The 119,810-nt window shown below is 52.4% G+C and overlaps 2 protein-coding genes across 3 annotated transcripts; both read left to right on the top strand.

Annotated features, from left to right (window-relative positions):
- The first annotated feature begins 13,607 nt into the window (after positions 1-13,607).
- On the top strand, positions 13,608-98,543 carry LOC102447856 (uncharacterized). Of its 2 annotated transcripts, XM_089776125.1 has the most exons (21): positions 13,608-14,440; positions 14,632-14,929; positions 30,039-30,199; positions 30,718-31,015; positions 39,080-39,240; positions 39,714-40,011; positions 45,343-45,503; positions 45,767-46,064; positions 56,855-57,015; positions 57,416-57,713; positions 58,108-58,268; positions 58,728-59,025; positions 65,491-65,651; positions 66,114-66,411; positions 68,284-68,444; positions 68,858-69,155; positions 72,553-72,713; positions 73,162-73,459; positions 75,507-75,667; positions 81,874-81,960; positions 98,476-98,543. In XM_089776125.1, exons 1-20 carry the CDS (start codon positions 14,356-14,358, stop codon positions 81,909-81,911), a joined length of 4,254 nt encoding a protein of 1,417 aa, XP_089632251.1. In that variant the 5' UTR covers positions 13,608-14,355; the 3' UTR covers positions 81,912-81,960; positions 98,476-98,543. The 2 variants fall into 2 exon arrangements, with proteins under 2 accessions (XP_089632251.1, XP_089632250.1); XM_089776124.1 differs by lacking the exon at positions 98,476-98,543 and having other exon boundaries at positions 13,609-14,440; positions 81,874-82,083.
- Positions 98,544-98,666: 123 nt separating this feature from the next.
- Positions 98,667-116,032, top strand: LOC106732561 (uncharacterized). Its single transcript, XM_075919948.2, has 9 exons — positions 98,667-99,062; positions 103,588-103,679; positions 104,068-104,365; positions 107,941-108,101; positions 108,540-108,834; positions 111,086-111,246; positions 111,709-112,006; positions 113,530-113,690; positions 115,856-116,032. The coding sequence occupies exons 2-9, from the start codon at positions 103,595-103,597 to the stop codon at positions 115,891-115,893; spliced, it is 1,497 nt and encodes a 498-aa protein (XP_075776063.2). The 5' UTR covers positions 98,667-99,062; positions 103,588-103,594; the 3' UTR covers positions 115,894-116,032.
- Positions 116,033-119,810: the final 3,778 nt, after the last annotated feature.

Genomic DNA, 119,810 nt, shown 5'->3' with positions numbered 1-119,810 from the left:
CTGGACTCTCTCCAATGCGTCCACATCCTTTACATAGTGGGGGGCCCAGAACAGGACACAATACTCCAGATGTGAAGTCAAAACTCACTCCTGCACCCCTACTCCCTCCTGGACCCAGCACCCCAATCCTCTGCCCAAGGTCACAACCTCCTACTTCACTTCAGCTCCCTCTCAGACCCCGCACTCTCTCCTGCACCCCAATACCCTGCCCTGAGCCCCCTTCTGCACCCACCCTCCATCCCAGACCCCGCAGCCTCTTCATAGAGGAGTGGGGCCCTTGATCACTTTCCAAAGTCTTGGTGTGGCCCACCATCAAAAATTATTGCCCATTGCTAGTCTAGGGAGAATCTCTCTGGCTGCCTGGAGCAAGCAGAGGTGGGTTGTTTTATTGGGGCCTTCCCCTATCCCGCCCCGCTCCGCCCCTGCTCCTTTGCTTCCCCCAAGGTCTCGCCTCCTGGCTTGGCCGGAAGCCAGGGCTATGGGAAGAGCTGTCCAGGAATCCCTGGGCCGGCGGTGCACCCTGGGGCACCCTACTCTTGGGCACCTGCCCAGCGCAGCTCGAGGTCGGGTTGCTGCAAATGGTGTCCTATCGTGGGAGTTGTCAGCTCCAGGCGAGGGCCACAGGTTGTCCACGACTGCCCAGGCTTTTACCAGCACTGGGACCAGGCTCCCCCAACTATGGGGTGTGGCTCCCTAAGGTGGTATGAAGGGACATCCAGGGTGGGGGTGCATTGACGTGGCGGGAGTCAGTCCACCTTACCCTGCTCTGCTCCCTCGTGTGCTCTGGCTCCACCCGGCTCTGCCTTTGTCCCAGCCGTGGCTCTGCTCCTTGGCCCCACTGTAACCCCAGCTCTGGGGGTGGGCAGGCATGGACCAGGAAAGGGAGGGACACGATTGGAAAAGTTTGGGGACACCTGGCCAGGGTGACTGTTTTGTCAAAACCGGGCATTTGTCGTGTTTGCTCTTGTCAGTTGATCTCCAGTTGGAAGAGCAAATGGTACAAAGGCCAGATATGATGAATTCTGGTTCATCGTCACCTGCCCGTCTCAGTGAATTTACTATTGACTGAAAAACTAAATCATCCACCGCTACTTCTCAGGGCAGATCTGGTGCCAAAAGCAGGTTACACCATCAGGGATGTTCTAAGGCAGTTTCTGGAGTCCCTGAGTTGGGAACTAACCCCTAAAGTGACACTGAACAAAGAACAAAACTGACACGAGAAGAGACGTTTCACTCGCTTGGGAACAGACAGCTTCTCCTATCCCAACTGGCCCACATCTCTTCCCCATGTAAACCCCACGGCCAGGAACTTCTGAGGAGAAAGAGCTCTCGTCCCTCACACAGCTTCACAGCTTCACTTACCCACAATTCCTCTCGTGGCTCTTGGGAGGTCACCCTAAGTACCAAGGACTTGGATTTTGGAGGGCAGGAGCGGTGGATTTAGGGCAGGGCGAGCGGGGTGGCTGCCCCAGGCCCTGCGCATGTGCTGTGTCAAAGGAGGGGTCCTGTGGCGCTCTCATCCACCCCTGGAGGGCAGTGAGCTCCTCTGAGAGGCTTTTCAGGAGGAAAGAGGTTCTTTATAAGCAGCGGGATCCAGTAGATATAGTGTACTTAGATTTCCAGAAAGCCTTTGACAAGGTCCCTCACCAAAGGCTCTTAAGCAAAGTAAGTTGTCATGGGATAAGAGGGACGGTCTTTTCATGGATTGATAACTGGTTAAAAGACAAGAAACAAAGGGTAGGAATAAATGGTAATTTTTTGAATGGAGAGAGGTAACTAGGGGATCCCCCAAGGGTCTGTCCTGGGACCAATCCTATTCAACTTATTTATATATAAGGAAAAGTTCCTAACTGTCAGGGTGGTGAAACACTGGAATAAATTGCCCAGGGAGGTTGTGGACTCTGCATCTCTGGAGATATTTAAGAGTAGGTTAGATAAATGTCTATCAGGGATGGTCTAGACAGTGCTGGGTCCTGCCATGAGGGCAGGGGACTGGACTCAATGACCTCTCAAGGTCCTTTCCAGTCCTAGTATTCTATGATTCTAAGATTCTATGATAAATGATCTAGAGGAAGGGGTAAACAGTGAGGTGGCAAAATTTGCAGATGATACCAAACTGCTCCAGGTAGTTAAGACCAAAGCAGACTGTGAAGAGCTTAAAAAAGATCTCACCAAACTAAGTGATTGGGCAACAAAATGGCAAACGAAATTTAATGTTGATAAATGTAAAGCAGTGCACATTGGAAAAAATAATCCAACTATACGTACAATATAATGGGGACTAATTTAGCTACAACCACTCAAGAGAGAGAGAAAGAGAGATTTTGGAGTCATTATGGATTGTTCTCTGAAAACATCTCAGTGTGCAATGGCAGTCAAAAAAGCAAATAGCATGTTAGGAATAATTTAAAAGGGGATAGAGAATAAGACAGAGAATATCTTATTGCCTGTCTATAAAACCATGGTACACCCACATCTTGAATACTGCGTATAGATGTGGTCGCCTCATCTCAAAAAAGATAAATTGACATTGGAAAAGGTTCAGAAAAGGGCAACAAAAATGATTTAAGAGTTTGGAACGGGTCACATATGAAGAGAGATTAAGAAGACTTGGACTTTTCAGCTTAGAAAAGAGATAAAGGGGGATATGATAGAGGTCTATAAAATCATGACTGGTGTGGAGAAAGTGAATAAGGAAAAGTTATTTACTTATTCCCATAATATATGAACTAGGGATCATCAAATGAAATTACTAGGCAGTAGGTTTAAAACAAACAAAAGGAAGTTTTTCTTCACTCAGCACACAGTCAACCTGTGGAACTCCTTGCCAGAGGATGTGGTGAAGGCTAGGACTTGAGCAGGGTTCAAAAAAGAGCTAAACAGATTCATGGGGGTTAGGTCCATCAATGGCTATTAGCCAGGATGGGTAGGAATGGTGTCCCTGGTCTCTGTTTGTCTGGAAATGGATGAGAGGAGAGGGATCGTGTGATGATTCCTGTTGTTCCCTTCCTCTGGGGCACATGGTGCTGGCCACTGGGCTAGATAGACCTTTGGTCTGACCCCGTCTGTCTGTCCATATATTCTAAACAGATTCTGTAAAGTGGGCAAGGAAGCCTTGGCTGTGAAATGGGCCATAGACGCTTGAGATATTATTTGTTGGGGAATGCCGTTGTATTAGTTTCAGACCATGCCCCGCTGTGCTGGGTTCACCAGATGAAGGAAACCAGTCCACGAATAATGTGTTCGCACCTGTTGCTGCAACCGTATGTTTTCCAGGTGTGAGACCGTCTGGGGAAAGCACATAAAAGCGCCAATGTTTTTTCCTCGGACGGGGGCAGGGAACACAATGGTGGGCCCACTCTTAAAGGGGAGGGTGTGTGATGGGGGAGCAGGAGGAGATTAACTTGGCCCTGAGAGCTGAGAAGGCCACACTCCCTTTACCTTACTGGGCATGCTCAGGTTGCACGACTATAAAAGAGAGCAGCTCAGCTCAGTTGGGGCTGGCAGCCGGAGGGAGAGGATGTGCCTGGCCAGCTCCCTGCAAACCCCAGCGACTGCCTGAACGCCAAGACGCTACCATGCAGGCTGGAGACCCAACCCATCTAGAGACTGTGCGGGTTCCAGAAGCAATTGGAAGGAGTCAGATCTCAGAGGAAGGAGAGGAGCTGGAGTCACCAACGAATGGAGACATTTGAAGCAGGAAGTAACCCAGGGATGGCGACAGCTACAAGGTGAATGAGCCGCCATCGGAGTCAGTGTCTTGCGGTTGTCATTTCCCGCCGACTCAGTGACTAGAGCAAGCCACTAACAGGGCCCTGGGCTGGGGTCTAGTGGAGTGGGAGGGCCTGGACACCCCTGCCGGGGGATGTAAACCTTTCCCCTATCTACTGCCCCTGAAATAGACTGACCATTGGGTTGCAGTGGGACTATTGAACGGTGCTGCCCAGCCAATAGGGACGAGAGAGAGATTCTGACCAGGGGACTAAGGGAAGGAGTAGACAGATGTTGGGTGTGTGAGATGAGAGACACGAGTTGGGGAGAAAAGGGGGAATGCAAGCATGACAGGCGTGAGTAACACCCTCAACCTGCTCTGGACGGGGTCTTCGCCTCAGCTGTGTGACATGGGGGTGTGACAAGGTGAGATGTAATCAGAAGCTCTCCACACCCAGAATTTCTGGGGCCTAGTGGTCTTGGACATGGTCCGTGGCTCCCTCTTGCCGGACTTGGACTTCCTGAGGGCTGCTCACGATCACTGGGTGGCCTGGGAGACCTGAGCCGGGCAGCAGGCGGCAGCCTGTTTTCCTTAACTCAGAAGCAGGCCCCAGCAGATCCGTGGCAGCGTTAACCCTCCCGCAGGGCCGTCCAGTCCGTGGTCATGACTCATTAGAGAAAGGGAACAATCACTTTTTATTTTAATGGGCGGCTTGGGAACCTCTGGCTGGGAGAAACTAGCCCCCAGCTCTTCCCCCCCCAGGCCCTGCCCTTCCGTGTGCTTCCCCATCACAGCTTCCCCAGCCCCAGAAGGGAGAGCACACGGCAACGCCACTGCAGCCTCTTCCCCCCGCCCAGCCCTGGAGCACGAGCACGCCGTGACACAACTGCACCCGCCCTAGCCCAGGGAAGACAAAGCCCGGCCCCAGCGGCACTGCCGAAATGGGGCCCTGAGGGCAGAGTGTGGGCAGGGCCACGCCTGGTTGTTTGGGGAGGCTCAGCCTCCCCCAGACTCCCCTGCTTGCTGCTCACATTCATCCTGTCCTTTGAATGTTGTGTGATTGGAGCCAAACTGTTTTGTTCACATTGCCTCCACCTTTCTCCCATTGAATGTCATGAGCCAGACGTGTTTTGCTGTTTCTAGTTTTATAAGCTTCCAAGGGGGAGCTGAGTTAGTCTGTAACAGGAAAAACAAGGAATAGTCTAGAATCATAGAGCTGGAAGAGCAGCGGCGGTCAAAAAGGCAAATAGGATGCTAGGAATTATTAAGAAAGGGATAGAAAATAAGACACAGAATATCTTACTGCCCCTGTATAAAACTATGGTACGCCCACATCTGGAATACTGTGTACAGATGTGGTCTCTGCACCTCAAAAAAGATATTTTGGCCTTGGAAAGGGTTCAGAAAAGGGCAACTAAAATGATTAGGGGTTTGGAACGGGTCCCATATGGGGAGAGGTTAAAGCAACTGGGACTTTTCAGTTTAGAAAAGAGGAGACTGAGGGGGGATATGATAGAGGTCTGTAAAATCACGAGTGGTGTGGAGAGGGCGGATAAAGAAAAGTTATTTATTAGTTCCCTAAATAGAAGAACTAGAGGACACCAAATGAAATTAATGGGGAGCAGGTTTAAAACTAATAAAAGAAAGTTCTTCTTCACACAGCGTGTAGTCAACCTGTGGAACTCCTTGCCAGAGGAGGCTGTGAAGGCTGGGACTATAACAGTTTAAAGAGAAGCTAGATAATTTCATGGAGGTTAGATCCATAAAAGGCTATTAGCCAGGGGATAAAATGGTGTCCCTGGCTTTTGTCAGAGGCTGGAGAGGGATGACAGGAGACAAATTGCTTGATCATTGTCTTCAGTCCACCCTCTCTGGGGCCACTGTCGGCAGACAGGATACTGGGCTAGATGGACCTTTGGTCTGACCCAGTACGGCCGTTCTTATGTTCTTATGTAAGAGACCTCAGGAGGTCAGCAAGTCCAGCCCCCTGCCCAAGGCAGGACCAATCCCAACAAAGAAAAAATAGTGAATTTTTTTGTTGATTTCACCAACCAAACAATGGGTATTTATAAGGGGGAAATTGTTCTTATCAGCGTCTTGTAACTTGAAACAATCTAATTCATGAATTTTTTCTCTTTTTTTTTTCTTCCCTCCCTCCTTTTTCCCCCCACCCAGGGGCGGATATAGGGCAGGGCAAACAGGGCGGCTGCCCCGGGCCCCGCACTTAAAAAAGCCCCGCACATGTGCTGTGGCAAAAGGGGGCCCCGTGGAGTTATGCTGCCCGGGGCTCAGCAAAACGGCCATCTGCCCCTGCCCCCACCTTCCCTTATTTATTCTTGGATTTGGACTTTTAATACTCCATTCATCTGAAGAAGTGGGTTGTGCCCACAAAAGCTCATGATACAATCTACATGTTGTTAGTCTTTAAGGTGCTGCTAGCCAAGGGGTGGGCAATAATTTTTGACTGGGGGCCACTTCAGAATTTTGTGAAGTACCCTGGTCTGCCCTGGAAGAGTGGGCGGGGCCGGGATTCTTCCTGCTTTCCTGCTCACAGACCCTGATTGGTCTGGGGATGGGTGAGCATGTGAAGCCTTTTCCCCCATACCCCAAGAGAGAACCACCAGCTGTTCTGAACAGCTGGTGGTTCCCTCTAAGTGCCTGTGCCACTGGCCGTGGGAGGAGACTTCGTGTGCTCCTGTCCCCAGGCCATTCAGAGCCTGGGGGCCGTGGGAGGAGACTTCGTGTGCTCCTGTCCCCAGGCCATTCAGAGCCTGGGGGTGGGGGAAGCACGCAGTCTCCTGCCACCCCACGCTGTTCCTGCAAGGAGCATGTAGCACTTCTGAGCAGTGCATGCTCCCTGCAGAACAGGAGCAGGGCAGGAGGAGACTTTGTGCGCTCCCCTCCACGCCCAAGCCCTGATTGGCCTGGAGCAGAGGGGGAGCGCAGAATCTCTCGCTCCCTGCCCTCAGGCGCATGTGGCTTAGAATCAACTGCCAGGGTTGACTCTAACCACTGCACGCTCCCTGGTACCTACGCCCTGATTGGCCTGAGGCGGGGGAGCTGCAGGGCCTCTGCAGGCCGGATCAACCCACTTGGCAGGCTGGATCTGGCCCACGGAGGCTCTTTTGCTCACCCCTGTGCTAGACTATTCATTGTTTTTTAACCTCTTCTGGTTTCATATGTTTCTTGTAACTGGTGGGGGATTTAAAACTCTGAGGCTCAATGAACTGAGCCTGAGGCTTTGGTAATTCGGAGTTTCTCCTTTGTGTGTTTCTGTTGCAGCCACAGAATTGTGGTATTGAAGTGTAGTTGAAATGTGGAGTTTTAATCATTCGTTTTAGCTTGGTATGATGTAATATGCCTTGGTGAGTCCTGCCGGCCACCCTTTCTAAGTAGCAGAACATGGCCGTGGTAGAGATGCCTCAGGCTGTCTGTGTCTGTCACTGATGTAAAGATGGGAACAGACCAGAAGAGTTCTCGTGACTCACTGTGCTCACCCTTTTGCCCTTAAAATGTAAGATTTAAGAAGGCTTCTATTAGATTTTTAATGTGGAAAATTCTGTAACAATTAGCGAGAATGTTCTGTGCGGTCTTTATGAAAGAAACGATGTAATCCTCGTTTGTGCGAGTGAGGAATGCACGCACGGGAAAAGATAAGAGTGAAGGCCATTACGGCATCCAGCTGGCCAAAGGAGGGGCCGGAAACTCAGGGCCACCAAGAGACTATTAAATGCACCCACTGTACCTAATGAGTAACAAGGGGCAGATTGATGACCCTGAAGCACCCCCGGAGTTTTAAAATAACAAAATAGAAAAGACCAGAATGTGCCAACGCTCAGAAAAATACATCAAAATCCTAATGTAGCATGACAATGAAAACAATCTTAAAATGAACATTTGCGGCAAAGTAATTAATGACAATAGAATGCTGCAAAACTCAGACCCGCATAAAAACATGTATGAAAGATGGGGTGTCTTCTATGGGACTTTGGGATTCTTTCTGTAAAACACAGGACATCAGATCATGATCGATAGAACCCGGCATCTCTACTTAGGCTCAACTTACCTGGCCATTAGATTGGTCCGAGCCACAGAACAGGAATTATCCCACCTTTCATACTTAACAGCATCACTTTTGTTCCTTAATAAACCCAGTGTAACTAATTTTTGTCTGGGGGGAGGAGGCAAGGAGTCTGTGCACCTCTCTTATAGTGAGACAGGGTGAATTTCATGAGGTTGTCCTGCACAGAGCTGTACACAGCCTGAGATGGATTTCTCTAGGATTCAGTGCCCAGAGAGACTGTGTACTTGAGTGCCTGGAAAATGTCTCACAGTGCATCTGTGCTGAACAGGCTGAAGAACTGGGCTCAGCAAGACGGGGTTAAAGGGTGCCCAGGCTGTCAGGGAAAGCAGGCTTAGTGGGAATCAGCACGTCAGGTGACAATTCGGAGGGGTCCCTGACCACCCACAACTAGCACTCCAAGTTTCTGGGGATTCAGATGGATTTAGTTTGTCAATATATTCAAGAGATTAGATGTATCTGAACCCAAACCTTATTGTCCTGTTAACCACACGGTAGAAGGGTTACATGCAAAGGGGCTTGTCTTCAAATTAAGCAAACTGGACTTCATTCAAAGCACAGTCACATCCTCATTGGTCCGTGTCCGTCGGCTTGCAAAGCAGTAACCAGTCACCGTGCCACCCACTGGGAACTGGATAAAAGCGGCTGGACACCCACAGACCGGCCCAAGACGGGATAACAAGGCTGTAGCGGTTGAAGCTCCTGGACAAGAATTGGAGTTTCTACCTGTCTCCCAAAGCCGGTGACGGCAGGTGCCCAGGTGAGCTGGTGAGTCCCTCTTCCCTTCTGCCCCAGCTGATCAGTGGACTTTTATACCTGCCTTTGCCTCCTGCCAGGCGAGGCCATGGCCCCTCTGACTTAAAGCCCTTCCAGAGACACTCCCTCGATACAGCGAGGGTGCGATTCACCCCAGTGCCATTGGCAAAAGAGCCAGGCTCCGGCGGAGTCCTCAGATGAGGGTGGAAGTGGGGCTGGAAGGGTGAGCGGGCATCCGCCCCAGGGAAGTCCTCTGGAAGTGAGGTAGATACAGGCTTTTCAACTGATCTTCCATTGATCTGGTGCATTTCAGTTATTCCACTCAGGACCCACTCACACCACCCCAGATAGTTAGGGGGCCAGCCCCTCATGTCTCCTGCTCTGTCCAACAGCTGCTTTTTAATCCTTTGTGCCCACTGGGTAGCAATCCCATAAGAACATAAGAATGGCCGTACTGGGTCAGAGCAAAGGTCCATCTAGCCCAGTATCCTGTCTGCCGACAGTGGCCAGCACCAGGTGCCCCAGAGGGGGTGGACCGAAGACAATGATCAAGCGATTTGTCTCCTGCCATCCCTCTCCAGCCTCTGACAAACAGAGGTCAAGGACACCATTTTATCCCCTGGCTAATAGCCTTTTATGGACCTAACCTCCATGAAATTATCTAGCTTCTCTTTAAACTCTATTATAGTCCTAGCCTTCACAGCCTCCTCTGGCAAGGAGTTCCACAGGTTGACTACACGCTGTGTGAAGAAGAACTTTCTTTTATTAGTTTTAAACCTGCTACCCATTAATTTCATTTGGTGTCCTCTAGTTCTTCTATTATGGAAACTAATAAATAACTTTTTTTTTATTGGCCCTCTCCACCCCACTCATGATTTTATAGACCTCTATCATATCCCCCCTCAGTCTCCTCTTTTCTAAACTGAAAAGTCCCAGTCTCTTTAACCTCTCCTCATATCGAATCTGTTCCAAACCGCTAATCATTTTAGTTGCCCTTTTCTGAACCCTTTCCAAGGCCAAAATATCTTTTTTGAGGTGAGGAGACCACATCTGTACACAGTATTCAAGATGTGGGCATAGCATAGTTTTATACAGGGGCAGTAAGATATTCTGGGTCTTATTTTCTATCCCTTTCTTAATAATTCTTAGCATTTGCCTTTTTGACTGCCGCTGCACACTGCGTGGAAGTTTTCAGAGAACTGTCCACGATAACTCCAAGATCTCTTTCCTGATTTGTCGTAGCCAAATTAGCCCCCATCATACTGTACGTATAGTTGGGGTTATTTTTCCCGATGTGCATTACTTTACACTTATCCACATTAAATTTCATTTGCCATTTTGTTGCCCAATCACTCAGTTTGGTGAGATCTTCTTGGAGTCCCTCATAGTCTGCTTCTGTCTTGACTATCCTAAACAGTTTGGTATCATCTGCAAACTTTACCACCTCACTGCTTACCCCTTTCTCCAGATCATTTATGAATAATTTGAACAGGATTGGTCCTAGGACTGACCCTTGGGGGACACCACTAGTTACCCCTCTCCAATCTGAAAATTTACCATTTATTCCTACCCTTTGTTTCCTATCTTTTAACCAGTTCTCAATCCATGAAAGGGACCTTCTGTCTTATCCCATGGACATGTAATTTACACAAGAGCCTTTGGTGAGGGACCTTGTGAGGTGGTAAAGTTTGCGGATGATACCAAACTGTTTAGGATAGTCAAGACAGAAGCAGACTGTGAGGGACTCCAAGAAGTTATTTATTAGTTCCCTAAATAGAAGAACTAGAGGACACCAAATTAAATTAAAACGAATAAAAGAAAGTTCTTCTTCACACAGCGTGTATTCAGCCTATGGAACTCCTTGCCAGAGGAGGCTGTGAAGGCTAGGACTATAATAGAGTTTAAAGAGAAGCTAGATAATTTCATGGAGGTTAGGTCCATAAAAGGCTATTAGCCAGGGGATAAAATGGTGTCCTTGGCCTCTGTTTTTCAGAGGTTGGAGAGAGATGGCAGGAGACAAATCGCTCGATCATTGTCTTTGGTCCACCCTCTCTGGGGCACCTGGTGCTAGCCACTGTCGGTAGACAGGATACTGGGCTAGAAGGACCTTTGGTCTGACCCAGTACGGCCGTTCTTATGTTCTTATCACTTCCTTTGATCTGAGGAAGTGGGGCTGTCCCACGAAAGCTCATCACCTAGTAAACCATCTTGTTAGTCTTTAAAGTGCTGCATAGTCCTGTCTTTTCTTAGGGGTACTTGAGAGAAGTCTGTGGGGGATATGTCAACACAACTGAAATTTGGAGAAAACTGAATATTTGTTTTAAATTTTACAGCGTTTTATTAATTTTGTACTTTTTATCCCCAAAACTTTCATTGCCTACCTGGCTATGATTAAGTTGTTTAAACAAATGCGTTGCAATGGTAGAAAAAATTTGTGTGTCTGAAAACTGGAGGTACTTAGATTTTTTTTTAAAGGGGTACTTTACAAAAAAAGGTTGAGAAACACTGGCCTACAGTAGTGAATGCTGGAGTAAAGGAAATAGATTGAGAAGTTAAAACTGGAAAATAACAAGTTAAAAAGAAAAGTTAGATGTTTTCAAGATGCCAGGGTGTGATGAAATGTATCCTGGAATACTTAAGGAGCTGATTGAGGAGGTATCTGAGCCATTATCTATCATCCTTGGAAAATCATGGAAGAAGGGAGAGATTCCAGAAGACTGGAAAAGGGCAATTATAGTGGTCATCTATAAAAAGGGAAATAACGACAACCCAGGATTCTACAGAGCAGTTTAGCTTAACTTAAAGGAATCTCTTTGCAAACATTTGGAAGATAAAAATGTGATAAGTAATGGTGGATTTGTCAAGAACAAATCTTGTCAAACCAACCTGATAGCTTTCTTTGATAGGATAACGAGTCTTGTGGAAAAGGGGGAAGCGGTAGATATGGTATCCCTGGACTTGAGTAAAGTATTTGATACAATCCTGCATGAGCTTCTTAGAAATAAACTAGGGAGATACAGTCTAGATGGGGTTACTATAAGGTGGGTGCATAACTGGTTGGATAGCTGTTCCCAGAGAGTAGTTATCGATGGTTCACAGTCATGTTGGAAGGGCATAACAAGTGGGCTTCCACAGAGATCAGTTTTGGTACCAGTTCTATTCAATAACTTCATCAACAATTGAGATGATGGCATAGAGCCGCGTTTCTCAAACTGTGGGTCCTGACCCCCCGGAGGGTCCTGAGCAACTTAGAGGGCGGGTCACAAAGTTTGAGAACCACTGGCATAGAGAATGCTTATCAAGTTTGCAGATGATACCAAGACGAGAGAGGTTGCAAGTGCTCTGGAGGATAGGATTACAGTTCATAATGATCTGGACAAACTGGAGCAATGGTCTGACGTAAACAGGATGAAGTTTAATAAGGACAAATGCAAAGTGCTCCACTTAGGAAGAAACAATCAGTTTCACACACACAGAATGGGAAGGGACTGTCTGGGAAGGAGTCCTGCCGAAGGAGATCTAGGGGTCATTAGTATGAGCTTATAGTGTGAAACGGTTGCAAAAAGAAAAAGCAAATATCATTCTTGGATACATTAACAGGAGTGTTGTAAACAAGGCAAGAGAAGTCATTCTTGCCTTCTCCTCTATGCTGATTAGGCCTCAGTTGGAGTATTGTGTCCAAATCTGGGTGCCACATTTCAGTAAAGACATGGAGAAACTGGAGAAGAACAATAAAAATGATTGAAGTTCTAGAAAACATGGCCTGTGAGGGTAGATAAGAAGAACTGAGAAGCACTGGGTTTGTTTAGAGTGGAAATAGACTGAGAGGGGACATGGTAACAGCTTTCAAGTACCTAAAATTATGTTACAAGGAGGAGGGAGAAAAATTAAGCTGCTTAACCTTTGATGATAGGACAAGAAGCAATGGGCTTAAATTGCAGGAAGGGAGGCTTAGGTTGGACATTAGGAAAAACTTCCTACCTGTCAGGATGGTTAAATATTGGAATAAATTGCCTGGGGAGGTTGTGGATTATCCAACAGTGGAGATATTTAAGAGCAAGTTAGACAGACATTTGTCAGGGATAGTCTAGATAGTGCTTTGTTCTGCCATGAGTGCTGGAGACTGGACTTGATGACCTCTCAACGTCTTGTATGCTATGATGCTACAGTTCTATATTTAATCCTAGGTGTGAATGTGCTGGGTTTTCAAAGTTTATTATTTGCCTTTTTACAAAACTTCTGAAATGTACTTTACCTAAATAACTAACGTGTGCTCTCAACCCTAACTATACTAGCTGTACTTCTAATAACAGATGAATTTCCGGAGAAACTAGAAAGACTTGACTAAAGAGTCTCAACTTTAACTTTCGAATGCTCTTTGGCTGAACGTTTCTGAGAATCCCATAATTTGATTGGTGTACAAAGCCTGATTGCCCCATGGAGAAGGACCCGAATGGAAGGATCTAGACTCTTAGGGTGTGTCTACACTGCACCCGTAGGTTGGACATGCATTTGGGGAGCCGGTGGGGGGAAATGCATGTAGTTGGTTATCAGTTAATTGTGTAGGGATGTCAAAGTGTAGTCGACTACACAATGAACCAGTAACCAACTACATGCATTTCCCTTCCCCACTCGGTGTCTTTGTTTCAGAGGCAGCAAAGGCAGGAGGAGGAAGCTGGTGCCTGTGGGGAGCTGGCTTTTTAGCTGGCTCCCCATGAGCACTAGATCCTGTGGAGCCACCTGACCCCTTCCCCACCTCCGTGCTGCTCCCTCTAGTAGAGAGGCAGCAGCGTGGAGGGTGAAGGGTGCAGGCAGGAACCAATACATGCGGGGAGCCAAGTTTTAAGCCAGCTTCCCCCATGTGCCTGTTCCTAAGGGCTGCCTTCCCTCTCTTACTGCCTCCCAGAGAGGGAGAGGGGGCCAAGCAGGAGCCATTGCTCTGTGAGAGACGAGTTAAAAGGATTCCCCACAAGCAACAGCTCTACAGAGCTACCTGCCCTGCCTCCCTGAGTTGCTGCCTCTATCAGAGGCAGCAGCACGGGGCGGGGGGACAGGGGAGGGTGCCACAGAGCTGCCACTGTTTGTGGCGGGCTGGCCTCACTATGGTCAGAGGCTGCTTGGGTGGATGCTGGCGCTTTCTCTGTCCTCTGGGAGCTCGGGTCCCCCACGGACAGGGACTGCTGCCAGGTGCCCAGGCTCACTGTGGACAGAGGCTGCTCTTTTGGATGGTGCTGCAGCCTCTGTCTGTGGGGAGTTCGGGCCCTCTGCAGACAGGGGCTGCTGCTGCCCCACTCTGCTGCCTCTGTCTCAGATGCAGCGGCGCGGGTTGGCAGGTGGGAGCCAATCTCCCTGAGGATCCTGTTTTTAAACCAGCTCTCCTTGCAGACAGGTTCCGCCAGCCATCCTGCGCTGCTGCCTCTGATACAGAGGCAACAGAACAGGGCGACTGGGACTCCCATGGAGTTCACTGCCTGCCATTCCTGCCCCCAGGGTCTATAGAATCATTGTGGAATCACTACATTTTGATACAGTTACACAATTATTAAATTAATCTACGTCTAACCTCCCCAGTGGAAACTAATCAGAAGAGATAGTGCAGTGGGCAGAGGAGGGGGATAGATTGTCAGGCACCCTGGTTCCAGCCACAGGTTTGCCCCACACCCGCTTCAGGATCTTAGACAACTGGCTGCTCCCTGTGTCTCAGTTTCCTTCTTGGAAAAATCAGGCCCAGCCGTGGGTGGGAGGTGCCACCTGAACTGCACCATGACCGTAGCTGATTCTGCTCTCCTGTGTTGGCAGTGCGAGGATGGCGCTTCTCTGGTGCCTGTGGATGGTGATTGGGATCCTCGCAGAGCCTGGGGTCTCTCAGGACTGCACCCCAACGCCAGGGGGTAAGGAGCTGGCACAGTGACGTGCCCTGTTACGTTACACCCCAGTCCCTGCTGCCCGCATGGCCCTGAGACCCACTGTGAACCTGGCTCTCACGCAGTGCCTGGTTCTAATGTCATTTGGGATGAAAGCCATCCCGAGGCCCTGGCCATGGGCTCATCCCACCTCCCCTCTTCTCGCCCTCTGATTCCAGCTCAGAACCTGGCGCTGCAACGTACGGCCAATCAGTCGTCCACGTATGAGGACAACACTGGGATATCCGTGCCTGCAAGGGCCGTGGACGGAAAACGTGATGGGTATCAAGATCAGGGCTCCTGCAGCCACACCAAGCTCGACAGAGAGCCGTGGTGGAGCGTGGACTTGGGCAGGCGGTATTCTGTTTCCATGGTGATTGTGAAGAACAGGGAAGACAAGTGTTGTTGGGAGAGACTGAAGGGGGCCCAGATCTACGTGGGAGACTCCCAGAATTACCATGAACTCAGCAACGCCATGTGAGTTACTTCTCCATTGTCTGCAGTGAGCTGAGTCCTCCAAGCTCAGGCACGGGGGTCGGGTCTCTTTGGCAGCCAGGCGGCCTGATCCCTCTAAGCTGCCTGAGGCGGAGAGTGCTTTGCAGGTGGGGCAGAGGCCTAGCCACAGCTGGGCCAGGGTGGGTGCAGCCCCACCCGCTTGGCTTCCCGGCCCAGGCAACTCTCAGCTGTAGGGTAAACAGAGTGGCACTGTCTTTCCCGAGTTGCTGGAGGTGCAGGACTCCCGTTCTGTCCCAGGGCTCATCCCCTCTTTGCCCCACCTCCACGGCCACTTTCCATTCCTGACCCCCTGCTTCCTGCCCAATTTTGCCTCTTTTGCTAGATGTGCCCTTCCCCCCACCTCTTTCTGCCCCCGCTGCTCCTCATAGGGAGCAGGTGACTGGCTATAGGGGAGGTTAGCCACTGGTTCCTCCACTTCTGCCCCAGGACCTAGTCCTCCTCTTCCATTCCCTCCCCCTCTGGGGGCTGGCACATCCCCACTGTGTCTGCTGGCCCCAGAGGCCTGAGTGCCCCTGCTCTGAGAGCCCTGGACAGGCATCTCCTCCAGCCTCACCAAGTCCCATATGGCAGGTCGACTGGTGGCACCAGCTCCAGCCTGAGCCATGAAGGGTGGGAAGGGTTGGGAGCTCAGGCCCTCCTGGGGAAATTGCACGGACAGGGCAACGCCAGCCTGACTAGGGAAGCTCAGAGCCCCCCCCTCCACTATGATACCCACTCCCCACCATCCTCCCCCTGCCCTCCAGCACCCCCTGCATGCTGCAGAAGAACTGAGAGTGGATGGGGGGGCACTGAGTGAGTGGGATGCAGCTGGTTAGGGGGCTGCCTGAGGATTCTGAGCACCCATTGTATTTTGTCACTCCTCTTGTGCCTGCTGAGCCCACAATCTCTGCGCGTGCCAGCGTGCCTGTTAGACACGTGTCCAGCCTTGACTCAAGGGCCCAGGGGACAGAGAATCCATCATCTTCCCCAGTAATTAGTGTTGGGGGAAACCGCCCTTGCTGATAGCAATGTGAACCTGGGTAGTTCTTGGAGTGCTTGCTCATACGTGTTCCAGTTGAGTTGTGTACGCACTGCTTACGCAACTACTGGACGTTTTTCCCTAGCTGCGACCCTTGGGCTGGCTGTGGAGCTCCCGGGAACGGTGCTGGTGCTGCACACTGTGTGTGACGCTGCCGACCCAAGCACCCCTCAGTTCCTTCCTACCGCCATCGACGGCTGTTGGAGCTCGTGGCTCTCTTGCTTTGCAAGTCCCTCGTATCCCTCGCTCAACCAGCTCTGTGCTGGCTGTCCGGTTAGATTAGTAGTTGTTCACTTAGGGGTGGGGTTAGTAGCTGGAGGTGAAGGGGATTTCCCCTTCCAGCCCATGTTCTCTTCGGGGCCCAGGACAGGTCAAGGTCCCAGGTCTTCAAACCCTGCAGGTCTTGCCTTAAGTCTCTGCCAACAAGTGACCCCCACGACTTGTGTCTCCGGTGCCTGGGGAAAGGCCACTGGATGGACAAGTGAGATCTGCAAGGCCTTCAGGCCCTGCACCAGAAAGGAGTGGGACTTTTGCTTGAAGCAGCTCCTCATGGAATCTGCTTTGAGATCTCAGATGGAGAATCCGGTGCCAAGTGCTTCAGTGCACAACACGCCTCCTTTGGATCCAGGAGTGGCAGTAAAAAGGAAACCCCTTGGTACCACTGCTCCCCTGCGGCATCCACCTGGCGCTACTCTCACTCCCCGGCACAGCCTTCCTAAGCGGCCAGGTCCTCAGCGTTGGCGTGTCCATCACCGGCCGCTCCCTCTGTACCTGTGGTGTTGGCAGCCCCTTAGTGTTCCTGGACACACGGCACCGAACCACCCTGCCCTTCCTATGCACCAAGTCCCATCCTCTTGGAGTCTCCGAGGGGTGAACCATTGGCGATGGGCCTGTCCTTCCCACAGGACACCTTCGAGGCCATACGGGGCCTCAACGAGATGACACAGTCCCCATGGTGGGACAAGGCCTTCACTTCCCAGCAGCCTTTATGGGGGAATCTGGCCACGATAGTCCCACCAATTCCAGCCCCTGCCTGACTTGCCGCATCAGTCACACTTGCGGCATTGCTCTCGCAGCCGGTCCCCTTGGAGCCGTTCTCCCTCCAGGGCTTCTTTGGAGAGCAGATCTTGTCGGCTTCAGGGTCTTTGCAACGCTCCAGCTGTGCCTGTGGATGACATCAAGAGGCCTCACGGTGCCGCTCAAGTTCTGCCTTGTCTGGGAATTGTCAGTGTTCCCCTTCATCTTGGTACCGTTTTCCAGCACAGAGGGGATTTCCCGGCACTGTACCGAGGTCTGGCATCGCTCTGCAGAGTACGGACCTTCGCCCCATTGCTGCTATTTGGAGTGTGCGTCTTCGTCCCCGCACCGGCCTTTGACGCAGTACTCTCAGCACTGGTCCCAGGCTCCGTGTTGGTCCCGCTCTTCAAGCCACTCCAGGGCTGTGTCCAGACTCAGGGGGTTTTTCGGGAAAAGTAGCCTTTTTCCGAAAAAACTTCCCCTGCGTCCAGACTCAAGCCGCGTTCTTTCGAAATTAAATCGAAAGAACGCGGCTTTTCTTTCGATGGCGGTAAACCTCATTTCACGAGGAAGAACGTCTTCTTTCGAAAGTTCCTCTTTCGAAAGAAGGCGTTCTTCAATGTAAATAGGGCTTCTTCAAAAGAGAGCATCCAGACTCACTGGATGCTTTCTTTCGAAAAAGCAAGCCGCTTTTTCGAAAGTTCAATGTGCAGTCTAGACGCTCTCTTTCGAAAGAGGCTCTTTCGAAAGTATCTTTCGAAAGAGCCTCTTTCAAAAGAGGCTTGCAGTCTAGACATAGCCCAGGTCTCAATGCCTGTCCTCATCTCTGCGCCGGTCCCAGTCTTTGCCTCGGTCCCAGTCGGCACCAATCTCAGTCGCTCCACCAGCCATCTCCACTCCGTCTGGCACAGACTGGAACTGCTGTGCTGTAGCCGTCTCACTCAGGGTTCACCTTGATGCCCACAGAGTCCACCGAAGTGGCAACTTTGTCCCCTTTAGAGTAGGGGTGCGCAGCCTTCTGTGATCTGCGACCTCTGAGCCACAGGGGCCGTCAACGGCCGGGCCCAGCCCCCGGATGGCTGGATCTAAATGCCGCGACCTTTTCCCCTCTGCCCGCGCCCTGGGATGACATCAGCGAGCCCTTGGGGGTTAGAACCATAGAATCAAAGAGCTGGAAGAGACGTCAGGAGTCATCAACTCCAGCTCCCTGCCCAAGGCAGGACCAACCCCGACTCCATGAACCCGGCCAGGGCTTTGTCAAGCCAAGGGCAAATCTAGTGCCCAACTATAAAAAGGGAAAGAATAACAACCCAGGAAACTACAGACCAGTCAGTTTAACTTCTGTGCCAGGGAAGATAATGGAGCAAGTAATTAAGGAAATCATCTGCAAACACTTGGAGGGTGATAAGGTGATAGGGAACAGTCAGCAGGGATTTGTAAAGAACAAATCGTGTCAAACCAATCTGATAGCTTTCTTTAATAGGATAATGAGTCTTGTGGATAAGGGGGAAGCAGAGGATGTGGTATACCTAGACTTTAGTAAGGTATTTGATACGGTCTCACATGATCTTATCAATACACTAGGCAAATACAACTTAGATGGGGCTACTATAAGGTGGGTGCATCTCTGAGTATGGTTATCCAGCCAGTTAGTAGTTATTAATGGTTCATAATCCTGCTGGAAAGGTATAACAAGTGGGGTTCAACAGGGGTCTGTTTTGGGACTGGCTCTGTTCAATATCTTCATCAACAATTTACAAAAGTGGCACAGAAAGTATACTTATTAAGTTTGCAGGTGATACCAAGCTGGGAGGGGTTGCAACTGCTTTGGAGGATAGGGTCATCATTCAAAATGATCTGGACAAATTGGAGAAATGGTCTAAGGTAAACAGGATGAAGTTTAATAAAGACAAATGCAAAGTGCTCCACTTAGGATGGAACAATCCGTGTCACACATACAGAATGGGAAGCAACTGTCTAGGAAGGAGTACGGCAGAAAGGGATCTAGGGGTTATTGTGGACCACCAGCTAAATATGAGTCAACAGTGTGATGCTATTGCATAAATAGCAAACATGATTCTGGGCTGCATTAACAGGAGTGTTGTGAGCCAGACACGAGAAGTCATTCTTCCACTCTACTCTGCGCTGGTTAGGCCTCAGTTGGAGTATTGTGTCCATTTCTGGGCACCACATTTCAAGAAAGATGTGGAGAGATTGAAGAGGGTCCAGAGAAGAGCAACAAGAATGATTAAAGGTCTAGAGAACATGACCTATGAGGGAAGGCTGTGTTTTTTAGTTAAGAAAAGAGAAGATTGAGGGGGGACATGAGAGCAGTTTTCAGGTATCTAAAAGGGTGTCCCAAGGAGGAGGGAGAAAACTTGTTCATCTTGGCCTATGAGGATAGAACAAGAAGCAATGGGCTTAAACTGCAGCAAGGGAGGTTTAGGTTGGACATTAGGAAAAAGTTCCTAACTGTCAGGGTGGTGAAACACTGGAATCAATTGCCCAGGGAGGTTGTGGAATCCCCATCTCTGGAGATATTTAAGAGCAGGTTAGATAAATGTCTATCAGGGATGGTCTAGTCAGTACTTGGTCCTGCCCTGGGGGCAGGGGACTGGACTCGATGACCTCTTGAGGTCCCTTCCAGTCCTAGTATCTATGATTTTGTGATTCTAAGCCGAGTCTTAAAAACCCCTAGGGATGGAGATTCCACCCCCTCCCTAGGGAACCCAGCCCAGTGCTTCACCACCCTCTTAGTGAAATAGTTTTTCCTAATATCCAACCTAGACCTCCCGCACCACAGCTTGAGACCATTGCTCCTTGTTCTGCCATCTGTCACTACTGAGAACAGCCTCTCTCCATCCTCTTTGGAACCTCCCTTCAGGAAGTTGAAGGCTGCTGTCAAATCCCTCCTCACTCTTCTCTTCTGCAGACTACATAAACTGAAATCCATCAGCCTCTCCTCATAGATCATGTGCTCTAGCCCCCTAATAATTTTGGTTGCCTTCTGCTGGACCCTCTCCAATGCATCCACGTCCTTTCTATAGTGGCGGCGGAGGGGGAGAGGCAGAACTGGACACAATACTGTAGATCTGGCCTCACCAGAACTGAATAAAGGGGAATAATCACTTCTCTAGATCTGCTGGCAATGCTCCTCCTAATATGTTGTTAGCCTTCTTGGCTATGAAGGCTCACTGTTGTCTCATATCCATCTTGTCATCCATTTTAATCCCCAGGTCCTTTTCTGCTGAACTGCTATTTAGCCAATCGGTCCCCAGCCTGTAACAATGCCTTGGATTCTTCTGTTCCAAGGGCAGAACCCTACACTTGTCCTTGTTAAACCTCATCACATTTCTTAGGCCCAATCCCTTAATCTGTCTAGGTCACTCTGGACTCTATCCCTGCCCTCCAGCATATCTACCTCTCCCCCTACCTTAGTGTCATCCACAAACTTCCTGAGGGTGAAATCCATCCCCTGATCCAGGTCATTAATAAAGATGTTGAACAAAACCAGCCCTAGGACCGATCCTTGGGGCACTCTGCTAGAAACTGACCACCAACCTGACATCAAACCATTAATCACTACCCATTAGGCCCGATAGTCTAGCCAGCTTTCTATCCATCTTACAGTGCATTTATCCAATCCATACTTCCTTAACTTGCTGTCAAGAATATTGTGGGAGACTGTATCAAAAGCTTTGCTAAAGTCAAGGTATATCACATCCACTGATTTTCCCATATCCACAGAGCCAGTTACCTCATCATAGAAGCTAATCAGATTGGTTAGGTATGACTTTCCCTTAATGGATCCATGTTGACTACTTTCCCCTCTTCCAAGTGCTTCAAAATTGATTCCTTGAGGATCCGTTCCATGATTTTTCCGGGGATTGAGATAAAAGCTGACTGGTCTGTAGTTCTCTGGATTGTTCTTCCCTTTTTTAAAAATGGGCACTACATTTGCCTTCTTCAAATCATACGAGATCTCTCCCGATCTCCATGAGTTTTCAAAGATAATGGCCAAAGGCTCTTCAATGACATTTGTGTATGTCTAGCTTTTCTAAATAGTTCCTAACCTGTTCTTTCTCTACCAAGGGCTGCCCACCCCCTTCCCATATTGTGTTACCTAGTGCATTAGTCTGGGAGCTCACCTTGTCTGTGAAGACAGAGGCAAAGAAAGCATTGAGTACTTCAGCTTTTCTTACATCTTCTGTCACTAGGTTACCTCCCTCATCCAGTAAGGGCTCCTCACCCTCTCTGATCACCCTCTTATTGCTAACATGCTTATAGAAACCTTTCTTGTTACCCTTCACGTCCTTGCTAGCTGCAATTCGAATTGCGTTTTTGCCTTCCTGATAACTACCCTGCATTCTCGAGCAATATATTTATACTCCTCCCTAGTCATCTGTCCTAGTTTCCACTTCTTGTTAGCTTCCTTTTTGTGTTTAAGTTCACCAATGATTTCCCCAGTAAGCCAGTCTGGTCGTCTACCATATGTATTTTTCTTACTGTGCATCGAGATGGTTTCTTTTTGTACCTTTAAGCCTTCTTTAAACTACTTCCAGCTCTCCTGGACTCCTCTCCCCTTCGTGTAAGCATCCCAGAGAATCCTGCTCATCAGTTCTCTGAGGGAGTCAAAATCTGCTTTTCTGAAGTCCAGGATGTGTATTTTGCTACTCTTTTCTTCCTTTGGTCAGGGTCCTGAAATCTACCATCTCATGTTCACTGCTTCCCAGGTTGTCACCCACCTCTACTTCCCCTACTAGTTCCTCCCTGTTTGTGAGCAGCAGCTCAAGCTGCTCATGGCCTTGGTCGGTTCCTTCAGCACTTGTACCAAGAAGTTATCGCCAACATTCTCCAAAAACATCCTGGGTTGTCTGTGTCGTGCTGTATTGGTCTCCCAAGAGAGGTCAGGGTTGCGCATCACTGCCTTAGACATTCCACCAGGACCAGGGCATGTTGCCTGCTGCTTCCTTCCCTTCCCAGGGCCCCTATGGCGACATCTACTCACCCCCTTTTTCTGAGCCAGGAACAGCTGTGACACCTCCTCCCGAGGACCAGCAGGGTACTCCACACATCCCACTGGACCAGTCAGGGCCCCTACAACCTATGGGGCCTCCTCTGGTGGCCTCCTCAAGTTCCTGCCCTGATGAAGCAGTGGCATGCACATCTGTGACAGCCTTGTCTCCTATGGAGTATAGGACACTTCAGAACTTCCTCTGCATAGTGGCCATTACATCAGCCTCCAGGTGGAGAAGGCAGAGGAACAAGATGATCTGATAATAGATATCCTGGCTCCTCAGGACTCTTCCCAGCTGGCTCTACCCACCACAAGGCCATATTGGTGTTGGCCAAGATTGTCTGGCAGACCCCTGCCTCCACACCCCCAACTGCCAAGGGAGTAGAAACAGAAGTACTTTGTCAAAGGGTTCACATACCTTTTCACCCACCTTCTACTGAGTTCCAGAACTGAACACTGTACTCCCATTGGGGCCTAATCAGTGCCGGGTACAGTAGAAGAATGACTTCTCGTATCTTGCTCTCCACACTCCTGGTAGTGTATCCCAGAATAATATTTGCTTTTTTTTTTTGCAATGGTGTCACACTGTTGACTTGTATTGACCTTGTGGTTCACTATGACCCCTAGATCCTCTCCCAGCTTGGTATCATCCATAAATTTAATAAGCATATTCTCTATGCTAGTGTCTAAATAATTGATGAAGATATTGAACAGTACCAGACCCAAAACAGACCTCTGTGGATCCCCACTTGTTTTGCCCTTCCTACATGACTGTGATCCATTAATAATGACTCTTTTAGAACGGTTATCCAGCTAGTTGTGCACCCACACACAGTAGCCCCATCTAGGTAGCATTTCCCTAGTTTCTTGATAATAATGTCCCTTTGAAAATCTGCCAACTCTTTTCAGTTGTTCCTCCTCTTTGTCTTGCTTCCAATGGAACCTTATCTACCAGCTCTTTAAGTTTACTGAAATCTGCCTTCCTGAAACCCATTGTCTCTATTTTGCTGTTCTCTTCTACCATTCCTTAAAATCATGAACTCTATGATTTCATGATCACTTTCACCCAAGCTGCCTTCCACTTTTAAATTTTCAAGCAGTTCCTCTCTATTTGTTAAAATCAAATCTAAATTTAAATGGCTGTTGTGCTCTGCCAACCAGCTGATGATCAGCTGCTTGTCGGCAGATCGGGGCAGTCTAGATGCACCGCGGTTGACAAGGAAGTCTTTGTCGACCAGCACAGGTAAACCTGGTTTCACGAGGCATACCTGCACCGGTCAACAAAGGCTTCCGTGGCGCGTCTAGACTGCCCCATCTGCTGACAAACAGCTGGTCGGCAGAGCGCGGCAGCCATTTAAATTTAAATGAAGCCGCAATTATTTAAATCGCGGCTTCATTTCCCTATAACGGGTAGCCTAATCTACATGCCTCTGACGACAGAGGCATGTAGTCTAGACATACCCTCGGTGTCCAAATACTCTCTTCCCCTTCCTTGAAAGGTGAACCCCATCACCTTGGAACAGCTTAGCAGTCCTCCTTGGAACAGCATCTCATGGTTGAAGAAGCCAAAGCCCTGCTGGTGACACCATCTTCGCAGCCAGACATCCACCTCCACTATGCACCTGTCTCTGCCAGGGCCCCTACATTTGGCAGGAAGGACTGAAGAGAATGCCACCTGTGCTCCAAACTCCTTCACCCGCACTCCCAGAGCGCTGGAGTCACTCTTGATCCATGGAAGGTCACACCTGGCAGTGTCATTAGTGCCCACCTGGATGAGTAGCATGGGGTAGTAGTGGGAGGGCCAGATAACCCTTGACAATGCCCTTGTAAGATCTCAGATAAGGGCCCCTGCTCGGCAGCGTACCTCCCAAGATGGCATCTACGGGTTCAGATGGGTACCTCCATCCCTGTTAGAAGAGACTCAAACCACCACTACCCTAAGCTTCCTCCTCGCGGTGGTGCCTACAGACCTCCCAGCCTTGGGGGTACAAAGCTTTTCCTCATCTGCCTTAAGGGGGTGATTCTTTATCTCCTGTATCCAGAATAGTGTAACAGTCCTCCAGAACCACGGTGGGAGGGTTGGGAGCGGGGGTGGAGCACTGCCTGCTGCCAGAAGTGACCAACTGCCAGTGTCTCCCCTGAGACAGCCCTCTCCTCCTCTACCTGTGATACATCAGCAGTCTTTTGTAATGGGATAGCTTCCTCAGCTGTCTCCACATGTATACTTTCAAGGAATTCCTCATGGACTCACATGCTCCTCAGCCTAGCCACCTCCTCCTGTAAGAGGTTCCTTGGGATTTCAGGGACAAGGGCTTTTACTCCTGTTGATAGAATCACAGAATCCTACCGTTGGAAGAGACATCAGGAGAGATCACTGAGTCCAGCCCCCTTCCCAAAGCAACCCCAACCCCAACTCAATCATCCCAGCCAGGGCTTTGTCAAGTTGAAACGTAAAAACCTCTAGGAATGAAGATTCCATCACCTCCCTAGGGAACCCATCCCAGTGCTTCCGCACCCGCCTAGTCAAATTCTTTTTCCTAATATACAACGTAGACCTCCCCCAGTGAAAGTATAGCTTCTTGTTCTGTCATTTGTCACCACTGAGAACAGCCTCTCTCCATCCTCTTTGGAACTCCCCTTCAGGTAGTTGAAGGCTTCTATCAAACCCATCCCTCTCGTCTCTCCTGAAGACTAAATAAGCCCAAATCCCTCAATTTTTCCTCATAAGTCATGTGCTCAAGTGCCCTAATAATTTTTGTTGCCCTACGTTGGACTTTCTCCAATGCATCCACATCCTTTCTGTAATGAGGGCCCCAGAATTGAACGCAGTACTCCCGATGTGGCCTCACCAGTGCTACATAAGGAGAAGTTATCACTTCTCTGCATCTGCTGGCAATGCTTCTCCTAATGCACCTAATATGCCATTAGTCTTCTTGGCTACAATGACACACTGTATCCACTGTAACCCCCAGGTCCTTTTCTGCTGAACTACTACTTAGCAAGTCGGTCCCCAGGCTGTAACAATGCTTGGGATTCTTCCATCCCAAGTATAGGAGTCTGATCTTCATAGAATCATAGAATAATAGGACTGGACGGGACCTCGAGAGGTCATCGAGTCCAGCCCCCCGCCCTCAAGGCAGGGCCAAGCTCCGTCTACACCATCCCTGACAGATGTCTATCTAACCTGTTCTTAAATATCTCCAGAGAGGGAGATTCCACCACCTCCTTTGGCAATTAATTCCAATATTTGACCACCCTGACAGTTAGGAATTTTTTCCTAATGTCCAATCTAAACCTCCCCTGCTGCACTTTAAGCCCATTACTCCTTGTCCTGTCGTCAGTAACCAAGAGGAACAAATTTTCTCCTTCCTCCTTGTGACACCCTTTTAGATATTTGAAAACCGCTATCATGTCCCCCCCTTAATCTTCTTTTTTCCAAACTAAACAAGCCCAGTTCATGAAGCTTGGCTTCATAGGTCATGTTCTCTAAACCTTTAATCATTCTTGTCGCTCTTCTCTGTACCCTTTCCAATTTCTCCACATCTTTCTTGAAATGTGGCGCCCAGAACTGGACACAGTACTCCAGCTGAGGCCTAACTAGTGCAGAGTAGAGCGGCAGAATGACTTCACGAGTTTTGCTTACAACACACCTGTTGATACAACCTAGAATCATATTTGCTTTTTTTGCAACAGCATCACACTGTTGACTCATATTCAACTTGTGGTCCACTATGACCCCTAGATCCCTTTCCGCCATGCTCCTTCCTAGACAGTCGCTTCCCATCTTGTATGTATGGAACTGATTGTTCCTTCTTCCTCATTTTTTTAAAGATGGGCACAACATTTGCTTTTTTCCAATCATCCAGGACATCCCCCGATCTCCAGTTATCAAAGATAATGGCAAATGGTTCTGCAATCACATCAGCCAACTCCCTCAGCACCCTCGGATTTGTATATGTCAAGCTTTTCTAAATAGTTCTTAACCGGTTCTTTCTCCACTGAGGGCTGCCCACCTCTTTCACATACTGTGCTTCTCAAGGCAGCAGTCTGGGAACTGATCTTGTTTGTGAAGACAAAGGCAAAAAAAAATCCATTGAGTAGTTCAGCTTTTCCCACATCATCTGTCACTAGGTTACCTCCCTCATCCAGTCAGGGTTCTGCACCTTCCCTGACCACCTTTTTATTGCTAACTTGCCTGTAGAAACCTTTCTTAATACCTTTCACATCCCTTGCTAGGTATAATGCCAATCCATTATTTCCTTGTTCCCAAGGTGAAGGGAGAACCTTCGCCCTATCCTGGACTTTCGGGAGCTCAATAAGTTTGTGATCAGCCACAAGTCTCGGATGGTCACCCTGGGCTCCATCATTCCTTCCCTGGACTGAGGGATTGATACACCACTCTCAATTTAAAGGATGCTTATTTTCACATTGTGATCAAGCCATCCCACACGTGGCATCTCCCATTTCCAGTGACACAGTCACTAACAGAACAACTAATAGAAGCTTCCAGATCACAGGCCCTGATTCTCATGGGGGACTTTAATCCCCCTGACATCTGCTGGGAGACCAATACAGCAGTACACAAACAATCCAGGAAGTTTTTGGAGAATTGGGGATAACTTCCTGGTACAAGTGCTGAAGGAACCGACCAGGGGTCGTGCGCAGCTTGACCTGCTGCTCACAAACAGGGAAGAGCTTGTAGGGGAAGTAGAGGTGGGTGACAACCTGGGCAGCAGTGATCATGAGATGGTCAAGTTCAAGATCCTGTCAAAAGGAAGAAAGGAGAGTAGCAGATTACACACTCTGGACTTCAGAAAAGCAGATTTTGACTCCCTCAAGGGATTGATGGGCAGAATCCCCTGGGATGCTAACATGAGGGGGAAAGGAGTCCAGGAGAGCTGGCTGTATTTTAAAGAAGCCTTATTGAAGGTGCAGGAACAATCCATCCCGATGCGCATTAAGAAAAGCAAATATGGTAGACGACCAGCTTGGCTTAGCAGTGAAATCCTTGGCAAAATTAAACACAAAAAGGAAGTTTACAAGAAGTGGAAAGTTGGATAGATGACTAGGGAGGGTATAAATGGTATTCCTTGAGAATGCAGGGGTGTAATCAGGAAGGTGAATGCACAATTGGGACTGCAGCTAGCAAGGGACGTGAAGGGTAACAAGAAAGGCTTCTACAGGCATGTTAGCAATAAGAGGGTGATCAGAGTGGGTGTGGGACCCTTACTGGATGAGGGAGGTAACCTAGTGACAGATGATGGGGGAAAAGCTGAAGTACTCAATGCTTTTTTTTTTGCCTCTGTCTTGACAGACAGAGTCAGCTCCCAGACGGCTGCACTAGGCAACGCAATATGGGAAAGAGTTGGGCCGCTCTCGGTGGAGAAAGAACAGGTTAAGAACTATTTAGAAAAACTAAACATACACAAATCCATGGGACCTAATCTAATGCATCCGAGGGCGCTGAGGGAGTTGGCAGCTGTCATTTCAGAACCATTGGCCATTAGTTTTGAAAACTTGTTGTGGCAATGAGGGATGTCCTGAACGACTGGAAAAAAGCAAATGTAGGTGCTATCTTTCAAAAAGGGAAGTAACTACAGACCGGTCAGCCTCAACTTAGTTTCCAGAAAAATCATGGAGGGAGATCCTCACAGAATCCATGTTGGAGAATTTAAGACTGGAAAAAGATCAGGAACAGTCAACATGGATTCACCAAGGGCAAGTCATGCCTGACCAACCTGATTGCCTTCTATGACAAGGTGAATGGCTCTGTGGATAAGGGGAAGGTGGTGGAGGTTGTGGATGTGATATACCTTGACTTTAGCAAAGCTTTTAATATGGTCTCCCACAATATTCTTGCCAGGAAGTTAAGGAAGTATTGATTGGATAAATGGACTGTAAGGTGGATAGAAAGCTCAATGGGTAGTGATCAACGGCTGGATGTCTGATTGGCAGTCGGTGTCAAAGACAGTGTCCCCAGGATTGGCTCTAAGGCCAGTTTCTCAACATCTTTATTAAAAACCTGGATGAAGGGATGGATTGCACCCTCAGCAAGTTTGCAGATGACACTAAGCTGAGGGGAGAGGTGGACATGTAGAAGGGCAGGGATAGGGTCCAGAGTGATCTAGACAAGTTGGAGGGTTGGGCCAAAAGAAATCTGAGGAGGTTCAACAAGGACAAGTGCAGAGTCCTGCCCTTGGGTGGAAGAATCCCGATCACTGCTACAGGCGGGGGACTGACTGGCTAAGCAGCAGTTTTGCAGAAAAGGACCTGGGGATTGCAGAGGATGAGACTCTGGATGTGAGCCGACCATGTGTCCTTGTAGCCAAGCAGGCTAACGGCATATTGGGATGCATTAGTGGAGCATTGGCAGCAGATCTAGAGAAGTGATTATTCCGCTTTATTCCACGCTGGTGAGGCCACATCTAGAGTATTGAATCCAATTTTGGGGGCCCCGTTACAAGAATGGGGATACATTGGAGAAAGTCCAGTGGAAGGCAACAAAAATGATGAGGGGGATGGAGCACATGAGGGATTTGGGCTTATTTACTCTTCAGGAGTGAAGAGAGAGAGGGGATTTGAGAGCAGCCTTTAACTTCCTGAAGGGGGATTGCACAGAAGATGGAGAGAGGCTGTTCTCAGTGGTGACAGTTGATGTAATCCACTGCTCCTCATTCTAATTGTGGTCAGGGTGGGGTAGGTTGGATATTAGGAAAAACTATTTCCCCAGAAGGATGGAGAAGCCCTGGGAACAGTTTGCCAGGGAGGGAGTGGAATCTCCATCCGCGAGAGGTGTTTCTGAGCTGACTTGGCAAGCCCTGGCTGGGGTGATTGAGCTGGGGTTGGTCCTTCTGTGGGCCGGGAATTGGCTCGATGACCCCTGAGGTCTCCTCTAATCCTGTAGTTCTGGGATTCTGCAATTCTGTTTTTTCCTGTCTGAATGAGGCTGTGATGGACACTGCTGGGCAGGCTGCTTCTATTATCATGTCCTTTCCCCCCATGCAGATACACAGAAGGGCAGGGCAGGAATCCACCCCCGGGGCCATCCCTTCCACACACACCCCCACGCTGAGGCAGGATGAAGTCACCCTAGACCAGAGCACAAACCACAGCAGCTGCTCTCCAGAGTCACATGTCGTTACTGTGTGATTGGGGGCACCTGCCACTGTCTGGGGAAGGATTTCTGCGGGGAGCAGCTCCCCCTTGGGGCTTGGCACTCGTAGCTCCCCCTTGGCACTCGTAGTCTCTTCCCTCCTGGACAAGGGAATCCTTTCCTAGGTCGTCTTGCCTGGGGCACTCCCTAAGGAGCTGCCCTGAGACCTGCAATCCTCAGGAGCGTCCTCTGTGTTCTGTGCATCCAGTGGAGCCCTCACAGCCCTTTCCTAGTGCCAGATGCCATGTAGGAAGTTGGTAGACATCCATCCATGCAGAGAATTAATGGTGCACTGTGGAGCTAGGCTGGCTCCTTTGCCTTAGGCGAGCCTGTCGCAGGGAGGCTGGGCGCCTGACCTCCTCAGGGGCCTGCTGCCCCGTGACTGCCCTGTGGCCTGTCTGAAGACTGTTATCCTACTCCCGTCAACCTTCTCTTCCTGACTAAACCCACCCAGATCCTTCCGTCTGTGCCCTGAGGCAGCTTGTCATTTCGGCTGCTGCCCATTAGAGCCTATTCCATTTTCCACATTTAAAGTGCGGGGTGGGAAGCAGGACACGGTGCTCCAGCTGAGCCCTCTCCCGGGCCAAGTAAAGTGGGTCAGTCACTGCCCACGTCTTACACACAACTCTGCCCTGACGACATCCCCGAGTGACACTCGCCCCGACCTGCTGATGGGGGGGGCCCAGGAAGGCAACTGCCCCAGGGCCTAGCGATAGAAAAGGTTTGGGCCATCGCTTTCACTACTGTGGTACCATGAGACTGGGCCAGATACTCCCTTAAGTGCTGCAGGGTCATTTAACCAGGCGCTGAGAGTTTGAATTCTTCCATTTTGTTTTGGCTTCTTGGTATTTGCTCTTTCCTTTAGCTGCGGGACCATCACCGACCCCACTGCCGGATCCCTCAGCACCATCTGCTGCGACGGGCTGGAGGGCCGCTACGTCACCATCGTCATCCCGGGCAGGGAGGAGTATCTGTCCCTGTGTGAGGTCGAGGTTCTCTCTCAGGGCTGTACCCCACCGCCAGGGGGTGAGGAACTAGAGCAATGTGACTGGAGACCTGTTCCCTTTCATGTCCCCTGTGCGTCAGCCTCTGCCTAGCGAGACAGCAGAAACCCTGGGAACATCGCCCCTTCCCACTGCTGAACTGTGCATGGGCTGCAGCTGTCAGGGGTAGGTGGGAGGGGCCCCATGTGAATATCATGCCCCATGCCAGTGAGCTATGGGACAGGTGGGCTGAGAAGGGCCCTCTGGGCTGAGAGCCCAGCACCAGCCTTCTGTTGTTCCTGTCTAGGGGCCAAGTTCCTACTGTGAATCTGCCTCTCATGTGGTGCCTGGTTTGTGTGTCATTAGGGATGGTCTAGACAGTATTTGGTCCTGCCATGGGGGCAGGGGACTGGACTCGATGACCTCTCGAGGTCCCTTCCAGTCCTAGTATTCTATGATCAGGAAACAGCTCTTAAGTGTGGGAGAAAGGGCTTCTAGGGGCCCCTCCTCCCCTGATGATTGACACATCTCACCTCCTTTCTGCTCACCCTCTGATTCCAGCTCAGAACTTGGCGCTGGGGCGTCCGGCCAATCAGTCATCCACATTACTGGACAAGACTGGACAAGCTGTGCCTGGAAGAGCCGTGGATGGAAACCGTGATGGGAAGTTTGAAGTTGGCTCCTGCAGCCACACCACTCTCATAAGAGAGCCATGGTGGAACGTGGACTTGGGGAGGCGATATTCTGTCTCCATGGTGATCGTGAAGCATGGGGAAAACAAGTGTTGTGGAGTGAGATTGAAGGGTGCCGAGATCCACGTGGGGGACTCCATAGTGAACCATGGCAAGGACAACCCCATGTAAGTTGCTTCTCCATTGCCTGCAGCAAGATGAGCCCTTCCAGCTCAGGCACAAGGATTAGGTCTCATTGCCAGTCTTCTCTTCTGAGCTGCCTGAGTCTGAGTGCTGTGTTGATGGTGCACAGGCATAACCATAGGTGGGATTGGGTGGAGCATAGATTTTCTCTTGGCCTCCAGGACCACCCAACTCTGAATTGTAGGACTGTGATGGATGGAGGGGAATTCCCCTTTTTTAGACATTCCAGCATTCAGCAACTAATGGGTTAAACCCAGAACAGTGGCTATCCAGCAAGTGCTGGCAGGAAGCCAGGAGAGCCAATGGAAAAAAAGTGAGAAAAAGCTGTGGAAAGATTAAGTAAACCTTGGGAGATGAACATGGAATGTCCAGCAATACTCATGTCTAAAATATCTACAAAGGATAGAACCTGGGAATAAGAAGTGTGAATAGATAGGGAATATGTAGTTAGATGCTATCCAGTTATCTTTCTTGTCTCTGGTTTCCACCTTCGTTACCTGAAGCAGCAACAGGCATGTTCGACGGTGAGCCTCATCCTAAGTCTGTCCTTTGGTTTAAATAAGTCATAGTCATTCATGTTTTCTATAGGCATTTCAACTGCTAAGCATCCACTGAATTGTAGCCTTCATTCCACCACTGAGCTGTGGAGATGCTGTACCCAAGGCCCTTTCAAAATTCTCTAAGAAGCCCTCTGCAGCCTCTCCTACTTTATAGACTGAATATTTCTTGGATTGGGGAGCATTCGTTGGAGCAGGGTGGTAAGTTGGTGTAGCGCGAGTGCCCGGCTTCTCAGCTTTCTCCTGTTTAAAGCACCTCAGCTCTTCCCTTTACTCAGCCTCAAAGTGATTCATTTTTTCCTCTCTCCTCCATGTCCAAACACCTCATCAGTCTGAGGAATTCCATCTCCTCTTTAGTTAGCGGTCTGCCTCCCTTAGCCCTGGTCTACACTAGTGAGTTATTTCAAAGTAACCTCCTGTACTTTGAAATAATGGGGTATCCACACTACCAAGCCTGTTATTTTGAAATAATGGGCTGGTTATTTCAAAATAGGTATTCCTGCTTTCCTCGGGGAATAACACTTATTTCGAAATAGTTATTGCAAAATAGAATTAATGTGGACACTTTGTTGCTGCTATTTCAAAATAGCTACTCCCAGGTATGTCTATACTACCCACCTAGTTCGAACTAGCGGGGTAATGTAGGCATACCGCACTTGCAAATGAAGCCCGGGATTTGAATTTCCCGGGCTTCATTTGCATAGCGAGGAGCCGCCATTTTTAAAACACCGCTGGTTCGAACCCCGTGCAGCACGGTTACACGGGGCACCAACTAGGTAGTTCGAACTAGGCTTCCTAGTTCGAACTACCGTTACTCCTCGTGAAACGTTTCATGAGGAGTAACGGTAGTTCGAACTAGGAAGCCTAGTTCGAACTACCTAGTTGGTGCCCCGTGTAGCCGTGCTGCACGGGGTTCGAACCAGCGGGGTTTTAAAAATGGCGGCTCCCCGCTTATGCAAATGAAGCCCGGGAAATTCAAATCCCGGGCTTCATTTGCAAGTGCGGTATGCCTACATTACCCCGCTAGTTCGAACTAGCGGGGTAGTGTAGACATACCCCCCCCCCAGAGTAATTTGAAGTAATTTGAATTTGCTTCCTGGGGCTCTTAGTCGAGACAGCATGTCCACATTAAGGGAGGCTGCCTTGGACTAAGTTTGAGGCTTCACTATAGTGTGGACGCGCCATTTCAATGTTGTTATTTCAGGAGTTGCTATTTCAAATGTAGATATTTCAAAATAATTTCCTACTATAGACATGCCCTTAGAGACCTCTTCACACCTTTCTGTCTGTGATATGGGAGGGGAAGGGCATCACTATCATCTCCTGGCCCCTTATGGACACCCTTCTCCCCGGACCCTCGCTATACAGGTCTGCCCGGTGGGTGAGCATCTCACCCTGATCTCGGGCCGTTTCTGCCTTGGTGTGCTGCTTTGAAAGGTTGGTTGCTCCAGGGCCACCCTGTCAGACTGCAAATGCATGCACTGGGCTGGTTCCCTGCCCTACTCTAGTCTAGGCATCCAGCTGCCCAAAAAGCTAGAAAAAAACCCAATGTTTGGTTTGGTCTCTGGCTTTGCAGGTGGAGCCCTCTGCCTGCCTTTCACCCCTCAGACAGCAACACAAAACAATCATAAATCTTCCAAACAGGCAAAAGGAGGGGGAGGGAAGTATCCCTTGGTTCACAATTGTTCCACCAGTGCTGTCACCAAATCAAGCATGTTCCCCACTCTGGCACTTCGAGTGCAGAAGGTGGAGGGTCCGCAAGAGACTTTAAAAAGACTCTGCCTCTAGAGGCATCTTCTTAAAAACTCCCCAAGGTCGCAGATTCCCTGACTGTGGGTGGGATGCTGCCACCACCCAAGTGCAAACCCCTTTTCCAAACCTAGGAAGACTCAGTTGGAAATTTCTTCCCACAGGATCCCCCAAACTTTTACCCTCCCTCAGGAGAGTAATTTCAAATAACTGACGTCTCAGGCATGTGCATCCTGCCTTGTAGGACACAGGAATCAGATCATAGTCTTCAAACAGGTGATTTCATTAACAAAACAAAGATGTATTTGGTAAAGCAGACTTTGTGGCTAGGTGTTAAAAGCAACTGAGAAAACAGATCAGAGTACAGACAATTGCTTTTAAACATCAGTTACAGAGTATGGGGACGGAGGGGAAGAGAAAGAAATGGGTTCAACACAGAGTTCACAAAACAAAACCCAAACCATGATCCCATCTCACTACACATTCCCAATCTACTCACGTTTCTGAGTAGATGGATGTAGGAGACAGATTTGTTGAGAGTCTCTGGGTTAGGTATAAAGGGGTAAAAAAACAAGGGTAATGTCATGTGTGGCAGGGTCAGTCCCACTCTTGAGCCCTTGACCCCTGTTCAGCCCACTGTCCCACAGTCTAGGAGTCACAGCATATGGCTCACTCACCTTGGTTTGAGATTTGTTGTCTCCCTGTCGTCTTTAACAAGGCTGACTCTGTTCTCTTAGCTCCTCCGATGTTTTTCTCTCTCCAAACTCCTTCTCAGCTCTACTTCCCTCACTCACAGGCAGCCCCAATTACTTTCACCTCTGCCTTAATTGATTTTGCAGCAGCCCTCCTCTGTTGCCCCTAATAAGCCAGGATTGCTGACTCTCTCTGCCTCTTTCCCCTTCATAGAATCATAGAATACTAGGACTGGAAGGGACCTCGAGAGGTCTTCGAGTCCAGCCCCCCGCCCTCAAGGCAGGACCAAGCTCCGTCTACACCATCCCTGACAGATGTCTATCTAACCTGTTCTTAAATATCTCCAGAGAGGGAGATTCCACCACCTCCCCTGGCAATTTATTCCAATATTTGACCACCCTGACAGTTAGGAATTTTTTCCTAATGTCCAATCTAAACCTCCCCTGCTGCACTTTAAGCCCATTACTCCTTGTCCTGTCCTCAGAAACCAAGAGGAACAAATTTTCTCCTTCCTCCTTGTGACACCCTTTTAGATATTTGAAAACCGCTATCATGTCCCCCCTTAATCTTCTTTTTTCCAAACTAAACAAGCCCAGTTCATGAAGCCTGGCTTCATAGGTCATGTTCTCTAAACCTTTAATCATTCTTGTCGCTCTTCTCTGTACCCTTTCCAATTTCTCCACATCTTTCTTGAAATGTGGCGCCCAGAACTGGACACAGTACTCCAGCTGAGGCCTAACTAGTGCAGAGTAGAGCGGCAGAATGACTTCACGAGTTTTGCTTACAACACACCTGTTGATACAACCTAGAAATCATATTTGCTTTTTTTGCAACAGCATCACACTGTTGACTCATATTCAACTTGTGGTCCACTATGACCCCTAGATCCCTTTCCGCCATGCTCCTTCCTAGACAGTCGCTTCCCATCTTGTATGTATGGAACTGATTGTTCCTTCCTAAGTGGAGGACTTTGCATTTCTCTTTATTAAACCTCATCCTGTTTACCTCGGACCATTTCTCTAACTTGCTACGGTCATTTTGAATTATGTCCCTATCCTCAAAGAAGTTGCAACCCCACCCAGTTTGGTATCATCTGCAAACTTAATAAGCGTACTCTCTATCCCAATATCTACATCATTGATGAAGATATTGAACAGTACGGGTCCCAAAACAGACCCTTGCGGAACTCCGCTTGTTATCCCTTTCCAGCAGGATTTAGAACCGTTAACAACAACTCTCTGACTACGGTTATCCAGCCAATTATGCACCCACCTTCTCATGGCCCTATCTAAGTTATATTTGCCTAGTTTATCAATAAGAATATCATGCAAGACCGTATCAAATGCCTTACTAAAGTCTAGGTATATGACATCCACCGCTTCTCCCTTATCCACAAGGCTCGTTATCCTATCAAAGAAAGCTATCAGATTAGTTTGGCATGACTTGTTCTTCACAAACCCATGCTGGCTATTCCCTATCACTTTATTACCTTCCAGGTGTTTGCATATGATTTCCTTAATTACCTGCTCCATTATCTTCCCTGGGACAGATGTTAAACTGACCGGTCTGTAGTTTCCTGGGTTTTTCTTATTCCCCTTTTTATAGATGGGCACAATATATGCCCTTTTCCAGTCTTCTGGAATCTCCCCTGTCGTCCATGATTTTTCAAAGATCATAGCTAAAGGCTCAGATACCTCCTCTATCAGCTCCTTGAGTATCCTGGGATGCATTTCATCAGGACCTGTGACTTGCTGACATCCAACTTTCCTAAGTGATTTTTAACTTGTTCTTTGTGTATCCTATCTTCTAAACTTACCCTCTCTCTGCTTGTATTCACTGCGTTAGGCACACCTCCAGACTTCTCGGTGAAGACCGAAACAAAGAAGTCATTGAGCATCTCCGCCATTTCCAAGTTTCCATCAAGCTCTTTCCCCTGCTGTATCACCCCTGCTCTGTCACACATGCTAGGGGGCTACTACAGACCTCCTACCTAGGCAGAAGAGGTGAATGAGGCTTAAAAAAAAAAAAACTAACAAAATCATCCAAAGCGCAGGATTTGGTGGTGATGGGGGATTTCAACTATCCAGACCTATGCTGGAAAACTAACACAGCAGAGCACAGATTATCCAACAAATTCTTGGATTGCAGAGAAGACACTTTTTTTATTCCAGCAGGTTAAGAAAACTACTAGGAGGGGGAGGGGGGGATGCTGTTCTAGATTTGATTTTAACAAATAGGGAGGAACTGCTTGAAAATTTGAAAGTGGAAGGCAGCTTGGGTGAAAGTGATCATGAAATCATAGGGTTCATGATTCTAAGATATGGTAGAAGGGAGAACAGCAAAATAGAGACAAATGATTTCAGAAAGGCAGATTCCAGTAAACTTAAAGAGCTGGTAGGTAAGGTCCCATGGGAAGCAAGACAAAGAGGAGGAACAACTGAAAAGAGTTGGCAGATTTTCAAAGGGACATTATTAAAGGCCCAAGAGCAAACTATTCCACTGTGTAGGAAAGATAGAAAGTACGACAAAAAACACCTTGGCTTAACCAGGAGATCTTGCATGATCTAAAAATAAAAAAGGGGTCATATAAAAAGTGGAAATTAGGTCAAATTACAAAGGATGAATATAAACAAACAATACAGGTATGCAGGGGCAAGATTAGAAAGACAAAGGCATAAAACAAGCTCAAATTAGTTAGAGACATAAAGGGTAAAAAGAAGGTATTCTATAAATATATTAGAAGCAAGAGGAAGACCAAGGACAGGGTAGGCTCACTGCTCAGTGAGGAAGGAGAAACAATAACAGGAAACTTGGAAATGGCAGAGGTGTTTAAAGACTTCTTTGTTTCAGTCTTTACCAAGAAGTCTGATGATGAAGGATTGCCTAACATGGTGAATGCTAGTGGGAAGGGGAACGGTTTAGAAGATAAAATAAAATAAAATAAACAAGGTAAAAGTCACTTAGAAAAGTCAGATGTCTGCATGTCACCAGGACCTGATGAAATGTATCCTAGAATACTCAAGGAGCTGATAGAGGAGGTATCTGAGCCTCTAGCTATCATCTTTAAAAAATCATGGAAGTTGGGAGAGGTTCCAGAAGACAGGGAAAGGTCAAATCTAGTGCCTGTCTGTAAAGTGGGAAATAAGAACAACCCAGGAAACTACAGACCAGTCAGTTGATGATAATGGAGAAAGTAATTAAGGAATTCATCTGCAAATATCTAGAAGAAAATAAGGTAATATGTAACAGCCAACATGGATTTATAAAGAACAAATCACGTCAAACCAATCTGGTAGCTTTCTTTAATAGGATAACAAGTCTTGTAGATAAGGGAAAAGCGATGGACATGGTATACCTAGACTTTAGTAAGGCATTTGATATGGTCTCACATAACCTTCTTATCAATAAACTAGGCAAATACAACTTAGATGGGGCTACTATAAGGTGGGTGAATAACAGGCAGTATAACTGTTCTCAAAGAATAGTTATTAATGGTTCACATTCATGCTGGAAGGGCATAACAAGTGGGGTTCCAGAGGCGTCTGTTTTGGGACTGGTTCTATTCAATATCTTCATCAACGATATAGATATTGACATAGAGAGTATGCTTATTACGTTTTTAGATTATATCAAGCTGGCAGGGGTATGACACTTTTATAAAAAAAAGCAAACCTGATTTTGGGATGCATTAACAGGTGTGTTGTAAGCAAAACCCAAGAAGTCATTCTTCCGCTCTACTCTGCGCTGATTAGGCCTCAGTTGGAGTCTTATGTCCAGTTCTGGGCACCACATTTCAAGAAAGATGTGGAGAAATTGGAGAAGGTCCAGAGAAGAGCAACAAGAATGATTAAAGGTCTAGAGAACTTGACCTATGAAGGAAGGCTGAAAGAATTGGGCTTGTTTAGTTTGGAAGGAGAAGACTGAGAGGGGACATGAGAGCGGTTTTCAAGTATCTAAAAGGGTGTCCCAAGAAGGAGGGAGAAAAATTGTTCTCTGTAGCTTCTGATAATAGTAAAAGAAACAATGGGCTTAAATTGAAGCAGGGGAGGCTTAGGTTAGATATTAGGAAAAACTTCCTACCTGTCAGGGTGGTGAAACACTGGAATAAGTTGCTTAGGGGGGATTGGGGAATCTCCATCCCTGGAGATATTTCAGAACAGGTTTGAGAGACATCTATCAGGGATGATGTAGATCAGGGATTCTCAAACTTTGTGATACTGCGACTCCCCCTCTAAGTTGCACGCAACCCCCCGGGGCGTCGGAACCCACAGTTTGAGAAACACGGATGTAGATGGTGATTTGTCCTGCCATAAATGTAGGGGACTGGACTTGGTGACTTCTCGTGGGCTCTTCCAGTTCTAGTGTGCTATGATTCTGTGATTCTTGTTCTCAGGTTCCATCCTTTGTAGACAGGACTATTACTGGACATTCCATATCTCCAAAGGTTTACTTCATCTTTACTCAGCTTTTTCTCTTTAAAACCACTATAAAGAACTGCAGCAGACACACGCCTGCTTTCAATTCAGATCTCACACTTTCTTTCCATTGGCTGTCCTGGTTCCCTGCCAATACTTCCTGGATACCACTGTTCTGGGTGTAACCCATTAGTTACTGAATGCTGGTTGATAACTACTCCCTACATCCCATTCTTTTAAAACAGTTGTGCACCCATCTAAGTAATTCTAGAAGTATTGCATGATTTGTTCCTCACAAATCTACATTAGCTATGAAATATCACATTATCCTCCAGGTGCTTTCAAACTGTTCAATATTTTGTTCCAGTGTCTTCTGAAACATCGAAGTTGGGCTGATTGGTCTAGAATTTGCCATGTCCTTTTTGTTCCGCGTTTTCGAAGACGGGTGCAATGATTGCCCTTCTCTAGTCTTCTCAGACCTCACCAGACCTTTATGAGTTCTCTATAAAAACATGAATAGTTATGAGCTTGATTCAGCCGTTCCTTAGGTACGGTCGGGTGAATCTCACCAGGCGCTGTGGGTGTGAACACATCTACCTTGTTTTGTCTCCTTGGCTTCTTCTCTTTCCTTTAGCTGCGGGACCATTAACGACACCAGACCCGGATCCCTCAGCACCATCTGCTGCGACGGGCTGGAGGGCCGCTACGTCACCATCGTCATCCCGGGCAGGTCGGAGTATCTGACCCTGTGTGAGGTCGAGGTTCTGTCTCAGGGCTGCTCCCAGCCCCCATGGGGTAAGAAGCTGGCACAATATGAATAGAAACTTGTTCCCTTTCAAGTTATACCCCAGTCCCTTCTGCGCCAGCCTCTGCCTAGTGAGGCAGCAGAAACCCTGGGAGACTCTTCCCTTCCCACCGCTCCCCTGGGCGTGAGCTGCAGCTGGCAGAACAGCCCCATCCCTGCCTTGGGGAGCAGCGCCAGCGGGGTATGGGTCATAATGCGCTGAGAGAGGTTTTCTCTGGGCTGAGACCCAGGCACCAACTCGCTGTCGGCACCATCCTGCTCCCCTCACTCCTATTCCCCGGGTCCCAGCTCCCACTGTGAACCTGGCTCTCACATGGTGCCCGGTTTGCGTGTCACTGCCAGGAAGCACCTCTGGCTCTGTTGCGGGAGAAAGGGCTTCTGGAGCTCATCCCGTTCTCTCCCCCATACTGTGTCCCGCCAATGGGCACGTCCCACCTCCCCTCCTCTCACTCTCTGATTCCAGCTCAGAACTTGGCGCTGGGACGTCCGGCCACTCAGTCGTCCACGCACAAGGATGACACTGGAAAAGCCGAGCCTGGAAGGGCCGTGGACGGAAACCGTGATGGGAATTATAAACAAGGCTCCTGCAGCCTCACCAAGCTCGAAAATGAGCCGTGGTGGAAAGTGGACTTGGGCGGCCGGCATTCCGTCTCCATGGTGATCGTGAAGAACAGGGAAGACGAGTGCTGTTGGGAGAGGCTGAAGGGGGCCCAGATCCACGTGGGAGACTCCCTGGCCAACCATGGCAAGGACAACCCCCTGTGAGTTGCTTCCCCATTGTTGGCAGTGAGATGAGCTGCCTGAGGCTGTGGGTGCTTTGCTAGGGTGCAGGCACATAGCTATGGGTGAGCCTGGGTGGGTTGGCTTCCGCTTGGCTTCCAGGCAAACCCCAAATTGGAACTGTCGTGCAAGTGGGGGGGGCACCATGTTTCTGAGTTGCCAGGGGTGCATGATGCCCCTTCCAATCTACGGCTCATCCCCTCTTTGACTCCGCCCCTGCCTGTAACATTCCATTCCTGCCCCCTTTCTCCCCTTTCCCTGGACTGGTACCCCCCCTCCTCCCTCCATCGACTCTGTGCTCCTGCTCCTCCTCAGGGGCAGCAGGTGAACTGGCTATTGGGGGAGGTTAGCCCCAGGCTCCTCCCCCTCTGCCTGAGGACTCACCCCTCCTCTTTCGTCCCCTCCCCTGCCACAGCTCAGAACATCCCACCTCATCAGCCAGCTCCCATGGCCTCAGCACCTCCAATCCTGATTCCTGGGCAGGCACCTGCCTGCCCAAGTCCCATGTGGCAGGTCATCTGGTGGCATCAGCTGCAGCCTAGGCCACGTAGAGCAGGAAGGGATTGGGAGCTCAGGCCCTTCTGGGTGCACAGTGTAGGCAAGGCAACACCAAGTGATGTGGGTAGATTCAGCCCTCCCCCCCACATTATGATATTCACCCCATGAGCCATCCCCTCCCCTCCAGCACCCTCTGCATGCCGCAGAAGAGCTGAGAGCAGAGGGCGGGGGAGCAATGAGTGGGAGGGATGCAGATGGTCGGGGAGGCGTCTGGGGGTGCTGAGCACTCACTGTATTTTCACTCCTCCTGTGCCTGCTGAGCAGCAAGGGGCAGGTGGAAGTGGGGAGGGAGCCGCCCTCCTCCCTCCTGTCCCCTTCCCGCGCCTCCCAGCATGGCCCCCCCACCTGAAGGTCAGGCCCCGCCCAGATTTCCCCTCCTAGCTGCGCCCCGGCAGTGGTGATCTGAGCTCTGGGCGGGAAGGGAATTGCATGGCACTGAGCACAGCGCCCCCTGCTGGGCCGTGCAGGGTGGAGCCGTCGCTCTCCAGCCCCTGTGTGTTCTGTCTCTGCCCTCACCGCCGTTCTCCTGAATCCTCGCACCCGGGTCCCCGGGAACTGATGTTCCTGGCTCCAGAGACTCCTGAGGCCTGGAGGGACCTTCCCCAGCCCCTGATGTGAGCTGCCGTGTGACACGGGCCAGGGACCCTCACACAGTGATTCTGTGCTGAGCCCGCAATCTCTGTGAGCTCCAGCGTGTCTGTTCGACAGGTGTCCGGCCTTGACCGAAGGGCTCCAGGGGAAGGAGAATCCACCATGTCCCCCAGCAATTAGTGTTAGGGGAACAGCCCTTGCTGATAGCAATGTGAGCCCGGGTAGTTCCTGTCTGAATGGGGCTGTAGGGGGGGACTGCTGGACTTGCAGCATCTCTTACAGTGTCCATTCTCCCCATGCAGATACACAGAAAAGCAGGGCAGGAAGCCACCCCCCGGGACCATCCCTCCCTCCCCCCCAAGTCACTCTAAACCAGGGCGCAAATCACGGCAGCTGCTCTCCAGAGCCGCATGGCATTACTGTGTGATCGGGAGCACCTGCCGCTGTCTGGGGAGGGATTTCTGCTGGGAGCAGCTCCCTCACAGGGGCTTGGGACTCGTAGCTCCCCCTTTGGAGCCTCTTCCCTCTCGGACCCCTCTCCTAGATTGCCTTTTGAGGGGCACTCCCTGAGCGGCTGCCCTGAGCCCTGCAGTGCTAGGAGCTTCCTCTGTGATCTGTGCGTCCGACTGAGCCCCACAGCCCTGCCCTAGTGCCAGGAGCCACATAGCTAATTGGCAGCCCCCAGCCATTTAGGGAATTAATGATGCCCAGTGGATCTGGGTTGGCTCCATCTCCATAGCGGAGGTTGTTGCGGGGAAGAGAGTGGGGGAAACTAGGTGCTCGACCTCCGCAGAGGCCAGCTGCCCAGTGACCCACCCTGTGACTTGTGTGAAGACTGAAACCATGCCCCCATCTGCCTTCTCTTCTCCAGACTACACCCGCCTAAGGTCTTTAAGATTGTCATGAATAGGAGGAGTGCTGACCAGCACCTGGTGACTAAGGGGTTAACTCAGATACCTAGCAAAGGTGTTGGTCAAGGGGCCAGGAGAACCAATCAAGATAGAGGGTTGAAATCTGAATTGAATGTAGGTTCCCTGCCTGCTTTCTTTGTGTAGGAGAGTGAAGCTGGGGGAACAGCAGCTCTGGGGAGAGAGGGAAAAGAGCCCCAGAACGGGTTGGGCAGCTGCAGAGCCATTGTGACAATAGCTTCAGAGCTGGGGCACAGCCCAGACTTGGGTGACAGCAGCTCTAGAGCTCAGGTAGCAGTAGCTCCAGAGCTGGGCAGACAGCAGCCCAGAATGAGCATAACAGTAACCCAAGAGCCAGGGAGGGGAAGAGCAGCCCCAAGACTGCCCTGAGAAGTCAAGTGCTGTTTTTGAACAATTTTTTAAAATGCTGTCGGATCAAATCCAGCCAGCGTTTTTCTCTCATTTTTTAATGGAAACACACTACATTTCAGACCAAAGACACACACACACACACACACACACACACACACACACACACACACACACACACATAAAAATAAACTTTTAAAAAAGACATTCTTTCTAAAAGTGCACCAGAAGAGTAAAACTAAAGTTTTCAGCTACCCATTTAGGAGAAAGATTGGATGGGTAACAGTTAGCAGCTACCTTGAATCGTACTTAGCCATCCAATCTTTCTCCTAAATGGGTAGCTGAAAACTTTAGTTTTACTCTTTTGGTGTGCTTTTAGAAAGATTGTCTTTTTAAAAAGTTTTCGTGTATATATTTTTTGTGGTTTGGTTTGAACTACTCTGTGTGAATCTATGCCTCCCCTCCCTATTTACTATCATCTAAGCTTTGTGCTGAGACTTTTCTCTGTTTTCTAAGTTTGTTTTCCTTGGTTGCTCTGTAACATGTAGCAACCAAGTCTCAATGGTATCTTTTGACACAGACAGACCTGCCAGGTAACAAGAATCAAATCCTCACCTTAAAAGAAGGGATTTTTATTACAAAACGAAAGATTAACTTGAGAAAGCAGACTGGGTTGCTAGATGTACAGAGCAACCAAGGGAAACAAATTAAAACAGCAGATAAAAGTCTCGGCACAAAGCTTAGATGGTAAATGGGGAGGGGAAGCACTAGAGACTGCAGCTTGTTTTTCTCTTTCCTTTTTCAAGCTCTTTTGGGGTGAACAAGCTTGGGGTGCCCCTGTGGATGGTTTCAAGTGTTTGCCCCTGTTTTTTTAGAGATCAAAAAGCACTTGATGATGGCAGCAAATTCCCCCAAATCTATGTATTAGGATTCTGGGGGAAGTTTTGTAACCAGTGTCAGTAGAGGCGAGGTTTTAAAGCTCTCTTGCGGACCCCCACTGCCTGAATTCGGAGTGCAAGAGTGGGGGACAGCCTTGGCACAGCCTGGTCCTTGAGGCCAGCTTGTCGTTTCGGCAGCTGCCCGTTAGAGTCGCTCCCATTTCCCCACATTTAAAGTGCTGGGTGGGAAGCAGGACACGGTGCTCAGGCTGAGTCCTCCCCTGGGCCAAGTAAAGTGGGTAAGTTGCTGCCCACGTCTTACACACAACCCTGCCCTGACGACATCCCTGAGTGACATTCGCCCCAGCCTGCCCACAAGGGGGGCTTATCTTAAATAGTGTATGTTCCTGGAGGCTTGCTTCTGGCTCATCAGATATAGGGGAAGGGAGGAATACGTGCCTTACTACCCCTATGCTCGGCATGTACAAAGTTCTTCCATGATTAACCCCTACAGGATTTCAGGTCAATTCTCCACTGTCAGCATCATTTTGAACTCTCCTCCTTTCCCCCCGTGTTCTTTCAGCTCCCAGAGCAGTTTTCACTGCAGCTTTTATAACTATCTTCTGTGTTCCTATGTCCAAGTCATTAGCGAAAATATAGAACAATCACCAATGCAGGACACTCCCCTCCGAAGCCCTTCGAGACACATGCCCTCAATTTGTCCATCAACTATTATTAAAAAAGGGAGAGAAAATAAGACCCAGAATATCTTACTGCCCCTGTATAAAACTATGGTATGCCCACATCTTGAATACTGTGTACAGATGTGGTCTCTGCACCTCAAAAAAGATATTTTGGCCTTGGAAAGGGTTCAGAAAAGGGCAACTAAAATGATTAGGGGTTTGGAACGGGTCCCATATGAGGAGAGGTTAAAGCGACTGGGACTTTTCAGTTTAGAAAAGAGGAGACTGAGGGGGGATATGATAGAGGTATATAAAATCATGAGTGGTGTGGAGAGGGCCAATAAAGAAAAGTTATTTATTAGTTCCCTAAATAGAAGAACTTGAGGACACCAAATTAAATTAATGGGTAGCAGGTTTAAAACTAATAAAAGGAAGTTCTTCTTCACACAGCGTGTAGTCAACCTGTGGAACTCCTTGCCAGAGGAGGCTGTGAAGGCTAGGACTATAATAGTTTAAAGAGAAGCTAGATAATTTCATGGAGGTTAGGTCCATAAAAGGCTATTAGCCAGGGGATAAAATGGTGTCCTTGGTCTCTGTTTGTCAGAGGCTGTAGAGGGATGGCAGGAGACAAATCGCTTGATCATTGTCTTCGGTCCACCCTCTCTGGGGCATCTGGTGCTGGCCATTGTCGGCAGACAGGATACTGGGCTAGATGGACCTTTGGTCTGACCCAGTACGGCCGTTCTTATGTTCTATTGTCAACTACTCCTTGTGTGTGTTTTTTCAAAGAGGTTTGAATCCTCCGGATAGTAATTTCATCTAGATGCTCTTTCCCTAATTTGCTTATGAGACGAGTGTCGTGGGATTCTGTCAAAAATCTTCCTAACATCAAAACCTCTCACGTCTCTGGCTTCCCCCCATCCATTAGGCCAGTTAGTCTGTGAAAGAAGAACATTCACCAGACACGGCATGTTTTGTGCTTCACAAATCCCCATCAGCTGTGACCTAGCACTATTATCCTCGCACTATTTTCACACTGTTCGATAATTTGTCCTAGCCTCTTCTGAGGTATCAAAGTTGTGTGGATTGGTCTAGAATTAGCCACATCCGTTTTTGTTCCCTGTTTCAATGACAGGTACAAGGTTTGCCCGTCTCAGGTACTCTGGGACTGCATCCATCCTTCTTGAGTTCTCTATAAAATCAGTAATAGTTCTGAGACTGCCTCAGCTAGTTCCTTAGGTACTATGGGGTGGATTTCACCAGGCACTGTGCATTTGAGTACATCTAACTTGTTTTGCCTCCATGGCTTCTGCTCTTTTCTTTAGCTGCGGGACCATCACCAACATCAGACCTGGATCTCTCAACACTGTCTGCTGCAGAGGCTTGGAGGGTCATTATGTCACCATCGTCATCCCAGACAGGGAGGAGTATCTGACCCTGTGTGAGGTCGAGGTTCTATCTCAGGGCTGTGCCCCACCGCCAGGGGGTGAGGAGCCGGCAGAATGTGACTGGAAACCTGTTGTGTTTTGTGTTTATACCCCAGACTCTTCTGCTCCAATGTGGGAGGTGGTGGCTGAGAGAGAGTCTCTCTGGGCTGAGTCCCCAGCACCACCCTGCTGTCCGAAGACCCCAACTGCCCCCTCTGTGAGCCTGGCTCTCACGCGGCTCCTGGTTTGTGGTCACTGCTGGGAAGTGGTTCTGTCATGTGTGAGAGGGGCCCCCCTGCATCTTCTCACCTTTTGATTCCAGCTCAGAACTTGGCGCTCAGACGTCCGGCCATGCAGTCGTCCACAATCAGGGACTTTACTGGAGAAGCTGTGCCAGGAAGGGCCGTGGATGGAAACCGTGAAGGGGCGTATGATCAAAGCTCCTGCAGCCACACCAGGTTCGACACAGAGCCGTGGTGGAGCGTGGACTTGGGCAGCCGGCGTTCCGTCTCCTTGGTGATCGTGAAGAACAGGGAAGAAGAATGCTGTGCGGAGAGACTAAAAGGGGCCCAGATCCACGTGGGCAACTCTGTGGCTAACGGTGGCAGGCGCAACCCCATGTGAGTTGTTTCCCCGTGCTCTGCAGCGTGGCAGGGTCAGTCCCACTCCTGGGCCCCTGGTCAGCCCCATGTCCCACAGTTTAGGAATCATGGTATAAGACTCACTCGCCTTGGTTTGGTGTTTGCCCCTCTGTCGTCTCCCTGAAGCCTTTAGCAGGGCCGATGCTGTTCTGCTCGGCTCCTCCGGTCTCCTTATCAGTTGTCTTTCTCTGTCTCAAAACTCTTCCTTCCCTCTCCAAACTTCATTTCAATGCTCCAAACTCCTTCTCAACTCTCTCTTTCTCTTCTCTCCCCCGGCCCCAGGAGGGTTTTTAAAGAGGCCTTGTGGTAGCCCCAATCAGTTTCACTTGGCCCTTAATTGATTTGCAGCCACCCTGTCTCATCTCCTCTAATTAGCCAGGATTGATTTGCAGCCGCCCTGTCTCAGCTCCTCTAATTAGCCAGGATTGCTTCTGTTCCCTCTGCAAAAGCTGCCTCTCTCCCCTTCCACCAAGCCCTTTCACCTGCTCTGTCACATATCCCTCTCCCCTGCTCAACACTATGGGGTTGGGCTACTTGGGACGGCAGGCAGTGCACCCTTGATAGGCCGTTGGCATTGCCATGCTTGGCTCCGGCCCTATGCCTCACTTGGAAGTGGAATGGTTGTAGGGACAGGAACCATCGCGTTACTCTTGCATTCCTGTCTTTATTCCAGTGCATTCACTGTAGGGGCACGTGGTCTGTGACGAGGGTGAATTGTCGTCCGAGCAGGTAGTATCGTAGGCTCTCCATGGCCCACTTCACTGCAAGGCACTCCTTCTCCATGATGGCATAGTTTCTTTCCCTTGGAAGGAGCTTCTGACTTAGAAGAGCATCCTGTACTACCTCTCCCAGCCATTTGGTACCATACTGCACCCAACCCAACTTCAGAGGCGTCACTATTAGGAACACCCTCTCAAAATCTGGGGCTATGAGCCCTGGGTCACTGCACAGGGCTGATTTTAAGTCGTTGAATGCATCTTTTGCAGCTGGGCTCCATTGCACCATGTCTGGGCCCCGGGCTTTTGTTAAGTTTGTCAGGGGACACACCCTGGAAGCAAAGTTGGAGATAAACCTCCGGTAATACCCCACTAGTCCCAAGAAAGCCTGGACCTGTTTCTTTTGTACAGGCCGGGGCCAGTTCTGTATTGCATCCACTTTATCAATTGGGGCCTCACTAAGCCCCTCCCTACTACGTACCGCAGGTATTTGGCCTCTGCTAGTCCCGTTGCACATTTTGCCGTGTTTGTGGTTACGCCAGCTTCCCTCGTGGTGTCCAGTACAGCCACCACCTTCTCCAAATGTGTGTCCCAGACCGGGGTTTGGATGACGACATTGAGATAAGCAGCTGCATATGCACGGTGAGGGCGCAGCAGTTTGTCCATAAGTCATTAGAAGGTTGCAGGGGCCCTGGGTAGTCCAAACGAGAGGACAGTGTACTGATCTAGGCCCTCGGGGGTGGCAAAGGCTGTTTTCTCTCTGGCTTGCCTGGCCAAAGGAATTTGCCAGTACCCCTTGGTCAGGTCGAGAGTGGACAAAAAATGAGCCTTTCCCAGCCGATCAACAAGCTCATCTATTTGCGGCATGGGGTATGCATCAAACTTGGACACCTCATTCAACTTCTGGAAATCATTGCAAAAAAAAACCAACCAACCAACCAACCAACCAACCAGAGACTGTTGTCAGGCTTAGGCACTAAGACAACAGGGCTGGACCATTGGCTGTGGGACTCCTCAATGATGCCCAGTTCCAGCATTTTTCTTACTTCTTTTCGCACCTCTTTTCGCTTTGCTTCTGGGATTCGGTAGGGCCTAGCATTCACTCTTATACCACTGTCATTATGTGGTGCTTAACCTTAGTGATCCGGCCAGGCTCTGTTGAGAGCACATCTGAGTGTCGCTTCAGCATCGCACGAATCTCTGCCTTGTGGCCCAGGGTTAATTCTGGAGTAATCCCCACCTGTCCCTGTTGGCTTTCATCTGGTATTGCTGTCCCCAGGGCAGCCAGCTTCACCTCCTAGTCTCGCCATGGTTTCAGCAGGTTAACATGGTAGATTTGTTCAAGTTTCCAGGGACCAGGTTGCTGCACCTTATAATCTACCTCCCCTATACCCGCAACCACTTTATAGGGTCCCTGCTACCTGGCAAGGAGCTTGCTCTCTGCTGTTGGGACCAGCACCATCACCCGATCGCCCACCTGGAATTTCCGGATTGTTGTGCGACGGTTGTAGTAGGTTCGCTGGGCCTGCTGGGCTTTTTCTAGGTGCTCTCTTACAATGGGGGTATCCTGAGCGATCCTGTCCTTCATCTGGAGGACGTGCTCTACAATATGGCGTCCATGGTTTGACTGTCCCTCCCAGGTCTCCTTGGCGAGGTCTAGGATACCTTGGGGGTTTTGCCCCTATAGCAGTTCAAATGGGGAAAAACCTGTGGAGGCCAGGGTCAGCGATGGTACTTGGTCCTGCTGTGAAGGCAGGGGACTGGACTCAATGACCTTCCAAGGTCCCTTCCAGTTCTAGGAGATAGGCAATCTCCATTAATTTAATTTAAAAGGCCTGTGGCACTTCCCAGATGGCAAACATGAGGTATGGGAGTAGGGCATCCCCATCTTTCCTGTCCCGACTCACTGCCTTCCGGATCATGTCCTTGAGGGTGCGGTTGAACCGCTCGACGAGGCAATCCGTCTGCGGGTGGTAGACTGATGTCCTCAGAGCCCGTATGTGGAGTAGTGCACACAGGTCCTTCATTAACTTAGACACAAAGGGAGCACCCTGATCGGTTAGGATCTCCTTGGGTATCCCCACCCTCGAGAAGATTTGAACTAACTCCCTGGCGATTGTCTTAGAGTGGGTATTTCTCAGGGGAACTGCCTCAGGGTATCGGGTGGCGTAGTCCAGGACCACTAATATGCTCCGGTGTCTCTGATGGGTCCGTAGCGATGCGCTCAAAAGGGACCTCAATAATAGGTAGGGGTATCAGTGGGGCTCTCAAGTGCGACTGGGGCCCATGAAGCTGGCATTCGGGGCAAGAGGCACAATATCGCCGAACCTCCATATATACCCCAGGCCAGTAGAACCTTAGTAAAATCCGATCTAGGGTCTTCTCAGCTCCTAGTGACCCCCGAATAAATGACTGTGCTAGGTCCAGCACGGCTCGCCGGTGACTCTGAGGCACCAAGAGCTGTTCCACCTCCTGTCCTGGGCCGGGCAGCACTCGGTACAGCAGATCCCTCTGGATAACGTAATAGGGTCTAGGGCCCTTGAGCCTTCCTTCTACAGGGATCCCGTTTACTTCAACTACATTGTTACGAATGTTTTGATACAAGGGGTCTTTGGCCTGGTCCGGTCCAACATTTTCCAGCGAGGGCCCTACCTGCCTGGGCTCTGGGGAACCTTCAGCCTCTTCCATCCCAGGGGGCCCTGCTGATCCAGGCGCAGCCTCAGGCTCGTCTACCTCTTGCAGTGCTTCATTCTCAGTTGGCTCAGGTTCCCTCCCGGCCAGGGCCTGCCTTAGGATTCAAGTGCCCAGTCTCTTGGCTGCCCTCCTCTCCTGCCTTGATTTCCGGGGTTTCCCAGGCTCAGAAAATCGGTCCTGGGACAATTTGTGGACGCTTGGGAGGGGGCTCTCTTCCTTCCCCTCAGTTGTAAGGAGCAGGGCACTAAACCCGGGGAAGTCCCGTCTGATCACAACTGGGTGCAGGCTGCAGTGGCTTGTATGAGGGCCTTGACTAAATCCTCCATCTTTTTTTCTCCTGTCTTACTAGGGTGGCCTAGCCTGCTCTGGGTGGGTCCGCTGCAAGGTCTCACTGCTGTGAAACAATCCCACTTCTGACACCACACGTGGCAGGGCCAGTCACTCCTGGGCCCCTGGTCGGCCCACTGTCCCACAGTTTAGGAGTCGCAGTGTAAGACTCACTCGCCTTGGTTTGTGGTTTGTCCCTCTGTCGTCTCCCCGCAGCCTTTATCAGAGCCGATGCTGTTCTGCTTGACTCCTCTGGTCTCTTTATCAGTGGTCTTTCTCTATCTCCATACTCCAAACTCCTCCTTCCCTCTCAAGACTTCACCTCAACTCTCCAAACTCTCTCTCCATGCTCTAAACGCCTTCTCAACTCTCTTCAAAAAGCGGGTTTTTAAAGAGGCCTTGTGGTAGCCCCAATCAGCTTCACCTGGCCCTTAACTGATTTGCAGCCACCCTGTCTCAGCTCCTCTAATTAGCCAAGATTGCTGCTGTTCCCTCTGGTACAGCTTTTGTGGAGCGCTGGGGATGGCTCCCTCTGCCCCCCGCTGCTCCCCCTGCATAACTGCTGCTGCTACCTCCCCAGCCCCAGGGCTACAGGGCCATTCCCATCCTTGGCCCCACTGCTTGCCTCCCCACCCCTCCCTTGCTTTGTTGTGTCCTGCAGCAGGTGCACACTAGATTCTCCCCTCCCCCCAGCAGTGTCTTGCTGCCCCCCTGTCTCCTTGAGCAGGCTCCTCCTCACAGCCTGCATTCCCCTCCCCTCTTCTCATGTGCCCATGCCCCCCTCTGACATCTGGTTTGCTGCCTGAGCCTCCCACTCTTCTTTAGTTACCCTCCCCCCACACATCGTTTCACTTCCCCCAAATAATGTACCCCCTCACCGTCCCAGTGCAGCCGGAGGAGCCGCTCTTACCTTCCCGTGCTGGGAGCTGTACCCCTTGTTCCTTTACCTCCCCCCCTCCTCCTTTGTGCGTTGCTGCCCTCCCACCCCACTTCCAGCCTAGCGGGGGGAGTGGTGAGCCTTCCTCTCTCTCCCCCTTCCCCCTCTCCCCTGCCCCTTGCTCTACCCCCTGGCACTATTGGTCTCTCCTAATTGTCTGTTCCTGTCCGTCCCCCCCACGTAATGGAGAGGTAGTTGTGTGACGCCCCTGGCCCACCCCCCTCACTGCCTCTATGAATGCTGAACCCTCTGAGGCTGCAGGGCCACCCGCTCATGCAGCAGAGGTGGTGGACATGGACGGGGGTTCTGGGATCCTGACCGCTCCTGCCACGGTACCTTTTGCCACCAGTGTCACCACTAAGAAAGCCGCCCTGAAGGGCAGGAAGGGCCAGGGGACCAAGAAGGGCAAGAGCCCCGACCTGAAGGCAAAACTTCCTGTGACAAAGGCTACCCCCTCTGCCATGGTCTGGGCCATAGCTTCCCCGCTTTCCTGTCCCCCTGGGCCTTCCACCAGCTCCGGGGGCGACGGTGTCCCAGCCCCAGGTAGCCACTGCCTCCCCTTTCCCCCCGCCTGCTGCCTCCTGATCCACTGAAGCCAACTCCCAGAATTCCATCCTGGGGGGCTGCAGCCCCTTCCCCACCCTGACCAGCAGACACGGGGTCCATTGCCTCCTGGTGTCGGCCTCACCCCATATGGAGACCTGTATGCAGGTGTTGGCACGCATGGTGGAGCCTGTGGTCGTGGTGGCGGCCTCCAAGATGTTCGGGAAGGTGGTATTCTTCCTGCCATACGAGGCCGCCACCTAGGAGGCGGTGGAGAAGGGTTTGGAGGGTGGGGGGTCCATGTCCCACTCAAGCCTTTGGAGGATCTGGGCGTATGGGTGGTTTTTTCCTCTGTTCCTCCCTTCCTCCCCAATGCCACCTTACTGCCTTTCCTCTCCACCCTGGGGAGGCCTCTGTCAGTCCTGAGTCCCCTTCCTTTGGGCTGCAAGGACCCTACCCTCTACCACGTTCTTTCCTTCCGCCGGCAGGTACAAATCCAACTCCTGCCAGCGGGGCCTGGTGGAGAAGCCCTAAAAGGGTCATTTCTGGTGCCCTATCAAGGGGCCCAGTACCGGGTATATTACACCTTGGGGGAGGCCCGGTGCTTTCTCTGTCGGGCAACGGGGCACTTCATCCGTCTCATGCCCACCAATAAATCCCCGGGCATGGACGGGCTGACTGTGGAATTCTACCGCGTGTTCTGGGACATCCTCGGCCTGGACCTTGCCAGCATCTGGGCCGAGTCCTTGGAGAGTGGAGTCCTCCCTTTATTGTGCAGGCAAGCGGTGCTTGCCTTGCTGCCCTAGAAGGGGAACCTCCGTGATCTGAGGAACTGGCGTCCTGTCTTGCTCCTCAGCATGGATGATAAAATCGTCGCCAAAGCCATCTCCCTGAGACTCAAGTCCGTGCTGGCGGATGTGGTCCATCCAGACCAGACCTGCACCATCCTGAGCCGTACCATCTTCGACAACCCTTTATTTGGTCCGGGATCTTCTAGAGCTAGGGTGTAGGGATGGTCTGTCATTCACCCTCCTGTCCTTGGATCAGGAGAAGGTGTTAGACCAGATGGACCACGGGTATGTCCTAGGCTCACTGCAGGCCTTCGGCTTTGGTCCCTGCTTTGTGGGGTTTCTCCAGGTGCTGTACGCTTCCTCAGAGTGTTTGGTCAAACTCAACTGGACCTTCACCGCACCGGTCAGCATTGGGTGGGGAGTACGTCAAGGCTGCCCGCCATTGGGCCAGCTCTATACTCTGGCCATTGAGCCCTTCCTCCTTTTCCTTCACAAGGGGTTGACGGGGTTGGTGCTCCATGAGCCACAGATGCGGCTGGTCCTGTTGAAATATGCCTATGATGTCTTCCTCATGGTCCGGGAGACCTGGTGTGGGTAGAGGCCTGCCAAGCCATCTACTCGGTGGCCTCCTCCGCCCAGGTCAACTGGGTCAAGAGCTCTGGTCTGATGGTAGGGGCCGGGTGGCAGGCAGGCTCCCCTCCCTACCCATGCTTCAGGCCATCAGCTGGAGGTGGATCTGCTGCTCTGTCTTGGCATTTTTCTTTCTGCCACGCATCCCTCTTGGCCGGAGAACTGGCAAGGTTTAGAGCCCAGTGTGGCTGAGCGGTTGCGGAGATGGACAGGATTACTCTGGTGCCTCTCCCTGCGTGGGAGGGCGCGGGTGCTTAACCAACTGGTCCTGCCCATGCTCTGTCACCATCTCAGCACCCTGGTCCCAACCCTGGGTTTCCTGGATCAGATCCAGCAGCTGATGCTGCAGTTCTTCTGGCCAGGATGACATTGGGTCTGTGCAGGGATTCTCCATCTTCCCCTGGAGGAGGGAAGGCAGGGTCTGATGTGTTTGCGCACACAGGTCTGTGTCCTCTGTCTCCAGGCCCTACAGAGCCTCCTATATGATTCAGGTAGTCTGGCGTGGAGCACGCTGGCGCACATTTTCCTTCGCCGCTTCTGAGGGCTCCGATATGATCGGCAGCTCCTTTATTAGAGAGGTCTTCCGCGAGACCTCTCCAAGCTGCCATCCTTCTACCAGGATGTCCTCCGGGCCTGGAAGCTGTTCTCAGCAACCAGGTCCTTGGGAGCCACCGTGGGAGCCACTCAATCCCCATCTACGTGTGCAGGTGACAGAGTCCCCCTTGGTGCGCCAGAGGTTGGTTCTGGTAGAAGTCAGAAGGATCGGAGACCTCTTGGACTATGAGCAGGGAGACGGGTGGATCCTCAGGCGCTCGCCCAGCGCATGGGGCTCTCCACCCTACGTACTCCCTGGCACATACTTCAAGAGGTGAAGGACACTTTGCCGCCCACTGCTCGGGTTTATCTCGACAAGGTCCTGCGAGAGAGTGCACCCGGTCCGCCCCTCACCTCCGGCCCACCTGATCTATCGATCAGCCCTAATCCCTGCGTACCTCCCCGACCGTCTCCCCCTCATCACCTGAGCTGGCTGCACACCTTGCAGCCGGTCCCCTTCCGAACCACGCCAAAGAGTCACCTGTACACGCTGGTGCTTCACACGCTCCATTTCCCCACCCTCGTGTCCTGCCCAGATACCAAGTGGTGGGACCTCCAATAGAGGGTGGGGAGCCCCAATGAGCCAGTCTCTATTCCACCTTGGTTCCACGGCCCACTGGGGACATCAGCTGGAGAATCCTGCACAGAGCAGTGAGCATGGGTGTGTATTTGGCACGGTTCACCCCCATTCTGGATACTTGCCGCTTCTGTGGTGAGAGGGAGAACCTGGAGCACGTTTATCTCGAGTGCACCAGATTACAGCTCCTCTTTCGGTTCTTCCAGAACCTCTTGATGAGGTTCTGGCTGCACTTTTCCCCACACCTGCCAATCTATGCACACCGCAGCCGTAGCCCCACAAAGTCGTGGGACCTCCTGGTCAGCCTCCTCCTGGCTATCACCAAGGTGGTGATTTAGAAGACCGGGAAGCAGAGGTTGGCCGAGGGAGGGGCCTGTGACTGTGGGGCCTATTTCCATTCCTGCATCCGCTCACGTATCCAGGCAGAGTTCCAATGGGCAGCATCTGCTGGCTCACTTGAGACCTTTAAGGGGCAGTGGGCGCGGTCCGGGGCGCTCTGCTCGGTATCTCCATCCGGTTCCCTCGTCTTAGCCCTTTGACCCTCACATCCGTCCTGGTTTTCTCTTTATTTGTCCCAAATAATTACTTGGTTTTATGGGCTCAGTGGACCCTCCCCATAGGCTGGGGGGAGGTCCTTTAGATGTGGATGGGCTAATGCCCGCCCACCTTCCGGACTCCAGTAGGCTCACCTGCTCCATCACAGCAGCAAGTTGAGTCCTTCCAGCTCAGGCTTAGAGCGTGGGTCTCATTGCCAGTCGAGGCCTTTTCCCCTCTGAGTGGTCTGAGGTGGAGAGTGCTTTGTGGAGGGGCGGGGCAGAGGCCTAGCCACAGCTGGGCCAGGGAGGGCTGCAGCCCCACTTGCTTAGCTTCCACGCCCACACAACTCTCCGTGGTAGGGTAAGCACAGTGGCAGTGTTGCTGGAGGTGCATGATTCCTGTTCTGTCCCAGGGCTCATCCCCTCTTTGCCCCACCTCGCCTGCCGTTTTCCATTCCTGGCACGCTGCTTCCTGCCCAATTTTCCCCCCTTCCCAAGATGTTCCCTTCCCCCCACCTCTTTCTGCCCCCGCTGTTCCTCATAAAGAGCAGGTGAGCTGGCTACCTTCTGTGCAAGGTCCTAACCCTCCTGTCCCAGTCCAGAGGCTAGAACACACCTACCGCAGGCTCTGCTGGCCCCCAGCAACCGGAGAGCCCTGACAGGCTTCATCTCCAGCCTCGCCAAGTCCCATGTGGAAGGTTGTCTGGGGGCACCAGCCCCAGCCTGAGCCACACAGGGCTGGAAGGGGTTGGGAGCTCAGGCCCTCCTGGGGACAGAGCATGGACAGGGCCACGCCAGGCTGACTGGGGAGGCTCACCCCCACCGACACACACACACACTACGATGCTCATCCCCCTTTCCCTCCCCTCCAGCATCCCCTGCATGCCGCAGAACACCTGCTAGCGGTGCGTGGGGGGGCACTGAGTCTGTGGGATGCAGATGGTCAGGGAGGCTGCAGGGGGTGCTGAGCACCCCTTGTAATTTTTCACTCCTCTTGTTCCCGCTGAGCGGTAACGGCCAGCTGGAAGGAGAGCCTAGTCCCCTCCCACCTCTGTTCCCTCCCTGTGCCTCCGACACCTCCTCCTGGGTAAGGCTCGTGCATCTCCTCCTGTGGAATACATGTGAGCAAGCGCTCGAAGGAATGATTACACACCTTTGTGACTGTTGGGCTTCCAGATGTGTTGCTCCCATCAATTGCACACCCACCTCCTTTCCCGCTGGCGGAGTAGCGGGCGAGAAGGAACTGGGTCGGCAGGGTCATATACAGTGCACTGCACCAGCATCACAACAGGGAGCTAGACAGCCGACCCAACAGGGAGTGGCTGTGGAAAAACTGTCCGGCACTTGTGGGTGAAGCGCGCACACCTCAACTGGAATGAAAAAGAGCAACACCTCTCGAAGGGCAGCAGCTGCATAGGCGAGTGACCGTTTTCCCCTGAATGAACGGGATGTCATGGGGACTGCTGGGCTGGCTGCGTCCATTGCCCCCATGCAGAGACACAGACAGGGCAGGGCAGAAAGCTGCCCCCAGGGGCCATCCCTTCCATCCCCCCCATGCTGAGACAGGACCAAGTCACCCTAGACCAGAGCGCAAAGCACGGTAGCTGCTCTCCAGAGCCGCATGGCGTTACCGTGTGATCGGGAGCACCTGCCACTGTCTGGGGAGGGATTTCTCCTGGGGGCAGCTCCCCCTTAGGGGCTTGGGACTCGTAGCTCCCCCTTTGGAGCTCTTCCCTCCCGGATCCCTCTCCTAGGTTGATTTTCCTGGGGTGCTCCCTGAGCAGCTGCCCTGAGCCCTGCAGTGCTAGGAGCTTCCTCTGTGATCTGTGCGTCCGACTGAGCCCCACAGCCCTGCCCTAGTGCCAGGAGCCACCTAGCTAATTGGCAGCCCCCAGTCACCTAGGGAACTAACTGCACCCGGTGGAGCTGGGTTGGCCCCTTCGCCTTAGGGGAGCCTGTCACCTGCTGCCCCATGACCACCCTGTGGCCTGTCTGAAGACTGTTTTCATGTCCCCATCAGCCTTCTCCTCCTGACTACACCCGCCCTGGTCCTTCAGCCTGTGTCCTGAGGCAGCTTGTCATTTTGGCTGCTGCCAAATGAAAGTCTCTCCCATTTTTTGACAACTTTCTTGAAGTGGGGGGTGGGAAGCAGGACACAGAGCTCCAGCTGAGCCCTCCCCAAGGCCAAGTAAAGTGGGTCAGTCACTGCCCACGTCTTACACACAACCCCGTCCTGACATCCCTGAGTGACATTCGCTCCAGGGCCTAACAATAGAAAAAGGCTGGGCTGTTGCTGCCACTGCTGTGGTACGGGGAGTCTGGCTCAGCTACTCCCTTCAGTGCCGCAGGTTCATTTAATCACACGCTGAGGGTTTGAATTTTTCCATCTTGTTTTGACTTCTTGGCCTTCGCTCTTCCCTTTAGCTGTGGGACCATCACCGACCCCAGTCCCGGATCCGTCAACACCGTCTGCTGCAACGGGCTGGAGGGCCGCTACGTCACCATCGTCATCCCGGGCAGGGAGGAGTTTCTCACCCTGTGTGAGGTCGAGGTTCTATCTCAGGGCTGTATCCCACCACCAGGGGGTAAGGAGCTGGCACAATGGGAATGGAGACCTGTTCCCTTTCATGTTTTACCCCAGTCCCTTGTGTGCCTGCTTCTGCCTAGTGAGGCAGCAGAAACCGTGGGAAACTCTTCCTTCCCACTGCTCCCCTGGGCGTGGGTTGCAGGCTCCACATGAACATCATGCCTCATCTCAATGGGGTATGCGGCGTGGTGGGCTGAGAGAGGATCCACCACCCTGCTGTCGTTCCTGTCCTTAGGGCCCAAGTTCCTACTGTGAACCTGGCTCGCACGTGGTGCCTGGTTTGTGTGTCACCATCAGGAAATGGCTCTGGTCCGTGTGGGAGAAAGGGCTTCTAGAGGCCCCTCCTCCCCCGGCAACGGGCACGTCCCACCTCCCCTCTGTTCACCTGCTTACTCCAGCTCAGAACTTGGCGCTGGGACGTCCGGCCAACCAGTCGTCCACGTACAACAATGGGACTGCAAAAGCCGAGCCTGGGAGGGCCGTGGACGGAAACCGTGATGGGAAATTTGAACTCGGCTCCTGCAGCCAATCCGAGCTCGACACAGAGCCCTGGTGGACCGTGGACTTGGGCAGCCGGCATTCCATCTCCATGGTGATCGTGAAGCACAGAGAAGACGAGTGCTGCGGGGGGAAACTGAAGGGGGCCCAGATCCACGTGGGAGACTCGCTGGTGAACCAGGGCGAGGACAACCCCCTGTGAGTTGCTTCCCATTGTCTGCAGTGAGATAACTTCTCCCAGCTGTGGCCCAGGGGTGGGGTCTCATTGCTAGCCAGGGCCAGGGTGTGGCCGCTTCCCCTCTGAGTTGCTTGAGGCTGTGAGTGCTCTGTTATGGTGCCAGGGGCATAGCCGTGAGTGGGCCTGGGTGGGACGCAGCCTATCCACTTGGCCTCCAGGGCCACCCAGTACTGCGTGTAGGACTGTGATGGATAGGAGGGACACTGCCCGTTTCTAACATCCCAGCATTCAGCAACTAAACCGTTAAACCCAGATCAGTGAGTATCCGGAAGGTGTTGCCAGGGACACAGGAGAGCCAATAGAAAGAAAGTGTGAGACTTGTTTTGTCTCCTTTGGTTCTGCTCTTTCCTTTAGCTGCGGGACCATCACTGACCACAGACCCGGATCCCTCAGCACCATCTGCTGCAGTGGCTTGGAGGGTCGTTATGTCACCATCGTCATCCCGGGCAAGACGGAGCATCTGACCCTGTGTGAGGTCGAGGTTCTATCTCAGGGCTGTATCCCACCACCAGGAGGTAAGGAGCGGGCACGATGTGACTGGAAACCTGTTCCCTTTCATGTTACACCCTAGCCCCTCTGCACCAATCTCTGCCGAGTAAGGCAGCAGAAGCCCTGGGAGACTCTTTCCTTCCCACTGCTCTCCTGGGCATGGGCTGTAGCTGGCAGGAGCAGGTGTAGGAGGCTCCATGTGGCCATCGTGCCCGATCCCGGCCTTTGGGACCAGCGCCTTTGAGTATGGGACGTGTGGTCTAAGAGAGGCTCTCTCTGGACTGAGATCCAGGCATGAACTTGCTGTCTGCACCATCCTGCTCTCCTCACTCCTATTCCCAGGGTCCCGGCTCCCACTAGGAACCTGGCCTGGTTAGTGTGTCACTGACAGGAAGCAGTTCTAGCTCTGTGAGGGACCTCCCCCATCCCATCCTTTCCGGCAACGGGCACGTCCCACCTCCCCTCTTCTCGCCCTCTGATTCCAGCTCAGAACTTGGCGCTGGGACGTCCGGCCACTCAGTCCTCCAGTGTTGAGCACAAGACTGGGCAAGCTGAGCCTGGCAGGGCCGTGGATGGGAACCGTGATGGGAAGTTTGAACTCGGCTCCTGCAGCCAGACCAAGAACGACCTGGAGCCGTGGTGGAGCGTGGACTTGGGCAGGAGGTATTCCGTCTCCATGGTGATCGTGAAGAACAGGGAAGACAAGTGCTGCGGGGAGAGGCTGCAGGGGGCCGAGATCCGCGTGGGAGACTCCCTGGTGAACCACGGCAAGGACAACCCTCTGTGAGTTGCTTCTCCCTTGTCTGCAGCAAGATGGGCCCTCCCAGCTCAGGCACAGGGGTGGGGTCTCATGGCGAGCTGGGGCCAGGGCCTAGTCTCCTCGGGTATGTCTACACTACAAAGTTAGTTCAAACTAACTTTCATAGGCGCTGCACTAGCGCTCCGTTAGGTCGAATTTAATTCGAACTAACGGAGCGCTTAGTTCGAACTAGGTAATCCTCATTTTACGAGGATTAAGCCTAGTTCGAACTAGCTAGTTTGAATTAAGGGCTGTGTAGCCCCTTAATTCGAACTAGTGGGAGGCTAGTCCTCCCCAGGTTTCCCTGGTGGCCACTCTGGCCAACACCAGGGAAACTCGTCTGCCCCCCTCCCGGCCCCGGACCCCTTAAAGGGGCACGGGCTGGCTACGGTGCCCATTCCAGGTGCAAGCCTGCCAGCACCCAGCCAGCAGACCCTGCACCTGGCACGGATCGAGCCAGCCACCCGATGCCCCCCAGCCCTCCCCCTCTTCCCGGGACCAGGCTGGCGGCTCCCGGGAGCTTGCCCGGGACCGCAAGAGGCAGGCACCCGTCTGGGCTAGTGCGGACATCGTGGACCTCGTCCACGATCTGCGCACTAGGCACAGGAAAGTGGCCGTCTAGGGCAGGAGAGCTGCCAGCCTGGCCACTCAGGAGCAGGTGTGCAAGAGAATCAAGGGGGTCCACTGAGACCCCCGACCCTGAGCTTACAATGGCTGTCCTGGGTCAGACCAAAGGTCCATCTAGCCCAGTAGCCTGTCTGCCGACAGCGGCCAACCCTAGGGACCCTGGAGGGGATGGACCGAAGACAGTGACCAAGCCATTTGTCTCGTACCATCCCTCTCCAGCCTTCCATAAACCTTGGGCAGGGACACCACTCCTACCCCCTGGCTAATACCACTCCATGGACCCAACCTCCATGACTTGATCTCACTTCCCTTTAAACTCTGTTCCAGTTCTAACCTTCACAGCTTCCTGCAGCAAGGAGTTCCACAGGTTGACTCTTTGCTTTGTGAAGAATAACTTTCTGTTACTAGTTTGAAGCCTGCTACCCATTCCTTTCCTTTGGTGTCCTCTAGTCCTTCTTTATTGGAACTCAGGAAGAACTTTTCTGTATGTACCCTCTCCACCCAACTCCTGCTTTAGAGACCTCTATCCTGTCCCCCCCCGTCTCCTCTTTTCTAAGCTGAAAAGTCCCAGTCTCCTTAGCCTCTCTTCATATGGGACCTGTTCCCAACCCCTGATCATTTTAGTTGCCCTCCCCTCTCCCAGCCTCTCCCTTCCCCTCTCCCACCTCCTTTTCCTAGTCTCCCCCAGTTTTGTTCAATAAAGACAGATTCCATTATGGAAGACACGTTATCTTTATTTTGTACATCAAGAAGAGGGGCTAGGGAAGGGTAAGTGGAAGGAGGTGAGGGAGGAATGGGGCACGAGCCATCCTTAACCCCGCTTCAGGGTCCACGTAATGTGGATGCGCTAGTTCGAATTAGCAAAACACTAATTCGAACTAGTTTTTAGTTCTAGCTGCGTTAGTTCGAATTAACGCTGTAGTGTAGACATACCCCTCTTCTCTCAGCTGCCTGAGGCTGCGAGTGTTTTCCCAGGAGTGCAGGGGAAAAGCCTTAGGTGACCCTGAGTGGGGTGCAGCCCCACCCACTTTGCCTCCAGACGAACCCCAAATCTGAGCTGTAGCACAAGTGGGGGGGCACCGTGTTTCTGAGTTTACAGGGGTGCATGATGCCCCTTCCACCCTACGGCTCATCCCCTCTTGGACCCCACCCCGGCCTGCTACCTCCCTTTTCTGTCACTCCGCTTCTTGCCCCATTTCACCCCTTTCCTTGGACATATACCCCCCCGCCCCTGACTCTTTCTGCCCCCGCTCCTCATGGGCAGTTGGTGAACTGGCTGTTGGGGGAGTCTCCTCCCTTTCTGCCTGAGACGCACCCTTTCCTTTCTTGCCGATCCCCCACCAGTTCCCAGGGCACCCCAACCTCTTCCGCCAGCCTCAGCATGCCCAATCCTGGAGCGCTGCGCTAGCCTGCCCAAGTCCCATGTGGCAGGTTGTCTGGTGGCACCAGCCCCAGTCTGAGGCACAAAGCGTGGGAAGGGACGGGGAGCTCAGGCCCTCCAGGGAGCAAAGAACAGAGCAGGGAATCCCCCAGGGATCCCTCTCCCATCCTGCATTTCCAGCCGCTGACAGAGGCTAGGGCAGGCGGGGGCAAAAATTCAGAAATGTTTGAAGTAGCCCCGGGCCGCACTGGAGGGGGCGGGGTCTCAAGCGGAAGGGGCGGGGCCAGGATATTTCCCCCCTTCCCCACCCATAGCCCATGATTGGTCTGGGGGTGGGGGAGTGCCTTTGTTCCCCTCTCAAGAGGCTCCCTCTAGGTGCCCATGCCGCTGGTGGTGGGAGGAGACTTTGCGTGCTCCCCCTTCTGCCCCCAGGTCAATCAGGAAGCACATGAAGTCCCCTCCCGCCCTGCCAGGAGCACATGGCACTTCTAAGTGCTGCATGCTCCTTGCAGGGCAGGGGCAGGGTGGAGGAAATTCTGTGAGCTTCCCTTCTCCCAGACCCTAATTGGCCTGGGGCTGGGAGAGCGGCAGGGCCTCCGCGGGCCAGATCAACCCGCTTGGTGGGCCCGCTCTGGCCCACGAAGGCCCTTTTCCCACCCCGGGGCTAGGGACACCATTCCTGCCTAGTGTGGCTAATAAGTATTGATGGACCTAACCTCCACGAATGTATCTAGTGCTTTTCTGAACGCTGGTAAAGTCCTGGTCTTCACAGTATGCCTGCCTGCCAAGGAGTTCCACAGTGAAGAAAAACTTCCTCCCAAGTTTGTTAGTCTTTACAGTGCTACGAGACTTGGCGTTGTTTTTATTAGAAAAGCCTGGGACTTTCCAGTTTGGACAAAAAGATGATTAAGGGAGAGAGACGATAAAGGTCTAGACAATCATGACTGATGTGGGAAAACTGAATACGGAAGAGTTAATTACTCATTCAAATAAGACCAGGACTAGGAGTCACTCAATGAAATGAATAGGCAGCAGATTTTACACAAAGTATTTCTTCATGGTCAACCTGTGGAACTCTTTGCCAGAGGATGCTGTGAAGGCCTAAACTGTAACAAGGTTAAAAAAAAAACCCTAGGTAAGTTCATGGAGAATAGGGCCCTCCATGGCTATTAGCCAATGCTGGCAGAGATCCAGCACCATGTTCTGCACGTCCCTCTCCTCCGTTTGCCAGAGGCTGGGAGTGGGTGATGAGATGAAACACGCAATGATTGCCTGTTGTGTGCATTCCCTCTGGGGCACCTGGCATTGGCCGCTGTGGGCAGACAGGACACTGGGCTGGATGGACCTTTGGTCGGACCCCGTCTGGCTGTTCTGAGGTTCTTACCTAGAACCCAGATGCATCTGCCACAGCTGTAACCCACTAGACCCCACTGCCCTCCCTGAGCTGAAATGGGGTCTCTCCTCTCTGCAGAGTTAGTAAAAAAAAAAAAAAAAAAGGTAAGAAAATATATGAAAATGTTAAACCACCCAGGGTATGGCTACACTGCCACCCTAGTTCGAGCGAGGGTAGCTAATGTAGGCATTCGAACTTGCAAATGAAGCCTGGGATTGAAATATCCCGGGCTTCATTTGCATGTTCCTGGGCGGGCGCCATTTTTAAATGCCCGTAGTTCAAACTACCTGCCCGCGGCTAAACCTGCAAGGAGGAATAACGGTTGTTTGAATTAGGAGCTTTAATGCGAACTACCTGGTCCGTGCCACGTGTAGCCGGGGGCAAGGAGTTCGAACTACGGGCATTTAAAAATGGCGCCCACCTGGGAACATGCAAATGAAGCCTGGGATATTTCAATCCCGGGCTTCGTTTGCAAGTTCGAATGCCTACATTAGCCACCCTCATTCGAAGTAGGGTGGCAGTGTAGCCATACCCCCAGTGTCCCATAAAGGACTTGCCACAAGATGTCAGAACACATTATAGCTGAATGGGTCTAATATTTGTCTGCTAACATGTATGTCTGGGTATGTCTACACTACCACCCTAGTTTGAACTAGCATGGACTAGGTAGTTCAGACTAGGCTTCCTATTCCGAACTACCTAGTCCGTGCCGCGTGTACCCGCGCGGCACGGAGTCTGCACTAGCGGACATTTAAAAATGGCGGCGCCCGGCAAGATACAAATGAAGCCCGGGAAATTCAAATCCCAGGCTTCATTTGCAACTCCGGTTGCCTACATTACCAGCCTAGTTCGAACTAGGGTGGTAGTGTAGACATACCCTAAGAGAGTTGTCTGGCCATCCAGCCGCCTGTTCAAAAAATCCTCCGAAGTGGCACTAGTTAGGTCCATCGCATTCAGCAGACAGCTTCTTCTTACCATAACTTAAAGCAACGTAAGGGGCTGGTTGGGCCAGGACCATGGGTTGTGCCTGGAATGGGATTGCATCTCATAAAACCAAACAGAAAAGAGACAGGAGCATCAGGCTGGTGAAAGGAGCTGGCTGGGGACGTGTCCCCCTCCTGGTCCGCTCCAGTCCTGAGTCCTCGACCTCCCAAGGCGCCCTGGAGGGAGGGGGAAGGTATCTGATGCCGCCCCCCCCCCCGTGTACCTACACAGACATTACAGACCGTTCCCCTTCATCAGGGAGCGAGGGGAAAGGGCAGTTTGCTGAATTCCTCACTTTGCCTGGGCAGCGCAGGGGTCAGACAACCCAGGACCTGCCCCAGCCCGTCTCCCCAAGCTGTGCCCTCTGGAGCTGCGGTGGCCATGGAGAGGTTCTTTTCACCTGGCCACAAGCTGTTGTGGTGAGAGAGGGCTGGGGGCGTCCTCTCTCCTTGGAGCAGCCGTCATACGGGACCCCTCCTCCCCAGCCCCGCCCCAGAGCAACGATTCAAATAAAGCACGTTCCATTTTCCTTTCATTTTCCAAACGATAATGAACTGAGTTAAGGACGCTCGCAATGCTGAGTAAATCTTCTCTTTCTTTTATATAGGAACGAGACACAATGCTCCAGTCAGCCAACTGCTAAATTATCAGCCAGAAAATTAGAGATGTCAAGTGCCTAAGTAGCCCCTGGAATCATGGTTAAAGTGGCCCCCACATTAAAATCTGAAATGGCGCCACTGACCCAGCCGCCTGGGGAACTAACTGCACCCAGAGAATCTCCGTTGGCCCCTTCTCCTTAGGGGAGCCTGTCACGGGGAGGCCCGACCTCCTCTGGGGCCCTGCTGCCCTGTGACCACCCTGTGGCCTGTCTGAAAACTGTTTTCATGCCCCCATCGACCTTCTGTTCTCCTGACTACACACGCCCAGGTCTTTCACCCTGTGCCCTGAGGCAGCTTGTCATTATGGCTGCTGCCCATTAGAGTCGCTCCCATTTTCCACATCTTTTCTTAAAGTGCGGGGTGGGAAGCAGGACTCGGTGCTCCAGCTGAGCCCTCCCCAGGACCAAGGAAAGTGGGTCAGGAACCGTCCATGTCTTACGTGCAACCCTGCCCTGACTACATCCCCGAGTCACATTGGTCCTCTTCAAACAGCATCCCACTGTCGGCTCAGATTCAATCTGCGATCTACTATAACCTAAGATGCTTCTCTGCCGGGCTACTGCCTCACCTGCCCTTCCTCATTGTGTCGTTGGGCATTTTCTTTCCTAGACCAGTACCTTGCACTTGTGTTGAGTGAATGTCACCTTTTAGATTTCAGGACAATTCTCCACAATATCAAGATCATTCTTATCCTTACTCCCAATGTTCTTACAACCCATCCCGTCTTGGTTTCACCTGTACATTTGATAACTGTAGCCTGTGCTCCATCATCCTATCCATTGATGAAAATATAGAATTGTACCCCACACAGGACAGACCCCTATGAGGACCTTTAGAAATAGTCTCTCAATTTGACCGTCAACTGTCGATAACTACTCCCTGCATGTTTTGAATCCACCTGATAGTAATTTCATCTAGACAATCCTTCTCTCATTTGCTTATGAGAAGACTGTCATGTGGGATTCTGTCAAAAGCCTTTCTAACACCAAGACCTACCACATCTACTCCCCCACCCATTAGACCAGATGGATGTCAAAAGAAGAACATGTGATAGGTATGGCATGAGTTGTTCTACACAAATCCACAAGAGCTATGACATATTACTTTGCTAACCCCAAGCTGCTTTTAAAGAGAGAACTTATTCTAGTGTCTTCTGAAGTATTAGGCTGATTGGCCTAGAATTTGCCACTTTTTGTCCCCCATTTTCAAAGACAGGTACAATGTCAGATAGTCTCTAGTCCTCTGGGTCTGCATCCATCCTTTGTGAGTTCTCTAGAAAATTGTTCATAGTTCTTAGGTTGGCTCAGCTATTTCCTTAAGTACCATGGGGTGAATTTCACCAGGCACTGTGCATTTGAATACATCAAATTCGTTTTGTCGTCGTGATGTCTTCTCTTTCCTTTAGCTGCGGGACCATCACCGACCCCAGTCCCGGATCCCTCAACAGCATCTGCTGCAACGGGCTGGAGGGACACTTCGTCACCATCGTCATCCCGGGCAGGATGGAGCAGCTCACCCTGTGTGAGGTCGAGGTTCTCTCTCAGAGCTGTGCCCCACCGCCAGGGGGTGAGGAGCTGGCACAGTGTGAATGGAGACCTGTTCCATTTTATATTATACCCCAGTGCCCGCAATGCCAGCCTCTGCTTAGTGAGGCAGCAGAAACCCTGGGAGACTCTTCTCTTCCCACTGCTCCCCTGGGCGTGGGCTGCAGCTGGCAGGGACAGGCGGGGGTAGAGGCTCCATGTGAACATCGTGCCCCATCCCTGTGTTGAGCAGCTCCAGTGGGGTGTGGGACGTGGTGGCTGAGAGAGACACTCTCTGGGCTGAGACCCCAGCACCAGCCCTCTGTCACTCATGTCTTCGGGGCCCTGGCTCCCACTGTGGACCTGGCTTTAATGCAGTGCCTGGTTTGTGTGTTACCACTGGCATCCGGCAGTGAGTCCATGTGGGAGAAGGGGCTTTTACAGCTCCGTCTCTTCTCAGCAATGGGCACGTCAGACCTCCCCTCTTCTTGCTTTTTGATTCCAGCTCAGAACTTGGCTCTTGGATGTCCGGCCATTCAGTCATCCACATTCGAGGACTGGACTGACAGATCTGAGGCTGGAAAGGCCGTGGATGGTAAACGTAGTGGGCTGTGGGAACAAGGATCCTGCAGCCAAACTGAACTGGACATAGAGCCGTGGTGGACCGTGGACTTGGGCAGCCGGCATTCCGTCTCCGTGGTGATCGTGAAGCACTTGGAAGAGGAGTGCTGTGGGGAGAGACTGAAGGGGGCCCAGATCCACGTGGGAGACTCCCTAGTGAACCATGGCAAGGACAACCCCATGTGAGTTGCCTCCCCATTATCTGCAGCGAGATGAGTCCTGCCAACTCAGGCACAGGGGTGGGTCTCCTTGCCAGACGGGTTTATTGCGTGTCCTCTTTTTCTCCGAGCTGCCTGAGGCTACAAGTGCTTTGCTGGTAATGCAGAGGCATAGCTATGGGGTGGGGGGGGGGGGCTTGAATGGGATACAGGCCCACCCACTTGATGTCCAAACTAAATCTGACTTGTAGGGCCAGAGAGGCAACCCAAGAAACTATAGACCAGTCAGCTCAACTTCTGTGCCAGGAAAAGTAATGGAGCAAATGGTTAAGGAATTAATCTGCAAACATCTGGAAGATAAGAAGGTGATAGGTAACGGCCAGCATGGATTTGTAAAGAACAAATCATGTCAAACCAAGCTGGTAGCGTTCTTTGATGGGATAACAAGCCTTGTAGATATGGAGGAAGGGGAAGACATGGTATACCTAGACTTTAGTAAGGCTTTTGGTAGAGCCTGGCATGACTGTCTTTCAAATCAACAAGGGAAATACAATCTAGACAGGGCTGCTGTAAAGTGGGTGCATAACTGAACGGATACCCATTCTCAGTGAGTAGTTATCAATGGTTCACAGTCATGCTGGAAGAGCATAATGAGTGGGGTTCCTCAGGGATCAGTTGTGGGACTAGTTCTGTTCAATATCTTCATCAATGATTTAGATAATGGCCTAGGGAGTACGCTTAAGAAGTCTGCACATGACACCAAACCAGGTGGGGTTGCAAGTGCTCTGGAGAATAGGGTCATAATTCTAAAAGACCTGGACAAACCGGAGAAATGGTCTGATGTAAATTGGATGAAGTTTAATAAAGAGAAATGCAAAGATCTCCAATTAGGGAGGAACATATAGAATGGGAAATAACTGTCTAGGAGGGAGTGTAGCAGAAAGGCAACTAAGGGTCGTAGTGGACCACAAACTACATATGAGTCAACACCCTGACACTGTTGCAAAAAAAAGCCAACCTGATTCTGGGATGCATTCACAGGAGCAAGACACAAGGGCTAATTATTTTGCTCTACTCTGCATTGATTAGACCTCAGTTGGAGTATTGTGTCTAGTTCTGGGAACTGAATTTCAAGAAAGATGTGGAAAAATTGGAGAAGGTCCAGAGAAGAGCAACAGAAATGATGAAAGGTCTAGAAAACATGAGCTATGAGGGAAGACTGAAGGAACTGGGCTTGTTTAGTTTGGAAAAGATGGGACATGATCACAGCTATTCAGTACCTAAAAGTGTGTCATAAGGAAAAGGGAGAAAACTTGTTCCCCTTGGCCTCTGAGGACAGGACAAGAAGCAACGGGCTTCAACTTCATTGAGGGAGGTTTAGGTTGGGGGAGAGGCTGCAGGGGGCCCAGATCCACGTGGGAGTCTCCCTGGTGAACCAGGACAAGAGCAACCCCCTGTCAGTTGTTCCCCATTCTCCAGCATGACACAAGTCATCCTATCTCAAGCCCAGAGGTTGGGTCTCACTGCCAGTCGGGGATACTGCGCGACCTCTTCCCCTGGCAGCTGACTAAAGTTGTGTGTGTTTTGCCAGTGGTGCAGGGGCATGAGCTGGGATGTCTCCCAGGCCTCCTTGGAAGCCTGGGAGGGATCTTCAGGTGAGTGATCTCACTTTGTCACACACACATGGTGGGGGCAGGGAGGGAGTGTTGCTTGGGCTGGACGTTGTGCTGTAGTCCGTGCACATGCAACCACACGTGAGTTCTCTATAATAACACAAATAGCTCTGAGCCTGGCTCAGCCAGTTCCTTCGGTTCTGTCGGGTGAATTTCACCAGGCGCTGTGCATTTGAGTACATCACATTTGTTTTGTCTTCTTGACGTCTGCTCTTTTGTTTAGTTGTGGGACCATCACCAACACCGTTCCCGGATCCCTCAGCACCGTCTGCTGCAATGGCTGGCAGGGCCGCTACGTCACCATCACCATCCCGGGCAGGGCGGAGCATCTCACCCTGTGTGAGGTCGAGGTTCTGTCTCAGAGCTGTGCCCCACCGCCAGGGGGTAAGGAGCTGGCACAACGGGAATGGAGACCTGTTCCCTTTCATGTTTCACCCCAGTCCCTTGTGCGCCAGCCTCTGCCTAGTGGGAGACTTTTCCCTTCCCTCTGCTCTCCTGGGCGTGGCTGCAGCTGGCAGGGGCGTGTGAGGAGGCTCCATGTGACCATCGTGCCCCATCCCTAGCTGGGGGAGCTGCTCCAGTTGGGTACGAGAGATGGTGGCCTGAGAGAGGCTCTGTTTGGGTTGAGACCCCAACACCAACATACTCTCACTCCTAGTTCCTATTGTGACCCTGGCTCTCCTGTGGTGCCTGGTTAGTGTGTACCCTGGCTCCATGTGGAGAAAGGGCTTCTAGAGGCGTCTCACCCTGCACCCGTGGCCCATACCACTTCCTGTCTTCTCGCCCTCTGATTCCAGCTCAGAACTTGGCGTTGGGACGTCTGGCCAATCAGTCGTCCACCTTCGAGGATGAGACCGGAAAAGCCGTGGCTGGAAGGGCTGTGGATGGGAAACATGATGGGAAGTTTGAACAAGGCTCCTGCAGCCTCACCAAGCTGGACATAGAGCCGTGGTGGATCGTGGACTTGGGCAGGCGGCATTCCATCTCCATGGTGATCGTGAAGCACAGGGAAGACAAGTGCTGTGGGGAGAGGCTGCAGGGGGCCCAGATCCGCGTGGGAGTCTCCCGGATGAACCACGGCAAACACAACCCTCTGTGAGTTGTTCCCCATTCAAACCCAGAGGCTGGGTCTCATCGCCAGTCGGGGATACCGCGCGACCTCTTCCCCTATCAGCTGACTAAAGTTGTGTGTGTTTTGCCAGTGGTGCAGGGGCATAGCCGCAGGTGGGTCCGGGTGGGGGGCTGCCCCACCTACTTGGCCTGCCTGAGCTGTAGCACAAGTGGGGTGGCACCGTCCTTCTGAGTTGCTGGGGGCGCATGAGTCTTGCTCTGCCCCAGGGATTGTCGCCGCGTCCCCCCGCAACCTGCCTCTTTGCACCCCTGCCCTGGTATTTCCCGCCCCATTCCACCCTCTTCCATGGATATCTCCCTCCTTGCCTCTGCCTCTTTGTACATCCGCACTGCCTCATGGGCAGGGGCACTGGCTGTTGGGGAGACCACCCCCAGCTCCTCCCTTTCTGCCTGAGATCCTGGCCTCCCCTTTTGTGTCACTCCCCCACCAGCTCCCAAAGTGTCCCCAGTGCCTCCGCCAGCCCCAGCACCCCCAGCCCTGGAGCCCCGGGCAGGCACCAGCCGCAGCCTCCCACGTGGAAACCATTTGGTGGCCTCAGCCCCAGCCGAGGCCACAAAGAGCACGAAGGGGTTGGGAACTCGAACCTCCTGGGAGCACAGTGTGGGCAGGGCCACAGCAGGCTGTTTTGGGAGACCCTCCCCTCCCCACTATGATACTCACCCCCCCTTCCTCTCCCCTCCAGCGCCCCCTGCATGCTGCAGAAGAGCTGAGAGCAGAGGGCGGGGGGGATGCAGATGGTTGGGGAGGTGGCTGGGGGTGCTGAGCACTCACTGTATTTTCACTCCTCTTGTGCCTGCTGAGCAGCAAGGGGCAGGTGGAAGTGGGGAGGGAGCTGCCCTCCTCCCTCCTGTCCCCTTCCCGCGCCTCCCAGCTTGGCCCCCCCACCTGAAGGTCAGGCCCCGCCCAGATTTCCCCTCCTAGCTGCGCCCCGGCAGTGGTGATCTGAGCTCTGGGCGGGAAGGGAATTGCATGGCACTGAGCACAGCGCCCCCTGCTGGGCCGTGCAGGGTGGAGCCGTCGCTCTCCAGCCCCTGCGTGTTCTGTCTCTGCCCTCACCGCCGTTCTCCTGAATCCTCGCACCCGGGTCCCCGGGAACTGATGTTCCTGGCTCCAGAGACTCCTGAGGCCTGGAGGGACCTTCCCCAGCCCCTGGTGTGAGCTGCCGTGTGACACGGGCCAGGGACCCTCACGCAGTGATTCTGTGCTGAGCCCGCAATCTCTGTGAGCTCCAGCATGTCTGTTCGACAGGTGTCCGGCCTTGACTTAAAGGCTCCTGGGGAAGTGGAATCTACCATGTGCTGGCATATGGGTGGAAATTGGATAAATGTTGCATTTTATTACTATCAGCAGAACTGACTGAAATGGGGCCTGCATGTGGTGTAGTCCTGCCTTAATCTTTGTATTCATGCCTGTCGCTGTGAAAGAAGCTATTTGCATATATTTGCATATATATTTCCATGTCTATGCAACCACATTTACGTTGTGGCCCTTGGCACGTGCTGTGAGTATCACTGTGGCCCCCGGGGCTTCCAGAAATGAGTAACCCTGATCTAGCTGATTCCTGGAATTGTTTTGTAAGGAAATATCCACCTTTCAATCCATTCATGAGAGCCTGGGCAAGTTACAATGTTCTCCAGCAGGTTTCTCTGTGTTACCATTTTGAATATCTGATTTGTGCCATTCATCCTTTGTCAGCAGCCAGCTGACATCAGAAGCTAAGTATCGGGCACCGACAGCCTGCTCCATTAGCCTGATTTAGCACGGACACTGGAAGTGACGGGTTTTTTCCCTTTCTTTCTCATCCCCCTCTCCCCTCTTTTTCTGCTTTATAATTCAACCCCTGCCCCTCTTGCTCCATTTCTGTCCTCTGAAGAAGTGGGTCATGCCCACAAAAGCTCATCATACGATCTAGCTATATTTTTGGTAGCCTCTAAGGTGCAACAGGACCATTGTTCTTTTTTAAGTTTTTTAGTGACAGACTAACACGGCTGCCCCAATGAGACTTTTAAGCTCATATCATGGCAGAACAGCTCAGCTGCATGATGCAACGGTCAGAGCTGCCCTCAGGCAGCAAACCAGGCGGCGTTCTTTTGAAGCAACGCCATGACACATTTGACCTGTATTTACACACACAGCCATGCTCCACAGTGTGAAATGAATCATACAACTCAGTTTCTGCCAGAGTCTGTACCTCCCTCCCCCTGGCACCCTCCCCTCCTCCCCCACCCCCCGTCAAGACCTCAGGCAGCTCCTGCACCCTCCATCCTGGCCAGAACCCCTGCTCCTATAGCATCTTGATCGTCCGTGTCCCCACACGTTGTTTAGCAGGATTCCTGGTTCTGATGTACTTAAAAAACTTTTTTCTTTTGCTTTTTGAGTTTTTGACTAGCTGTTCTTCAAACTTCTTTTTGGTTTTCTTATATTTTTCACTTGATTCGACAGAGTTTATACTCCTTTCTATTTTCCTCACTAGGATTTAACTTCTGCTTTTTCAATTATGCCTTTTTATCTCTCACTGCTTCTCTTACTTGGTTGTTAAGCCTCGGTGGCATTTTTTTGGTTTTCTTGCCATGTTTTTTAATTTGGGGGATACATTTCAGTTGGGCCTCTATAATGGCATTTTTGAAAAGTTTCCAAACAACTTACAGGGATTTTACTTTTGGCACTGTACTTTTAAACTTCTGTTTAACTAAGCACCTCGTTTATGTGTAGTTCCCTTTCTGAAATTAAATGCCACAGTGTTGGGCTGCTGTGGTGTTTTTCCCATCAGAGGGATGTTAAATTTTAGTATATTATGGTCACTATTTCCAAGCCGTCCAATTATATTTACCTGTTGGACCAGATCCTATGCTCCACGTAAGACCAAATCAGGAATTGCCTGTCCTCTTGTGGGTTCCAGAACCAGCTGCTCCCAGAAACAGTCATTTAAGGTATCAAGAAATTTTATCTCTGAATCCCTATCACATTTACTGCTGACCCCCTCCATTAGGCCAGTTAGGTATGGCACAATTTGTACTTCAGAAATCCACATTACCTATGACCGTATCACTTTATAATCCCCTGAGCTGCTTTCAAACTGTCTGATAATCTGTTACGGTGTCTTTTAAGCCTTGAAGTTGGGCTCATTGGTCTAGAATTTGCTACATCCTCTTTGCTCAACATTTTCAAAGACGGAAACAATGTTTGCCCTTCTCTAGTCCTCAGGGATTGCACCCGTCCTTTTGAGTTCTCTATAAAATCATGGATGGTCCCGAGATTGGCTCGGCAAGTTGTTTAAGTACCGTAGGGTGAACTGTAGGTGCTCTGAATTTGAACACATCTAACTTGTTTGGTCTTCTTGACTTCTGCTCTTTTCTTTAGCTGCGGGACCATCACCGACACCAGACCCGGATCCATCAGCACCATCTGCTGCAACAGGCTGGCAGGCCGCTACGTCACCATCGTCATCCCGGACAGGGAAGAGTATCTCAATCTGTGTGAGGTCGAGGTTCTATCTCAGGGCTGTGCCCCACCTCTAATGGGTAAGGAGCTGGCACAATGGGAATAGAAACTTGTTCCCTTTCATGTTCTACCCCCGTCTCTTGTGCATCAACCTCTGCCTGGTGAGACAGCAGAAACTCTGGCAGATTCTTCCCTTCCCACTGCTCACCTAGGCATGGGAAGTAGCTGGCAGGGGAATGTATATGAACAGAGAGCCCTGTCCTACTGTGGGGAGCAGATCCATCTGGATATGGGACGTGGTGGGCTAAAAGAGGCTCTTTCTGATCTGGGATGCTAGCACCAGCCTGCTGTCACTGCTGTCCCCAGCACCCCAGCTCCCTCTGCCAACCTGCCTCTTTTGTGGTACCTGGTTTGTGTGTGACCACCAAGGAGCATCCCTGGCTCCATGTTGGACAAAGGGCTCCTAGTGCTCCCTCCTCCCAACAATGGGCACGTCCCACCTTCCCTCTTTTTGCCCTCTGATTCCAGCTGAAAACTTGGCGCTGTATCGTCCGGCCAATCAGTCATCCACGTACCAGAACGGGACTGAAATAGCTCTGGCTGGAAAGGCCGTGGATGGGAAACATGATGGGCTGTGGAAAGACGGCTCCTGCAGCCACACCAACCTCGACACAGAGCCATGGTGGACCGTGGACTTGGGCAGCCGGCATTCCGTCTCCGTGGTGATCGTGAAGCACACGGAAGATGAGTGTTGTGGGGACAGACTGAAGGGGGCCCAGATCCACGTGGGAGACTCCCTGGTGAACCATGGCAAGCACAACCCCATGTGAGTTCCTTCCCCACTGTCTGTAGCAATGACACCTCTCAGCTCCGGCACAGGGGTTGGGTCTCATTGCCAGCTGGGCCGCACTGGCCTCTTCCACTTTGAGCTGCTGGAAGCTGCGAGTGCTTTGCTGATGGTGATCTGAGCTCTGGCCAGGAAGGGAATTGCATGGCACTGAGCACAGCGCCCCCTGCTGGGCCGTGCAGGGTGGAGCCGTCACTCTCCAGCCCCTGCGTGTTCTGTCTCTGCCCTCACCGCCGTTCTCCTGAATCCTCGCACCCGAGCCCCCGGGAACTGATGTTCCTGGCTCCAGAGACTCCTGAGGCCTGGAGGGACCTTCCCCACCCCCTGGTGTGAGCTGCCGTGTGACACGGGCCAGGGAACCTCACGCAGTGATTCTGTGCTGAGCCCGCAATCTCTGTGAGCTCCAGCGTGTCTGTTCGACAGGTGTCCGGCCTTGACCGAAGGGCTCCAGGGGAGGAGAATCCACCATGTCCCCCAGCAATTAGTGTTAGGGGAACAGCCCTTGCTGATAGCAATGTGAGCCCGGGTAGTTCCTGTCTCAATGGGGCTGTGATGGGGACCGCTGGGCTGGCAGCATCACTTACAGTGTCCATTCCTGCCACCCAGATTCACAGACAGGGCAGGGCAGGAAGCCACCCCCAGGGGCCATCCCTTCCATCCCCCCCATGCCGAGACAGGACCAAGTCACTCTAGACCAGAGAGCAAAGCACGGTAGCTGCTCTCCAGAGCCGCATGGCGTTACTGTGTGATCTGGAGCACCTGCCGCTGTCTGGCGAGGGATTTCTGCTGGGGGCAGCTCCCCCTTAGGGGCTTGGCACTCGTAGCTCCCCCCTTTGGATCCTCTTCCCTCCCGGACCCCTCTCCTAGTTGCCTTTCCTGGGGTGCTCCCTGAGCAGCTGCCCTGAAACTAGGGCTGTTAAATTTAGAGTAACGGGCCAATCCAATAGTCGATGCAATTTGCATTCACTATTCCATTAGCTGATTAGGGCACCTTCGCCTTTGAAGTGTAGCAATGGCCCCAGGGCGACAGCGCTGCAGGAGCACCGCACAGTGCCTGGGGTCAGCTGGAGACTGAGTCCCTGGGTGCCATGCGGTGCTGCTGCTCTGAAACACTGCGGGGAGCCCAGCATTTCAAAGCTCAGTGCTGCCTGGAGCCCAGGGTCAGTCCCCTGCTGACCCCGGGCTCCACGTGGCGCTGCCACTTTGAAATGCCGCGTGCAGCCCGGAGCCAGCGGGGGACCCAGGCTGCACACGGTGCTGCTGCTTTGAAGCATCCCTCCTCTCCCCCCTTGCTGCCCCTTTCTGATAGGGGCAGCCAGGGGATGCAGGAAGCGATGAATTGACTAGGGTGTCGACTTGTCGATAAGCATTTGCTATCAGTTGACTATTCGACTAGTCGTTCACATCCCTACCTGAAACCTGCAGTGCTAGGAGCTTCCTCTGTGATCTGTGCCCCCGACTGAGCCCCACAGCCCTGCCCTGGTGCCAGGAGCCATCTTGCTAATTGGCAGCCTCCAGCCATGCAGGAAATTAACAGCGCACAGTGGAGCTGGGTTGGCTCCTTCTCCTTCATCATGGGGAGGCTGGGTGCCCGGCCTCCTGAGGGGCCTGCTGCCCTGTGACCCACCTGTGACCTGTGTGAAGACTGTTGTCCTGCCCCCGTCAGCCTTCTGTTCTCCAGACCAACCCTGCCCACGTCTTTCGGCCTGTGCCCTGAGGCCAGGTTTCATTTTGGCTGTTGCTCATTAGTCTCCCGTTTTCCTACATTTGAAGTGTGGGGTGTGACTGATTGGTCTAGAATTTGCTATATCCTCTTTGTTGCCCTTTTCAGTGCTAGGTCCCTTTGCCCTTCTCAAACCCTCTGGACCACACCTGTCCTCCGTAGGTTCTCAGAGAAATAGGTAATAGTTCTGGGAGAGCTTCAGCTCCCTCTGTAGGTCTGCACAGTGAATTAATCGCATCAGGCCGTGTTCACTTGCATGCGTCCATCTTCTTTTGTCTTCTTGGCTTCTGCTCTTTTCCTTAGCTGCGGGGTCATCACTGCCACTGAGCCCGGAGCCACCAGCACCATCTGCTGCAACCGGCTGGAGGGGCGCTACGTCTCCATCATCATCCCGGGCAGGGCGGAGCATCTCACCCTGTGTGAGGTCGAGGTTCTATCTCAGGAATGTGCCCCACCTCTAGTGGGTAAGGAGCCGGCACAATGGGAATAGAAACTTGTTCACTTCTACATTGCACCCCAGTCCCTTGTGCGCCAACCTCTGGCAGCCTCTTCCCTTCCTGCTGCTCACCTGGGCGTGGGCTGCAGCTGGCAGGGGCAAGCGTGGGTGGCTCCATATGAACCCTGTGCCCCATCACTGCCATGGGGGGCAGCTCCAGATGGGTATGAGACATGGTGGACTGAGAGACTCTCTGGGCTGAGAACCCAGCACTGACCGGCTGTCCCTCCTGTCCCCAGCTGCCACTGTGGAGCTGACTGTCATGCAGCAGCAGTGTGGGGAACGGAGGGATTCTTCGAGCACTCGAATGTGTCCATCAACCGAAGTGCACACGCGTCCGGCGCACAGCTATTGATCTTTCCCTAGTGAGCCATGTCACACTCAAAGCCCGCTGAGGGTCGCACAAACGAAAACTGACAGCTTGCAGGGCCACCAAAGACAATGTACTTCGGTCAGAAAGTCGTCATTATTTATTATTAGAGGTTATGTCTTAGGTCTATTTTATCATAATTTTCAGGTCTTGTTTGAATATAATACAGTCATTCGATGTGTAAAATTGTTATTTGCATCCATGAAGCCTTTGATTTGAAGGTGCTTCAGCCCCTCCGCTCTAATCCAGTGCCCTTCCCCTCCCCCCCAGCCAGGCACCCCTATACCCCCACTCTAATCCAGTCCCCCTCTGCTCCCCCAGAGACAGGCACTCCCAGCCCCCCCGATCCAGGCACCCCTATACCCCACTCTAACCCAGTCTCCCTCTGCTCCCCCAGAGCCAGGCACTCCCAGCCCCCCCGATCCAGGCACCCCTATACCCCCATTCTAACCCAGTCCCCCTCTGCTCCCCCAGAGCCAGGCACTCCCAGCCCCCCCGATCCAGGCATCCCTATACCCCCATTCTAACCCAGTCCCCCTCTGCTCCCCCAGAGCCAGGCACTCCCAGCCCCCCCAATCCAGGCACCCCTATACCCCCATTCTAACCCAGTCCCCCTCTGCTCCCCCAGAGCCAGGCACTCCCAGCCCCCCCGATTCAGGCACCCTTATATCCCCATTCTAACCCAGTCCCCCTCTGCTCCCCCAGAGCCAGGCACCCCTATACCCCCATTCTAACCCAGTCCCCCTCTGCTCCCCCAGAGCCAGGCACTCCCCCCCCGATTCAGGCACCCCTATACCCCCATTCTAACCCAGTCCCCCTCTGCTCCCCCAGAGCCAGGCACTCCCAGCCCCCCCGATTCAGGCACCCCTAGACCCCCATTCTAACCCAGTCCCCCTCTGCTCCCCCAGAGCCAGGCACTCCCAGCCCCCCCGATCCAGGCACCCCTATACCCCCATTCTAACCCAGTCCCCCTCTGCTCCCCCAGAGCCAGGCACTCCCCCCCCGATTCAGGCACCCCTATACCCCCATTCTAACCCAGTCCCCCTCTGCTCCCCCAGAGCCAGGCACTCCCAGCCGTCCGTCGTCCCCCCCTCCCCCCCCCCACCTCCGCTCTAACCTAATGCCTGGGTCCTGGAGCCATCTTCGCCACATGCTTCTCCCTTCAGGCTCTGGGCCACATGCACAGAGCAGTCGGCCGTGAGCAATCCGGGCACCAGTTCAGAACCAGAAGGAGCTGCATTTCTTTAATCAAAGGGCCACGTGTGGCTTGCGAGCTGCAGGCTGGCCACCCCTGCTATAAACAATGTAACCGGGCGGGCCACACTTAGATCATTTCTAAAGATGTAGTCGCGGGCTGCTAAAGAATTCGATTGGGCCGCATGGTTGACATGACTGCCCTAGTGGTATCCGATGGATTGGCTCTTGTGCCCTCCGGCGCCACGTGCTCATAGCACGGGTACAAGGGGCCCGACTGATGAGCCCCCCATTAACTAGTTCCCTTTAATTAGTTACCGTGGTTGTCATATTGTAAGTAGTGGTTGGACTGCTCTCCAGGCGTGTAGATCAAACCCATGTCACCCAACGCTGGGGCACGCCTTGGTCACTAGGGTTTAAGCAGTGCCCTCTCTGTGCAAAGCCTGTGCCAACCAGTGACCTGCACTTAATTTGTCTTACGTGCATGGGTGAGGGACACTGGGAAGATCACAGCCAGATCTGCCCAATTTCAAGCTGTAAACCAAAAAGGATCTGGCAGCAGGATGGAAAGTCCTCCTCCCGAAGGCGGCAATGAAGCCTGCCTTGGAGCCAACAGCTGACTCAGCATCAAGCCCATCAGCATTGGTGCAGCCCACACGGCCTCCCGCAAGAACTCGCGGCACAGCTCTGCTTGATGGTGCCCAAGAAGAGGAGCAGAAGACCTCAGAAGACCATTGCCTCAAAGACAATCAGGGAGAGGGTGAGACCCATATCTAGGCGCTCTCCCACGATGGTGCCACAGCAGCATCCAGCACTGGCACCACAAACACCTTGAGGTGAAACGGTCCCCTCCGCTTGGCACCAGGTGGGGGTGACTTTGTGGTACCATCAGCTCTGCCCTGGGCCAGCAGCTCGAGGCACTCCCAGTCTATGTCTACACTGCTTCCCTCTTCCGCAAGAGCCTATGCAAATGAATAATGAATTAGCATATTGCCACATTCATTTGCATAATTAATTAGGAGTCATTTTTGCGCAAAAAAACCCTCTTCCACAAGAGCCATTCTTCCAGAAAAAATGAGGAAGAACGGCTCTTGCGCAAGAGGGGTTTTTGCGCACGAAAGGCGCTGTGTTGACTGTGCCTTTTTGTGCAAAAGGTTCTTGAGCAAAAATGGCTGCTCATTAATTATGTAAATGAAGCATGGCAATATGCTAATCCACACTTCATTTGCATAGGCTCTTGCGGAAGAGGGAAGCAGTGTAGACGTAGGCCTAGTCAGTGCAGTTGAAGCCTAGGGCAGCACCAGGACACAACAAGAACACACTGGGATTGATGCTGGAGCCAGCCCATGTACCATCTCCGGCCTTGAACCCATGACAGTCCCAGTACAGAGGCAGGTTTGGGAACAGGTACTGGGCATAAGGTCCAAGCTGGCCACGAGGAGATTCTCCTGGATGCTGGGACAGCACATCCCCTCTCCTCCTCCTCCCCAGAGGATGACCTGAGGGCCCACCAAGACTGACATGGGTGGCCTCTGGTTTGAGCCTTCAGGTGGAGGTTGTCAGGGAGTTCTCGAACGGTTTCCGGGACATTTTGAAGGCTGCAGCCCCTGCAGAGGTCGCTCTTCCCTGGCACATCTCCATTGTGGGGCCAGTAAAAACCCTTTGGCAAAACCTAGCATCCATCCCTGCCACAGCCAAGAGAACGGAAAGAAAGTACTTTGTGCCAGCCAAGGGACGAGAGTTTCTATTTCCTCCTCTCCTGCCTGGGTCTCTCGTTGTAGTGGGTGCTAATGAAAAGGGCTGTTGGGCAATACAGGATTGACTCCAAAGCAAAGGAGCAGAAAAAGCTGGACATGCTGGGGGAGACGACCTATGCTAGGGGAGGACTCCAGCTGTGCATAGCGAACCAGCCGGCCTTTGTAGCTCAGTGTCAGAGTTCCCACAAGAAGTCCAGCAGGCACTGCAAGACCCGAGGCCCTGCCATTTCTCCGAACAAACCGACACAAGGCTCCACGGTGTTAAGGACACTAAAGCGACTCTGAAGTCCCTGATTTGCACTGCCATTCCCAGCCCAGGAGATCGTATGGGCCATGGCAGTTTGGCTGCTTTTATCCTCAACAGAGAGGTGACCAGGGGAGACAAAGCCATAAAGACTTGGGGTGCAGGCCACACCCATCTTCCTCCTCTTTGGCAGGGTCCTCTCCCCTGGCTCCATGTCATTCGGGTGGCTTGGAGCACTCATTTCGTTTGGAGGATAGGGACATAATTCAAAATGACCTTAGCAAGTTAGAGAAATGGTCAGAGGTAAACAGGATGAGGTTTAATAAAGAGAAATGCAAAGTGCTCCACTTAGGAAGGAACAATCAGTTCCATACATACAAGATGGGAAGCGACTGTCTAGGAAGGAGCATGGCGGAAAGGGATCTAGGGGTCATAGTGGACCACAAGTTGAATATGAGTCAACAGTGTGATGCTGTTGCAAAAAAAGCAAATATGATTCTAGGTTGTATCAACAGGTGTGTTGTAAGCAAAACTCGTGAAGTCATTCTGCCGCTCTATTCTGCACTAGTTAGGCCTCAGCTGGAGTACTGTGTCCAGTTCTGGGCGCCACATTTCAAGAAAGATGTGGAGAAATTGGAAAGGGTACAGAGAAGAGCGACAAGAATGATTAAAGGTTTAGAGAACATGACCTATGAAGCCAGGCTTCATGAACTGGGCTTGTTTAGTTTGGAAAAAAGAAGATTAAGGGGGGACATGATAGCGGTTTTCAAATATCTAAAAGGGTGTCACAAGGAGGAAGGCGAAAATTTGTTCCTCTTGGTTTCTGAGGACAGGACAAGGAGTAATGGGCTTAAAGTGCAGCAGGGGAGGTTTAGATTGGACATTAGGAAAAAATTCCTAACTGTCAGGGTGGTCAAATATTGGAATAAATTGCCAAGGGAGGTGGTGGAATCTCCCTCTCTGGAGATATTTAAGAACAGGTTAGATAGACATCTGTCAGGGATGGTGTAGACGGAGCTTGGTCCTGCCTTGAGGGCGGGGGGCTGGACTCGATGACCTCTCAAGGTCCCTTCCAGTCCTATGATTCTATGATTCTATGATTCATTCCTACTGGGGTGCAGAACCAGCTTGCGGGCCGTCTCATCCGATCCTCCACTCACCACGGATGGGCCTCACACGCGAGTGTCATGCAGAGTGTTCCAACGGAAAGCCAGCAGCTCTTCACCCTTAGGGGCCACAGTCCGGGCTCGCTAACAGATGCATTTCTGCTAACTGGCTGTGTCACCTCCATGGTGCCTTTCTACCCATATTGCTGGTTCACAAGGTGCAACCAAAGATCAAGCAGGACCATGGTTGGGTCATCCTGGTAGTTCCAGCGTGGCTCAGACAACAGCACTGGTTCATCTCCCAAGCAGGGCCTTTCTGGAGGTCGTTACTTCTACCAGGAAGGTTTCAAAATTCTGGCCCCTTATAGCAAAACCACCCTATAGAGAGTCCCTTAAGGACAAGGGTTAGCTTCCGCCACACTCTGAATTCCTGCCAAAATTCGTGTCCCAGTTTCACTCCAGCCAGCCGGTCTTTCTGCCAGTGTTTTACCCTACCCGTGTGCAGCTAGGGAGGAGCAGCATCTGTATTCCTTGAACGGCAGACTGGATCTGACATTTTCTATTGAAAGGACAAGACCGTTCCATAGGTCACCACAGCTCTTTGTACCAAGAGAGGGCAGAATGAAAAGGCTTCCCATGTCTGTTCAGAGGATCATGTCCTGCATCGCGTCTTGCATACGAGTGTGTTACAACCTTCTCCAACACTGACTGTCCACTCCGCAAGGGCCCAAGCCTCCTCGGCAGCCACCTGAGCTCAAATGTCAATCCAGGACAAGCGTAGTGCAGCCATCTGGTTATCTGTGCCCACCTCCTCCATGCACTGTGCTATCCTGCAGCAGGCCAGAGATGATGCCTGCTCTACACACAGCTTGTCCTCGAACTCAGAGCCCACCATGTGACTGCTTGTGAGTCACCCAAGTGGGAATGGAGATGTGCAAGCAGTTGAAGAATCAACAACCGTTACCCACCTCTCATTAGTGTGGCTCTTCGAGATGTGTTGCACACGTCCATTCCAAAACCCACCCGCTGGCTCCACTCTGAGTAGTCAAGCACTATAAGCGTGTGGCACCAGGGAGCATCCAAGCTGAGCCAAGGGGTACCCCCAGGGGAAAATCCCCAGTACCTGGATCGGAGCACTTGCGCACCTACGGTGCAGTGGACATGTGTAACGCATCTTGAAGAACAAGCATTGTGAGAGGTAGGTAATCGTTTTTTCTACCGACCCCCTGATTTCCATGTGAGCTGCAGTGTCTCTGTTAGGTGGATGTCCAGCCTTGATCTAAAGCCTGCAAAGGAAAGAGAATCCACCGTGGCCCTCAGTGATCTGCTCCAGCAGTTAATGACCCGATAAAATGCACGTCTTATTCCTCGTCTGCATCGGGTGGTGACGGGAATAGGGACACGCCGTCTGGGTCCGTTATCACTTTGTGCTTTGCCCTGCTGCCAACTCGCCTGGTAACTCCCTAATCTCAGCCTCTCCCTCTTGTCTTCTGCTCTTTGCAGCTGCGGGACTATCACTGACACCGTTCTGGGGTCCTTAGCTGAACGGCCGTTACGTCAGCATCACCAGCCCTGTGGCACCAGCTGGAGGTGAGCGCTCAGAAGCGGGAGTGACAGTCCATGCGGAGGGGAAGCACCTCTCCTTGCGCTGGGGGCAGGGGCAGGGGGGCGTGGAATGAGCACGTGTCCCCTAATAAACTTCTCTGGTCCCTGCCTGCATCTCTCCAGTCCATTGTCTCTGTCCCCCAGATTTTCCCCCTCCCCCGTTCCTGCCCCCATGGGTAACACGGTTCTGATCCCACGGAGCCAGAGAGGCTGCGGCTCCAAACCCCAGATGGCTTTGAATTCATCCAGCTCTTCTGCTTCCAGCCCTTCCCACGCCCACTGCCCCGGCCCCAGCCTGCTCCCCTGCCTGAGTACAAGCCATCCCTGCATCCCCTGCCCCTCCTCCCAACCTGGGCTGACCCTCCCATTCTCTATTCCCCCCTCAATGCAAGGATCCTTAACAGCCCTCCCCCAAATCCCAGCTTGCTGGTGGCCCTGCAGTGGCTGCCAGCCCTGGGCCCTCAGCAGGATGGGGCTGGCTTTGGGCAGTCCGCCCATGAACTCTGCGGCTGCTCAGCCCTTTCTGGCATGCCTGGCCCTGAGGCTGGAAGAGCACAGCTGACTGCTGAGATGGGGCCAGATTCCAGGCTGGTGTGCCCCCCTCACAGTGGCACGGGGATTGCAGATGCTCGTGAATTTCACCGCTGTCCTGCGCACAGTGAACACGGGCCGGGCAGCGTGACCTGAGCCTGGGCCACGAGGTGGCTCTTCATGTGTGGAGGAGAATGGCCACGTTCCAGCAGTAACAGGCTGATGTGTGTCTGCTGTCACCACCCTGGTATCCTGCCCCTGCTCTGCCGATGACCCTCGACCCTGCCCTGCCACCGCCCGCTCTCCCAGAGAACCTTACAGGAGACATTGGCTCTGTCTAGGCTCCTAGGCTTGAAGGCCAGAAAAGACTGGCACAATCATGTAGTCAGACCTCCTGCATATCACAGGCTACAGAACCGCACCCACCCGCTCTTACAATGGGCCTCTAACCTCTGGCTGCGTGACTGGTGGCTTCTTATCATGTTACAGAGAATCCACCATTCACCAAAAATCTGAAGTGACCTGTGCCCCACGCTGCAGGAGAAAGTGGAAAAACCCAACCAACCCACGGTCTCTGTCAGTCTGACTCCGCAGAAAGTTTTCCCCTGAGCCCAGATATGGAGATCAGTTAGAGCCTGAGACCCACCAGCCAGAATCCTCTGTAGTAACACAGAGCCCTCCCTGGCTACTGTCCCATCAATGGCCAGATCTTCTGTGAAAGTGTTTCTGAATCTGTGTCCCGTGGCACACCAGTGTTCCTTGGTCTTAAACACTTTAAAAAACACTGTTCTGTGAGATTCTGGACCTCCTCCCTCTGGGCCTGGGCAATGCCACCCAACTCTGGGTATGTCTACACTATAGAGTTTTGTTGGAAACACGGCTGTATTTCCGACAAACCCTGAGTAACGTCCACACTGCAATCGAAAGTAAATTGAAAGAACAGAGGGGTTTTTCCGGCATCGGTAATGCTCCTTCTCCGAGGAAGAAGCTTTTTTGCGAAAGAGCTCTTTCAGAAAAAGGCGTGTGTGGACGGGGGAGAGGGAGTTCTTTCGGAAGAAGAGGAAAGAGGAAAAAGCACAGGTGCCCTGGTGGCCATTCCGTCTCCAGCAATCACAGCTTGAATGCGAGAGAGTGTCCATTCGGTGTGGATGCTATCTGTCAAAAAAGCAGCTTGCTTTTTCGATGCGCTTTGGCAGTGTGGACGCACTCTTTCGGAAGAAGGTTTTTCAGAAGATCTCTTCCAGAAAAGCTTCTTCCGAAAGATGCCTGCAGTCTAGACATAGCCTCTTATGAGCCAACTCCCACTTTTTGTGCCAGGGTCATTAATAAAGATGTTAAATCACACTGCTCAATCTCCAAACTCCATATGTAGCCCCCCTCCAGCCTGACCGTTCATCGATCAGCATGGCCCTCGGTCGTCTCTCTTCAATTCACAAATCTTCCCCATCTTCTCCAATGCAACTAATAATTTCCCATGAATTGTATCAAATTCCTTGTGGCAATCCAGAAAGATCAGGGCCACTGCTTTTCCTTTGTCTAAGAAATCCGTTATCTTCTCAACCAGGCAGCTCAGCTTGGCCTGGCATGATCGACCTATGGTGACGCCGCGCCGTGTTTGAGTCCAACTGCCATTTACCTGTCTCCTTAACTACTTTCCCTTCAAAATGTAGTCCAAGACCTGGCATACAACTGAGGGCAGACTAACGGGGATGCGGTTTCCTGGATCATTTTTCTTCCCTCCCTTCAAACAGGTCCTATATTTGCAATTCTCTGATCTAGGATGTGACAGAGTCATCAGAAATCCTTGGTAGTGGGCTGCAGGCCACGTGCCAGGTCCTGCCGTGTTCTCGGACGGGGATGGTGCAGGCCCGAGTTAGCGTCCCAGGACGCTGTTTGACTTTGACGTTCACCTCGGCTCTGGTGATTTCTGCTCCCACATCACTGTCCCGTCGCCCCCCGGCCCCTATCCAGAGGCTGTTGGGCCATGCTGGGCCTCGATGACCTTTCATCTCCACCCCGTAGCTGCCAGGCTGCTGCTGCAGATCTTGATTGTGTAATGAGATTAAGTCCATTTATTCACTGGCAAAGACCCCCCCCAGCTCCCCCCCTTCACCCCTCCCCCACCCTTGAGGCGTATTGCTGGAGGAGCTGGGAGTGGAAGTCGGCGATGGTTTGTGAGACAGTCCTTAGTGTCTCCACAGGGAGCAGCAGCGTCACCCTGGGGAGGGGAAGGGAGACCACTGGGAGAAGGGCTAAGACCTTGCTCCTGCCTGGCCCAGGGTTTCAGCCCCGAGCGGCCTCCCAACAGAAGGGCCGAGAGCCCCAGGGCCGGGCCCACAGACCCTCGGCTGCACGGAGCCCTGGGATTGTGCTCCAGGGGCATTGCTGCCCTGGCCCTGCATGCACATGGGCCAGCTGGTTCCATGGCCCCAGGGCAAGGACACAGCCCCGCCCTGCAGCACCTGCGGCCCAGGCTCTGCCTTCTGGCCTGTAGGCACCAGGCTAGAGGTGAGGCCAACTTCCGCTCATCCATCCCCAAACCCACCCTGTCACCCAACCCCCAAACCGCCATTGACCCCGTCACCCAACCCCCAAACCGCCCTTGACCCCGTCACCCAACCCCCAAACCATCACTCACCCCGTCACCCAACCCCCAAACCGCCATTGACCCCATCACCCAGCCCCCAAACCGCCATTGACCCCGTCACCCAACCCCCAAACCGCCACTCACCCCGTCACCCAACCCCCAAACCGCCACTGACCCCATCACCCAGCCCCCAAACCGCCATTGACCCCGTCACCCAACCCCCAAACCACCACTCACCCCGTCACCCAGCCCCCAAACCGCCCTTGACCCCGTCACCCAACCCCCAAACCATCACTCACCCCGTCACCCAACCCCCAAACCGCCACTGACCCCATCACCCAGCCCCCAAACCGCCATTGACCCCGTCACCCAACCCCCAAACCACCACTCACCCCGTCACCCAACCCCCAAACCATCACTCACCCCGTCACCCAACCCCCAAACCGCCACTGACCCCATCACCCAGCCCCCAAACCGCCATTGACCCCGTCACCCAACTCCCAAACCACCACTCACCCCGTCACCCAGCCCCCAAACCGCCACTCACCCCGTCACCCAGCCCCCAAACCGCCCTTGACCCCGTCACCCAACCCCCAAACCGCCACTCACCCCGTCACCCAACCCCCAAACCGCCACTCACCCCGTCACCCAGCCCCCAAACCGCCCTTGACCCCGTCACCCAACCCCCAAACCATCACTCACCCCGTCACCCAACCCCCAAACCGCCACTGAACCCATCACCCAGCCCCCAAACCACCACTCACCCCATCACCCAGTCCCCAAACCATCACTGACCCCGTCACCCAACCCCCAAACCGCCATTGACCCCGTCACCCAACCCCCAAACCACCACTCACCCCGTCACCCAGCCCCCAAACCGCCACTCACCCCGTCACCCAGCCCCCAAACCGCCCTTGACCCCGTCACCCAACCCCCAAACCACCACTCACCCCGTCACCCAGCCCCCAAACCGCCACTCACCCCGTCACCCAACCCCGAGACCACCACTTACCATGTCACCCAACCCCAAACCACCATTGACCCTGTCACCCAACCCCCAGACCACCACTTACCATGTCACCCAACCCCCAAACTGCCACTGACCCCGTCACCCAACCCCCAATCCGCCACTGACCCTGACCCCGCCGTGTCACTCACACTGACCCAATCACACAACAGCCTGTCCCTGCCCCAGCCCATGTTCCATCTCCCAGCTCCTCACCCATCACTCACCCTGGCCCCAACACTCCACCCCATCTGCTCCCCCATCGCCGCCCTGGACCCCATCACCAGTCACCCAGCCCACCGCCCCTCACTGAGTCACCCCTCCCGTCCCGTCACCTGCCCTGCCCCTGTCACTGACGTGGGACTCCTCGTGCCGTGGTACCTGACGTGGTGGGGGCCCTCGCGCTGCCCAAAGATGCTCCCTGGGGCCAGCTCAATCCCCGTGGCCTCCCGCAGCTTCTGGCAGAAGAAGAAATCAGGCTCCAGTCCGAGGGCCTGGGGGGGAAAGGGAGGCAGGCAGGTCATTCCCCCCCCCCTCCCCGGCTGGGCCTAGGGCTGCTCCCTCCCCTGCCCGGCTCTCACCTGGGCCTCCAGCACAGCTCTGGCTGGGAGCTGGATCCTGGGGAAGGCGTACATGGCGCCCTGCACGGGGTTACAGCGGATCCCGGCCGCCTGGCTGAAGATCTCCTGGGCCAGGTCACTCAGGAGCGTCTGTTTCTCCTGGGAGCCCCCGAGGGAGAGACCCACAGAGAGAGCAGGGGAGGTAGATGCTATCCTCTGGGCACAGAACCCAGGAGTCCTGCTCGCGCTAACCACTAGACCCCTCTCCCACTTAGAGACAGGGGTAGAACCCAGGAGTCCTGCTCGCTCTAACCACTAGACCCCTCTCCCGCTTAGAGACAGGGGTAGAACCCAGGAGTCCTGCTCGCTCTAACCACTAGACCCCTCTCCCACTTAGAGACAGGGGTAGAACCCAGGAGTCCTGCTCGCTCTAACCACTAGACCCCTCTCCCGCTTAGAGACAGGGGTAGAACCCAGGAGTCCTGCTCGCTCTAACCACTAGACCCCTCTCCCGCTTAGAGACAGGGGTAGAACCCAGGAGTCCTGCTCGCTCTAACCACTAGACCCCTCTCCCGCTTAGAGACAGGGGTAGAACCCAGGAGTCCTGCTCGCTCTAACCACTAGACCCCTCTCCCGCTTAGAGACAGGGGTAGAACCCAGGAGTCCTGCTCGCTCTAACCACTAGACCCCTCTCCCGCTTAGAGACAGGGGTAGAACCCAGGAGTCCTGCTCGCTCTAACCACTAGACCCCTCTCCCGCTTAGAGACAGGGGTAGAACCCAGGAGTCCTGCTCGCTCTAACCACTAGACCCCTCTCCCACTTAGAGACAGGGGTAGAACCCAGGAGTCCTGCTCGCTCTAACCACTAGACCCCTCTCCCGCTTAGAGACAGGGGTAGAACCCAGGAGTCCTGCTCGCTCTAACCACTAGACCCCTCTCCCGCTTAGAGACAGGGGTAGAACCCAGGAGTCCTGCTCGCTCTAACCACTAGACCCCTCTCCCACTTAGAGACAGGGGTAGAACCCAGGAGTCCTGCTCGCTCTAACCACTAGACCCCTCTCCCACTTAGAGACAGGGGTAGAACCCAGGAGTCCTGCTCGCTCTAACCACTAGACCCCTCTCCCACTTAGAGACAGGGGTAGAACCCAGGAGTCCTGCTCGCTCTAACCACTAGACCCCTCTCCCGTTTAGAGACAGGAATGGAACCCAGGAGTCCTGCTCGCTCTAACCACTAGACCCCTCTCCCGCTTAGAGACAGGGGTAGAACCCAGGAGTCCTGCTCGCTCTAACCACTAGACCCCTCTCCCACTTAGAGACAGGAATGGAACCCAGGAGTCCTGCTCGCTCTAACCACTAGACCCCTCTCCCACTTAGAGACAGGAATGGAACCCAGGAGTCCTGTTCGCTCTAACCACTAGACCCCTCTCCCGCTTAGAGACAGGGGTAGTGTGACGGCGCGTTGGGGGTTCCCCGTCTCCTGCACCCCAAAATGCACCAGCTGGTGGAATAGAGGAAGTTTATTGCCTCTCCAGGATACAGCACAGATGTAATCTGGTCACAGAGCTGGGCTAAGATGCCTTAGGCCCCCTTGAGATGGGGGGAGACTGGGCCCCTAAACTCCAGCCCCTTTCCCTAGGCTGTCTCCTCCATGCTCCCAGACAGCCAGCCACTAACTAACCCTCTTCCAGCCCTGCCCCCCAGCCAGGGCAGCATCCACCTTCCTTTGTTCCTCTCCATGGGGGGTGTCTGGCCATACTGGTTTGCATAGTGACTCATCCTGTTTTGCTGGGTCGTGGTACCCACGGCAGCCAGTGGGGGTTACCCCAGAGCCAGCAGCATAGAAACCAGCCAGGTACCCCCACTACGTCACAGTTCTCCCCCCTCCGAGAGCGAACTGAGCAGGGTCACTCCGCTCGTGACCTAGGGAAGTTCGGGTCCTCTGCGTGGGAACCCGCCCCGGGGTCATGGGTGCTCCCCTTGACTCGGGCCAGCCGTGGCGAGGCCCCACATGAGCTGGCTTCCCTCTGTCCACTCGCCGCCCCGCTCCAGGGCGACTGGCACAGGCCTGTCCTCGGGGGTCACACCCACCCTTCCGCTGGCCTTGATCTCTGGCCAGGGTCTCTCGGGCCGGGGCCATGAGCCCAGCGAGCCTTCTCTGGACAGCCAGGGCAGCTTCCACCCCCGATGCTCCATCCAGGGAGGTCTTCCCCTCCCATAACTCTCTCAGCAAGCCCAGAGGGTCCTCTATCTGGGGTAGAGACCCCCAAGCCGCTTTCCTACTGTCTTGGGCCTGCCCGCCCCTCTGGCAGGAGTCACAGGACCGGCAGTACTGCTGTACGGCTGTAAAGATTCCCAGCCAATAGAAGTGCTGGAGCAGCCTCAGCCGGGTGCTCCGGATCCCCCGGTGGCCCCCAACGGGGACGTCATGGGCCAAATACAGCAGCTTGAGGCGATACTTTCGGGGGATGACCAGCTGCCGCTGGACCCCCCATGCCCTCACCTTCCTGGGGGGAAGCCATTCACGGAACAGGAGTCCACGCTCCCGCAGGAATCTCTCCTGGCCACCTCTCCCCCGGGGCTGAACTGCACGGAGGCCAGCCTGGTCCCTCAGCCTCTGCAAGAAGGGGTCTGCCTGCACCTCAGCCTGGAATTCAGCTGCTGAGGCAGGGATCGGGACCTGTCCCCCACCTCTGCCTAGGTCCGGAGTCCCAGCCTGGCTGGACCCCGTGTCCACTGGGATGGGACCCTGAGGACTCTGCCGGGAGTCCTTCCCTGGACCCACATTGTCAGCCCCCCGCTGGCTCTGGCTCCGGGTAGTGACTAGAGCCCGCTGGGATTCATGGGGCCACTCCTCTAGGTCATTCCCCATCAGCACCTCGGTGGGCAAGTGCGGGTGCACCCCCACTTCCTTGAGGCCCTCCTTGGCCCCCCATTTCAGATGCACCCGGGCTACAGGCACCTTAAACGGGGACCCATCTATGCCCTTCAGGGTCAGCTGCGTGTGGGGTAGTATCCGCTCTGGGGCCACTATATCGGATCGGGCCAGCGTCACCTCCGCCCCCGTGTCCCAGAAACCCGTCACCTTCCTACCATCCACCTCCAGGGGTATGAGGCACTCGCTCCGCAGGGGCCGTCCTGCCCCCACCCGGTACACGGAGAAATCCGCCTCCTGAGAATCAGACCTCCCAGGGGAGGTGCACTGAGCATCCTTCCCCTCTCTCTGAGCTGAGGTTTGCCTGCCAGCCCCTGCCTCTGGGGCAGCCTGCCCTTCCTCCCGCCCCAGCCAGTTAACCCTGGAAAGTCCTGGGACCTGGTGCACTGAGCCCTCTTGTGGCCTTTTTGCCCACAGCGATGGCAAGTTAGGCTTTGGGCTGTCTCTGTCCAGGCCCTGGCTGGTTCTCTGGGGCACAGACGACCTGTTCCTTGGTCTCGCCCCGTAGTTGACTCCATCGCTCAGCCGAGATCCGGTCTCTGCGCGGTTCCCTTTCTCTCCGGGACTCCCGTTCACACCCGGACCGGCTCTCCGTGAACTCATCTGCCAGCCTCCCAGCCTCCTGGGGGTTCTCTGGTCTCCGGTCCTTGAGCCACAGCCTCAGTTTGAGTGGGCACGCTTCATAGAACTGCTCCATCAGGACCAGCTTGAGCAGCTCCCCTGCGGTCTGGGCTCCGACTCCAGACACCCACTTGCGGCAGTATTGCGGCAGGCGGGAGGCCAGATCCACATAGGTCTCCCGTGGCCCTTTCTGTACCCCCCGGAGCTTCTTCCTGTACATCTCGGGGGTCAGCCCGAACTTGTGCAGCAGGGCCTCCTTGACTCGGTTGTAATCCCCTGGCTGTAGGTCCTCCAGCTGACTGAGCACTCCGGCTGCCTCCTGGCTCAGTGCGGGGATGAGCTCCTGCAGCCAGTCAGCTGGGGTGACCTGTTGCAGTCCACAGGCCCTCTCAAAGGAGCTGAGGAACCCGTCTATGTCGCCCACGTCCTTCAATTGGGCCACCACGAGCCTCTCCAAGCGTCTGGCAGTCCTGGGACCCTGGGGCCCATCCGCACTTGGCGCAGCCGGTGCCCCGCCGGTTCTCCGCTCTGCCATGGCCAGCTCATGCTGTCGCTGCCTCTCTCAGTCCTGGTGGTCCCTCTCTCGGTCCTCTGCTTCCAATTCCTTTATCTGCAGCTGGATCTCCAGCCGCCGTAGCTCCGCTGGGCTGGCCCCTGCTCTAGATGGGCTACGGCTTGCAGGCCTCCCGGGAGATGCTGCCTCATCTCTCCGGTGGGTTCCAGCGCTCCTCCCCCTCTCTGAGCCTGACACCCTCTCAGGGGGGGTCTGGCTGCTTCCCCTGGGGACAAGATCCTGGCCCTGTGGCTGGTCATTCTCTTCCAGCTGGGCAATCAGCTGGGCCTTGGTTGCTTTCTGCACAGGCAAGCCCCTCTCTCTGCACAGCCCCACCAGCTCTGCCTTCAAGAGTCGGGCGTAGGCCATCTGCCCGCTGGGCCCCTCGGTGCAGACTCACCAGTCTAGTGCTGCAGCGCCCCACGATTCCCAGGAACCGCTTCGCTCTGTCTCCAGCACGCCTGGCTCCAGGGCTCTTGCTTCTACTGCGCCTTGTCACTCTCCGCTGGAAGCTCCATCCACGGGGTGCAGTGCATCCCACTTCTGACACCAGTGTGACGGCGCGATGGGGTTCCCCCATCTCCTGCACCCCAAAATGGCACAAACAGACTGCACCAGCCGGTGGAATAGAGGAAGTTTATTGCCTCTCCAGGATACAGCACAGCACAGATGGAATCTGGTCACAGAGCTGGGCTAGGATGCCTCAGGCCCCCTTGAGATGGGGGGAGACTGGGCCCCTAAACTCCAGCCCCTTTCCCTAGGCTGTCTCCTCCATGCTCTCAGACAGCCAGCCACTAACTAACCCTCTTCCAGCTCTGCCCCCCAGCCAGGGCAGCATTCCACCTTCCTTTGTTCCTCTCCATGGGGGGTGTCTGGCCACTGGTTTGCATAGCGGCTCATCCTGTTTTGCTGGGTCGTGGTACCCACGGCAGCCAGTGGGGGTTACCCCAGAGCCAGCAGCATAGAAACCAGCCAGGTACCCCCACTACGTCACAGGTAGAACCCAGGAGTCCTGCTCGCTCTAACCACTAGACCCCTCTCCCGCTTAGAGACAGGGGTAGAACCCACGAGTCCTGCTCGCTGTAACCACTAGACCCCTCTCCCGCTTAGAGACAGGGGTAGAACCCAGGAGTCCTGCTCGCTCTAACCACTAGACCCCTCTCCCGCTCAGAGACAGGGGTAGAACCCAGGAATCCTGCTCACTCTAACCACTAGACCCCTCTCCCGCTCAGAGACAGGGGTAGAACCCAGGAATCCTGCTCACTCTAACCACTAGACCCCCTCTCCCGCTCAGAGACAGGGGTAGAACCCAGGAGTCCTGCTCGCTCTAACCACTAGACCCCTCTCCCGCTCAGAGACAGGGGTAGAACCCAGGAGTCCTGCTCGCTCTAACCACTAGACCCCTCTCCCGCTCAGAGACAGGGGTAGAACCCAGGAGTCCTGCTCGCTCTAACCACTAGACTCCTCTCCCGCTTAGAGACAGGGGTAGAACCCAGGAGTCCTGCTCGCTCTAACCACTAGACTCCTCTCCCGCTTAGAGACAGGGGTAGAACCCAGGAGTCCTGCTCGCTCTAACCACTAGACCCCTCTCCTGCTTAGAGACAGGGGTAGAACCCAGGAGTCCTGCTCGCTCTAACCACTAGACCCCTCTCCTGCTTAGAGACAGGGGTAGAACCCAGGAGTCCTACTCGCTCTAACCACTAGACCCCTCTCCTGCTTAGAGACAGGGGTAGAACCCAGGAGTCCTGCTCGCTCTAACCACTAGACCCCTCTCCTGCTTAGAGACAGGGGTAGAACCCAGGAGTCCTGCTCGCTCTAACCACTAGACCCCTCTCCCGCTCAGAGACAGGGGTAGAACCCAGGAGTCCTGCTCGCTCTAACCACTAGACCCCTCTCCCGCTCAGAGACAGGGGTAGAACCCAGGAGTCCTGCTCGCTCTAACCACTAGACCCCTCTCCTGCTTAGAGACAGGGGTAGAACCCAGGAGTCCTGCTCGCTCTAACCACTAGACCCCTCTCCCGCTCAGAGACAGGGGTAGAACCCAGGAGTCCTGCTCGCTCTAACCACTAGACCCCTCTCCCACTTAGAGACAGGGGTAGAACCCAGGAGTCCTGCTCGCTCTAACCACTAGACCCCTCTCCCGCTCAGAGACAGGGGTAGAACCCAGGAGTCCTGCTCGCTCTAACCACTAGACCCCTCTCCCGCTCAGAGACAGGGGTAGAACCCAGGAGTCCTGCTCGCTCTAACCACTAGACCCCTCTCCCGCTTAGAGACAGGAATGGAACCCAGGAGTCCTGCTCACTCTAACCACTAGACCCCTCTCCCGCTCAGAGACAGGGGTAGAACCCAGGAGTCCTGCTCGCTCTAACCACTAGACCCCTCTCCTGCTTAGAGACAGGGGTAGAACCCAAGGCGTTGTTTACACTGGCGGGTTCCTGTGCCAGAAATATGCAAATGAGGCTAAGCGTGGAATATCGCTGAGCCTCATTTACATACCTAATGAGCCGCCATTTTTTGCAGAAGAGGCTCTTGCGCCACAAGGAGCTGTCTACACTGCCCCTCTTGCGCAAGAAAACCCCCCTTGTGCAATGCTGCTACGCTGGTTATTTTCAGGAATCATAGAATCATAGAACTGGAAGACACCTCAGAAGGTCGAGTCCAGCCCCCTGCCCAAAGCAGGACCAATCCAACTAAATCAACCCGGCCAGGGCTTTGTCAAGCCGAGACTTAAACACCTCTAGGGATGGAGACTCCACTACTTCCCTAGGGAACCCAGCCCAGTGCTTCACCGCGCGCCTAGGGAAATAGTTTTTCCTAATATCCCACCTAAACCTCCCCCATTGCAACTTGAGCCCATTGCTCCTCGTTCTGCCACCTGTCACTACTGAGAACAGCCTCTCTCCAGCCTCTCTGGAACCTCCCTTCAGGAAGTTGAAGGCCGCTATTAAATCCCCCCTCACTCTTCTCTTCTGCAGACTAAACAGACCCAACTCCCTCAGCCTCTCCTTATAGGTCGTGTGCTCCAGCCCCCTAATCATTTTGGTTGCCCTCCACTGGACCCTCTCCAGTGCGTCCACATCCTTTTTGACATGCTCGCTCTAACCTCTAGACCCCTCTCCCACTTAGACTGGGGTAGAACCCAGGAGCTCTGCCTGCTCTATCCACTGGGGATTAGGGTGCAGCTGCGGGTACAGGGGTCAGATACTGCTGGGGGGCACACAGGTCAGGGTTCTATGGGGGGGCACATGGGTCAGGGTGCCACGGGGGGCACATGGGGTCAGGGTGCCAGGGGTGGGGCACACAGGGGTCAGGGTGCTGCTGGGGAGGCACACAGCGGTCAGGGTGCCAGGGGTGGGGCACACAAGGGCCAGGGTGCCATGGGGTGGGGCACACGGGGTCAGGTTTCCGCTGGGGGGGCACACGGGGTCAGGGTGCCACGGAGGGGCACACAGGGGTCAGGGTGCCAGGGGTGGGGCACATGGGGTCAGGGTTCCGCTGGGGGGGGTACAAGGGGTCAGGGTGCCACGGGGGGGCACACAGGGGCCAGGGTGCTGCTGGGGGGGTACACATGGGTGCCATGGGGGGGCCACATGGGGTCAGGATGCCAGGGGTGGGGCACACGGGGTCAGGGTGCCAGGGGTGGGGCACACGGGGTCAGGGTGCCAGGGGTGGGGCACACGGGGTCAGGGTTCCGCTGGGGGGGTACACGGGGTCAGGGTGCCAGGGGTGGGGCACACGGGGTCAGGGTGCCAGGGGTGGGGCACATGGGGTCAGGGTGCCAGGGGTGGGGCACACGGGGTCAGGGTGCCATGGGGGGGCCACATGGGGTCAGGATGCCAGGGGTGGGGCACACGGGGTCAGGGTTCCGCTGGGGGGGTACACGGGGTCAGGGTGCCAGGGGTGGGGCACATGGGGTCAGGATGCCAGGGGTGGGGCACACGGGGTCAGGATGCCACGGGGGGGCACACAGGGGTCAGGGTGCTGCTGGGGATGCAGTATGCGGAAGTTGCTTGACATCAAATTCTTCAGTTGCCCCCCCACGTGCTCCCCACTGCATCCAGTGGCTATGGGCTGCTCTCCCGTCTCCCCACTGCCACGCGCCGCAGTGGGCCTGGTGCAGCCTGAGATCCAGGAGCCGCCTGGCAAAGGGAGAGGTCGCCCGGTCGGCCAAGGCTGGGACTGAGTCAAGTGTGGGGCCGTCCTGCAGCCTGGCCTGGCTGCTCCCGCCCCCATCAGTCCAGCCAACCCACCTGCTGAGAACCCAGCTCCCAGATGGGGTCCTGCCCCCACTTCTCCCTGCTCCCCAGGTCCCCTGACCCCCGATTCTCCTATCCCCATGTTCCACTGCCCCCCTTCTCCCTGCTCCCCAGTTCTCCTGACCCAACACCACCCGCTGTCCAGTTTCTCTTGTCCAGTGTTTCCCCTGTTCCTCAGTTTCCCTGTCCCCTGGTTTCCCTGCCATCCATTTCTCACTGGACTCTGGTTCCCCCTGCTCCTCAGATCCCCTGTCCTCCAGCTCTCCTGATTCCCCTGTTCCCCCTGCTCCATGGCACTCCCTACAGCCTGCTTCCCTCGTCCTGCAGTTCCCCTGTCCCCCAATTCCCCCCTGCCCCGCGATTCCCCCTGCTCCCTGGTTTCCCCTGCCACCTGGTTCCCCTTGTCCCCTGATTCTCCCTGTCCCCAGTTCTCCCTGTTCCCCTAATTCCCCCCTTCCCCTAATTCCCCCGCTGCCCAATGCGTCTCGTCTCCTGATTCTCTGTCCCTGGATTCCCGCAGTTCCCTGGTTCCCCGCTGTCCCATTCCTCTTGTCCCCCGGTTTCCGCTGCCACCTGACTTCCCCTGACAGCCAGTTCCCCCCCACCTCCTGGTTCCATCTGCAAGCCAGGGCTGCTCTCGCCAACTCACCCGTCTGGTCCCTAGGCTTAACCGGTTACCCATTTACATCCCTACTGGGAAAAGCTGTAGATGGGTTGCCTTGGCAGCAGCAGGGAAAACGTCAGCCTCTGACGTAGCAGCTGCAGAATAACAGCAGGAAGAATTAGAAGCAAAGAAAAGCGGAAGCGCAAACGTGTTGCCTGGACGGGGTGGAGTTTTTCTTGGATACCTCTGCTATCCCGGAAAAATCCCGCAGGGTAGACGTACCGTGAGAGGGGACCTGATAAGGACATGACACCTGTCGGGGATGATCTAGAGGTGCTGGGTTCTGCCATGAGGGCAGGAGACCGGACTTGATGACCTCTCGAGGTCCCTTCCAGTTCTAGGATTCTATGAAAACAAACAAGCATCCAACCCCAGAAGTCCCTCCCAGTCTGGCCCGGAGGGAATGCATGATTAGACCTTTCCCCCTGAAAACGATTTCCTTGCTTGTGTGGGGGGCTGCTCCGTAGTGGCAGCTGGGGAGGGTGCGTTGAGTTTTGGCAGGTTTCTGGAGTTCGATGGAGTTGTTTGTCAAAGGGGTGTGGAACACAAGTGCCGCGTAGGCAAGCTCTCTTGCAGACGTCTGTTGGGAGGTGGATAGGACTGAGTCGAGTGTGAATCGTTGTTGCTAGGCAGAGGCACAAGTCGTTTCTGGAGCTGGGTATGGCCGTGTGCACTGGGCAGCCTGGGAAGCAGGCCCCAGCAGATCCGTGGCAGCGTTAACCCTCCCGCAGGGCCGTGCGGTCCATGGTCATTAGAAAGCGAGGGAACAATCACTTTTTATTTTAATGGGCGGCTCGGGAACCTCTGGCTGGGAGAAACTAGCCCCCTGCTCTTCCCCCCCCAGGCCCTGCCCTTCCGTGTGCCCCAGAACTCTGGTACCCCCCGCCACAGCTGCCAGCCCCTGCCCAAAACTGGCTAGTGCCTGCAGCCTCCCCAGCCCCAGAGTCCAGGAACCTCCCCCAGACACCCCTGCTTGCTGCCCATGTTCATCCTGTCCTTTGAATGTTGGGTGATCGGAGCCAAACTGTTTTGTTCACATTGCCGCCACCTTTCTCCCATTGAATGTCATGAGCCAGACGTGTTTTGCTGTTCTCAGTTTCGTATTTGTCCTCTAGCTGGTGGGGGATTTAAATCTCTGAGGCTCAAGTGATCAGAGCCTCAGGCTTTGGGAACTCGGAGTTTCTGTCGGAACCACAGAACTGTGGGATTGGAGTGTAGCTGAAATGTGGAGTTTTAATCATTCGTTTTAGCTTGGTATGATGTAATATGGCTCGGTGAGCCCTGCCGGCCACCCTTTCTGAGTAGCAGAACGTGCCCGTGGTAGAGATGCCTCAGGCTGTCTGTGTCTGTCACTGATGTAAAGGCGGGAACAGACCAGAAGAGTTCTCGTGACTCACTGTGCTCACCCTTTTGCCCTTAGAATGTAAGATTTAATGAAGGCTTCTATTAGATTTTTAATGTGGAAAATTCTGTAACAATTAGCAAGAATGTTCTGTGCGGTGTGTATGAAAGAAACGATGTAATCCTCGTTTGTGCGAGCGAGGAATGCACGCACGGGGAAAGATAAGAGTGGAGGCCATTACAGCGTCCAGATGGCCAAGCGTGGGGCTGGAAACTCAGGGTCAACAAGAGACTATCAAATGCACCCGCTGTACCTAATGAGTAACAAGGGACAGATTGATGACCCTGAAGCACCCCCGGAGTTAAAAATAACAAAGTCCTATCGAGATCAGAATGTGCCAACACCCAGAGAAAGTCATCAAAATGCTAATGCAGCCATGATTCTGGGATGAGAAGTCATTCTTCCACTCTACTCTACTCTACTTGGGCCTTGGAGTATTGTGGCCAGTTCTGGGCACCACATTTCAGGAAAGATGTGGAGAAATTGGAGATGGTCCAGAGAAGAGCAATGAGAATGATGAAAGGTCTAGAGAACATGAGCTATGAGGGAAGACTAAAAGAATTGGGCTTGTTTAGTTTGGAAAAGAGAAGACTGAGAGGGGACACGAGAGCAGTTTTCAAGTATCTAAAAGGGTTTTACAAGGAGGAGGGAGAAAAATTGTTCTCCTTAATGTCTGATAATAGGACAAGAAGCAATGGGCTTAAATTGCAGCAAGGGAGGTTTAGGTTGGACATTAGGGAAAACTACCTGCCTGGCAGGGTGGTGAAACACTGGAATAAATTGCTTAGGGAGGTCATGGAATCTCCATCAAAGGCGATATTTAAGAGCAGGTTGGATAGACTTCTGCCAGGAATGATCTCTAAAACATGGTGCTGGGTCCTACCGTGAGGGCAGGGGACTGGACTTGATGATCTCTCGAGGTCCCTTCCAGTTTTAATAATCTGTGATTCTGTGACAATGGAAGCAATCTAAAAATAACTATTTGGTGCTAAGTAATTAATGACAATGGAGCACAGCAAAACGTACAGACCTGCGTAAGAAAAAACTTGTATCGAAGACGGGGTGTCTCACTGGGTTCCCTTCTGCAAAGCCTCAAAGCATCGGTTCATGACTGACCAAACCTGGCATCTCTGCTTGGGTCCAATCTAACTAGCCATTAGGTTGGTCTGAGCCACAGACTGGTAACTATAACAACGGCTGCAGGATGTGTGTGTGTGTGTGTGTGTGTGTGTGTGAATAAATTCACATGCTGCATTTTATGTTGTATTCTCAAACAGGGGGTATTGTCTTTCTTACCCGAAAAAACCTCCCATGTGCTTCTTCTCACTCTGACACTGTGGGGACTGACCGGTTTCGATTGATTTCATTCTCTCTTTTGTGTCCCTGTAGAAGTGTGCAGATAATGGATGTGGACCCTAAGGTAGCCAAGTGACGTTGCAGAGAGTAAGTTGGACTTGTTACGGTTATTTCTGATGGTTCTTTCTCGTAAGATCTGTGTAAAGTTGGTACTTAAGTAAGTTGGTTGCGTTTGTTCTGTCTGGGACTAATATCTGTGGGGGATCGACCCTGTGCAATACTTGGGGGAGCAGCTGGGAGCAAAGCTCCGGCCAGCAGCAGGACCCACCAGTACTGACTGGAGGGGAGAGACAAAGACATCTGACAACTGGCCCGTTTTTTAGCGCAGGGACACAGCCGGGAAGGCTGAAAGGCAGGACAGTCCCTTTAAAAGTGGGACATCGAGTCACTGTTGGCAAACTTGACTTCGTTAGTCACTTCCTCATTGGTCCGTGTCCGTCGGCTTGCAAAGCAGTAACCAGTCACCGTGCCACCCACTGGGAACTGGATAAAAGCGGCTGGACACCCACAGACCGGCCCAAGACGGGATAACAAGGCTGTAGCGGTTGAAGCTCCTGGACAAGAACTGGAGTTTCTACCTGTCTCCCAAAGCCGGTGACGGCAGGTGCCCAGGTGAGCTGGTGAGTCCCTCTTCCCTTCTGCCCCAGCTGATCAGTGGACTTTTATACCTGCCTTTGCCTCCTGCCAGGCGAGGCCATGGCCCCTCTGACTTAAAGCCCTTCCAGAGACACTCCCTCGATACAGCGAGGGTGCGATTCACCCCAGTGCCATTGGCAAAAGAGCCAGGCTCCGGCGGAGTCCTCAGACGAGGGTGGAAGTGGGGCTGGAAGGGTGAGCGGGCATCCGCCCCAGGGAAATCCTCTGGAAGTGAGGTAGATGCCCAAGGTACGGGCTTTGCTGGGCGGCTCCCCATGTTGTCTAGGAAGGGTTGTGATCTGAGTGGGGTTCAGTCAGTGCCTTAAGGACCCTCACTCCATCCCAGACAGTTGGGGGCCAGCCCCTCATGTCTCCTGCTCTGCCCCAACAGCTGCTTTTTATCCCTTCTGTGCCCACTGGATAGCAGCCCATAGCTGGGTACGTGCCGCGCCCTCATTCACAGACGTATTGCAGACAATTCCCTCTTTGTCACGCCGCGGGGGGCTGGCACTTTTTATTAAAAAAAAACTAGGAGAATTCAGAGTTCTGGCTGAGAGTGCATATGAGTAACGCAGAGTAAACTACATGACAAATGATGCCCTTATCTGGAAAACAAGTATCATAAACACAGGAAATTAACAGTTAAGGTTAAACTTAAAGAAATCCAAAGATGTTAAGGTCACATTAGGCCTCATAAACAACCTTAACTCTGCCCCACCACAAACTCTTCCACTTTCTATTCAGTTAAACTCACCGTTTTGTACCTGGGCTACATTTGAAGAGTGTGTTCTATAGTCAATTCCAGCTTTTTCCGCTTGTGCTTCATTGCACAAACATTCTTTGTCAGCAGAAACCTTAATTCTGCCCTACTGTGCACCATGTGACTAAGACATTTCTGTGGGTGGGAACTCAGATAACATTACACTGATTATTAAAGACACATTAATGGTTTTTTTCCTTCTGGGACACGTACAGGATAGATTTAAGGCTCTTTGGGTGCCTTTGCTATGCACTTTCATACATGTTTGGATCTTTATTATATTGAATCCTGGCTGTGAATTTGCTGGGATTTAAACGTTTGGTTTTTGCATCATTACAAAACCTCTGACATGCACTTTACCTATGTGACCAATAATGCCAAGTGCCCCAAAGGGAGTGAGCAGAACAGGGACCAAGCTTCTGACAAATGCTACCTGTTCATTTCATCGGGCGACCCCCCTCGTTTTTGTGTTATGGGAACAAGTCAATAACTTTTCCTTATTTACCTTCTCCAAACCAGATGGCTGTATCTAGACTGGCCAGTTTTTCCGGAAAATCAGCCGCTTTTCTGGAAAAACTTGCCAGCTGTCTACACTGGCCGCTTGAATTTCTGCAAAAGCACTGACGATCTCATGTAAGATTGTCAGTGTTTTTGCGGAAATACTATGCTGCTCCCGTTCGGGCAAAAGTCCTTTTGTGCAAAACTTTTGCGCAAAAGGGCCAGTGTAGATAGCTCAGCTTTGTTTTCCGCAAAAAAGCCCTGATGGCGAAAATGGCGATTGGGGCTTTTTTGCGGAAAAGCGCGTCTAGATTGGCACAGACACTTTTCTGCAAAAAGTGCTTTTGCGGAAAAGCGTCTGTGCCAATCTACAGGACTATGTAGCACTTTAAAGACTAACAAGATGGTTTAAAGACTACATAGTCCTGTATTTTGTTTCAGCTACACCAGACTAACACGGCTACATCTCTATCACTATTCTACGTGCCAATCTAGACGCTCTTTTCCGAAAATGCTTTTAACGGAAAACTTTTCCATTAAAAGCATTTCCGGAAAATCATGCCAGTCTAGACGTAGCCGATGTGTTTTATAGACTTCTGTCTTATCCCTCCTTAATCTCTTTTCAAAGCTGAAAAGTCCCATTCGTATTAAACTCTCCTCACATGGCAGCCGTTCCAAGCCTCAAATATTTTTTGTTGCCCTTTTCCGACCTTTTCCCAATTCCAAGATATCTTTTTTGAGATGAGGCAACCACATCCGTTCTATAGTGGCAATAAGATATTCTCTGTCTTATTTACTATCCCTTTTTAATGGTTCCTAACGTTCTGCTGGCTTTTTTCACTGTTGTTGTACATTGAGAGGCTGTTGTAAGAGACGACTTCAAAATCTCTCTCTTGAGTGGTACGTGCTGATTTTGTTCCCATCAATGTATCCATATCGTTGGAAGTATGTTTTCTAATATGCATTACATTGCATTTATCAGCATTAACGTTCATTTGCCATGTTGTTGCCCGGTCACCTAATTTTGTGAGATCCTTTTGAAATTCTTCAGTCTGCTTTGGACTTCATTATCTTGATCCGTTTTGTAACATCTGCAAAATCTGCCACCTCCCTGTTTACCCCTTTCTCCAGATCATTTATGAATCAGTCGAATAGAATCGATTCTAGTACTGAATCCCTGCGGGATACCACTAGTTACCTCTTCTGAAAACTGACCATTTATTTCTTCCCACCTAACCTCAGGATGATTCTTACCAACAACCACAGGACATACCACACTAATACCAGCCCTGGAGCTTTCCCTTGCAACAAACCCTGGTGCCAGCTTTGTCCACATATTTACTCTGCTGACAACCATTATTGGACCTAACCATGCTCGTTACAAGATCAAGAACACATAGTCCTGTTCGTCCAGAAATATAATTTATGCCATCATGTGCCAACAGTGTCCGTCTGCTATGTATATTGGACAAACTTCTCAGACACTTCGCCAAAGAATCAATGCCCACAAAACAGACATCAGGCTCTCTCACAGAGAGGAAACTGTCGCTTGCCATTTTAACCAGACTGACCATTCTCTCAATGACCTTAAAACATGCCTATTGCTTCAAAGAGATTTTAACTCCAGACTTCAAAGAGAAGCCTCAGAACTGTCATTCATGCTTAAATTTGACACTTTACATATGGGCCTTAACAAAGATGCTAATTATCTCACCCATTACAAAGATAGCTTCCCCAATTATCACCCCTAATGACATTACCTCACAGACACTAACCTTCCCCCCTCACTCCCCTCTGTTCTAAAATCTGATTTGTCAATTTTATATGTGTTCACTTGTTTTTGATTGTATCCTTTGGTATATATGGTCCTGCCAATTTTCTTCCACTATTTGATCTGAGGAAGTGGGTCTGGCCCACGAAAGCGCATCACCTAATAAACCAACTTGTTAGTCTTTAAAGTGCTGCATAGTCCTGTCTTTTGTTTTCACTTTTAACCAGTTTCCACTTGACAAGCAGACCCTCCTGCTTATCCCATGATAATTTACTTTGCTTATAGTAATTTCTAATAGCAGGTGAATTTCCAGAGAAACTAGAAAGCGTTGGCTAAAGAGTCTCAGCTTTAACTTTCCAATGCTCTTTGGCTGAACAGTTCTGACCAGCCCTTTATTTGACTGGTGTACAAAACCTGATTGCCCCATAGAGAAGGAAATGAAAGGATCTGGACTTGGAGGCTACGTCAACACTGGCAGCTTCTTGCGCAAGAACTCTTTTGCGGAAGAGTTCTTCTGCAAAAACTCTTCCACAAGAGAGCGTCTACACTGGCATGTGCTTTTGCGCAAGAGCATCCGTGCCAGTGTAGACGCTTTCTTGCGCAAGAAAGCTCTGATGGCCATTTTAACCATAGGGCTTTCTTGCGCAAGAAATTCATGTTGCCTGTCTACACTGGCCTCTTCTGGAAGAGCTCTTGCACAAGAGGGCTTATTCCTGAGCAGGAGCGTCAGAGTTCTGGTGCAAGAAGCCCTGATTTTATACATGAGAACGTCAGTTTACTTGTGCAAGAACACACAGCCAGTGTAGACAGGCAGCAAGTTTTTGCACAAGAGCGGCCGCTTTTGCGCGAGATCGCATCAGTGTAGAAACAGCCATGGTGTCCAACCAGTTTTGGAGCAGTAGCCACTCTAGAAACTACTGCTAAAGTGAAATAGCCGCACTCAGCTGGCCAACTAGCCACATTCAACTGGCCAAATAGCCACATGTGGCTAGTGGCTAGTATGCTGGACACTAAGCATCTAAAAAAACCGAACAAATGGTCCGGTAGCACTTTATAGACTAACAAAACATGTAGATGGTATCGTGAGCTTTCGTGGGCACAGCCCACTCCTTCAGATGACCGGAGTTATGAGTAGGGGATATGAAAACTTGAAATAAATAGGAGAAGGGAAGAGGGAGGGGGCTAGAGAAAGATGCTCTCTGAAGCAGGTTCACTGGATGAGCTGTTATGTCTCCAAAAGGCCAGTGGAAACTCATCGGCACACAGTGAGATGGTGCAGTGGGCAGAGGAGGGGGATAGATTGTCAGGCACCCTGGTTCCAGCCACAGGTTTGCCCCACACCTGCTTCAGGATCTTAGACAACTGGCTGCTCCCTGTGCCTCAGTTTCCTTCTTGGAAAAATCAGACCCAGCCGGTGGGTGGGAGGTGCCACCTGAACCGCGCCATGACCGTAGCTGATTTTGATCTCCTGTGTTGGCAGTGCGAGGATGGCGCTTCTCTGGTGCCTGTGGATGGCGATTGGGATCCTCGCAGGGCCTGGGGTCTCTCAGGACTGCACCGCACCTCCAGAGGGTAAGGAGCCGGCACAGTGACGTGCCCTTTTATGTTACACCCCAGTCCCTTCTGTGCCAGCCTCAGTCTAGTGAGGCAATAGAAACCCTGGGAAAGTCTTCCCTTCCCACCACCCACCGGGGCATGGGCTGCAGCTGGCAGGGGTAGGTGTAGAAGGCTCCATGTGAACATGCTGTCTCAGCTGAAACCCCGGCACCAACCTGCTGTCACTCCTAGCCCCATGGGCCTGGCTCCCACTGTGAACCTGGCTCTCACACAGACCCTAAGTTCCTGTGTGTCACCACCAGGAAGTGGCTCAGATTTCGGGTGGGACAAAGGGCTTCTATTGCCCACCCCCCACAGGCAATGGGCCAGTCCCACATCCCCTCTTCTCACCCTCTGATTCCAGCTCAGAACTTGGCACTAAGACGTCCAGCCACGCAGTCGTCCACATTCAGTGATCAGATTGAAAAATCTGAGCCTGGAAGAGCAGTGGATGGAAGTCACAAAGGGATTTTTGAACAAGGCTCCTGCAGCCACACCGGGCGTGACACGGAGCCGTGGTGGACCGTGGACTTGGGCAAGCGGCATTCGGTCTCTGTGGTGATCGTGAAGAACAGAGAAGACGAGTGCTGTTGGAAGAGGCTGCAGGGGGCCCAGATCCACGTGGGAGACTCCTTCGTGAACTATGGCAAAGACAACCCCCTGTGAGTTGCTTCCCCCTTGTCTGCGGTGAGATAAGTCCTCCCAGATCAGGAACAGGGCTTGGGTCTCATTTGGCAATAGGGAGCAACTTCCGGGCGTCTTTCCCCCTGAGCAGCCGGATGCTGGGAGTCCTTTCCCAGTGGTGCAAGGGCATAGGCATGGGTGGGTCTGGCTGGAGTGTGGCCCATCCACTTACCATCCCGCCCCATCCAAATCTGAGCTGTAGGGCTACATTCCCCGCATGCAGATACACAGACAGGAAGGGCAGGAAGCCACCCCCAGGGGCCATCCCTTCCACCCCCCCCCCCCCCCCGTGCCAAGGCAGGACCAAGTAGCCCTAGGCCAGAGCGCAAACCATGTCATTACTGTGTGATCTGGAGCACTTGCCACTGTCTGGTGAAGGATTTTCTTCTGGGAGCAGCTCTTCCTTAGGGGCTTGGCACTTGTAGCTCTCCCCTTTGATGCCTCTTCCCTCACGGATCCCTCTCCTAGTTGCCTTTCCTGGGACACTCCCTGAGCAAAAGAAACACAAGAAGCAAAAGAAAGTATTTCTTCACAGTCAACCTGTGGAACTCCTTGCCAGAGGATACTGTGAAGGCCAAAACTGTAACGGTTCAAAAAGAACTAGATACGTTCATGGAGAATAGGTCCCTCAGTGACTATTAGCCCATGTGACTAGAGATCCAGCACCATGTTGTACATGTCTTCACCGAGAAGTCTGGAGGTGTGCCTAACGTAGTGAATACAAGCAGAGAGAGGGTAAGTTTAGAAGATAGGATACACAAAGAACAAGTTAAAAATCACTTAGGAAAGTTAGATGTCAGCAAGTCACCAGGTCCTGATGAAATGCATCCCAGGATACTCAAGGAGCTGATAAAGGAGGTATCTGAGCCTTTAGCTATGATCTTTGAAAAATCATGGCAGACGGGAGATTCCAGAAGACTGGAAAAGGTCAAATATTGTGCCCATCTATAAAAAGGGGAATAAGAACAACCCAGGAAACTACAGACCCGTCAGTTTAACGTCTGTCCCAGGGAAGATAATGGAGCAGGTAATTAAGGAAATCATATGCAAACACTTGGAAGGTAATAAAGTGATAGGGAATAGCCAGCATGGGTTTGTGAAGAACAAGTCATGCCAAACTAATCTGATAGCTTTCTTTGATAGGATAATGAGCCTTGTGGATAAGGGAGAAGCGGTGGATGTCATATACCTAGACTTTAGTAAGGCATTTGATACGGTCTCGCATGATATTCTTATTGATAAACTAGGCAAATATAACTTAGATAGGGCCACGATAAGGTGGGTGCATAATTGGCTGGATAACCGTAGTCAGAGAGTTGTTGTTAATGGTTCACAATCCTGCTGGAAAGGGATAACAAGTGGAGTTCCGCAAGGGTCTGTTTTGGGACCCGTACTGTTCAATATCTTCATCAATGATGTAGATATTGGGATAGAGAGTACGCTTATTAAGTTTGCAGATGATACCAAACTGGGTGGGGTTGCAACTTCTTTGGAGGATAGGGACATAATTCAAAATGACCTTAGCAAGTTAGAGAAATGGTCAGAGGTAAACAGGATGAGGTTTAATAAAGAGAAATGCAAAGTGCTCCACTTAGGAAGGAACAATCAGTTCCATACATACAAGATGGGAAGCGACTGTCTAGGAAGGAGCATGGCGGAAAGGGATCTAGGGGTCATAGTGGACCACAAGTTGAATATGAGTCAACAGTGTGATGCTGTTGCAAAAAAAGCAAATATGATTCTAGGTTGTATCAACAGGTGTGTTGTAAGCAAAACTCGTGAAGTCATTCTGCCGCTCTACTCTGCACTAGTTAGGCCTCAGCTGGAGTACTGTGTCCAGTTCTGGGCACCACATTTCAAGAAAGATGTGGAGAAATTGGAAAGGGTACAGAGAAGAGCGACAAGAAGGATTAAAGGTCTAGAGAACATGACCTATGAAGCCAGGCTTCATGAACTGGGCTTGTTTAGTTTGGAAAAAAGAAGATTAAGGGGGGACATGATAGCGGTTTTCAAATATCTAAAAGGGTGTCACAAGGAGGAAGGAGAAAATTTGTTCCTCTTGGTTTCTGAGGACAGGACAAGGAGTAATGGGCTTAAAGTGCAGCAGGGGAGGTTTAGATTGGACATTAGGAAAAAATTCCTAACTGTCAGGGTGGTCAAATATTGGAATCAATTGCCAAGGGAGGTGGTGGAATCTCCCTCTCTGGAGATATTTAAGAACAGGTTAGATAGACATCTGTCAGGGATGGTGTAGACGGAGCTTGATCCTGCCTTGAGGGCGGGGGGCTGGACTCGATGACCTCTCGAGGTCCCTTCCAGTCCTATTATTCTATGATTCTATGTCCCTCACCTCTGTTTGCCAGAGGCTGGGAATGGGTGAGGAGATGAATCACGCAATGATTGCCTCTTGTGCGCATTTCCTCTGGGGCACTTGGCACTGGCCGCTGTCGGCAGACAGGACACTGGGTGAGATGGACCTTTGGTCTGACCCAGTCTGGCTATTCTGAGGTTCTTACATCAAACCCAGATGTGTCTGTCCCGGTGTAGCCCACTAGACCCCACTGCCCTCTCTAACCTGAGATAGAGCCCAGGCGTTCTACTGGGGTCGCTCTCCCTCCACAGAGTTAGTAAAAAAAAAACCGTATGTATTTTAAAATTCTAAACCTAACAGTATCCAGTAAATGACTTGCCACAAGACCTCAGAATATGTCTTAGAGCTGAGTGGGTCTAATATATTGAAGTTGGACATTTTTTTTCTTGGGCGCAGTTCTTTGCACTTTTGTTTATTGAATTTTATCTTCTAGTTTTCAGGCCAATTCTTCACATTATCAACATCATTTTGAATTTAATCCTTACTCCCAGCTCGGTTCTAAGCACAAATGTATAACTGTACTCTGTGCGTCAATGTCGAAGTCATCATAAAAATACAGAACAGAACCCAGCACAGGACAGACCCTACGAAATCCTACTAGCTACAGACCCTCAGTTTGACCATCAACTATTGTTCACTGGTCCCTTGTATGTTTTTTTCAAACAGTTCTGCACCCACTTGATAGTAATTAAATCTAGATGCTCTTTTCCTAATTTGCTTATGAGGCGAATGTCATGTGGGATTCTGTCAAAAGCTTTCCTAAAATCGAGATCTACCACATCTATGGTTTCCACTTCTCCCAGTTAGGCCAGTTACTCTGTCAAAGGAGAGCATTGGATAGATATGGCATGAGTTGTTCTTCACTAATCAGCTGTCACATAACATTGTATTATCCTCCCGCTTCGATCACTTGTTCCAGTGTCTCCTGAGGTATCAAAGTTGAGCTGATAGGTCTAGAATTTCTCACTTCCTCTTTGGTCCCTGTTTTCAATGACAGGAGCAATGTCTGCCCTTCTCTAGTCCCTTGGGACCTCACCCGTCCTTTGAAAGCTCTTTATAAAATCATTCATGCTTCTGAGATTGGCTCAGCTATTTCCCTAAGCACTGACGGGTGAATTTCATCAGGCACTATGTATTTGAATACATCAGTCTTGCTTGCTCCTCTTCTCTTCTGGTCTTTAGCTGCGGGACCATCAACGACCCCAGTCTCGGATCCCTCAGCACCATCTGCTGCAGTGGGCTGGAGGGCCGCTACGTCACCATCGTCATCCCGGGCAGGGCGGAGTATCTGTCCCTGTGTGAGGTCGAGGTTCTATCTCAGGGCTGTATCACACCACCAGGGGGTAAGGAGCTGGTACAATGTGACTGGAGACCTGTTCCCTTTCATGTTACGCCCCAGTCCCTTCTGTGCCAGCCTCTGCCTAGTGAGAAAGCAGAAACCCTGGGAGACTTCCCTTCCCACTGCTTACCTGGGCATGGGCTGCACCTGGCAGGGGAGGGACAGGCGGGGGAGGCAACATGTGAACAGCAGCACCAATGGGGTATGGGAGGTGGTGGCTGAGAGAGGCTCTCTCTGAGCTGTAACCCCAGCACCAACCTGCTGTCACTCCCGTTCCTCGAGTCACTGGCTCCCACGGTGAACCTGGCCCTCACACAGTCCCTGGTTCGTGTGTCACCACCAGGAAGCGGCTCTGGCTCTGCTGGAGAAAGGTTTTGTGGAGCCCCACCCTTTCTGGCAACGGGCACGTCCCACCCCCCCTCTTCTCGCCTTCTGATTCCAGCTCAGAACTTGGCGCTGCGACGTCAGGCTGCTCAGTCGTCTTCGTTCCTGGGGACGATATTTGACATGGCAGGAAATGCTGTAGATGGAAATCGCAATGGGGTCTGGGAACGTGGCTCCTGCAGCCTCACCAAGCGTGACACGGAGCCCTGGTGGACCGTGGACTTGGGCCGGCGGCATTCCGTCTCCATGGTGATGGTGAAGAACAGAGAAGACGGCTCCTATTGGAAGAGACTGAAGGGGGCTGAGATCCACGTGGGAGACTCCCTGACTGACAATGGCAAGAGCAATCCCCTGTGAGTTGCTTTCCCGTTCTCTGTGGCGAGTTAAGTTCTCCCAGCTCAGCACAGGGCTTGGGTCTCATTTGCTGAGGGAGCCTCAGCCTGGTCCCTTCCCCTCCGAGTAGCTGCGTGATGTTAATCTGGGATCTGGAGCACCTGCCATTGTCTGGCAAGGGACTTTCAGCTGGGAGCAGCTCCCCCATAGGGGCTTGGCACTCGTAGTTCCTCCCTTTGGAGGCTCTTCCCTCCCAGACACCTCTCCTAGGTTGCCCTTCCAGGGGCACTCCCTGAGCAAAAGAAACAAAAGAAAATAGTTCTTCCCAGTTAACCTGTGGAACTCCTTGCCAGAGGATGGTGTGAAGGCCAAAACTGTAAGGGTTCAAAAAAAAAAAACTAGATATGTTCATGGAGAATAGGTCCCTCGGTGGCTATTAGCCCATGTGGCCAGAGATCCAGCACCGTGTTTTGCACGTCCCTCACCTGTTTGCCAGAGCCTGGAAAAGGATGATGTGATGAATCATGCAATGATTGCTTCTTGTGTGCATTCTCTGTGGGGCACCCGCATTGGCCACTGTCGGCCGACAGGACACTGGGCTAGACGGACCTTTGGTCTGACTCAGTCCGGCCATTCTGAGGTTCTTACATCAACCCAGATGTATCTGCCCCTGCTGCAACCCACTAGTCCCTACTGCCCTCCCTAACCTGAGATAGAGCCCAGGAGTTCTAATGGGGTACCTCCCCTCCGCAGAGTTGGTAAAACAGTACGACTATATTTTGCAAGTTGAAACCCAGCAGTATCCTATAAGTGACTTGCCACAAAGTGTGGGAGCATGTTGTACAGCTGACTGGGTCTAATATTTGTCTCTCCTTCATATGGGAGGTAGACACAAGGCTCCAGTCAGCTGCCTGCTCAATTATTGCCCAGACAACTAGAGATATCAAGGGCCTAACTAGCCCCCGGAATCATGGTTAAATTTGCCCTCCCCCCATCAAAATCTGAAATGGTGCCGCTGACCTTTCCTGTGGCCAGGAGCCATGTAGCTAATTGGCAGCCCCCAGCCGTGTGGAAAAACTTGCCAGTCTAGACGCAGCCCCAATGTTCTTACAGCCCCTCCCAGCTTGGTTCTACCTTCAAACATAGAACTGTACTCTATGCGCCAACGGCAAAGTCGTTAATGAAAATACAGACCAGTACCTGATGCAGGACAGGTCCCTGTGAGTTCCTCCTAGAAACAGGCCCTCAATTTGACCAACAACTATTGTTAACTACTCCCCGGCTACGTCTACACTGGCATCCTTTTCCGGAAATGCTTAAAATGGAACAGTTTTCTGTTATAAGTATTTCCGGAAAAAGCACGTCTACATTGGCAGGATGCTTTTCCGGAAAAGCACTTTTTCTGGAAAAGCGTCTGTGCCAATGTAGACGCGCTTTTCCGCAAAAAAGCCCCGATCATCATTTTCGCGATCAGGGCTTTTTTGCGGAAAACACTACTGTGCTGTCTACACTGGCCCTTTTCCGGAACAGTTTTCTGGAAAAGGACTTTTGCCCAAACGGGAGCAGCATAGTTTTTCCGGAAAAACACTGACAATTTTACATTAGTTCGTCAGTGCTTTTCTGGAAATTCAAGGGGCCAGTGTAGACATCTGGCAAGTTATTCCGGAAAAGCGGCTGATTTTCCAGAATAAGTGGCCAGTGTAGACACAGCCCCCGTGTATGTTTCTTCAAAGAGTTCTGCACCCACTTGATAGTAATTTTGTCTAGACTCTCTTTCCCTAATTTGCTTATGAGACAACTGTCATTTGGGATTCTCTCAAAAGCCTTATTAAATACATTCCTGTCACATCTACCACTTCCTTCCATCCATTAGGCCAGTTAATCTGTTAAAGAAGAACATCAGATCGTCTAGCATGGGTTGTTCTTTGAAAATCCACATTAGCTATGGAATATCACTTCATCCTTCTCCTGCTGCTTTCACACTGTTCCATAATGTGTTCCAGTGTCTTCTGAGGTATTAATGTTGGGCTGATTGTTCCTGTCTTTGAATACGGGGAAACAAGAGGATGTGGCAAATTCTAGGCCACGGTTTGCCCTTCTCTAGTCCTCTGGAACCAAAACTGTCCTTCGTGAGTTCTCTGTAAAATCATGAATAGTTCTGAGCTTGGCTCAGCCAGTTCCTTCGGTTCTGTCGGGTGAATTTCACCAGGCGCTATGGATTTGACCACATCTGCCTTGTTTTGTCTCTTTGGCGTCTGCTTTTTCCTTTAGCTGCGGGACCATTAACGACACCAGACCTGGATCCCTCAGCACCATCTGCTGCAATGGCCGGCAGGGCCGCTACGTCACCATCACCATCCCGGGCAGGGCGGAGTATCTGTCCCTGTGTGAGGTCGAGGTTCTGTCTCAGAGCTGTGTCTCACAACCACGGGGTAAGGAGTCGGCACAATGTGACTGGAAACCTGTTCCCTTTCATGTTACGCCCCAGTCCCTTCTGCACCAGCCTCGGCCTAGTGAGGCAGCAGAAGCCCTGGGAACTCTTCCCTTCCCACTGCTCCCCTGGGCATGGGCTGCAGCTGGCAGTGGCAGGCGGGAGTGGGGGATCCATGTGAACATCGTGCCCCATCCCTGCTAGGGGAGCAGCTCCAGCTGGGTATGAGACATGGTGGCCTGAGAGAGGCACCAAGCCCCAAGAGACCCCAGCGCCAAGCGTTGTCACTCCCCTCCCCCGGGTCCCTGGCTCCCCCGGTGAACCTGGCTCTCAGGCCGTGCCTGGCTTGCGTGTCATCTCTGGGAAGCAGCTCTGGCTCCGTGTGGGCGACAGGGCTTCTAGAACCCCTGTCCAGTGGCACAGGGCAGGTCCCACCTCCCCTCTTCTCTCCCTCGGAGTCCAGCTTTTAACTTGGCGCTGGGACGTCCGGCCACGCAGTCGTCCACGTTGGCGAACACGACTGGACAAGCCGTGGCTGGTAGGGCCGTGGATGGAAAACACGATGGGAAGCTGGAACAAGGCTCCTGCAGCCAAACTCAGCGTGACATGGAGCCCTGGTGGAACGTGGACTTGGTCAGCCGATATTCTGTCTCCATGGTGATCGTGAAGCACTTGGAAGACGAGTGCTGCGGGGAGAGGTTGCAGGGGGCCGAGATCCACGTGGGAGACTCCCTGGTGAACCACGGCAAGAACAACCCCCTGTGAGTTGCTTCCCCCTTGTCTGCAACGAGATGAGTCCTCCTGGCGCGGGCACAGGGGCTGGGTCTCATAGCCAGCCAGGGCTTCCCCTCCGAGCTGCCTGGGGCTGCGAGTGCTTTGCCGGTGGTGCAGAGGCCTCACCACAAGTGGGCCTGGGTGGGTGTGGCCCATCCGTTTGGCCTGCAGGCCCTCCCAAATCTTAGCGGGAGTGTAAACGGATTGGCACCATCTTTCTGATTTGCTGGGGTGCATGGCTCCTGTTCTTCCCCGGGGTTCATCCCCCCTTTACCCGCACCCTTGCTGCCCTCTTTCTACTCGGCCCTGCTACTTCCTGCCCCATTTCACCCCGTTTTCCCCTCCGCTTCTTTCTGCCCTTACTACCCCTCATGGACAGCAGGTGAACTGGCTGTAGGGGAGGCTACCTCCAGGCTCCGTTCCTTCTGCCTGAGATCCTGCCCCTCCTTTTGTGTCACTCCCCCACCAGCTCCCAAAGAAGCCCCACTGCCTCCGCCAGCTCCAGCACCCGCAATCCTGGAGCCCCGGGCAGCATCAGCCCCAGCCTGCCCACGTCCCATGTGGCCGGTCGTCTGGTGGCACCTGCCCCAGCCTAGGCCACAAAGAGCAGGAAGGGGTTGGGAACTCAGGCCCTGCCGGGGGTAACGCGTGAACAGAGCCACAGCAGGCTGTGTGGAGAGGCTGAGCCATAGATGAAAATATAGAACCGTATCTAACACAGGACAAATGCCCACAAGCCCCTCTCTCTGACCATAAACCACTGACAGCTATTTTGTGTACTGGGGAATTTTTCCAACAGTTCTGATCACAGAATCCCAGGGCGGCCAGAGCCCTCAGGAGGCATCAAGTCCAGCCCCCTGCCCAAAGCAGGACCAGCCCCAACTCCATCATCCCAGCCAGGGCTTGGTCAAGTTGGGACTTAAACACCCCTAGGGATGGAGACTCCACCCCGCCCTAGGGAACCTCACCCACTAGCTCTCGGCCAGCCCAACAGTACTTGACACTCAACAAGAACTTTGATTCCCCGCAACATTCAAAATAGAGAAGCATGAGAAGTTTAGAATGAACTTTGACCTTTATTGGCTTGACATGCAAATGAATAATGTGAAAATCAAGATAAATATTGATCTTTTACCACGTTTTCATTAATTCTAATGCAGTTATCCTGCACAGGGCAAACCACCCAGTAGCTGCCACTTTAAACTTCTATGCGGTGTTTTTTATCAGCGCTGTAAACGGTTGCACTTCAAGGTGACTAATTTTGGGAAGCTCTGAAAATCTCTATTCCTTGCTACTGAATGAAGGCAGGAGCAGAAGAGCTGGATTAACTTGCCCTTCTCTGGTCCTCTAGAGCCACACCCATCCTTCATGAGGTCTCTATAAATGCAATAATAGTTCTCAGATTGGCTCGGCTATTTCCTTAAGTGCAGTGAGCTGAATTTCGCCAGGCACTCTGAGTTTGAATCCATCCATCTCGTTTGGTCTTCTTGGCTTCTGCTCTTTCCTTCAGCTGCGGGACCATCACGGAGACCAAGCCTGGCGCTCTCAGCACCATCTGCTGCAATGGCCTGGCAGGCCGCTACATCACCATCGTCATCCCGGGCAGGGCAGGGAATCTCACCCTGTGTGAGGTTGAGGTCATATCTCAGGGCTGCGCCCCACGATCAAGTGGTAAGGAGCTGGTACAATGTGACTGGAAACCCGTTTTATGTTACACCCCAGTCTCTTCTGCGCCAACCTCTGTCTAGTGAGGCAGCAGAAGCCCTGGGAGACTCAGTACCTTTTGCGGAAAAAATTGCCAGCTGTCAACACTGGCTGCTTGAATTTCCTCAAGAACACTGACTTCCTACTGTCTGAAATCAGTGCTTCTTGCGGAAATACTATGCTGCTCCCGTTCGGGCAAAAGTCCTTTTGCGCAAAAGGGCCAGTGTAGACAGCTCAGATTTGTTTTGCGCAAAAAAACCCCGATCGCAAAAATGGCAATCGGGACTTTTTTGCAGAAAAGCATCTAGATTGGCACGGACGCTTTTCCGCAAAAAGTGCTTTTGCGGAAAAGCGTCTGTGCCAATCTAGACGCTCTTTTCCGCAAATGCTTTTAAGGGAAAACTTTTCCGTTAAAAGCATTTGCGGAAAATCATGCCAGTCTAGATGTCGCCCTTGAGTATTCTAGGGTGCATTTCATCTGGTTCTGGTGTCTTGAAACATCTAACTTTTCTAAGTGATTTTAACTTCATCTCTTCCTATTTGAACTTCTGAATCTACCTCCCTTTCTCCAGCGTACGCTATTGTAGGCATCCAATCACTGCCAAGCTACTTGGTTAAAACTGACAGAAAAAAATCTTTAAGCACCTCTGCCATTTCCACACTTCCTGTTCTTGTTTTTCCCTCCTCAGTGAGCAATGGGCCTACCCTGTCCTTGGTCTGCCTCTTGCTTCTAGTATATTTGTAGAATGTTTCCTTGTTACCCTTTGGCTGTGTCTACATTGGCATCCCTTTCCGGAAAAGGGATGCTAATGAGACACATCGCAATTGCAAAACTTTCAAGTAGGAATAAGAGATCCTCCGGAAAAGGGCTTATTTTCCGGAGAATCATGTCTAGACTGGCGCTTTTCTCCAGCTTATCCCCAAGCTGGAAAAAAGCGGCAGCCATGTAAATGCAAATGCTGCGGGGGATATTTAAATCCCCCGCGGATTTGCAATTGCGATGTGTCTCATTAGCATCCCTTTTCTGGAAAGGGACGCCAATGTAGACACAGCCTGCATGTCTCTGAGTAGATTACGCTCGTTTTGTTCCTTCACCTTTCTAATTCTGCCCCTACATGCTTGTGTTACTTGTTTCTATTCATCCTTTGTACTTTGACCCAGATACTAGACACACTAGGCTGTCATGCAGCAGGCCAGAGATGACACTCCCTTTGGAGGAGCAATTCCACACTCTGATCTCACGGCTTGCAAGTCACCCAGGCGGGAATGGACACATGCAAGCACGTGAATTAAAAACTCTTACCCACCTCTCGTTAGTGCTGCTCTTCGAGATGTGTCACACACGTCCATTCCAGAACCCCCACCAGCCCCGCTCCTAGGCTACGGCTACACTATGACTTTTGCCACAAGAAGCAATGCAAATGATCCACATTGTCTTGCACTTCGTTTGCATGCTCTCTTGCGTTCTGTTTTTGTGCAAGGGGTTTTTGCGCAAAAACAGGCAGAGTGGCCAGGGCTGTTTTGCACAAAACCCCCTTTTTCTGCAAGATCCTTATGCCTCTCCGGGACAGGCATAAGGATCTTGCAAAAAAAAGGGGGGGTGTTGTTTTTGGAGGTACGGGGGCAGCTTTCGAGTCATGGGGGGGGCTCCGCGAGCTGCACCCGGGAGGGGAAGGGGTGAAGGAGGAATAGCCGCATGTGGCTCGTGAGCCTCGGGTTGGCCACGGCTGCCCTAGGGGAAAATCCCCAGTGTCTGGATCGGAGCACTTGCACACCTACGTTGCAATGGACGTGTGTAACGCATCTTGAAGAACAAGCATTGTGACAGGTAGCCCACGAGCTGCAGTGTCTCCGCTAGGCAGATGTCCAGTCTTAATCTAAAGCCTGCAAAGGAAAGAGAATCCACCGTGGCCCTCAGTGATCTGCTCCAGCAGTTAATGACCCGATAAAATGCACGTCTTATTCCTCGTCTGCATCGGGTGGTGACGGGAATAGGGACACGCCGTCTGGGTCCGTTATCACTCCGTGCTTTGCCCTCTGCAGGCTCAGAGTTAAAGGGCCGTCAGTCCTGCTGCCAACTCGCCTGGGCTCCCTAATCTCAGCCTCTCCCTCTTGTCTTCTGCTCTTTGCAGCTGCGGGACTATCACTGACACCGTTCTGGGGTCCTTAGCTGAACGGCCGTTACGTCAGCATCACCAGCCCCTGCAGGGTGGAGCACCTCACCCTGTGGCACCAGCTGGAGGTGAGCGCTTGGAAGCGGGAGTGACAGTCCATGAGTGGGGGAAGCACCTCTCCTTGCGCTGGGGGCAGGGGCAGTGGAATGAGCACATGTCCCCTAATAAACTTCTCTGGTCCCTTCTTGCATCTCTCCGGTCCATTGTCTCTGTCCCCCAGGTCTCCCCTCCCCTTCCTGCCCCCATGGGTAACACGGTTCTGATCCCACGGAGCCAGAGAGGCCGCGGCTCCAAACCCCAGATGGCTTTGAATTCATCCAGCTCTTCTGCTTCCAGCCCTTCCCACGCCCACTGCCCCGGCCCCAGCCTGCTCCCCTGCCTGAGTACAACTCATCCCTGCATCCCCTGCCCCTCCCCCAAACCTGGGCAACTCTCCCATTCTCTGTTTCCCCTCAACGCAAGGATCCTTAGTGTGGAGCCATCCTGGCAGCCTTGCCTGGCTGTCCAGCCAACCCCCCCTGCTGAGAACCTGTCCATCAGCTGCCAGCTTGGTCCCCACCCCCCACTTCTCCCTGCTCCCTAGTTTCCCTGACTCAACGCCACCTGCTGCCCAGTTTCCCTTGTCCACTGGTTACCCCGTCCCTCAGTTTCCCTGTCCCCGGTTCCTCCTCTGTGATCCGGGTTGGATCTGGGTACCACTGAGGGCATCAGCTCAGGGCAACTTGCTCAAAACCAGGGCTACTTACAGCCCTTGACCGTGAGACCTTTCCCAAACAGGCCACACACTAGTCCCACCGAGCGCTCCAGCTGCAAACCCAGCCAGCAGGAAGCCTCACAAGCAAAACCCCTCGGACACCTCAGCTCTCCCTGTGCCACAATCAGCCCCGGACCTTACACACAGGTGAGGGGTTATAGAACCCAATCTCACCAACTCCGAACAGTCCCACAGATCCAGCCACAGTCCCCGGCCAATTTACACTTTAGATCTTACCCACAAGAGCTCCCTGGGCCAGTCCTTTAGGATCTACAATCTAAAGGTTTATTAATAAAAGAAAGGAAAGGTGGAGAGAAAGGTTGTTCAGGAGAACACATCACATACATCAGGCACCAAGTTCTGGATGCAGGCTCTTAGCGAGCTGTTACAAGCTGCTAGCTTAGACGTCTCTGGTGCACATCCTGTGTCAGGACGGGTCAGCAATCCTCCCCAGCTCTCTATCCCTCGCAAGGCTGCATGTGGAATCAGGAGCAAGCTTGACGATGAGATGGAGACGCCCTCCTGGGATGTTTATATTTCTGGTGTCTCCTAAATTGGAGCTGGTCACATGATCCCGTGACCTGTCTGTGTTCCACATGCCAGCAGCCAAGAGGCACTGGCCAGTCTGCAGGTTCCCAGACGCATCCCTCAGGTGAGTACTGGCCAATCCGAGAGCCATTGTCCTTGGAGCAGGGCTAGTTAGCACGGGCCAGACACTGAACAGTCCTTCCTCACAACAGGCCCATTGCTCCTCCCCGACAGAGCGCATTCCCAGTACGAGCACAGGGCCCATAGCCCTAGCTCCACACACAGGCATCACACACCTATATGAGTAGCACACGTAGAATCAGTGGAGGATAAGCTTTCATTTGACACCTCACATGGCGTCCTTTGTACTGAATTTGGGGCAAACATCACCCGTGGGTGCAACAGTGATCAGTCCTCTTACTTTAAAATCCAATAACATGACACCCCCCATCCAGTTCTGATTGGCCCCTGGTTCCCCCTGTTGCTTATTTCCCCCTGTCCTCCAGTTCTCCTGGTTCCCCAGTTGCCCTGTTCCCCCTGCTCCATGGCACACCCTACATCCTGGTTCCCTTGTCCCCAGTTCCCCTGTCGCCCAACTGCTTCCGGGTTTCCCCTGCTTCCCAGTTCCCCTTGTCCCCCAATTTTCCCTGTTCCCCTTTCCCCCATCCCCTAATTCCCCCTGCTGCCCAATTAGTCTTATCCCCCAATTCTCCCTGTCCCCCATTTCTCACCATCCCCTGGTTTCCCCTGCCATCCAGTTCCCGCCGACACCCAGTTCCTCCCATCCCTGGTTCCATCTTCAAGCCAAGGCTGCTCTCTCCAACTCGCCCATCAGGTACCTGGGGTTAACCCATTCACATCCCTATTGGGAACAAACCCTTAAAGTGACACTGAACAAAGAACAAAACTGACACCAGAGGAGACGTTTCACTAGCTTGGGAACAGACAGCTTCTCGAATCCCAACTGGCCCTCATCTCTTCTCCATGTAAGCCCCACGGCCAGGAACTTCTGAGGAGAAAGAGCTCTCGTCCCTCACACAGCCACATTTGTATAGGGAACTTACCCACAATTCCTCTCCTGGCTCTTGGGAGGTCACCCTCAGTACCAAGGACTTGGATTTTGGAGGGCAGTGAGCTCCTTTGAGAGGCTTCTCAAGAGGAAAGTGGTTCTTTGTGTGACCCTTCTGCCAGGTAGCTCCAGCAGCAACTAGAGCCGGGTTCGATATCTAGGGGTTCTTCTCCATCCATCCATCACAGAACCGGCTGGAGCCCCCACCCAGTAACCTGGGAAATTCACAGAGCACCCCTGGGCGTCTGTGGGAGGCAACGCTTCCCCACTCACACGCACAGTCTGCGTGTGGAAAACAAAACTTTTAATAAAAAAGGAGAGAAGTAACGTGGCATTAACTTGGGGAAATGCCACAACCGGAATTCATAGGAAAACACCACGGAGTCCATAACCGAAACCACGAGTAAATATCCCAGCTCAAGTGGATTGGGCAATGGCCCTTCCCTCTGAGGCTCTCAAGTCCAGCAGAGTGAATGTCGCCTTCAAATGCCCGACCCTTCTCTACCCCCACCCACAGTTGCTGCCCTTGTCGGGGCAGACCAGAGTTCAGAGGTGAGCTGCAGAGTTCACCTCCTACCCTGACTGTGTGTGTGGAGGGGAAGTGGCTGCTCCTCATGGCCGTCCGTCAGTCGTCCCTCACTGCCACAGCTCTGCTGGCTGCTCCTCACACTCCACGCATCCTCTGCTGGCTCAGGGTGTATTTGACTTTGGGCCAAACCGAGCGATTTCATCTCTCAGTGATCTCAGCTCTTGGCCCAGAGCAGAGACCAACCGCAAGAGATACCAGCAGCCTCTGGAATACATTTACATACAGAAGAGACTCCTTATGGAGCCTTTCCTTAACTCTTTCATTACAACAGTGGGGAGAAACTGGTTGAACAAGTCTTACAGCTCATGCCTGGAGTACATGCAGCCTGTCACCCCAGCTTAATCCACAGGTCTCTGAAAGAACAGCCTCTGTCCATCCAAGTGTATTGGGTCTCTCCTTTTAACTGAGTTAAAAACAGTCTGACTTTTTTGCATTGTGCATTCTCATAATAACTGTAAGCACTCGTGGTCATATCTGCATTTACTGTAAACACAGTTTGCGACCCCCACAACAGCCAAAATGGTTACAATGGTCAAAATACCTTCTAACTGTTGAATATCAAGTAGGCATAAGCAACCTGAGTGAAGTGCATTTACATAACCACACTCAGGATTTCTTTCCCATTCCAGCATGACCTCTTGAATACATACCAACTCTAGGCAAACTGAGTGAACATAGCTACACCCTGGATTCCTTTCCCACTCCAGCTGGTTGTAATGGGAGCATTGATTCAGACCCCCCTTACATTTATAACCAGTAAGGGTCGGCTTGAAGATCCTGTGCACTTTTGCTTTCCTCTTTTTGGAAGTTTTGTGAAGAGACAGCAAAGAGTGAGGTCTCTGCTGTGGTGACTGTTACGAGGGATGTTGTAAAAACAACAGGTGTGTTGTAAGCAAAACTCGTGAAGTCATTCTGCCGCTCTACTCTGCGCTAGTTAGGCCTCAGCTGGAGTACTGTGTCCAGTTCTGGGCGC

Source organism: Pelodiscus sinensis, chromosome 2, assembly GCF_052426305.1.
Source record: "Pelodiscus sinensis isolate ZL-2025 chromosome 2, ASM5242630v1, whole genome shotgun sequence".
Lineage (NCBI taxonomy): Eukaryota > Metazoa > Chordata > Testudines > Trionychidae > Pelodiscus > Pelodiscus sinensis.
The sequence above is the reverse complement of the archived record's forward strand: the minus strand, read 5'-3'. Positions and strand labels throughout refer to the sequence as shown.

Excerpts from the sequence above, each read along its gene's own strand:
- LOC102447856 (XM_089776125.1), top strand. The coding sequence starts at position 14,356 with ATGGCGCTTCTCTGGTGCCTGTGGATGGTGATTGGGATCCTCGCAGAG. Across the intron at positions 57,016-57,415 it reads CTGTATCCCACCACCAGGGG|CTCAGAACTTGGCGCTGGGA; the intron begins GTAAGGAGCTGG and ends TGCTTACTCCAG. Across the intron at positions 75,668-81,873 it reads ATGTGCCCCACCTCTAGTGG|CTGCGGGACTATCACTGACA; the intron begins GTAAGGAGCCGG and ends TGCTCTTTGCAG.
- LOC106732561 (XM_075919948.2), top strand. The coding sequence starts at position 103,595 with ATGGCGCTTCTCTGGTGCCTGTGGATGGCGATTGGGATCCTCGCAGGG. Across the intron at positions 108,102-108,539 it reads CTGTATCACACCACCAGGGG|CTCAGAACTTGGCGCTGCGA; the intron begins GTAAGGAGCTGG and ends TTCTGATTCCAG. Across the intron at positions 108,835-111,085 it reads AATGGCAAGAGCAATCCCCT|CTGCGGGACCATTAACGACA; the intron begins GTGAGTTGCTTT and ends TTTTTCCTTTAG.